Genomic DNA, 144,179 nt, shown 5'->3' on the forward strand with positions numbered 1-144,179 from the left:
AATTTTACATTTTTTTGATTTTACAATTTAGTTATAATTCTTTGTGACACTGGCTATACTGAGTTAGCTATTTTATAGAAGTTGTTTTGGTGAATTCTGGCCCTGAATTTCACATTGAGATTTTCATATAACTCTGGACTATATTTGACTAGGTTTGAATTCACAGTTTATTACTTGTTTTATTTAGTAGATAAAATGTGTGGATTTGTTTATGTTACAGACAAGGATTCAACCCTCCCCTCCTTTCAATAATGCTTTTATCTTATTTGTAACTATCTTCTGGGAAATTTCTTTAATAAACTCTTTCCCAGTACAAAGTATGAAGTACAGGGCCTCTAATAAATTATTTTAGTGAATGTTGACATAAATCATATTGTAGATGTGCTGTTAGCAGTGGTGATGGGTGTATCCTTTTCAGAGATTATAAGATTCCCTGCTTCTTAAAAGAATAAGGAGTGGAAATCCAAGTTGAAACTTGCCTTTAGTTATATTGTGATGACTCAATATCATGATTGAAATCAAGGCACATGATTCTTTTATAGCTTGAATTTTTGAAATGGAAATACCATAAGAATCATGGTATTTCAGCTGTACATATGCCTCATATTCATAATTCCCCTTCATTCCTTCTGAATATTTCCTTTGAAGTTCGCACATTTTCAAAAAAGTCACAGTACAAGAAATTAAAGATTTTAATGACTCTAGGTGTTTTGAAATTGCTCATTTATGAATGATTTTAGTTTGTTTAGGTTTAATGTAACCTCAACCATCTGCTACAAAAGAGTACTTTCAGGCATTCTCTGATGATTAATAAAAATTTATATTACAGCAAGCTAAGTACTCTTCTCCAAATCTCTCTTCTCACAATTTAGGCTTAGTTGAGTTAAATAATTACAGGCAAGACTGGACACGTCTTGTGATTCCAAGGATTTCAATGATTCCTTTACTGATGTGTGCTATGAATCCTTACTGGAAGTGATGGTACACACTGGGACTTGAGGTAGAGTTTTAGATGTCAGATTATTTTGTCATACAATTCAATTAAATTTTATTGATGAAATAATTCATACCTACAGAAAAATATTATAAAATAATATAAAAAACACAGGGTGCACAATTCAGACTTAACAGATATTATTTTGCCATGTTTCCTTGAGCTCACAACTTGCTTTTATTTGAAAGAAATAAAACATTAAAGATCTCAGCAAAGCCTCATCTCTGGAACCCTTTCCTCTCCTGCCTCCTCAAAGGTAACCACTCTTCTGGAGTTGGTTATATAATATGGGTTATATCCCCATATGTGTTTTTGTTCTTCTGCTACATATGGAATGGATTCATAAACAATATGCAAAATTGTACTACGTACTTTTAAACTTTACATAAATGGTATCATGCTGTGTGCATCCTACTGCAACTTGCTTTTTCTCACTTAAGCTTATGTTTTTGAGATGTTAATACATGTAAATTTAGTTCATACATTTTATCGGTTGTATCACATTTTATAGGAGTAAACCACAGTTTATCCATTCCCCTATGATGAATAGTTAGGTGCTTACACACTGTTGCTGTTATGAACATTACTTCAATGAAAGATCCTTATACTTGTCTCCTTCGAGCACTTGTATGCAAATTTCTTTAAGATAGATTTCTGGAAGTGAAATTCATAACTCATAGGGCAAGCCAAATTTAACTTTTCTAAATATTTCTAAATTGCTCTCTAAAGTTGTTGTATAAATTTATACTCAGATCAATAGTTGTTTCTTTTCCTCATATTCTCACCCACATGTGGATGTTATCCATCTTAAATATTTGTCACTCTGAGAAGGGTGAAACGTTAATTTTTCCTTCATCTCTGTGCAAAACAGCTGGTTAAAATTTGTTAATGAGACCAGAAGATACAATTACTTCTTTTTATTTCCTTTAGGATCTCAGGCATAAGAAATCACATTCATTATGTTCCTAGGTTCATGATATAAAATCATTATTAGTCCATTCATGGTCATATTTTTATTTACCTGAATGTTTATAGATAATGTCATGAACACCCATGAACTCTCAAACCCTCTCCCTTTGTGTCCCATAACCCTGAATTTTAAAGTGTTTATCATTTCCTTGCCTCTTGGGAACTTAGTGTGTTTGTGTGTTCACTTTTGCTTGTTTTTGAACTTCATGAAGAGAGTACCATATTGAATAGCTTTTGGGACTTTATTTTTCTTAACATCAGATAGGATTCATCTATATTGTTGCATGCAGCTGTAGTTTCTTAATTTTCACACTCTATTTTCTGAATAAAACATAATTTATTTAACATTCTCCAGTGGATGGGAATTGGGGCTGTGTGTAATTTTTTAGTTTCTGATTGTTCTTGTGGACATCTCCCAGTGCACACGTGTAAGCCTTTCTCTTGGTAAATTGCTGTGAGTAAAACTGGTGGGTTGTAGGGTATACAAATTTCCAACTGTAGTCATCTTTGAAAATTTTTGTAAGATTCACCTGTAAAACCGTTTGGATCTGTGTTACTCTGTTAAGATTTTAAAACTCTTCAATTTCCTTAACTGTTACAATGCCTTTCAGGAGTTCTGTGTCTTCACAGGTTAGTTTTGTGAGGTTAACTTTCTATAAGAATTTGTCCATTTCACCTAGGTTTTCAATTAAATTTGAATAAAGTTGATAATATTCACTTTTCTTAATTTCGGTTGCATCATTAGTATTATGTTTCCTTTATTGTTCATAATTTGTGCATTCTTTGTGTCTTTTTATTTGTCAGTATTACCAGAGGTTTGCTTTTATTTTGTTATCCCTCAAAGATCTGACTTAGAGTTTATTAAACTTCTCTATGTCATCTTCATCTTCTATGTCATTATTTTAATTATTTCCTTTACTTTCTTTGGGTTTTATTGTTTGTTTCTAATTTCTTACATTGGACATTAACTCTTTAATTTTCAGTCTTTCTTCTTTCCTAACATGAGTAGTTAAGGCTGTATATTCCCGTCTCATCAAGGCCTTAACTACTGTCCATAAATTTAGATATAGTATTTCCATTTTTATTCATCTCTAAGAATTTTTAAATTTCTTACCATTTATTTTTTGACCAATGAGTTTTTAATGAGGATTTTAATTTTCCCATTTCCAACTTCTAACTTCATTGTGTTATGATCAGAGAACTTGATTGTATGATATCTTTTCTCTGAAAAGTTGATTTGTTTTATGGCCTAGTATGTGGTCATCTGTAGTAACTGTTCCATTTAAGAAAGTGTTTTTTCTTCTGATTTGTCTTGGATGAGACTATATTAGCCTGGGGAGGCTGAGGAGGCTGGATGAGAAGATTGGTTCACAACTAGGCATAACATGGGGTAACTGGTCATCAAATTGTGAATTGTACACTCCTGAGATTGATGAGATAAACCTGGCCCAGATAAGGGGGTCGTGGCACTTACCCAGATTAGCTTACATGCAGACTTGCTCCAGGATTATTTATGTCAAGCTAGATCTGGATAGCAGATGTCATGCTAACAGAAAGCCAGAGGGACCTCATTCATCTCATTCATATGTTACGGTCTGTGACCGGTGAACTTGAACTTCCATCTGTGCTGAAGAATGTAGCTGAGATCTCTGAGGTATATTTTGAGTGCACTTGCTTCCTTCTCTGTGCTTTAGGTAGGTAAACCCCATTTGATTTTCCCAAGTGGTACTAGTCTGTCAGTCAAATTTATTATTGCAATTTGTCAATAAAGTGGTTGTGTACCTATTGAGGTACACATTTTCATGGGTTTTCTTTTCTGTAAATAGTCTGATTAAATCTTTTTTGTCCTGAATTATTTTTCGTTTCTTATAGGTTTTCATATATAACTTTACATATTCTGAACTTTAAGTCTTTCTCTTATGAGAAATGTAAATATCATCTATTAGATATGGCCTGTTTCTATGTTTATGGTGATTTTTAATGTACAGAACAATTTCAACTTAATGTGGTAAGTTTATAAATACTTTCTTAATTTTTTTTGGTATTTTTGATAATTCTACAAATGTTATTTAGAAGATACCATGTGCTAGGTACTAGGTCTTGGGGATAGAGAAGTGAACACAATAGACAAACTCCCTACTCCCATCTCAGCAGTGGTAATAATTGCTATGATGAAAAAATGAACAGGATAATAATGTGGAGACCACCAAGCTTTAGGTATGGGGACTAGTATTTTCTATCTGGTAGTCAAAGAGGGCCTTATGATTAGGTGACATTACAGCAGAGAACTTATTAGGTGAGGAAGCAGGCTGTGTAGATAACTGTTTTGTTTAAGAAATCTCTTATTATTCTGATGATATAAAATTTACTCTTATACATTCTTGTAAAATATGATTTTAATTTGCTTTTCATTATTTAGGCCTTTAATCTGTCTGAATATTTTTTTGTGTGTGTATGGTGAGAAGCGGGGGTATAATGTCAACTTTTTCTGTCTGGATAGCTATTCCTACACCATGTATGAAACAGGCCACTCTGTTTCTACTGCTTTGTATTGCTACCTGTCATATACCAATAGCTCCACATATAAGTGAGTCTTCTTTATAAGCTCTCTATTCTATTCCATTGGTCTATTTATTTGTTTCTGTACCAATATCACACTAATTTAATTACCATGTTTGTGTAATAAGTCATGATTTCCAGCTGGCTGAGTCCTCTTCTTACTAAATTTTTTCTAATTTGTCCTGGATATTCTTGGCTTTTTACCATAACATAAATTTGATGATGAGCTTGCCCAGTTTTAGAAAATGTTAAGTTTTGATTTTAGTTTGCTATATCAATTCATTTAGTGAGAATTGCTATCTTTATATTGAGTTTTGCCATCTAAGAAAGGAGTATGTATCTGTATTATAAATCTTATAATAAGTTCTTCAGTAAAGATTACAATATTCTCTAAACTTTTAATTTATTTTTGGGTACTCTGCAATATTTTTTTTCAATTAATAATGATAACTTTTTTTAGAAGAGATAACATGGCATTTCACTTTTATTGATTATTTACTAGGTGTCAAACAATATTCTATATATTTCCAAATATCAGCTTATTTAATCCTCTTTCACAGACCCATCATTTAGCAAATTTCAACTAATGATACTTTTTAATGATACTTTTTAAGATTCTATTTTATAATTGTTTATTATATGTGTTTAGAAAAATAATTTTTTGTATAATGATCTTATATCTAGCAACCTTATTGAACATTCTTATTATTTTTCATATAGTTATTGATAGGTTTTCTTGGACTTCCTATTTGAATAATAATGTCATCTGTGAATAACAGATTTTTTTTCTAATTAATCTTAGAATTTTATTTTCTTGTCTTTTTGTGTTGGTTAGGAATTATAATAAAATGTTGAATAGAAAATATATGTGTACATTTTTCTATGTATGCATATATAAAAACAGTGTTTATAAATCATAAGAAATTTATAATTTTTAGCATCCATAAATTAAACAATTAAAAGATTATAATTATTTTTCTATTGTTTAACTTTATATTATTGAGATAGAATGATTTTACCATTATGAATTATTAAATACATTGTTGAATGTAGTTTGCTAATATTTTTAGGATTTATGTTAATAGTTTAGCATGCATTTATGTTTCAAGTAAAACTGCACTCTCAGTTTTCTTGTTCTTACTATCTTTTCTTTTTTTTGGTATCAAGATTACACTAGCTTAATAAAAAGAATTGGGAGTTTTTTCCCTTTTACTACTTCGGGTAACAGTTTGTGTAAGACAAGAATTATGTATTCTTTGAATGTTTGTAGATCTTTTCTTTAAAACTACCTGTATGGTTTTTGTTCATTTGTCATGGATGATTTTTTTAAACTGCTCATTAATTTCTAACTATTGAAGAATTCAAAATTTCTGTTGTCCTTGAATCATTTTGATAATACAGATTTTTCCATAAAATTATCCATTTAATCTGATTTTTCAAATAAATTGGCTTGAATTAGCACCACTTAATAATAGTTCTTTTTTTGCCATTTTTATTAAATTTTTATTAATCTGTTCATTTATCACTAAAGATCTTTTTATTTATTTATTTATTTATTTTTTAATTTTTTGTTTATTGCAGTAACATTGGTTTATGACATTGTAGAAATTTCAGGTGTACATCATTGTACTTCTATTTCTGCATAGATTACATCATGTTCACCACCAAAATACTAATTACAACCCATCACCACACACATGTACCGAATTATCCCTTTCACCCTCCTCCTTCCCCCGCTTCCCCTCTGGTAACCACCCATCCAATCTCTGTCCCTATGTGTTTGTTTATTGTTGTTATTATCTACTACTTAATGAAGGAAATCATACGGTATTTGACCTTCTCCCTCTGACTTATTTCACTTGCATTATACCCTCAGTGTCCATCCATGTTGTCACACATGGCTGGGTTTCATTGTTTCTTATGGCTGAGTAGTATTCTATTGTGTATGTATACCACAGCTTCTTTATCCATTCTTCCCTTGATGGGCACTTAGGTTGCTTTCAAGTCTTGGCTATTGTGAATAACGCTGCAATGAACACAGGGGTGCATGTACCTTTACAAATTAGTGTTTTCAAGTTCTTTGGATAAATACCCAACAGTGGAATAGAAGGATCATATGGTAGTTCTATCCTTGATTTTTTGAGGAATCTCCATACTGTTTTCCATAGTGGCTGCACCAGTTTGCATTCTCACCAGCAGTGTATGAGAGTTCCCTTCTCTCCACATCCTCTCCAACACATGTTGTTTCCTGTCTTGTTAATTATAGCCATTCTGACGGGCGTGAGATGATATCTCATTGTAGTTTTGATTTGCATTTCCCTGATAGTTAGTGATTTTGAACATCTTTTCATGTGTCTGTTGGCCATCTGTATATCTTCTTTGGAGAAATGTCTGTTCAGGTCTTTTGCCCATTTTTTAATTGGGTTGGTAGTTTTTTTGTTGTTGAGATGCATGAGTTCTTTATATATTTTGGAGATTAAGCCCTTATCTGATGTATGGTTTGCAAATATCTTCTCCCAATTGTTATGTTGTCTTTTCGTTTTGTTGATGGTTTCCTTTGCTGTGCAGAAGCTTTTTAGTTTGATGTAGTCCCATTTGTTTATTTTTTCTATTGTTTCTCTTGCCCGGTCAGACGTGGTGTTTGCCGGTCAGACGTGGTGTTTGAAAAGATGTTGCTAAGACAACATCGAAGAGCGTACTGCCTATGTTTTCTTCTAGAAGTTTCACAGTTTCAGGTCTTACATTCAAGTCTTTAATCCATTTGGAGCTAATTTTTGTGTATGGTGTAAGGTAAGGGTCTACTTTCATTTTTTTGCATATGGCTATCTGTGGCTATCCAGTTCTCCCAGCACCATTTGTTGAAGAGACTTTCTTTTCCCCATTGTATGTTCTTGGCTCCTTTGTCAAAGATTAGCTGTCCATAGATGTGTGGGTTTATTTCTGGGCTTTCGATTCTATTCCATTGATCTGTGTGTCTGTTTTTGTGCCAGTACCATGCTGTTTTGGTTACTATAGCTTTGTAGTATATTTTGAAATCAAGAAGTGTGATACCTCCAGCTTTTTTCTTTTTTCTCAGGATTCCTTTAGCTATTCTGGGTCTTTCGTTGTTCCATATAAATTTTAGAATTCTTTGTTCTATTTCTGTGAAAATTGCTGTTGGAACTTTGATAGGGATTGCATTGAATCTATAGATGGCTTTAGGAATTATGGACATCTTAACTATGTTAATTCTTCCAATCCAAGAGCATGGAATATCTTTCCATTTCTTTGTGTCTTCTTCAATTTCTTTCAGAAATGTTTTATAGTTTTCGGTGTACAGATCTTTCACCTCTTTGGTTAAGTTTATTCCTAGGTATTTTATTCTTTTTGTTGCAATTGTAAATGGGATGGTATTCTTAATTTCTCTTTCTGCTACTTCGTTGTTAGTGTACAGAAATGCAACTGACTTTTGTATGTTGATTTTGTATCCTGCAAATTTACCATATTCGTTTATTACTTCTAAAAGTTTTCTGGTGGATTCTTTAGGGTTTTCTATATATAAAATCATGTCATCTGCAAATAGTGAGAGTTTCACTTCTTCCTTTCCAATTTGGATCCCTTTTATTTCTTTCTCTTGCCTGATTGCTCTGGCTAGGACTTCCAGTACTATGTTAAATAGGAGTGGTGACAGTGGGCATCCTTGTCTGGTTCCTGTTCTTAGAGGGATGGCTTTCAGTTTTTCACCATTGAGGATGATATTAGCTGTGGGTTTCTCATATATGGTCTTTATTATGTTGAGGTACTTTCCTTCTATACCCATTTTATTCACAGTTTTTATCATAAATGGATGCTGTATCTTGTCAAATGCTTTCTCTGCATCTATTGAGATGATCATGTGATTTTTATTCTTCATTTTATTAATGTGGTGTATTACGTTGATTGATTTGAGAATGTTAAACCATCCCTGCATACCTGGAATAAATCCTACTTAATCATGGTGTATAATCTTTTTAACATATTGTTGTATGCGATTTGCTAGTATTTTGTTGAGGATTTTTGCATCGATGTTCATCAGTGATATTGGCCTGTAATTTTCTTTTTTTGTGTTGTCCTTGTCTGGTTTTGGTATCAGGGTAATGTCGGCTTCGTAGAATGAGTAGGGAGCTTTCCCCCCTCCTCAATTTTTTGGAAGAGTTTGAGAAGGATAGGTATTAAGTCTTCTTTGAATGTTTTGTAGAATTCACCAGGGAAGCGGTCTGGTCCTGGACTTTTATTTTTGGGGAGGTTTGTGATTACTGTTTCGATCTCCTTACTGGTGATTGGTCTATTCAAATTCTCTACTTCTTCTTGATCCAGTTTTGGAAGGTTGTATGATTCTAAGAATTTATCCATTTCTTCCAGATTGTCGAATTGGTTGGCATATAGTTTTTCATAGTATTCTCTTATAATCTTTTGTATTTCCGAGGTGTCTGTTGTAACCTCTCCTCTTTCATTTCTCATTTTACTTATTTGTGCCCTCTCTCTTTTTTTCTTGGTGAGTCTAGCTAAAGATTTGTCAATTTTGTTGACCTTTTCAAAGAACCAGCTCTTGGTTTTATTAACTTTTTCTATTGTTTTTTTGGTCTCTATTTCATTTATTTCTGCTCTGATTTTTATTATTTCCCTTCTTCTACTGATTTTGGGCTTGGTTTGTTCTTCTCTTTCCAGTTCCTTTAGGTGCATTGTTAGATTGTTTGTTTGAGATTTTTCTTGTTTGTTGAGATAGGCCTGTATCGCTATAAACTTCCCTCTTAGAACCGCTTTTGCTGTATCCCATAAATTCTGGCATGTCGTATTTTCATTTTCATTTGTCTCCAGGTATTTTTTGATTTCTTCTTTGATTTCTTCATTAACCCAGTCGTTGCTCAGTAGCATTTTGTTTAATCTCCACGGATTTGTGGTTTTTCTGATTTTCTTCCTATAGTTGATTTCTAGTTTCATACCGTTGTGGTCAGAAAAGATGCTTGGTATTATTTCAGTCTTCTTAAATTTATGGAGACTTGTTTTGTGGCCTAATATGTGATCAATCCTGGAGAATGTTCCATGTGCATTTGCAAAGAACGTGTATTCTTCGGTTTTTGGATGGAATGCTCTGTATATATCTACTAGGTCCATCTGTTCTAGTGTGTCGTTTAAGGCCAATGTTTCCTTATTGATCTTCTGTTTGGATGATCTATCCGTTGGTGTTAGTGGAGTGTTAAACTCCCCTACTATTATTGTGTTACTGTCTATTTCTGTTTTTATGTCTGTTAATAATTGCTTTATATATTTAGGTGCACCTACATTGGGTGCGTAGATATTTACAAGTGTTATAGCCTCTTGTTGGATTGTTCCCTTGATCATTATGTAATGCCCTTGTCTCTTTTTACAGTTTTTGTTTTAAAGTCTATTTTGTCTGATATGAGTACTGCTACCCCAGCTTTCTTTTCATTGCCATTTGCGTGGAGTATCTTTTTCCATCTCTTCACTTTCAGTTTGTGAGTGTCTTTAGGTCTGAAGTGTGTCTCTTGTATGCAGCATATATATGGGTCTTGTTTTTTTATCCAGTCAGCCACCCTATGCCTTTTAATTGGAGCATTTAGTCCATTGACGTTAAAAGTAGCTATTGATAAGTATGTACTTACTGCCATTATTTAACTTTTTTTTTCCTCAGTGTTTTAGTAGTCCTTCTCTGTTCCTTTCTTCTTCTATACAGAATTGATGGTCACTTTAGTTTGACCTCTGTCTGAAAGCTGTACTCTTAACTCCCCTCCTCCCTACTTTTATGTTTTTGATATCATATCTAACCTCTTTTTTGTGCATTTGTATCCATTACGTTCTAATCATGGAAATAGATAATTTTTCCTATTTGTGGTCTTCTCTTTTCCCCTTAAATCAGGCCCTTTAACATTTCTTGTAGCACTGGTTTCTTGGTGACAAACTCCTTTAATTTTTGCTTATCAGGGAAAATTTTGATCTCTCCTTCCGTTTTGAATGATAACCTTGCTGGGTAGAGTATTCTTGGCTGTAAGTTTTTTCCTTTTAGCACTTTAAATATATCATGCCATTCTCTTCTAGCCTGTAAGGTTTCTACTGAGAAGTCAGCTGATAGCCTTATGGGGTTTCCTTTGTATGTAACTTGACATTCTCTTGCGGCTTTTAGGATTCTCTCTTTATCTTTAATTCTGGACATTTTGATTATGATGTGTCTTGGTGTGGGCCTCTTTGGCTTTATCTTGTTTGGGGCTCTCTGTGCATCCTGTACCTGGATGTCTGTTTCCTTCCTTAGGTTAGGGAAGTTTTCATCTATTATTTCTTGAAATAGATTCTCTGCCCCCTTATCTCACTCTTCTCCTTCCGGGACACCTATAACATGGATGTTAGTGTGCTTGATGTTGTCCCAGAGGTCCCTTAGACTGTCCTCACTCTTTTTAATTCTTTTCTCTTTTACCTGTTCAGCTTGGGTAATTTCTTCTAGTCTTTCATCCAGCTCACAGATCCGTTCTTCTGTATCCTCTACTCTGCTTTTGAGTCCCTCTAATGAATTTTTCATTTCCAGTATTGTATTCTTCATTTCTGATTGGTTCTTTTTTATATCTTCCATTTCTTTGTTGACATTCTCACTGAGTTCGTCTATTCTTCTCCCCAGATCAGTGAGCATCCTTAACACTCTTAGTTTGAACTCTCTGTCGGGTAAGTTGCTCATTTCTGTTTCACTTAGTTTCTTTTCTGGGGTTTTGTCCTGTTCCCTTACTTGGAATGTATTCTTTTGCCTCATCATTTTGCCTCTTTCCCTGTGCTTGTGTCTACGTATTAGGTAGGTCAGCTACGTCTCCTGCTCTTGGATTGGCGACCTTATGTAAGAGATGCCTTAGGAGGTTTCCAGTGTGCTTCCCTCAGTTCTCAATGTTCCAGGAGTGACCCCTATGTGGGCTACGTGTGTCCTTCTGTTGTGGCCTGCTTGCTCTCCCTGTAGGCGCCCAGGGAGGCTGAGTTATGCTCCTGGCCAGCTGTTGGAATGCTCAGCTGCTTGTAGTTGTTGTGGGCCCTTCAGTCTCTTTATCAGGTTTGGGGATCCCCAGCACAGTTGGCTGCAAGTTCTAATACCACATTTGTGTTGAAGTATTTCTTTTAGGTGAGTAGGCCCCCACCGTGGCAGGTTGTTAGGCTCAGGGCCTTACAATTGCTGTAAGCCTCTAGCCTATTAAGTCTCTTGTCAGCTCTCTGAGGATTGCAGCTGGGTGGGGCTGGCCTCAGGCACAGGAGCACCCAATTGTTTCAGGCTTTGGAAGGTGGGGCAAACCTCCTATGTGGGTCTTTGAGAAGCACAAGTCTTCTGCAGCTGACAAACCCTGCCGCCCACAGGTCCACACACAGTCAACACAGTCCTGCCCCGTGTGTGTGCCCCGACCTCCCGATGCGGACCCAGTCTCTCCACGGCAGGAGGCCCACACACTCTGCCACCACCCCACACTCTCCACCGGCTCCTTGTGCACACCCTGCCCTGCTCAAGTCGGCTCAGTTGCCAGGCTGCAGAGAATCCAGTCACGAATCTATGCAGGCCCACAAGTTGCCTGAGGGCTTGTTGTTGGGTGGGGCCAGTCTCTAGGGTGGGCTGCCTGCCCTGGCTGAGCTGGATTAAATCGGTGCTCTAGCGGGTGGGGCAGACCTGGGCTAACAGGCCTCAGGGAGAACTCCAATGGTGTCTGTGTCAGCACGCCCACACCAGGCCACAACAATGACCAACGTCCCAGTCCCTGGAGAGGTCTCACCCCTCACCGAGATGCACTCAGGGCCTATTAGGTGAGTCTCTTGTCACCACAGCACTATGCACCTTTCTTTCTGGTGATTTTAGGATGCTTCCTGAAATGGGTGAGTTTGCGCGGGCCCTTTAAGAGCCAGTTTTAGTTTCTTTGTGAACTGGGTTTTCTGGGGGTACTCCCCAATGCTTTAGTAGCAGGCAAAGTCAGATATTATGCCGCTGGTCTCCATTGTGCTGGGTCCACAAAATGCCCACAGCGGGGGCGCTCCCCGGCTCAGGACCCCACACCTCCAGGGAGGGCTGCGTACCTGTGAGCTGCTCCCGGCGGCCGTGAAGCTGGCGGCTTTTGAAGGCGGCGTTTTTCCTCTCCGGAAGGGGGTCTCTGCCTCTTCTACCCCAGTTAGGATTGTCCATTGTTGCAGGAGTTCCTCTCATCGAGTTTTCAGTTCTGTCTCAGGGGTAATTTTTCCACGAGTAGTTGTAAATTGGCTGTGTCCACGGGAGGAGGTGAGTTCCGAGTCTGCTTACGCCGCCATCTTGACTCCGCCTCCCAATAATAGTTTTTAAACCTGTATTTTGTTGGTAGTTATGACCTCTATTTTTCTTTTACAAAGACTTACTTCTGCCTTGTCTCTGCTAACTTTGATCCATCCTGCCCAAAGTATCCTTAATTTGTTAGCTTTTCATAGAATCATATGTTGCTTTTGTTGTTTCTTAATATCATATTGATATCAATTTCTGTTGTTACCTTTTTCTCTACATTCTTTAGGGCTTTCCCCATTGTTCCTTGTTTCAATCTTTGTAGCTGTTGTTAAAATAGGTATTCATTTACGATGGTTAAATGTCAAATAGCGTTAAAACAAAGTATGTAGTGAAAAGTTCTCTTCTCCTCTGACCCCATCTGCTAAATTTCCATGCAGTGATTTTATGTAGTCATATTTATACACACACCCACACAATTATTGTCCTTCTGTTACTTAATATCATATACATTATATTATAGTTCAGAAATATATCTATATCAACATTAAGAAACTTGAAGTTTCTTTTTAAATAGCTGGTTAGTATTCTATTGTATATTTTGTTAATTATTTAATCATTTCAGTTTTGATGGGCATTGACGTTTCGAAAACTTTGCTACTACAGAATACAATGTAATGTTAATATTTTACTGCATTTGACTTATCTCTCTTTCAACGTTTTTGCTGAACCACTTAGAAATAAATTGCATACATCATGACATATATATTTTACACACATCTCTGAAGAATAATGGTATTCTCCTATACGATCACAATTTTTTTTTATCACATCTAAGAAAATTAACAAAAATTCCATATATCATCCAAAATACAATTCTTATTCAAATTTCCTCAGTTGTTCAAAATATATCTTTTATATCCTTCATTAAAAATATGAGGTCCAATCAAGGTTCACAAATAACATTAGGTTGTAATGCCTCTTTAGTTTCTTTTAATAGAGAACAGGCCGATCCTCTCTTGTTTTTTTATTACACTGAGTGTTTTGCAAATCTTAGCCTAGTTGTTGAATAGATTTTCTTTTATTATGGATTTTTCTGATTGTTTCCTCATCACTGGATTCAGGTTAAACATTTTTGGTAAGAATTCTACATAGGTGATATTGAGTTATCAATATTGGTTATCTCAACAAGCACTATTGATGATATTTACTTTGATAAGATGATGGTCAGATCTTCATATTATAAAGATATGTTTTCTTCTTTGAAATTTGTGAATAATCTCTGGAGAGATAATTCAAGATTATGTGAATATTCTCTTTTTCAACAAGATTTCACCCAGTGGTTTAGACACTCATTAATGATCCTTGTCTGAATCAATTATTGCACTGATTTGCAAAATCATTGATTTTCTAATTCTTTCACTCCTTTTACATATATTACCTGTGATTCTTTAAAGAACATTCCTTTTATTCTCTCTTCCTCTCTTTCCTAAGTAAACTATAATTATAATTTTAAAAAATGTTGTAATTCATTGCAATCATTATATTTTCTGATGCTCAAATTATCCCAAGTGTGGACAATAGCAACTTCTTCAAGAAAGCTTCTCTTTTTGACCAGCTTTATTTATTATTGAGCACCTCCTTGATTTATGAAATTGCATTTCTCTCAATATGAGGAAAGTTGAGCATCTTTTCGTATGCATGGAAGCCATTTGTAGTTCCTTTTCTGTGAAGAATTTATTGGTATCCTTTTCTCATTTTCTGTTGGGTTTTTCGTCTTTTTTTATTGATTTGTATCAAATTGTTAAACTTAAAGAGAGTAGATCTTTGGCTGTGATATTAAATATATCATTCCCATTTTATTTTTTGACTTTATGAATTTTTTTGTCACATGGATTTTAAAATGTGTATCCTCTTGATATTTTCTTTTTTTTCCCATGGTTTCTGAAGTTTGTGTCGGTTAGATAAACCCTCTGCACTCTGAGATTCTAAAGGAATTCTACCATGTTTCATTATAGGACTTTTATGATTTCATTTTTACATTTATACCTTTGATTTATTAGGATTTTATTCCTATTGTGTGGTGTGTAGAATTGATTCAACTTTATGTTTTTCTAAATGATTATCCAGCTTTCCTCACATCATTACTGAGTAGTCCATATTTTCCTCTCTAGTTTGACATGACACTTTTATCACTTGATAAAATCCTGAATGTATCTGGGTCAATTTCTAGGCTTTGTATTCTGTTCTATTACTCTGTTTTTAATGTACTGATGCCACAAAATTTTAACTACTGAAGAAATGTAGTATATTTTGATAACCTAATAGTCCCTAGATGCTGTTATTTTTCAGAAATAAGAAAACAATATTCTCATACAACTTCAGAATTACTTAAAAAAATTAAAACAAACTCTTGGCATTTTCATCTGAATCATCTTCTATTTATTAATCAATTTAAGAAATTAACAGCTTTATGATATTAGTCTTCCTATCCAAGAACATGACATACCTTTCCATTTGGTCAAGCTGATTTCTAATATATAAGTTTCACAAATTTCCTGTGAATTTTATTCCTTGGTTTTAAATTTATTTTTGTTATTATAAATGGCATAACTGCTTTCATTATTTCACTTAACTTGTTGATATAAAATCTACAGATTTTCTGTATTTATTTCTTTTTATTCATTACCTTACAAATACTTTGATTGTAGTAGGGATTTTTTACTGTTGTTGTTGTTGTTTTTCCCAGATAATTAATCATAAAATAGTGAGAATTTTTATCTCCTCTTTTGCATTTTTTTAAATGCTTAAGTTCTTTTTGTTGTCTAATTGCAGTGGCTTGTATCTCACAGATAATGTTAAATGATAATAGTGAGAATAGATTTCTTTGTCTTATTCTTGACATTAAGAAGAATGCTTCTAGTGTTCCCAAATACCAAAGAGCTTGCTCAAGGCAGTGCATCCCTTTCCAACTGTGTTTTATTCCAGTTCACCTCAGGTTAAAGTCTTAGTAATTGCAATACAACAGACTGACAGGGGCTATTGACACTCTATTGGGTTCCTTACTGCCGTTTGACAGAGTAGACTGCAGATCCCTTTCTTAGAGTTTGCATTCTAGACTACTTTTATATTAACTATAGTAGTTAAGATTCTCCAGAAAAAGACTGTGAGATGAGGAATCATATGTAAGTGATTTGCTAAAGAAATACTTTCATGAATACTGGAAAGGGAATGCAGAAAGCAGGGCAGGGAGAGGAAAGAAGACAACCAAAGATACGATTTCAGGTAAAGTCTCAGCCTGACGCCGCAGGGAGAACCCTTGAGGGTAAATTATACCTTAGAGTTTCTCTCAACTCAAGGCAGGGATGTTGGACTTTCATATTATCAGATTAGTGGGTCATTGGCTAACATCCCTTAAATATTGCAAAGTCCCAGGCACTTCTCATTCTATGAACCCATGGTTAATGTGGCTCCAGTAGTCCAAGGGTAGTCCTCTGAGGAGAGTCACAGGTATGTCTTTATAAAGCCAAATCACAAGCCAAGAAATGGGTGCACAGAAACAAGAAAAGTGATATGAGGAAATATGGATAGAACATCAATAATTGGCTACAATTGATAATACTTTTTCTTATTGATTCAACAAATAGTGAAATGAGAATGTTGATATCCCCAACAACAATTGTGTATCAAATTTTCCTTGTAATTGCATTATATTTGCTTCACCTATTTTGTGGCTATACTTTTAGGTGCATAAAGATGTTTTATCTGTGCAATGATTCTCTTCATCCATAATAATTTTTTGTCTTACAGTTATTTTAACTTCATGTGCTCTTTGTAAATAGAACCTAACTGAATGGTGATTTTTTTATAATCCAATCTAAATCTTTGTCTTTTAATGGGTGCTTTTAATATGTTTAAACTTATTTATATCATTGATATATTTGGATATGTTTTTATAACCTAATTTTATGCATTTTTGCTTAGCTTGCCCTTACTTGCTCTTTTTTTTTTTCTCTTTCTTGATTACAATTTGGAATGAATGAGGTGTCTCTATTTTCTTTTTCCTTTCTTCTGGTTTGAGAGTCATACATTATTTCTTTTTCTTTTCTCTTTCTTTTCCTTCCTTCCCTCCTTCTTTCCTTCCTTTTTATGATTATGCTTAAATTATTCACATGAATACATGACTTTACATAATCCAAATTGTTAATGTCTCTACACTCCTATCCCCAAATAAAATGACCTTAGAAATCTCACTTTAATCACTTCCTATTTTTTGTGTTATTTTATCTAAATTTAGCTATACTTTGTTTAATTTTAATTTTTTGTTTTATTTTTATCAAAGAACAAGAACATAGTTTGAAAATTCAAGTAATTTCACAAGACTAATAACATAAACAATGTCCTAGTTTTTTAATATCTCTTTCCATTCTTCCCCTACACCATTTTCTTACTCCCCAGAAGCAACACATTTCCCCTAAATCTGATTTTTCTCCTATTCTTTGCCTCTATCTCTCCAAATAATATGCCTACCCTGTCATTTTATAGTTATAGTTTTGTATGTTACATATCAACTTTCTACTATGAAAGATGACGATTGGCTCTTTTGCTATCTCTCTCTCCCCCTAATCCACCCCTTTCACTATCCCAATAGAGCTATATAATAATATTGTTTATGTTTCTAGGAGTTAATTATTATCAAATATATATCCAGTATTTACTACTCTGTAATAGATAATGGGCTAGGCATTTTGATATGTAGAAATAAAAATTCAGTCCAAAATCAGGGAGCTCACAATCTAATGGGGGACAGAGAAAAGTAATACAAACTAACTCTGCAATATAATGATTATTGTAATAGAAGTTAGTACAGGAGGCGAGAGAATGAAACATGTAGATATTAAGGGAATAGAATTTCAGGCAGAGGGAATAGCAATTTCAAATGTCCTAAGGCTGGAGCATGTCCATCTTGTAGGAATAGCAAGCTCTGAATGTGCAAGAAGAGTTACCAGTAAGAGAGAAAATCAAAGAAATGGGTTGTCAGTTCCCGCACATTCTCTTAAGCCAGGGTCAGTAAACTTTTTCTGAAAAAAGCCAGATGGTAAACATTTTCCACTTTGTGGGTCATTCAGTCTCTGTTGCAACTACTTACCTCTGCTCTTGTAGTGTGAAAGCAGCCAAAGACAATATAAATGAGTGGGCATGGCTGTCTTTTAATAAAACTTTATTTACCAAGACCCTGTCATAAGCCATTGCAATGACTTTGTATTACCTTATTCTATTTTCAATCAAGATATTACTAGATCAAGAGTTGGCAAACTATACAGGAGCTAAGAATAATTTTTACATTTTTAAAGAGTTGTAAAACACACACACACACACACACACACACACATGAAGAACATTGGCCAGACACCACGTGTGGCCATAATGCCTAAAATATTTACTACCTGACATTTGCCAGCTCCTGCACTGGACTCACAAAATGAGTTGGATGGTTTTTCTTCTTTTTTCATTCTCTTAAATAACTTCTTTAAGAAAGAGATTATTCGTTTTATGAAAATTTGGTAGGCCTTACCTGTAAAACAAGTGAGGCCTAGTTCTATTTTGTTTTTCTGAGTTAAGGATATCCTTGACTACTACCTTAAATGGTTATTCAATTTTTCAGTTTGTTCAATTTTTCTATTTATTCTAATGCCATTTCAGAATCTATTTGTTTTTTAGAAATACATTCATTTACTCTAGGTTTTCAGGTTATTGGCACAAAGTTGTTCATTGTATTCCTTTATTATTTAAAAACTCTCTCTAGCTCTCTAAAATATTTTCTCCTTTTAATTTTACATTTAATTTCCTAATTTTTTCTTGTTAACTTTTGTCAGACTTTTGTCTATATTATTAGTCTTTACAAATAATTAGAATTTGCTGTTGGGTAATTTTCTATGGTCTTTTTGTTCTTACTTTCCTCACTCTTGGAATTATCTTTTTTTCTTCTTTGAATACAGTCTTTTTCTCCCAAATTTTGTGTTGAATATTTAGAATATTTGCTCTGGATCTTTCTAATTTTCTGGTTAATGTAACTGATAGCTTAAAATTTTCCTTTCATTAATTTTTTACTGAGTCTCACAAACTTGAACATAGAATTTTCATTATTATTCAATTTTAATTCTCACAATTCTTCTTTAATCTAACGATAAGTTGATAGTATGTTTTTTAATTTCCAAACATACAAGATTAATTTTTTAATTTTTTAATCATATTAATTTCTAATTTTATTGCATCATGGTAAGACTGTATAGTTTGCACGTTAATTCTTTGGAACTTATTGGGGTTTCCCTGGTGTCTTAGACATGGCATGTTTGTTAATGCTTTATAATAACATGTATTTTCTATTTGGTGGATAGGAAGTTCTCTATAGAACTCCTTTTCTGAGTTTATTCATCATACTCTTCAAAATTTCTATAGTTTTCATATTTGTCTGCTTAATCTATCTGTTTTTGAGAAGATAGCATAAATTTTCAACTAAAATGCTAATTTTTAAAGAATTGAATTTTAACACAAATACAGTAAAGTACAAAAATATAAGTGTACAGCCCAGTGAACTATCACAAAGTTAAAATACGCAGGGAATGACTACCCAGGTTATAAAATAGTACATTACCAGGACCCTAGAACTGCCTTCGTGCCCACCTCAATCACTAGAATCTACTTATCCCCAAAGATAACTATCAGAGTTTTCATACCATGGAGTTGTTTTGCTGGTTTTTTAAACTTTACATAAGTCAGATCATATAGTATGTATTTTTTTGCATCTGTCTTCTAACATTATGTGAGAGTCATTTATTGTTGCACATAGCTATTGTTTAGTGTCTTGTAGTATTTCACTGAATAAATAAAATGACACATCTATCTAGTCTACTGTTTCTGGACATTTGCATTATTTTCAGTATTGGCTATTGTAAATAAAGCTACTATGAATATTCTCATCCATGTCTTTTGGTACGTGGAAGCCCTGCATTTCTATTGGGCATATTCCTAGAAGTGGGATTTATTGGTGAAAGTGCATGTCTATGTTTAACTTTGCTAGATGCCACCAAACAACTTGGCATAATGGATGCAGCAATTTATACTCCTAGCAGCGGAATATAAGAGTTGTAGTTGCTGCACATTCTTACCACTCTTGATATTGTCAGTCTTTCTCAAGTGAGCCACTATGATGGTGGGAATTAATATACTGTTGTGGTTTTAGTTTTAATTGCCTTAATGGCTAATACTATTGAGTAGTATTGGCCATTTTATCAAGTGTCTGTTCAAATTTCTTGGCCATTTTCTATCGAGTTGTCTGCCTTTTTCCTATTGATTTTTAGAAATTTATTATTTATTCTGGATATAGATCTTTGGCAGTTGCAAATACCTTCTCCTATTTTAAGGTTCACTTTTGCAATCTCTTGATCATGTCTTTTGATTAACTGCAATTCTTAATTTTAATATTTTCCAATGTATTTTTCCTTTATGGTTAGTACTTTGTGTGTTCCTCTTAAGAAATCCCTGCTTACATCAAGCTGAGGAATATATTCTATGTTTTCTTCTAGATCAGCACTATCCATTAGAAATGTAATGTGAGCCACAATCTTGAACTACAAATATAATTTTAATTTTAATTTTTAAGTAGCACCATTAAAAATTAGAATGAAATTAAAATGAATAATAAAATTGTTCAGAAGATTTTATTTTCAAATAAGCTTTCTAATTCCGGTGGATATTTTATATTTACAGCACATCCCAATTTGGACTAGCCACATTTCATGCGCTGATAACCACATGTGTCTAATGGCTATCAAATACCACATCAACGCAGTTTAGAAGCTTTAATGACATGCCATTTACATTGAACTCTATCATCCATATGCAATTGTTTTTTTAATTTTGTTTTTTTTTGCTGAGGAAGATTCGCCATGAGCTACATCTGTGGCCAATCTTCCTCTTTTTTTTTTGCCTGAGGAAGATTAGCCCTGAGCTAACATCTGTGCCAATCTTCCTCTATTTTGTATGTGGGTCACTGCCACAGCATGGGTGATGAGTGATGTAGGTCTATGCCTAGGATCTGAACCCACGAACCCGGGACACTGAAGCAGAGCATGACAAACTTAACCACTAGGCCACGGTGCTAGCCCCCCACATGCAATTGTTTTTTGCGTGTGGCATGAGGTAGCACACCTAGCAAGGAAACTAGTAGCTTATAGAATTAAAGGAAGATCTTCAGGATCCAGGGCCAATTTGGGTCGCCTAGGAACTAAAACAGAGCTTGATGATGCTGGAACTTTCTAAGTATCTCTCATCTCCGCATATTCTCTTTTATTTCATGAAAATTTTCTCAAAATTGCAGGGGACATGGGCATTAATTGTTCTGGGGTCACGTCTTTACAACTTCCAACAGATGAGAAAAGATAAATCTAATTCTGTTTAGAAATATCCCAGCTCAGGTCAAATTCCTATACCCTGCAGCCAGGGAAATGATCATTTTTGGTCAGGTCATTATATGCCCATATATATAATCATGGAACAGAAATTATTACCAGAAAAGGGAAGGTACTATGGTGTGTGTATCTTGTCTATCTCTTCCATAAGATGCTTTTACGGACCTGGGGCTATTTCTTGTGCATAGTAAGCACTAAATAAATATTTATAAATAGCATTAGCATAGTCTTCTAATTTGACAGGAATACTTAAAATAAGGCCTAAAGCAGGAGGAAGAATATAAATTCATTTGCTTGGAACTCATTTTTATGATACACACATATCTGAAGACCATCCAAATGCTTAGCTTAGAAGTTTAGGACTATTGATTATAAGCGTTTATTAACGTAGAAAGTAACTCAACATTTTCTTTGTAATCTGCATTTTTTGCAAATTTCTGGGTGATCAGAAGAGGTATGCTGGTGTCTTTGGTAACTACGTGCAGCTTTGCAGAAGTTTTCATTGTAACTCTCTTTTAGATGATGGTATAATCCTTTCAGCCATTAGTGTAACTTCATAAATATTTTTTTTAAATATTGCAAAGGAGGAGAATGTTATTTGATATTTAAAGAACATTTTTTCCTTCTTTAGAATTTATCTAACTTTCTTTTTAAGTGCAGTCTATTTCCTGTCTGAGCACAGTCTTAGTCTCAGTTTATGAGTTCAGTCATTTAGCACAAAATTTGAAATTGAAGTGAGCTCTGAGTTAGTTAGAGGTGGGAAATTGTGCCCTGAGATTTCTAGTGTTCTCCTTTTAACTCATATTTCTTCAGAGCTAATCAGTTCCCCTTTTGGGGAAACAAAGTCCTTTCCTCTCTCCATTATGTGTATTAATCAGGAGAATTGTGTGAGCAGAAGGACACACAGATGGAGGAGGAGAAATAGGAGAAGAATCTTCCTTTTGCTTCCTCTTTTGGAATTTCAACAAGATTGAATGAGGAAAACTACCCATTTTTATTTTTTGAAAGCATACAGCTGGGATGAAGTGTTCATTTTGGCTTTACGAAAACCCTGAGCTGGTATACCCAAAGCACATTATGTAGGGATAGGGTAGATAATATAAAAAGGAAATGACGTAGCCTCAATTATTTGGATAATAGAGCATTGATGTGGTATAATTTTCTCAGGTGCCAACATAACAGAAAATGGCTCTGACTTTCTTCAGGCTACTTTCCTTGTGGCTATTTCTTTCTTGTATCATCCTGACTGCCACTCCATTCCCACCTCTCACACACAAGCATTTTGTCTGTTGTTTTTGCTCAGACATTCAGAAACACATTTAATGATGTTTGTAAATGTAGCTTCAGGGTAATGATAACATTCAGTTCTTCTCACTGAATCCAAAACCACCTATAACCACAGCCAAAAGTGATATACAGGCTTTCTTTTCTTTTGGTATTTGTTTTATGGACACTTGATTAAGAAAGGTAGTACGATTTAAAAATGCTTTGCTCTTTTTTTTTTTTTTTTTGGTGAGGAAGATTAGCTCTGAGCTAACATCTGTTGCCAATCCTCCTCTTTTTGCTGAGGAAGATCGGCCCTGGGCTAACATCCGTGCCCATCTTCCTCTACTTTATATATAGGACGCCTGCCACAGCATGGCTTAATAAGTGGTATGTAGGTCTGCGCCCAGGATCTGAACCTGCGAACCCCTGGCTGCCGAAGTGGAGCACGCAAACTTAACCACTATGCCACCAGCCTGGCCCTTGCTTTGCCATTTTTACTGTTTCAAAGTAAACATTTTAATTTTAGCTTATAATTCTCATTCATTTTAAATTTATAATCATAATATAACAATAGTTCTTACACTTTAGAAAAAAATCATATGTAATAGCATCACCTTCCACAATTATTATTCTATTCATTTTCAAGCTTTTGCTATATGCATGTTTTTATGTCATTGTAATTATTGCTTAATTTTTAAATTAGATTTTTTTTTGAAATTCAAAGGAACAATATGCTGATGAAGACTATGTACTTTTTACTTAGTTTAGGAGATCAGCTACTGCTAATGAGAAAATCACTATTTTCTAGAGTCACTGTGACTTTTAAATTTGTCACAGTCAGATGGTGATTTTAAAGACTGATTTATTATAATTATCATATTATTATTATAATTTTTATCTGTTAAAGTTGAGTGAGGCTCACAATTGTTATGTGCATGACAGCAGCTATACAGAATCATTCTAGCTTTGTAAATATTAGATTTGACTGTGTCGCTAGGAAACCCAAAATAAAAAAAAAATTAAATTAAGCAGCAAACATATTATGAAATCTAAATTGTGTTGTAAAAAACAATGCAGCTCTGGGTTACGTTCTATTATCAAAACTGTTGTGTAAGATGTTTTACACGGAAGTTAAAGAAAAAAGACACTCTTTACAATGCAGTGATCATTTCCTGCTTCATTTTTCATTTTCTTTTCATGTGAAGAGCTTTTGCCCCTCACTAGGAGTTGCTTTAAATCTCTGGGAAGTTCTGTTCCAAATTTACTACTTCTGGTGGGTTAAGATCCCTTTTAAGTCTGTGCTTTGTTCTCTGAAAAGCTTGGGTCAGTTGAGCAACACGCTGCTAATGTGAAAAAAAAAAAAAAAAGAGCTGAGTAATGCTGGCGCCTTCTCATGTGGCTGATGCAAACCTGGAGAATTTGCATCATCATTTAGCCGGAGTAAGTTGGTGTGACAGGCAGGAGCTTAAATACCAGCCCACGAGGAAGCTCGGCTGGTCCGTAATGATAGGGAGGCAGCAGCCGCCGCAGCAGAGGTAGTCCGAGGAGGTGAAGGAGCCGAGAGCACCATGAGCACACACGTGTTTCTGAAGAGTTATTAGACAGCTGTGAAGGAGAAAATACACCTTTAAGTTTTTACCTGTGAACACAATAAGCCTGAGAGAGACAGTCTGAAAGCAAAGAGGAAGAGATTGGTCAGTCACACCAAGAGACACCAAAGTTGAAAGTTTCGGGGGTTTTTTTCCTCTGTTTCATTTTTCCCCCGTGTGTCACTACAATGGTCAGAAAGCCTGTTGTGTCCACCATCTCCAATGGAGGTTACCTGCAGGGGAACGTTAACGGGAGGCTGCCTTCCCTGGGCAGCAAGGAGCCACCTGGGCGGGAGAAAGTGATGCTGAAGAAGAAAATCACTTTGCTGAGGGGCATCTCCATCATCATTGGCACCATCATTGGAGCAGGAATCTTCATCTCTCCTAAGGGCGTGCTCCAGAACACGGGCAGCGTGGGCATGTCTCTGATTATCTGGACAGCCTGTGGGGTCCTGTCACTGTTTGGTGAGTGCGGCTTCTTCTCTGGGGGTGTGTCTGTGGAGCTGGGCAGTTTGCTTTCTGGGAAAGCAAAGGGTAATTTTTAAGGAGTGAATGAATGGCAAAGGCTACACCAAATTTTCCAATTTCTGTTTAGGTATGTGAACTACCCAAACACAGTGTCCACTGTTGGCAGGGTCCTGAATTCCCTCAAATTGCTTTCTGCAGGCTCTACTCTCTTTTCCTGTAAGACATACTATTTTCTGACTTTCCCCTGTGGTGATGAGAGCAAAAGCTAACTTTGATGACCCAGTAAAATACATTCAAGCTTTCTGTGTGGGGCAGTTGTGCTTAGTAGCATACATTTGGCATACTGGCATACTGGCAGTATACATACTGGCAGCTGACACGCTGAATGAAACACCTGTGAAGTGAAACCCAGTGTGACCTATTTAGACACAGAACTGAGTGTTTACAGAAGTTTTACTGACTTTTTATTGGCAAAACAAACGGGTGGCAGTCTTTTCCTTTTAATTTTTTTTTAACTTCATGTGCTTGCCAGTTCCTAATATTCTTTCCAAGGTCCTTGACATGGAAAGACGTGTGACGGCACATAACTGAATCCCGTTGTAAGTGGGAATATTGCTAGGGTCTGAGCATATTTCAAATTGTTTCACCCTTTCATCTCTCCCCAATACCTATAAATTTTTGCAATATAAATTGTAAAACTGGAATTGGGTATTATTTTGCTGTCCTTGCCCAGATCTGTTTTCTTCATTTATAGTTCACTTGGTCTCCAGGGGCACAGATAATTTGTCCACCTGTTCACTGAGTTAATCTGAACAGAACTGGTAGAAGATGTGTGATTATTAATTTTTCTTCAAAATCTAGATCTCTTTCATTGATTTGATAATTAATAGTAAAACAGTAATAAATGCCCTCTCATGAGGTGGGCAAATTGCTAGAAAGCTACCAGAGTTAGTTGTAAAGGTAACAAAAACTGGTGAATGGTTAAAAAAATTATATTTTATTTATACTATGGGGTAAACGTCTAAGATATACTTGCTTCTCTCTGGCAAATAGTGTGTTTTGATTCCAAAAGACACTACTCTTTAAAAGTACTAACTCTTTGTCCTAACTCTAGGACCAAGTCCTCGCTCTTGGTCCTACACCTACCAATACATTCATTCTTAAGGCCTCGTGATGTTTTAATGCATTGGTTTGGTCATTCAGCTAGAGAACTCAAATTTCCATGATTAGAAAGAACGTTTTTTAAATGGAACTTGTTAAAACAAAGCCTTAGTAGAGAAATATCTATAGAGGGAATATTTTTAGGTTTTTAATGAGAGCTGGTGGTATTCTATATGGTTCTGGCATGTACATTTATAAACAAAGAGGAACCTAATTGTTGCTCTTCTTAAATAACTTTGTGCACCCTCAGTCTTTAATCTTCTATAACACTTGGTATATTCAGAATAAATCAAAGTCTAATAGGATAAACCATAACCAGTTTCCTGGACTCTGCATACCTGTGTGCATGCAGCTTCCACTATGTGATTTGATTTTTGTACACAATAAAAAGTTATTCAGATATAACAAAATGATCGCTCTGAGCATTGAACTAGCTAAAGTGATGTGACTTGACTATGAAAACACACTTCTGCATAAGTATATCATCACAAGCAGAAGCTCAGGAAAAATAAGTTAAAGGGACTAGCTAAGGCTACACTTGAGCTGGTACTCTTTGATTACTAATTGCAATGAGGGTGCTCCTGTATTAATCTACTTATCTACAGTTATATTGCGTTTGTCACTTAAGTTACTAGGAGCTTTTTGAGTGCCTCCCTAACAGGAAGAAAAGCATCATAAGGAAAAACAATCCTTTCTCTTAAAATTCTAGAACTCTGGGACTGAGAAGAAAGGATCTATATATGTGGTTTACAATTTTTTAAAGCCAGGGTTAATGCATGGATTTTTACATCCTGTTTTGAACTTTTTTCGTCTGGGTAAAATGATTATGGAGCTTGAGACCTTTCAATGAGAATCTCATTCCTCCAGAAGTCAATTTAAACCTAGGGCAACCATCCTGGAGTTTCAGCAAAGCATCACAAGTTCAGGTATTGATTCCCTGGCAATAAATTCTGAAGTACTTAAAACTCTTTCTAGTAACATTTTATATTGGATGCTTTTCTGTACAGCCCACCAACATGGCGACGGGTTTCCAACAAAGAGTGAATTGCAACTTCGATTAGTTATAAATAGGCAAACTCTCAGTGATCCCCCAATATCAATCTGCAGACTAGTTACTTTAGAATCATGTGTGCGAATTTGAAAATAATCAATTTTCTTGGGTCCCTCTATTGGAGAGTCTGGACTCTCTTGGTTAGAGAGTAGTTCTAGGATATGGCCTTAGAGTCTGTTTTCTGTTTGTTTTTAAATAAAAAATTCTTCCCAGTGACTCTGATACAGTTCTAGGTTCAAGAATACATTAAGTGATACTAAGATTTCACTGAATATCCAGATTATATTCATGTTGGACAGTCTACCTGAAGCTTTACTGTTTAGTAATAATTTCCCACACTTAGTCTCTGAAGTAGCTCAGGCAAAAATTGTGTGTTACATTTGAGTACTTAGCATTATGGATAGAACTTTTCATATAATATCAAGATTATATTTTTCATTTTCTTGATAATCAATTGCTCAAATTAATAGGTATAACTATATTTCATGAAGTGCTTTCCATGTGTCAGGTGCAATTCTGTCCTTGGCATTCATTATCGCATTTACATGCACAATCCCCTTATTGGGTGAGACTTGAGATCTCCATTTTACAGAGGATGAGACTGAGGTTTTGAGAGGTTACAAACTTGCTCAAGTCCATGTGAATTGTATTGCTAGATATTAAAATTTGGTTTATAATTAATTTTACCTAATGTATTTAGATATAAATTATAGCAGCTCTTTTTTAAAAGTATGCTTACGTCAACCACCCAGAAGTATACAGTTCAACAACATCCAAGAAAATCTTTTCTAGAAATAGAATATCTGAGTGGAAATTCATTTTGTTGACAAACAAAACGTACCTTACAAATTAAATGAAATCTTGCAAGGCTTAGAGTCCATAGTTTTTGAAGTACAGCTAAATCTTGTTTATTTTGATGTACCACAGAAGTAAATTTATTAAAAGGATTCTTGTTATAATGAGGTCAATTTGGATTAATTCCTTGTCTTGGTGTGAAGTCTTCTAAAAATAGGTTAATTATTGACATCTATCTTCTCTTTTTGTCTTGTTCTCAGGTTTGAGATTCAAAATTCTTAACAGTATGATATTGTGTTAGAAGTTTGTCTTTACCATTTCAAGTAAAATTACATTGTTTGAATAGAATGAACTAGATCTCAAGTATGAGAAAGTTACAAGAGGAATTTGTGCTCTTATCAGATGACCGTTATCTGTCTTGAAATAAGGATGTTATTCAGACCAAATAGTGTAGTAACATCTCACGCAACATAAACATTGTTATACACATTCTACTGCAGGATGACTTGGTAATATTTTAATTTTGTGGCTTTTTATTATAAATATTTCATAGGAGCCTTGTCCTATGCTGAACTGGGAACAACTATCAAGAAATCTGGTGGTCATTATACATATATTCTGGAAGTCTTTGGCCCTTTACCAGCTTTTGTACGAGTCTGGGTGGAACTGCTTATAATACGGTAAGAGCATAGATAGAAAAATTAAGGAAAAATAAACCTATTCATTATGCCCTTCTTTGAATCACTTTGATTATTTTTAACTAATTAGAAATATGCATGTCATGTGACTATGTTGTAAATATGTCTACATAAAATCTGTGATGAAATACCTCAATTAATGTTTTTAATGTAGTTTTGCCTCTGGCTGTAGTTCGCCAACCATGCCAAACTTGTAAAGTATTTGCCTTTCTTTAATATTCGGTTATTCTCTATGACTTTATAGGAAAGATATTGACCTAAAAGGATATGAAGCATCAAAATCCACCTTGATAAATCATAACTTTTGACTGGCCAGACAAAATTAAATATTATGCTAGGAACTGGAGTTTTCCTTTCTGTAGATTACACCATTAAGTCATTTAACCTCACTTAATTTTCATGATTAGGAAACGTCTGTGGCTAACAACTTAGTGTGTCACCAAGTCTTATGCTTTACAACAAATAAAACTTTGACATGAATGACTCACATCCTCACGTTAAACAAATCAATGAACTACAGTTGCAAAGATCCTTTTTGATTTTATTGTTGTGAGAATATCTTCCTCTTCCTGATTATCTTGGTATAAAATCAAACCAAATAGTGCTAAGTCATTCTGAATAGCAAATTTCCTTCAACTTTGAGGGAAACTTGTGATGTCATATGAGAAGCTTCGAGTATCAGAGTTCCATAAGGCTAAATGCTTTCATAAAACATGACTTGCACATTCTGATTAGAGTTTAACATACGTAACTAGGGAAACTTGCTCTTGCTGTAAACTGGTCAGACATACATAGCTGAAAACTCACGTGAACTTTTATCCTTTCATTTGTGGTTAAGTGGCAAATGCAGAGCTAATAAGTATTGACTTAACACTAATCATGATTTTTATAGTCCTAGGAGTCTCTTTCTTAAAAAGCTTCAGAGTAGTGTTTATGACTTTGTTAAGTCTGTTCTCATTTTAAACAATTCTGCATTATTTAAAACTTGTTATAATGAAATAATGATAAAGAAGTATTTTGTTCCTTTTCTAAAATCTCAGATTTGCCTGGGATGTGCCTTCCACTCTTTTCTGATGATCTGAATCTTACTCTTCAAAAGTCAGCTTAAATCTTATCTTTTCCACAGTTAATTTCCTGTTCATCCTGGGTTATAGTATTTCTTTCCTCTCTTAATTCTTCTGAAAAATGCAGTCTCCACTTCTCATTTGACATTGAACATGATAACTTATATTCCTGCTCAACATTTTAGGTGTCTGTGTTCTGTTTCCCTGTTAGAACTGCAAGCATTTCCAGCACTTACGACCAGGTCTCACACTTTTTGTAACCCTGATACTACTTACTTCAGTGCCCTGAGTGTCACAGATATTAAGTTCTTTTTGAATAAGTGACTGAAAGTTTAAGGTTATAATATTTTGAATACAACATACTCAGTATTCAAATGAGTACACTACTGATTTAGAGTGCTGACCTAGGATTTAGGATGGTGGGCTTTGGAGCCTGATCTAGCTGGACTTGAATCCCTCTTTAGCCATGTATTGGTTGTATGGCTTTGGCTAATTGCTTGGCATTATGATGAGCATGATCATTCCATTTGCAGTAGCATGGATACAGTGCTCATTCATTCATTTATTCATTCCATGAACTGCTACTGAATGGCGAATGGCAAGTTAAAGCAATCTAAAGTGGATTGAACCCCAATTCCTGCTCCCAAGTAGCCCTTAATCAAATGTTACCTTAATTGCAAGAAAGCTGCTTCATGGTATGTGTGTGTGTGTTTTGACAGAGGAAATTACCTAGATGTATTCTAAAAGCTTTTTTAATAGGCTCTTACATTTCTTTGTAATAATGGACTCACATTGCTTGGTTGGTCTTTCAAACAGGCAGAGTAATGAATGACTTGAGGGGTGACAAGTACCTAGGTACTATAACATTTCTCTTCTGTTGATAACACTCATGGTACCTAAACGCTTACTATTAAAACTATACTTCAGATTAAGTCACTCTTGAAAGAAATAATCTGTAAAACAGATTTCAAGGAAAGAAATATCACACATCAGTATATAGCAGGGGTCATTAGATTGAATCACACATTCACCATATATTCAATATTTATTGGGTTTCTTCTATATGATAGACACCATACTGAACATGGGGATAAAATGGTGATTAAGATGGACACAGTCTTGTACTCATGGAGCTCAGGGTCAAATGAGGGAAATAGTTATCAATCAAGAAATCACATGAGTGAATATAAAGTTGCTACTGTGATAACGACTGGGGAAAGGAAGCCATGAGGTTCAGTAAGAGAGTATTCTCTGGAGATCTAACCCACGCAGAGTGTTGGAGAAGCTTCCTTGGGCAAAGGAAGATTGAGCTAAGATCTGAGGTATAAAAAACTGTCAGTGAGTTGCAGGGCCTCCAGGTAAAGGCTATTCAGATCCTTTTAGTGAGAAGAAGCAAAGTGAAGAGGACGGGAAGGCTTAGACCAGATGGAACCTTAACTGAAGGATTTTTGCATATCCTGAACATGTTTTGAAAGCACTAACATGACATGATCCGATTTCAATTTATACATCAAAAGTTTACAAATGATGGAGAACAGGAAAAATAGTCTTATTTGGGGAGAGGAGGAAAGGGTCTCTAGGAAAAGAAGAAAATCAAGAAATTTATGGTGCTGTCTAATATAAGCAGGCCAAGGTTGGAACATAATGGTGGTTGGTTTTCTGACGGTCTAGGGATCCAGCATGGGTGTTGGGTAACTAAGAGAAGGAAGAGAAGCTAAAAGGGAAGACTGGCATGAGAAATTAGGTAATTCCATGGACTTGTCCATGTATCTAAAGAATATGCATTCATATGTACATATATAAACTGAAAAGGCGTATGTAATTTTTTTATAGAACTATGTGAATAATAAAAGTAGAATAGTTTGTTACCTATCTTGCTATAAACCTGAACTTATTTCATTTTCTTGTCTCCTGCCTGTTTTCTCAATTGTGTAAAATTACAAGAGTACTGTTATTTTTCAGCTTACACTTTGCATCTAAATATTTCTATGGAATTGAGAATGATCACTTGGCTCTTCAAGTTTTTGTCTGTACTGGAAAAATAAGAATAATACACATTCCTGACCATACCCTGACCCGTGAGATCTGCACTGTTAACATATTCATGCTGTGGCAAGAGTTTAATTATTGATTTATTGAGAAGAAGACTGCCTCTTGTGAGGCCCAGCTCTGTCAGGATCTCAAGTAATAAACTAGATTTTTAAGGAAAAAAAGAGTCATATATGGGAGAGAAAAATTGATAGCACCCAGTCGTGCTCCCAGGGATATGTGAAGTTTAAAAACTAGCCACCAAAGTTATGGGGAATATTTCATTTGGAATGTCTAAGACAACCTAATAAAATATGGAGTCCTGAAAATTACAGACTTGCATATTTAACATGTTCCATATGCTGAATAACAATACTTCATGGTAGAAAAGTTTAGTGAAGATGCTTTTTTTTTTTCCTGTAGTGAACCTAAATATTTTCTTTCTAGCCCTGCAGCCACTGCTGTGATATCTCTGGCATTTGGACGCTACATTCTGGAACCATTTTTTATTCACTGTGAAATTCCTGATCTTGCAATAAAGCTCATTACAGCTGTGGGCATAAGTGAGTATCATGGGTATAAATATGAAAGAAAAAAACCCCACAAAAGTGATTGGCTGTAAAGTTTCTTCAGACTTTTTGTATGGTGGGACTGCTCCCCACATCATGTTTTTTTGCTTACAGTTCCTTGGCAGATTTGTGTTGGAATATAAAAAAAAGGAGGAGGATTTGGAGTGATCCCTGATATTATTCTACATGCTAGTTTTGCATTGGGTCAATAGGTATGATGGTTAACCTTTTAAAATAGGCAAACAAAAACCACCTTGTTAGTAAAACTGTAACTGAATTGTACATAAAGATAGAATTCTACAGATGAAAATTCAATTATTTTATGGATTTTTTGAATGAGAAATTATCCTTCCTCAGCGATAACATGTTGAATTATAATTCATCCTCATGGAGTGATGTTTGTGTGTTGGGCGTGTCTGTAGTGTTCACACATTTTATAGTGTTAGCAGCTGTTACTTGCAGTGTTATAGTTCTAGCTGTCCTTTGATGATCATGATAAGAGTCTTCCTTCAATATTTTGATCATTAGTAACATTTCTCAAATTAGGAAGTTTTTCATTTTTTATCAATGGGCACAGATATTAGGAATTTTTTTAAAAAAGGAAATAAAAAAGAGGAACATGAACAACATTGCATAAGTGATATGAAGCCAAAACATGACTCTAACTTCCTATAGGAGTCAAGATTCCAAACTCTTGAATATTATGGGAAACAACTTATAAATAACAAATAACTATTTGTTGACTGACTGATTTTTATGAGAAGGGGTCTAAGAATTTTTCTCCAGCAAAGAAGTCTAGGGAATGTCTACTTGTTAAACTTGGAGGTTTATACGTCTTCAGTTTTCTCAGGCAGCAGGAAAATAGTGGTAAATGAAATACAGTTTGCTCAATATGATGTTCAGATCTAATACCATGAGCTTTTGTGGGATGAACCATCTTAGCTTAGTGGTTATAGTTTAGGCTCTGGAGACAGACAACCTAGAATTGAAACTTAGTGTCACAATTTCTTCGTTATGTGATTTAAAGTTAAATATTAAAGCTTTTTAAGTGTCAGTTTTATTTATGGGTAAAATACCTGTGAAAAGATAATCTGTCGTGAATGGCTGCAGAAAGATGAAATTATGTCAGATTTTTAAGGCCTTTAGCAGAATGCCTTGCCCATAGGAAGTTCTTGATAAATCTGGTGTCCCGCTAAGAGATTGGCCATTGTTGTACCCATTACATTCCTATCCCTCAAATGGCTAAGGTAGAATTATATCACAATTATTATATTCAAAAAGACAAGGATAGGGTAGCATTTTTGAGAGCTCTATAAATTGACAATTGTAGTTACTAATTAAAATCTATTACCAACAAACTTTCAGTAGATTTTTTGTAAACATTTACAAATCTACAAATATTGCCTGCTTGGACTTGAAATGAGATGGGTAATGATAACATATTACTCTTTTGATAAGTCTAGGTGACCCTCTTCTTATTTGTCCCAATTCTACTAAACTTTTTAAAGGGAAAATTTGTATTTTAGAGGAGTAAGTGGAAACCGTTCAACCTAAAATTTTAAAGCAATTATAGGTAAGGATAACAAGGTATGGGCCGTTTATAAAACTCCTGTAGTAGAGATTGGTGATAGAATAGTTAACAAAGAGCCTGAGTATCTCTTGGATTAACCTGGACACTTCCTTCTATTTTTTCCATTAGTTATAACATTAGTTTACAAATTTTGATGTTCCTTTTGCAAGCTTGAGATTCTGAGGAAATGTGTTCCTATAATCAGAAGCACTGAAAGAGAAAACTGGATATTCTTATGACTCAGCGTTTGGTAATGGGTAATGTCAATCAGTGGCCTAATTGGGAAAGTCAAACTGTCTTTGAGAAAACTTTAGCTTTAATGGAGCAACGGTGGGGGGCGGAGATGGAGACAGAGAGGGAGAAATGTACCTGGGGGCAAATCTCTCGCATTCTGCATTGTTCAAAGTGAGTGTAGGTGATTTTCTGCCTGCTACAGGTGGAAGGTTAGTGAGATGTAGAAAGCAGAGTCTAATTGCATGAGTTGCTTCTCTGTATTCCCTGGGGAAGGAAACAGTTTGTGGGAGTTTGAAATCTCTAGTTCAAGTGTAGAAGAAGGGCAAATCTGAAGGATCTTGTTATAATCAAATCACAGAAAAAAAGATTTTCAAGTTTTGTGAAACATTAACCAACCATTTGAGAAATGATAGTGCGGTGGGGGTGGGGGGGTGGGAAGTTACTAAATGCTAATCCCCCTCCCACGTTTTTTTAAAGTACTCTACTTCATTTCTATCAAATTAACAAAGATGAAAAGCTTTTGCTTTTCCAAAATCCTGTCCATTCTGGTAAACATGTCAGGCACATGGAAGTTTAACTGGGAAATCATATATATTCACATCTGGCGCTCTCTCTAGCCCAATACTGATGTTACTCCCTTTACCTTCTACAGAACTCCATGAATCTTCACTATCCCTGTAGCCTCAATAAGCACTGACCTACATTCAACTTGAAAATGATATTTGGTCTTTTGTTCTGGTCTGCTGAAACCAGACCTTTTATAAGCATACACTTGAATGGCAGAATATTATAATAAAAATACTTTCCTCAAAATGTGAGATCTAGTCCTAGATCCATCCCTGAAAACCTCTCTGAGTCTCAATGTCCTCACTAGTTTAGTTTATATAGGTGAGTAAGGAGCCTGCCATGCTTCTCATACTCTGTGGAAATAATTAAGGGAAGCAGACAAAATAACACGTGCTATTGCATTGTGAAAAAAATTAGCCAGTTTTACAAATGCATTACTGTATTTTCTTTTTCAAAACTATGTTTTCCTGGCGTCATTAAATTACACGAAAGAAAATCTAGGACCAGTTCTGTGCTAGCATTTCAAGTATAGCATCTGGAGTGGTTCTGTTTAAATCTTCTGAAGTCTGGCTATACCTCCTCCTTTCCTACCGTAACTAAGGTACCAAGACAACCAATTCTTAGGTAGATACACATAGTATCGACATAAAGAAGTACTGTGGAACAACAACCAAATACAAGAGGATGACAAATAAAATGTGGAATCAAAGTGTCCAGAAATTCCAGCCAAGATAAACATGAACCTTAGCAGAGAGGAAGAGCCCTCAGGTGTTTGAAAGAATGAGGTAGGCTGGTGAGATCATCTATGTCTTTGGTGCTACTTCCTCATTGTTACCTGTGAACTAGCAGTAAAAGTGCAGACTCTGGGCTCAGCTTACCTAGGCTCCACTCCTATCTTCACACTTACCTATGTGAACAGAGCCAAGTTAAATAATATGCTGAGTCTCAGCTGTTCATCTGAAAAATAAGGCAAATGATGAACCATGTCATAGAGATATGAGGATTAAATAACATGATCCATGTAAAGTCTTCGTACAATGTCTGCCATATAACAGTTTGCATTTATTTAATGCTTACCATTTTTATAACCACTTGTGAGATCCTAGATACAGACTGTCCTCTGCTTTGTAAAGGTTTTTATTTGCTATACATCCTCTCTGAAATTAATGCATCCAGGAAATAAATGCTAACAAAGAGATAAAGGCAACCCAGCAGCTGTTACAAAAAACAGTGGAAGGATCCACTTTAACTCACCATGTAGTGTCCATACAGCATCCATATATTTTATCAGTTTAGCATGAAGCAATCAGAAGTCAGAAGCCAGGAAGAACCTGAACCTGGGAGAAAATCCAATATATACAGGCTCAGTGATCTCACTCCACAAAACCAAAGACAGACTTGAATTACAGAAGTGCGGGAAGAAATACTTGCCAGTCATTAAATCACAGTGTTAGTCCTTAACGTGCCCCTAAACATTCTCTTCAAATACTGCTCCCTTCAAATATGTATTTCTCATCTCTGGGATTTATACATATAGCTTTCATGGCTGCGTTTCAGTTCTTAGGAAACTGCAAAAACTGTAAGTCCTTGTATTTTCATTTTGGCAACATTTAAGGTAAGCAAAAAAAAAATGAAGCTCAGATTGATATGGGTATTTCCTAATGTGTGAAATTAGCAATTATTATTCAATGGAAGTAAAACTAGGACCAGAGAGCTTGCTCAGACTTTTTTTGATTATTACAACGTGGGTAGATAGTGTATACAAAAACGTAGATACTATTTGTTTCAGAAACTCAGAAAGCTCTTGCATTTAGTGAATCCCAAATCCCTTTTCAATATTGTTGGATAAGCAACATAACGTAGACTTCAATTTCTCTGTAAAGACACATGATGAAACAGCAGTTCTGGCCACTTGAGGACCTTCCCAGTGCCTCTGTACTGTTACCGTGTTACTTGTTAAGCTGTATCCTTCCAGTCATAGAGGTACCTCTCAGCTGGAATTTGGTGTACCAAATAATGAATACGATGTCTGGATGCTCAGATAAAGCAGGGTTTTGCAAACTTTTGAGAGAAGTCAATCTTAACCAGAATTTTTATTTCAGTTGACTGAGAGGAAAGCAAGGTGAAATTATCGGTTCATAGTATTTGATTTTGTCTTCCATTTTTTCTGAGAAAACTTTACAAAATATAAAAGAAAATCTCAAATACTCACTTTTGTCTATTTCAGTAGGTATTAAGTACTTATGTTCTTTGTGAAAGTAACAAACCCTCTCTTCTCTTTTCAAATATATAGATAGAGGTTCCAAAAATAAGAATGTTTCTTTCTCTTTTCCCTCTCGTTTCCTCACTCCTGCCCTTCCTTCCCTCCCTCCTCCTTCCGTCCATCCACCCTTCCTTCCTCCCTTCGTTCCCACTTTCCTGTCCTTCCCTCCCTCTCGCTCTCTTTTCATCTATCCTTCTTTCCCTCCCTTCTTCCTTCTCTGCCTCCCTCCTTCCTTCTTTTCTTTTTTCTCTTTCTCTTTCGCCTTTTTCTCCCTTCCTTTCTGTATACAATAGCTCTTTTCTTTTGTGGAGTACTTTCAGAAATAGAGATTGTTTTGCATTTTAGGAGCTCTGTTTAAAAGAAAACAGTGCTCTTTTGTTGTTGGTGGGAACATGAGTCCAATTTTTTTCAGGCCAATGCTGAATCCCCTTAACTAAAAAAATAATCCTTTTCATATGATGACTCATTTATTACAGAGTCATTTGCATACAAAAAGGAAAAGAATCGCTGGATGATGAAGAGGAGGGCAGGGTTGCATTGAATTATTTTCAATATATAAGTGCTTTATACAGGGGAGAAAAATTATTTTTACTTTTTATCCTTCCTCTGATAAAATAATGCACTTTGCCATTAATGATGGATCTGTTTATTTCTTCATATTTTCAGTTTCAAACATAGATGAAATATTTCCCTTAGCCTCCTCTGTAGTTTATTCACGGCTCCAGCCTTTCTGATCATTCTCATCATTACTCCTTTGAAACATTTCTTCATTAGTAACCCTTTGATCAGTACTCCTTTGACACATTTCTGCATTAGTAACTATTCAGCTTTGTATGGGATCTACTGGTCCCTTATTTTTCCCAACTTCAAATTGTTTTCAAAAATAAAAATTGCTTTATTGATTTTTTTACTTAAAAATGCTGTATGTTCATTATAAAAATTATTAAAATAATGCAGAAAAATAAATTTAAAAATTGAAAATTTTTCAGTATTCTATCATTTATAGATCCTTTCTGTTGAAGTTTGGTAAACACTCAGATTTTTTCCTTCCCTTTCTCTCTTTGTGTTTTTATCTATCTATCTATCTACCTACCTACCTATCTACCTACCTACCTACCTACCTATCGTCTTTCTATCCATCTGTCATCTATCCATCTCTCTGTAACTTGCTGTATTGGTCAGTAATATATCATGAACATCCTTTCATGTAATAAATATTTAACTGCATCATGATTTTAAATGGCTGCATAGTAAACCATTAAAAAATATGTACCGGGCCGGCCCCGTGGCTTAGCGGTTAAGTGCGTGCGCTCCGCTGCCGGCGGCCCGGGTTCGGATCCCGGGTGCGCACCGAGGCACCACTCCTCCAGCCATGCTGAGGCCGCGTCCCACATACAGCAACTAGAAGGATGTGCAGCTATGACAGACAACTATGTACTGGGGCTTGGGGGAAAAATAAATAAATATAAAAAATATGTACCTTAATTAGCCTTCCTTTAGGAGTCTAGGTTATTTTAAAATTTTTGCCATTATGTGTTCTGTTTTGATAACATTTGCAATGATTCTTAAATTCTGAAATGAGCTAGTGATTATAGCAGGCATTGGAAACTCTGAAGATAACTCATTACTGAACATATGGAAAACTTCCCATTGTAACTTGAATTATAAAAATTCTGTGTTTTATTTTATACTTGAGAAGTACCTTCATACAGTTTTGTTATTTGTTAAGGGGGAATACACCTTTTAAAAAATAAAGCTTATAGATAATAATTGCAGATGCCAGGTAGAAGTAGCTTTTTTGAGGGGGGGGTAACTAAGCATAAGGTTTTGGAAAGAGCATAAAGTTGAATTCCACAGTCTAGTATAACCTCAGTCTTTCCAACAGAGTGTGGGAGGGAGGGTCTTAGAGTATCACCATTCATTTCATGCCTCCTTGGCTGAAAGTAGTTTTTTTAAATTGAGGATCCAGCTCATTTATTTATTCAACAAAACTGGGCCAGATATGGAGCTGGATACTAGCAATACAGAAATGAATAATGCTTGTTCTGTTCTCAAGGTTCTCATGGTCCACAAGGTGGGGAGAGTGGATAGTTGAATGCTACTCAGGAAAGTGTAGACAGCATCATTAAGAAAGGGAAATTCTGCTGGCTTCAGACCCAATATGTCTTCTAGTCTGGGAACTCTTTGGATTCATCATTATAACATTTTATCAAGTGCCCAAAACATATCTTGGACGCCTTGACTTTTAGGGTAGGTTGAAAGTCTCTCCTTTGTGTGCTAATTGGAAAGAGGAGAGGGAATCTAAAAATTGCTGGCTAAGGCTAGTCCTGAGGGTGAAGAATGAGGTCCCAGCCAACTTCTCACCGTATTATCCCTTCTTGAGTATGTTTCCACTCTGGCAGGTGAAATGTGCATGCAATCATTGAGGGAGAAAATAGTTGCCTGCCGCATCAAGCTGAAGAGTCACATTTAGCAATCTGATTGCAAGCTGTGATGACCAAGATTTCCTTAGAAGATATTTTTGTATGATTGTCAGGGCACCACAGTATTTGTCCACTCTTATTGACGTGTACAAATAACAAGAGATGACTTCTTACTCTCTGGAGATTTTATCAAAGCTTCTCAAACATTAATGTGCATAAAAGTCACCTAGAGATCTTTTTGAAATGCAGATTTGTATTCATTAGGTCTGGGACTGTGCCTGAGATTCTGCATTTCTAAAATGCTTCCAGGTAATGCCAACACTGCTGGCTCATGGATGGCGCTTTTAGTAGCCACAATCTAAGACATCTTCATGCCAATTAGGATTCATCTTTTGTAACTTCGTCTGTTTGTTTGCAGCTGTAGTGATGGTCCTCAACAGCATGAGTGTCAGCTGGAGCGCCCGGATCCAGATTTTCCTAACCTTTTGCAAGCTCACAGCAATTGTGATAATTATAGTCCCTGGAGTTATGCAGCTAATTAAAGGTATGAACTGAAAAGTAAATGCTTTTTAAAATGCGAATCTGCTTTTGGTCTGTTCTAACACTAACTTTTGCTTATACTAGCAGAATCCCTTAATTAGTCTCTGCTTGTGGAACTTAGTCTCTATACTGTCATCTAATTGATTTGAAAGGCTGCTACATTGGGGATGAGTTGGTATTTACAGCTGAATGGCAACAAGAGGATTAAGACTGCGCCGAGCAACAAAATAAGGCATCGGTGAATTCTCTCCATATAAACTGCTGGGAGTGAAAACTCCAAGTGGAAAAAAAAAATCTGCCTTTAGTTTTAACTACAAAAAAATAAGTCCTCTTATTTTTACTTTAAAGTAGTTCAATGGTAGTAATAAAGATTAAAGAGAAAAAGTTATCCGGAAAATAATGAAAGATGATTAGTAATTCTTTTCCTCTATGGTGATTATTCTTTTTACCTTGAGAATGGAATCTTGACCGAAGGGGAGTGAGACATGGGAATAGCAGTCCTAAAAACCAAATATTATCTGACAATAAAAATAGTTGTAGAAACTTAATTTTTATTGTTACATTATTTTTAATGTAAAATCTGCATTTCTGTAGAAATGTAACACCATTTTCTGGGGGTGTTTGCCTTATAGAGTTGACTATTTAATAAGAAAAGATGAGATGGTTGAGGTGGTGATGTCATTTAGAGTTTCAGTTGTTTTAGGGAGGAAGGCACATACAATTGCTTGGCTTTAGTGGAAATTGTTGGAAGAGAAGGTGGTTGAGGTGAATTATGTAATTTGCAATGGACATGATAACAGGAAATAGGAAAGTGAGATGAAATTGTCAAGAAGTGACATATAACTTGGGCATGTGAAGTATTTAATGTTTACATTGATACTGTCTGTTCCAAGAAAGGGAATTGATAGAGAAATTTAATGAAGTTGCAGGAGAAGAATTACACAAGGCAAAAAGAAATGCCAAAATTCAGCAAAATCATTGCTGATGCTAGAGGCATTATACAATAACAAATATCAAGAGATCAGTCACTCTGTAGCTGGGGAGAGGGAGTTGCTGCTGTCCATTTAATAAGCCTAGTGGGAGATCTTAGAGGTCTCCTGGCTAAACGTTTGCATCAAATCCAGCAACCTCAGCCAACTCAGACGAAACACAATAAAGATTTTTAACAGTATAGCTTACATTGAAGAGAAGACGGTACACTCGCTCTTCTGATTCACATTGGCCTCCACGGAGCTGGCCTGCTCATGTTTTATCTGATCCATTAGAAGTCTTGGGCAGATGTTAGCACAGGGCTGATCTCCTCATCAAAAAAATATAAAAAAACAAAAAACAAGGGGCCGGCCCCGTGGCTTAGCGGTTAAGTGTGCGCGCTCCACTACTGGCGGCCCAGGTTCGGATCCCGGGCTGGCACCGACGCACTGCTTGTCCGGCCATGCTGAGGCTGTGTCCCACAGACAGCAGCTAGCAGGATGTGCAACTACAACTATCTACTGGGGCTTTGGGGAGAAAGAGGGAAAAAAAGGAGGAAGATTGGCATTAGATGTTAGCTGAGGGCTGGTCTTCCTCAGCAAAAAGAGGAGGATTGGCATGGATGTTAGCTCAGGGCTGATCTTCCTCACACAAAAAAAAGAAATGTTGGGAAAATCTGTTTTGCTAGTGCTTTTTTTTTTTTTCCTTATGGGCTAACTCTTTAGTCTTCTATAAGGAGTTTCTTCCATTTTTGGAAAGTCTAGAAACTCTGGGTCGTTGACCTACTTTATTCTAGTTTATGTTCCAAAAGATGATATACTATCCTTTAAAACTAAGGTTTTTATCTTTCTTTTTCTTTTTGGTGTAATGTAAGACTGTAGTCAATTTTTACCACATATTTATGTATGTGTGTGAAGTGAGGTGAGGTGAAGCAGCCAAACGTTACTGTGTTGCAAATTCCATGAGAGCAGAGTTGTAATGTACATTTTAGATCTTCTTTTGGCATTTACAATAGAATGATCCTTTAATTAATTCTTATGATATCAATGCTCAATGTGAGTAGGCTTTCTCGTATATCTCACTTAATAGAGAAATGCCCTGAGAGTATTACCACATTTTAAAGTAAATTTTTATATTTTGGAGAGCATCGTTAGCAGGTATATTTACTCTATTACTATAAAATGGTGATTTTCTTTATCTCTAACTTAATCACATATTTTTCATATTAATTTGAAACTCCAGGAAGAGCAAACCTTACTAATACAGATTGTACATTTATTTCTACTCTAATCAGATCCTGAAAATAGTTGTATGTTCTATATTCACTTATGAAGATTTGTTAAACTTTCCTTTGAATATTGTGACTTTCATCTTCCTGTGACCTCTGTTATGCAGCCAAAATATTCCTGCAGTTTAGAAACACCTCTTTTTTGTAATACTCTCAAAATGGCCCTTTTTAGGATCTGTGCTTGGGATCTAGTCTTTACAAAGTGTGGTTTCTCTTATTGATTATTCAGTGCTACACTCTTAAGAATAGTGTCCCTTGAGGCCAAGGAGACCACAGATCATGATAAAAGAATATTCAACAAATGTTTTTATCTGAGATCCAGTCTTTATATTGCCTGTCTATGAGGACACAGAAATGTTTTAGTAAAACAGGCATTTCTGAATTCACTATCCTTTTAAAAAATGAGCAATATTTGGGTATTAGATGCTTTGTGGGAAAAATCACTTAGTGTATAACAACATTCTCCATTTTTGGTCTCAAAACTCACACATATTATATTGATATATATGTTGTTGTCTGGCAACCCAGGCAAAAACCGAGATTTGAGTGAAGAGAGGGGGTCTCACACACATCGTCTACCTCCCATCCTGCTTTCATTTACTTGTGTGAAGACTAATTTTGAAAAAAGTCACATTTCCCATTTGGATGATCTCATTTGCTATTTTCCTTGGGAAATAGACACTTTTTTATGCTTAACTTTGAGTATTGGCTGACTGAAGTAAATCTGAATTTCTAGTTTTTTAAATTATCCAAATGACCTACAAGAAAAAGCCCTTTATGATTCACAAAGTGGAGAAAAATGTGACGAATACAAGTGTTCAATCCACGTATTGAGGCAAAGTTTGTTCAAATCTATTTACTTTAGAGTTCAGTATAATTTCCTTTAGTGTTTCTAGAAGGAAACCATGCCATTCTCTAGGACAGGGTAGCAAACTTTCTCTGTAAAGGGCCAGATAGTAAATATTTTCCACTTTGCCTGCCATGTGGTTTCTGTTACAACTACCTAACTGTGCTGTTGGAGGGTGAAATTAGCCATAGAATGAAAATATAAGTCATAATATATAAAGTGGGCCAGGCTGTACTCCAATAAAACTTTGTTTAGAAAAGAAGTTTGAGGGTGGGGGCAGATTTGGTCCTCAGGGTTTTCCAACCCCTGTTGGTATCTAGTGAACCACAAGGGAAAAGCAGAAAGCAGAAAGTTAAATGATGTGAGAAGGTAGTTTTGGGGTTTCTTGCCACCTCCTCATTGAGAGTAGACCCTTAGCTCTTTCTTCGAAAGCATTATATTATCTTAAAAAAATTCTATCACACTCCTAAAAGCTATAGTTTACAGAAGATCCTTTAGTCTTCTTTCATGGTCAAACTCTGTTAAGAGTAGTGGCATGCTTAAACAAGGGATTGCTTTTTAAATGCCATTTTCCTCTTTGCTATGATTTTATTTAAAGAGAAATGTGAAGTAGTATTAGTGATGATCAATATGGTTTTAGGACTCCTTCTCTAGAATGAGTACAGTATTAATAGGTTAAGTTGGCAATGAGCAGAGAGAAAGAAATCTAGACCTGAAACTGTATAATTCATCCCTAACTCCCCTTTCCCCCACTCATGTTTTTGGTTAAAGAATAAATAATAACCAAATCTTTGAGAAGTCCTAAAATCTTTCTATGCTCATTGCAGGGCAAACACAACACTTTACAGATGCCTTTTCTGGAAGAGATGCAAGTATTATGGGATTGCCACTGGCTTTTTATTATGGAATGTATGCATATGCGGGCTGGTAAGTTGATATCTCTAGATGTAGTGGTTTGTATGGTTCATTAATTCCTTCAAGTGTTTTGATTAAATGCGAAGCAAGGTGCTAAGCAAATGTGAAGAGCCATAATCCAGTGCGATATGCTTTATCTGAAGTGAGAAAGATAGCATGGCTCCCTCCCCCAGGCCAATTACTGTGCATGTGACTTAACACAAACATAACTGAGATTTCCAGTGAAGGCAACTACTAGATTTAGCTTGATATTGTAAAAAACAAACAAATGCTGAGTCTTAAGAACCAGTACAAATCACTTTTAAGTATGTATCAGTAAGGACATAATAGTGCCATGAGAAATTAAAGATTAGTACTTTGCTTGTCAAAAGGCCTTTCAGCTGAAGCTCCCAGGGTGTTTACACACAGTGATTAATTGACTTTTCTCCACTTTGCCATGAGAAAGAAGTAATTCAGATATAGAAATAAGTAAGGTGTTCCCAGGAGGTAAAATGGTACTCTAAAGGCAGGAAAGGAGAAACCAAGATAATGAAATCAGGTGTACGAGATAATCTGTTACATTTTAAAGGGCCTTACAAAATCCTTAAAATTTCCTCAACGTTTGAAAACAAAATATGCGGTAAAGATGATTAAAATCACTATGCCATGGGTACACTTCCTTTGATGCGTGTCCAACTGTGATACTGTTCTGGTTGAAGCATTAGAACTTTGTATTTATGCCTCACTTTGTTCAGGAACTTGAATAACAATAATCATGGATAAGAGTGGGACTTTTTCCTAATTAAATTTTATTGATCTAGTAAGATTTAGTTGAAGTGACTATTTCAAGAAAGCCCAATAGATAGAAAAGTATTATTTAAACATCAAAATCACTGTAGTAAAATTAAATTTCACTGTTTTGAAGTAATGAGTAGCAATATTTCTTTTTTATTATTTATAGAGCTAATCGTGGTATAACTTTAGCTGCGAGAATGTTCTATGGGCCTAAGAATAGTATCAGAAAACTACAGTAGCTCAAAAATTATGTAAATGCATTTCAAACACAAATATAATTTCGTTTTGTTTCTTTAGTTTTTACGATCTTACCTTCCAGCTAATGCATGGAATATAAAGATATATTTCAAAATACATGAAGTGTTTACCCTATTAATCTCATTGAATTATGAAAATATAGTGTTAGAGGAGAATGAGGAGAGTACAGGAACTTAAAATTTTAACATGGCTTTTGAAGCAAAATATCTTTGAAGGTCATTAGAAATTGGTAGGTCTAAGGAGTCTAGTGTAAAATATTTATATATTCCCGGAATATTTTTATAGCCATTGTGTGTAAGCATTAGTCTTGAATCACTCAGTAGTTTTGAAGTCTTTTTTGTTTTTGTCCGAAGTACAATGTGATGTGAGGAAAGAACAGAGTTGTGATCACAGGGTTAGCAGCAGAATAAACTATTCTATGGCTGTTCAGCTCGGATCAGGGCTCTGGAGCCCTGGGGCAGCAGCCAAGCTACTGGGAGGGTCACCAGGAGACGCCAGAGAGAAGTGGGGAGGTGGCAAAAGCTTTCAGCTGGAGCCAAGTGTTGGGAGCACGGCAATATTCAATCAGGAATTTGGAATGTGCAGAGTCACGAGGGAGATTTGATTAATTCTGTTGAATGAAGTCTCTTTTGCCTGTGAGTACCATGCATCTGTTCCCACGGACTCCTAAAATATTCTTCTGCCCAACTCACTCCCCCACGACCAGCACTGATATTCAGGTCACCTGCTTTATGGAGAGCAAATCTTCTCCACTTCTGTAGGCTTTGGAGGGCTGATAGATTTTCCCAGGTACAAAGACTCTTTTCATTTTGAATTATCTTATTATCTTAACATTTAATTTTATTGATGCTGAATCCAAAATGTTACTCTTCTTAAAATGATTACAGATGACAATTTAGGTGAGACAAACTTTAATGAATACTTCATGAAGCAGGGAGTCTCCCCCCTCAAGAGTCCAGAGAACTGCAGAATAGGGCAGAAGACAGGAGGCTTTTATAGGATGAAGAATAAAGAACAAGGAAGAGAAAAATAGAAAATGAATAAGGAACAAGGAAATAAGTATAGAGCCCAGAGTTGGCTTGGCATTTGCAGATTGAGTGGCTCCATCTTGGGTCTAGAAATTTATTTCAACACTCTGTTTACAGAGTAAATGAGGTTTACATGAACATTCATTTATACTTCTACCCGTATAATCCTCATGTCTACTCCCTGTTTTAAAGAACAGGAAACTATTGATTTTCTTCTATTCTTGAGGGGTCAATCATGGTATCAGAACTTAAGGCCAGGATTTTAAAGGGAATGTTATCTGATACAAGTGGCTTATGTAGGGTACAGATAAGTAACTATGTTTCCATAACAGGTTGTTATGCTACTTGGATGCTGCTTTGTGGATAGGTAGAAATAATCTGGTTGTTAATCAGTGGCCATCAGTTTAAGATAAAGGAAGCTGTGTTTAGAAGAAATAGGTTCTTGGCTTTGAGTTCCAGAGGAAAAGTTAATATCTGGATGTAAATGGAGCAAGATGGAGACTAAAAGAGTTCCCACAGAGAAGGGGTATTTATTCTCTTTCCAAATGTGATCCTGCCTCTCTGACCTCTCTCTGTCCTTCATAATATAATTACAAGACTGGGTTGTGGAATTCTAAATGGGGCACTGTAAATGAACCTCCACTCCCTGTGCTGCTGCTGTGACAATGTTTGATGCAAGAAAAAGTGAGGGGGACATAGCAAATAAGTAAGACAGAGCAGCTGTTGTCGTCAGAACCTAACCACCTGGAGTGTGAGTAAAAGCAGCAAGACCTAGTTGTCCTGGAGGCCTTGCTCTGTTGGCAGTTCAGCTCTTTCATGTTGAATAGGGAAAAGACACTGCCAAACCTTGGATCTGAATAGGGTAGGCTTTTGGCTATAAGGAGTGCAGAACCTTTTTAGAATGATGAAAACTCCTTCACGCAAACATAATTAGAAGGAAAGAAGTCATTAACCCAGCCAGGTCACAGAGTTGGGTCAGAACAACTTTAATATTATTGCCAAAGTCTGCATTCAGAGAAATATGTCTGCCAGTCTCCTGTGTGGACCCGGGGGAACTCAACCAATTTCAGTCCCATATCCTGATCCAAACTTAAATATTGCTTGGTGGGATTTTTTTTTTTTAACTGTGTGATAAAAAATAGTTTTTCAGTGTCTTTTCTCTCCCTTTTAAATCCTGTCCTCAGTGGCTTTAGTCTTTCTAAAGCACCTGCTGGGATTATTTTGTACCGTTGTATCAAATCTAATCTGAAGAATAAACTTCCTTTTAAAATAGTTCACATAGTTGGGTACTGGAATGCATTGCCAGCTTTGCGGTGCCTTTTATACACCATCATGGAAAAGCTGGAACGAAAGATCTTGTGAACATTCTCTAGAGGCCTTGAGAAGATGTAAAGCAATGAGGATGCTCTGGACTCATTGCTGGAGACTAGGAGAGCATAAAGATGCATTTCCCACAGGATGTGAATGCTTGGACCAAAATAAGAAGCTTTCTCCTTCTCACCCCTGACTCTGCCCCAAGCCCTTTCCTTTTCTCTAGAGCTATGGCAAATACTTGAAATTGTGTTCTTTTTTCATAAATATTTCCTTTCTTGCTTTAACATTGTTGGAAAACACCAGTTTCTAAAACAACTGTTAAGAAGGAACTGACTATTTTTGACACGAGAAGCCTGGAAATATTTCTTACTGTGTGTGGTTTATTTTTTGGCAGGGGATCGGGGGGATGGGGGAGGTTGGTTTTTTTTTTTTTTTTTCACATTTTCTTCCTGTACTTCTCTTTGCCTCGGGCTTCTAACAAACACATCAAATCCCTAAGAGTGAATATTCTAGATAGAAGTATTGATCATTGCCTGCCTTCCTAGTATAACTACAACCTCTATTTTTAGAAATTACATTCCAGTCATTAAAAAATAATCCTTGATTGCTAACATTTTAGATCACCTTTATTGTTCCTGTTCTCTCAGCTATTCAAATGGTTCCACTTAAAGCATGGTCTTTAAAATAGTAGACACCTTAACCTTGTTAAAAGATAAACTGAGGCATATCGAAAATTTCAAGAGTGTTTTTAAGCAAAACAGATTTGAATCAGGCATCATCCAGTTTAGAAAGGAGCTCTGAGCAGCTGTACAAAAGGAAAGACTGTCAAAGGCAGAAGGGAGCAGGAACAAGGAAGTTACACTGGACAAAAAAGCAGGTTGGTTATTGCAAGTTTGCTTTCCTTTAGCGGATGGCAGGGGTCTATTAGGCGGATGACCTAATTAGTGCTGATCAGGCGATTCCTGATTGACTGGTTTAAGATTCCATTTCTGGGAGAGCCAAAACTGTAATTAAGTTAAGATTAAGTTTGGTGGGTGGGCCTTAGCATAAGCAACTCCATTTTGGGCCAGTTGTCTTGTTTTTAACAGCCATAAACATCAACTGCCTACTTATGAATTTAGATGGGGTTTTTATGAAGATGGAATAAGACAGGTTTTCTCATCTTTGTTTTAAGTTATGAGATACCTAAAGTGTATTAAAGGCTGATGGGCTAATATTCCAGCGATTTGGTTTGGATTATAGAGAATTTGTGCTTATAGACCTGTGCTTCTGTAGGAGTAAAGTAGCCTACATAATGGCTATTTTACTTTCTAAGGAATAATAAGAGAACAGGAGAGTATATTGAAAATATGACTGTTTTTTATTTTGTGGAAATTTCCTAAGCCTATAAAATGAAGAGGTAGAAAGGTCTTTGTCTTCGTATGTTTAGCTTTCCCCATTACAATCTCTGAGTTTTCGCATCTGCACGATCTAGTTACCTGTCTGTGCTTATTTGAGGATGGAGTCTGTCTCAATCTTACATCTGGGAAGCTTGAGAGAGAACTATAAGGGCTTTAAAGGGTCTCCAGCAGTCCCTTCAGATTGGAAAAAGAAGTCAAGATTGCAAGGCATTAAACATTCCTGGGTGGGATAAGCAGAGTCACAAAGTGAAGGAAAGGAATCTGAATTTCTCTAGGGCCGTGACTTTAGGGTAATATTTGCAATCCTATGGAAAGTGAAAGTGAAATATTGTGTGCCTAGAATGCTTCTTGTCATGTAAGCAGCCCCTAAAAGTGTTCAGGATTTGAGAAATACTCAAAATGTTCTGCTCTTTAGGTATTGACTCATAGTGTAATGAGTACAATGTGCCTAAAGTTAGCTGCCTTACTATACAAAAAAGAATAATAGCAACTTCATAGTCTTGTGACTTGAGGTTATTTGGATGGAATACATACTGGAAAACAGTGAATTGAGAGGAAGAAATGTGAATTGAGAATTTATTAACTTTTATCTCATTTTCGGTTCTTACTTCCCCTCTGTGTTTATATCAGTTCCCTAAAACTGATCAATGCTATTGTCATACTTCTGTTGCCCTATAAGTTTTGAGTGACCTGTCACCACTAATAAAATCTGGACTCCCAGAAGCCAATGGCTGTCTTGTACTTAAATTCTCTTCTCACTCCCCCTGCCACATCTTTATCCGTAGAATGCTAAACTGTTGCTCATACCCCTGTGCATAACCACTCCACCACACCCCCATGCTCATGGGCTATACTTAGTTTGGAATGTCCTGGCACCACTTCACCAGGGCTAAATATTAAGCATTTTTGAAGACTCAACTTGGGCAATACCTTCTCTAGAAAACCTTCCCTGACCTGCCAACCTGGGTTAGACCTCACCCCTGGCTTCCAGGGTGCCCTGTGCCTGCTCCAGAATTGCTTCCCGTGCTGCATCACACTATTCTATAGACCATTCTATAGACTATGAGCTCCTAGAGGAGAGACTATGGATTTTCCACTCTCCTTCCCCCCGTGACTGACACATCATAATCTCACATGTTGCTAATGGGAACACAAAAATGGTGGAAAATAGTTTGGCAGTAAATACATTTACCCTATGACCCAGTGATCATATTCTGAGTATATGCCCAAGAGAAATGATTGGATGGTTCCCAAATAGACATGTATAAGCATATTTATGGTACCTATATTCACAAGAGCTATAAATTGGAAGTAATCCAAATGTCCATCAACAGTAGAATGTATAGTGTTACATTCATACAATGAAAAGAAACAAGGAAAAATAATGAATTGCTGCTACATACAATACCTGGATAATAATCTCAAACATAAAGTCCAGCAAAAAAGCCAGACACCAAAGAATAAATATTATGTAATAGTTATACAAGAAAATATTAGTCTGTTGTGATGAAACAAGCAAAACTTATCTATGGTGATAAAAGTCAGAATAGTGGTCACCTTTACAGGAAGGTGGAGGAGATGGTATTGACTGGAAAGGGCCATGAGGGAACCTTCTAGGGTGCTAGAAATGCTTTATTTCTTGATCTTGTTGTTGGTTACATAAGTATATAAATATGTAAAAATTCTTCAAGCTGTACATTAAGATTTGTACACTCGACTGTTCATATCTTACACTTCTAAAAAGTTAAGAAATAGAAAAGAACTCCATAAATACGGTTTAATAGAAAATGATTTGTGGGAGCTTATGGTTGTTAGAGATTTTCATCTTACTATAAATATTGTTTTACAAAGTTTTCATAATTTTTGGTTTGATTTTAAATTTAAAATTTGAAACTGTGTACTATAATTATAAAATGTGTTAATAGTTTGTAATTTATTTATATCTTTTTAGGTTTTATCTCAACTTTGTTACCGAAGAAGTGGAAAATCCTGAAAAGTAAGTAACCACATTTACTCTGAAATATTTATAAGAAATAAAATGTAAATTTAGTCAGCCTTGGTGATCTAGTGGTTAAGATTCAGCACTCTCACTGCTGTGGCCTGGGTTTGTTTCCCAGTCAGGGAACCACACCACCCATCAGTCGGTTGTTATACTGTGGCAGCTGTGTGTTGCTGGGATGCTGAAAGCTATGCCACCCGTATTTCACATACCAGCAGGGTCACCCATGGTGGACAGGTTTCATTGAAGCTTCCAGACCAGGAAGAAGGACCTGGCCACCCACTTCCGAAAAAAATTGACCATGAAAACCCTATGAATAGCAGCAGAGCATTGTCTGCTGCAGTGCTAGAAGGTGAGAGGATGGCACAAAAAGACTGAGCAGGGTTCCGCTCTGCTGTACACAGGGTTGCTAGGAGTCAGAATTGATTTGATGGCACTAACAATCAAAAAATATATAAAGTTATATAGTTGAAAAAGTAGACCTAAAGAAGGAATTCAGCATGAGCTAATCAATTTTATCATCATCATTCTCTTAGGCAGATAAAATTTGATTTCTCATGAATTACATATAAATAACTTTATTGTATATTCTACATTTAATACTAAATTATCTGATAATCTGAAAGCAGAAAAGAGTAAAGTTATATTTTTGGTAATCTATCTCATAAAAACAACTTAACATGGACTCTTAGCTACCCACAAGTGTCCATAAGACATGAACTCCAAAAGTTGATTATTTCTAATAATTCATGTGAGTTTTTTCTTAGCTGTCTAATTAAAGAGAGTAATGTAATTAATGAACAATGAGTCACGAATACCTAGAAATAACTTTAGAATATTATAGAAACTTGTAAATTTTGGGAGGTAGGTGATTGCTTTTACTTTTTGTTTTAAGGTAACACTTTTGATGATTAGATGATTTGATGATAATTTATATATATGTTTCTAAAATGGGCTAGCTTAGAAAAATGAATTATTTTTATGGTTTGTGTATAAACATTTGACTTTGTACAGGAAAACGACATACTCTATAGGCAGAAGAGGGAAATTTTAAGTATAGAGTAAAATATAGACAGAATTATAAAGTTATTTAATTCCCCTAACTTTTATCGATCATCTACTATGTTTCAACCATTGTGCTAGGAACTTTTTTTGTGATAAATAATACTTGTGTTCAAGATTCTGTTATCTATTCAGTGAGTCAAATGTGTAAACAAATAAATATAACATGGTGTGATTGATACCATAATAGATTATTTACTCAATTTGACAGAGAGGAAAGGAGGAAATTCTTAATTCTATCTAGGGAGGTGTTGTTTATACAAAGTCTCAAATGAGAGTAGGTAAATATCACAGAGAGAGAGCTGGAGATAGAGATGGCAATACAGACAGAGAGAGAGAAAGGAAGAAAGACTTCCAAGCAAGGGAACAACAAGTACAAACAACAAGTACAACGGTATAAAATGACCGGGACATTGGAGAACATGCCTAAGGATTGACAATTCGAATTAAAGTAGCCTAAGAAATTCTGGCACCAAGTATATTGGGAGATAATCAGTTGATTGGATCTGGCCAAGAACTAGGGCTGCCAGAGTTTTGAACACACAAACCAGTAATTGAGGTTAAAATGATTATCTGGTTCAACAGTTATGCAAATCAGTGTGTAATTTAAACATGTGAAAAGGTATTTTATTGAGAACTATGACAAATTTATAACAGTATTGTCTTATTTATAACTGAATTGTGGTAGAGTTTATACATTTACTCGGAACTAGTTCTTTCTAGCATTACTTTGAAATTATAAGCTACCTTATGACTCTAAACCCATTGATGACAGAGGTAAATAGCTAGGCCTGTCTTTTTCGTTTTAGGGAATAATTAGTGTGTAAGTAGCAACATAGAGAAAAGGTGGCTCTTACTAGATTTTATACAAAATATTTATTGAATTTCCATTGTGTAAAAGAAATTACTATGGTTTATGACCATCTCTTTTAAGTCTAAAAACATTTTAAAGAGAACAATTACTAAAATCTAATATCAGAGAATATTTCTTATAAAAAAATGGCAAACTGTAGGTTTGTAGCTATGACTCATAACATAACATTTATTGTAGGGTACATTAGTGGCATAGATATAGTTCACATTTTCTTTTAATGTTATTTAGCAGTTTAAGCAACGTTTTTGTTTGCCGCATATACAGTAATACGATTGTGTATCTTAAGCATATTTTTAAACTATTTCTGCCATTATTATCCTGACCTGAATTTCTGATGTATTCTACCAGAGTGGTATGGCAGTCAAGAATTCTCTCTTTCCCTCTCTCTCTTTCTTAATTTAAAGGCCTTAGTTTCACATGTTAATAATATCCATGATTCAGTTTATACAAACACTAAAGAACAGTGATGTATTAAATCAGTGCTTTTTTTCTTACGAAGAAATTTCCTCATCTCAAAAAATGAGAATAGGGCTGGTCCTGTGGCTTAGCGGTTAAGTGTGCGCGCTCCGCTACTGGCAGCACGGGTTCGGATCCCGGGTGTGCACTGATGCACCGCTTGTCTGGCCATGCTGAGGCCGCGTCCCACATACAGCAACTAGAAGGATGTGCAGCTATGACATACAGCTAACTGCTGGGGCTTTGGGGAAAAAAAAAGGAGGAGGATTGGCAATAGATGCTAGGTCAGAGCCGGTCTTCCTCAGCAAAAAGAGGGGGATTAGCACTGATGTTAGCTCAGGGCTGATCTTCCTCACAAAAAAAAAAAAAATGAGAATAATAATAGCCCTTACCTCATTGGGTTGCGGTAATTAGTTAATGTGTGTAAAGTACTTAGAGTAGTGACTGTCACTTTTTAATATACACAATTCTTTGGTTTTGTTACTGTTATCACGTCCTTATTTTAGGAACAAGGTAAAATGTTATTCACGTAAGTGTTTCCTGGTTTCAATAACCAGGAATTGTCTTTCTTCAGTGTTTTTGAAATAAATATGAAGAGTTATTTCACACCATGTTGAAGCTTATTCTCGAAGTTTTCTCAGTACTGAAATTGAATATGCATTTTATGATCTCTCCATTCTTGTGTATCGATTTTATTGAATTTTTATATTTAGAGAGAATAAACTTGTATTTTAAAGGAAAAGCATACAATATAAGAGTTTTATAATAATTTAAAAGTAAACTAGCAAAAGTGATTTAGACTAAGATTATTATCACTGGTTACATTGGATGAAATATTTTCATTTTCTGGAAATTGTGATTCTGCAAACTTTATTAAGTATTCCTAGAATACTTACAATTTGATATTATATTTTAAGGTCTTAAACTAAGGGACTTCTCAGGGGAGATTAAATAAGAATCTCTGCATTTTTGAGATCAAGATAATGAGTAACTGCTAAGATAAATTGTAGGAAAAAAACCTCTGATACCATTTTGTTCTTTCATGTTAGATTCGCACATATTCAATTTTTACACAGAGGACTCTGTGTAAAACTTAGCCAACACATTTATTTTCTCAAAATCTGAATATGAGAAATCCACAAAATCCCCTTAATGGAAAGCAAAGGTTAAATTTGTGTTATGTATTTATCAACCAAAGAAATTTAGAGTTTTGAGCAATTTTTTCAATGTTTTAATTTTAAAATAACATAACAGTCCAGGTCTTTTAAAACTAAATCTTATTTTTCAAACACAGAGAATGCTTTGGGAAATATTTATGGTTGAATGTAGAGAACAGATGGTAAAATTATGTGGACCTAGTCCAGATGTGTAATTTGTATTATTTTTTAGGTAGACACAGCTCCAAAATACCTTTAGTTACAAGGGAGAACAATTATAATTCCATCTCCTTTGTGACGTGCCAAGATAAATGTGTTTCCCAATCAGTCACGGGTGCATGTGTCCAGGTGGGCTGCACAGTGCAACTTTCTGGCAGCTGGTGAAATGAATCATCAGCTGAAGATACAACACCTTTTACTATCCTCCTCCACTTAGACAATACAATTTACCTAAAATTGTGACCTCACAGAAAAAGTGATCACTAATTTAGATCAGTGAAAATAGCAGTGTGATTTAAAATATATAGAATGTAGAACAAAATTTCATCATCACAATTGACTACTCTACATATAATTTAATTTCAGTGGAAATCTTTCCTAACATTACTCTATGAAATAATTTCTGAACTGCTATCATGAGCGTGACTCACAGAACAGTTCCTTAAGTGTTAAGAGATAAATTGGGAGATTAATAGAATCAGAATAACTAGCTCATGATTTCTTTCTTCTATTAAATCTCACCTACCCTTTAAAGCTTGTAAAGCACTAATACTAAAATTTTGGGCAAAATTGCTGTAATATGATTATATTTATAACGTTAAAAAATGTTCCCATGGTCTTTCTTATGATGTCTTCTTCTCTAAGAGTAGCTTTAGATCTATGGAACTATCAATCCTTTAAAAGGCATTTAACATTTTTATGTGAAAATACAATAATTATCATTGAAATTTTGTAATAATATGAAAATGCTTTATTTAATAATTATCTATAGCAAGCTGGCTGGCTCCAGAAATGAATAACATTAGAGTGAGAACAGTATTTTGAGGAGCATGGAATGTCCAAAGTTTGGACCATGAAGGTGACAGAATCCCAAGGAATATCTGAATTTTAAAATGTTATTTTCTTCCCAAATGAAATGTGTAGTAGTAATGATTGCTAATGTGTACACTGATTATTAAAAATAGAAGTGTTTTTATTTGCAAATATAATGAGTGCCTTATGACGTTACTTTTGTGGCTACTGTGCAATCTATCATTGTTCAAAAAGTTACACAGTGCAAAGAACATATCATTGAGATGTATAATGTTTGTAATCCTGCTCTTAGATTGATAGATCATGTCTTGTGTTGATGAAAGCCAAGAAATGAATTGCTTTACTTTGACCTTGGGTGTCTGAGATTCATCGGTTTGTCTGTTAGACTTGTTCCAGTGTTCTTCCCACTTCATTTATTCCTTCTGTTCTGAAGAGTTGGAAATAGTAGACTTAGAGGAAGTCAGTAAAGCTTGATATCATCAGTCATTTTTGAAGAGCAGGCTATCAACGTGCTCTGAATAATCAACTTTAATAGAAGGTTTAAATAATCAGAGTGTCATGTTTAATTAATACTTTGCCTGCTTCCAATTTATATTAATTGATGCCTGAAAGTCATCACACCTTGTACCAATGATAACTTAGAAGAACAGAAACTTGGTTTAGAAAAAATACCCAAAGACATTTAAGGCAATCTGGTCCACAAATGGTGGACTAGTAGATGGGATCAGATTGGTCCACAAAGAATCATGGTATTTGCATTCAGTTCTGATGTTGCCAACCTAAATTCTTAGTATATGTGTTTTCATTCCGTAGTGACTGTATTAAGCCAGAGTAAAGGCATTTATTAATAATATTATACTATTCGTATAAGGCCTATTGTTTATAGGACATATAAAACCACTAATCCCATTAAAAACACAGCAAAGCAAAACAAATTGAAAACCTTGCCCAATGATGCTGTAGCAAAGTTATACCACAAAACATTGAAAATTGATTTGAAGTCTTTTATCTTGCCTTTGGCATTTTAAGGATGCAGTTTTCTATGAGAGCAAATCTTCCTCTTCGTATGGTTTATAACTTTATAACTTAACAGTTGCTGGAAAATAGTATATACTGTCTTGACTATATATGTGTAGATTACAGCAATGTTATATTTTGTGATTTTTTATTACAAAATAATATTATCTACATTTTTAGAATATTCCCAAAGTTTCTTTTATAAATGCTCAAGAGATATATGTTCTTAAGGTATATAAACTAGTTTTCACAGAAAATTACCTCACTATAAATAAATGTATATAGAAAAATCTGGATTATTAAGCAGAATTAATTTGTAAAAATTTTGCCAAAGGAATCTTTTAAAAATGATGTCTCCTAATCAAGTTAATTTGTAAAATTGAATTTATACTCAAGTTTACAAAGATCTCTGGCAAAATAAGGCATCTCTTTGTTAATGGCAACACAACATTGTTAGAATTATCTTAATATGTGACAGTCATTCTGTTTAATTGTTGAAATAATTGATACCTAAATTAAAATCATTCTATTTTGTGCATTTCTTCTGGAAATATATATAGAAAGTTTGGCAAATCCATTTTAAAATATGTTTCACAATAGGAGTTAATTATACTGGTTGAACTACTGAGGCAGACAAGATCAGTATTTGGCCAGATGTCACAGAGAATAGATGATTCTATGTTAAGTGAACAAGGTCACCAAGTTACTTTTGCTGGCCTTTGCTTAGTCTAAAATTTTCTCTCTAATGGAACATGTGGTTGATGTACCCTGGGATCAAAATTCTTGCATTTCTCGGCTTCACATATGCATAAAAAATACATTTGGCTCAAACACAATTTGTTCATATAAGGCTGAAGTGTCAAATAAGTAGTGTAGAAATTATAGGATTATATTATAATATTTTATCAGGCAATAATCAAAGAAGACATATTAATCCTTCAGGTGCTTTGTGGAAGCCATTTAGATTTTTTTTTTTTAATTTTAAGGATTCTAACACTATTATGAGGCAAAAATTTGAAGGTCAGTGCTTTTGACTGCTTTATGTCCTTTCATATTAGTTGTTTCTAAATTCTACTTTTAATTTTATTGAAGTTTATGTTTTGAGTCTAGAATCATAAACTCGCGTTTTAGGAGCTGTGGTGATGGCTGATTTAATTTTACCCTATGTTTCTGTACTCTTTAATTATCCATAAAATAAGAGACCTCAAGAGTATGATGAGTGGAATCAAAGAATTTCAGAATTAGAGGGGACCTTGGACACTATCTAATCTAGCTTTTCACCAGATGCACGAGTCTCCTCTATATCCTTAAACAGGTATGATTTGTATAAAATAAAATGAGAAACTGACTATAACTTCCTTGAATGGGCTACCAACATTTTTCACTTGCAGATGTTGATTAGCAACCTGCTAGTTGCTATGACCATTTCAAGTTTTTGTGTGTGTGTATGCTAAAATTTCCATTTATTGGTTTACAGCTATTCATTTACAATACGAAAAGTATTATTTATTCATTCACTGAAGAGATTTTTTTAATTTTATTTTTTATTGAGATAACATTGTATAAACTTCAGGTGTACAGATTGGTGGTTACCAGAGAGGAAGGAGGGGTGGGAGGAGGGCGAAAGGGGTAAAGGGGCACATGTGTACAGTGACGGATGGCAGCTAGACTCTTGCTGGGGAACACGATGTAGTCAAGTTTTGATAGATTGTTGGTTGGGTGGCATAAGTAGAGCGGGTCAAATATCTTGGCTGTACAACCCAAATGAGGAACTAAACTACATACACCAGAGCTTACAGAGTTAGGATCCTCTCATCTGAAAGGAAATGCCTGCTACAATCATAATAAGTCAGTCATTAGATTGTCTCCTGCTTTAGAGTTCACACTTTAGTAGCTCCTTTCATCTAAATTCTCATTTATGTAAATCAGCTACCTTTCTCTATGCCTGGTATTGAAAGTTAATGATTGTATCCAAAAGGTGGCTCATAAAGATATTTTACATTCTGTGTTATACTTGGTGAAAAACTTCTTAGACTACTAATATCTAGTCTGTGGCCTGCTGCTTAGTATTCATTCAGATTCCACATTGTTTAAGATTCTCACAAAAATAGAACAATATCCCATGTTGTTCATTATGGGCAGAGACAAGATGCATCGAGGCCATTATATTTACACTTGCCATGCACTGAAATAATTTTGATAATTTTGTTCTAGTTGTGTTCAAACATTGACTCAGCTTATCGATCTACTCAGGAAAATGAGCAACTTTTGAATTTGTATAGATGCGAGCTAAAACTGTATTCCCAATGTAAACATCTAAAATGAACCAAATGAAGTTGAGACTTTTTTAGTAAAGAAAGACTTCCTTCACTTTTATGAACTGTAAAAATATTTACTTACTGAGTCTTTGAAAATAACACTGGTTCAGGAAATCAAAATTCCAATCCTGTCTCATCTTAACTAGCCGTTTGACCTTGGGCAGATCTCTAAATTGCTTCTGAATCTTTCTTTACTACTTTTAAATAGAGGGTAATAATCCCTATATTATAGTTCTCATGGGGTTGTGAGGATAAAATGTGTGAAATTCAAAAATGTTAATGAGCTCAACAAGTAATATACAAACACCATCTGCAACCAAAATCTATATTCTTCAAAGATTAGAATATTTCAAAATCTTTGAAAAAAATTAGAGGATTAGCATAATTGTTTTATGAACGGGGGTGCCTTTTCTACACACATGACCTAGTAATCAGCTTGAAAATTTGTTCTGCATCATCAGCAAAGTACCCAATTATTAGTAGTTAAAAGGTTCAGAAGATGAGAACTGCTTTTTATTTAATAGTCTCTAACCTCTCTCAGGTGGCAATACGCTAACACATCGTAATCAGAATGAATTTCTTAGCAGATTTTTTTTTTCCTTCTGAACCAAATATTTGTATGCCCACACCCATGCTGTCATCATCACACTGTTGGCTGGTGGTGCTGATACAATGGATTGACTGTTTGCACTTCCACTGCAGTCACCTATTTTTAGGTTCACTATCTTCCCGAAAAACTCCTTGATGAAATCTGACAAACAAGATCTTGATCTGAGTGGCTGGCATCACATATTTAAATTTTTATTTTTATTTCCAGGAAACAAGCTATTGAGTTAGTACAAAATGGGAGAACACAAGCATTAGTTTATCCTCAGATGGTATTTTTGAATTTTTGCCTAATTTAAAAATGTATAGTTTTTATTAAAAGTATAAATAGTATTTGTGATCTGAGTAATAGATGGATTATAGAGTAGCACTTCAGATTATTTTGAATAATATTATGTGTGTTATTTCCATTCTTCTATTGTGAAAGTTACAACTCATAGACGTAAAGTAACTTCTCATGGCCATGTGGCCATGTAATTAGTACATGAGAAAACTAGGACTATAATCCATGTTTGATACGATGTATGGACTATTTGTCCAGCTTCAGAGATCATGCTCTTCCAACATGCCACTTGGTCTCTTTGGGAGGCAAAATGGAAGTGATCCATGGATATACAAGATGGTGTAACAGCTGACTAAAGAAGTAACTTTGCTGTGGAAGAGGAAGTTGGAAAAAGAGTAGGGCCTAGAAAGGTAGGCTAGAGAAGTCAAGACATCTCAGACAGGGGATGGGCATACACGAAGCCATGGAATCATTTAATGATTTCAGAGAATAATGTGTAGACTGCTCTGGCTAAAGCAAAGGCTTGTGAAGAGGAGTAGAAAACAATCTGGTAGGAAGATGTGGATGGTCGGATGTGGTGAGCCTTAGCTTCCATTACAAGAATTTTGGACCTGATCCAGTAGCCAAAGAGATGGAGTGTGTGGAGTATGTTACAAATTTTTGGTGTATATGAAACAGTGATTGGGGAAGATGAACCTGATGGCAGATTCAGTGGATTTTCTTTTTTGTGACATATACACAGTTTAAATAGAGCTGTAGTTCAAGGAGTCACATTTCAATCTTCTTTTATATGTTTATTTTTAATAAAAACAAGTATCTTTGAAAAGCCCATTGCTTCCTGGACTTGAACCATTGCTAGAGCCAGAAATGTTAGCAAATCATGTGGCAGAAAATTCTGGCAAATAACATCATAATCTCCACACTGTCCCAGCTCAAAGATATAGACTAAATTGCTTAGAGAGAAAGAATGAGTCAATATACTGTTCACGTACTCTCTTCACGAGTATAGAGTTGACTTTTGTTTAATGAAAAAGATGCTATCATTTATTCTCCATGCCAGTGGGAGAGCAAATGAGATTAAATTAAATGAGAAGAGAGTTCATTTCAAAATAAAATTTATATTACAAAAGTGTTCAAACAAGAGAATTTGATTAGGCATTGGAATTCTCAAAATAGAGGTAAAAGGGATTATCATTTAGCCACAATTCTTCAGACATTCAGGTTGAAAAAAATGAGGCAGACCACTGCTTAAGTTTGCCTCTAGTTCTATAATATTGTGGTTCTATTTTTAGGTTAGTGAATATATAGGATCCAATGTGGGGAAGCATATATTACACCTCAGGTCTATGTTATTAGGGAGGGATGTCACATACGAGTAAGATAAAGGGAACTTTTAGTAAGATTTTAAGGTAAAATAGAAATCCTAGGTCAGAGTTTGGAAATATTTCAAATAAGATGTGCTAATGATCTGATTTTCAAACATTTGCTCGTCTAGCGGAAGGAGGGGTTAAGGAGGAGAGGGAAATATGCCAGTACAGCACAAGAGTTGGGCTGGGAGGCAGCTGGCACTGCCAGGCACAATGAGATATTCACACTGGTGTTATGGAAAGAGCTCTGAACTTGGAGTCAAGTGACTAAGGTTCTGGTTCTGGAAACATTTAATTTTTTGACCTTAGCTACATTCTTTATCCTCTCTGAGTCTCTAATTTCTCAGCTGCAGAGAAAGAATGATAGAGTATCAAATTCTGAGTTTCTTTTCAGCCCTAGTATGTTCCATGATTGTGTAGATCACACACAAGTACCTAGTTTGATAAGTAAAAGATATCATTTTGGGACAATGGCTGAGGGGTAGAAACTTGGACAGGAGATCTCTCTCAGGAAGAAAAAATGTCAAGAACACAGACATAGAGAAAGAGATTCTGTGGCCAGTTTCTAGATCTCATGATGATTGGGAGATTAGATAGAACTAGTTTTTGAGTTATTTCAGAAAACGATAAGAAGTTTGAATGGACAAATGGGGGGAATGAAGCCAGGTTGGCACCCCACCACATAGGAACTTAATTGTTAGATCTGAAGATCTAGGGTTAAATCCAAGGTATGGAATCTAATTCTGTGTTTTCTAAGGAGATCCCTTAAGTACAGGGTCTTGTGATATGTGGAGCGTACCAGGAAGAATAGAGATGTTAATTCACTTGTTAGGGTGGTCAGTAATGTGTGTGATGATAAATGCTTGATTCTATTTACTATTTTTGTCATATATGCCTATAGAAGCTATTAAATGGTCTATAAACCTCTGTGGTACAGAATATTCATACTAGCCTTTTACTATATTTATTTTTTTCAAGAGTCTAGACATATATTATGAGAGAATTGCCTATGTAGAGAGGTATCTTCTCTGATAGGTCTACTACTTTAAGCATTAGATGTTTCCAATAATCCAGTTAGGATTGCATTTATTTATTTATAATTTTATGCTGCCTACCTAAGGAAAGACAGAGAGAGAGTTTTGTAATAATTTTCAAAAATGTATATTCATTCCTTTACCTAGCTGCTACGTGGATATTCTAAAGCTTACCTTGCAGAGTTTTTGTGAAAATCAGAAGTAATATACTGATGTGTCTCACAATATCTTGCTCATAAGGACACTTATTTAATGGTAGACCATTTACTCTTTATTGCTGTTATCAAATACCATGTCAAATACCTGTAATCCAATAGGGACTATCAGATCAGGATTTGTGAATGTGGGCAAGCTGTTTCTTTTATTCTGTACTGGTTAAGTGTTGGGTTTGAAATCCATTATGACAAGGTAAAAGACACCCTTGTTCGGAACACTTTGCTATGGGAAGCAGAAATTATCTCAGTCTCAGAGTTAGGAATTTCTAATCTCTGACATTGGAGGTTGTTTTTCAAAAACATATAGTACTTTGTTGGTTTTCTAAGGAGACAAGCTCATAGCTTTTAAAAATAAGATGCTTTTCCCAGCTAATTGTTTACTACTGTGTCATATTCTCATTTTTCGCTTTTCTCATATCTCTCCTTTGCTCTTAAAATTATAGATGTGGACCAGTTAGAGAGAGCTATTTGTAACAAAAGCTTAACTATAATCAATACTGATGCATATTAGTTGAGAATGCAGTGATCAAATACCAAGGCCACTGTTTTATATAGTAAGATATACAATATTATATGGAAAATAGTCTACGAAATTAAGCCTATGGCATAACACTCAAATATTTCATGATAGTTGAAAGACTAAAGCTTATAATACATAGTCATTTAACTCGAAATGAGAAAGAGACTAAATACCTGACTTTACAAGCAGAGTCCCATCTAGGGTCTGGAAGACTGCCCATTACACCGTGCTTTTTCTAGGCATCTCATGTCCCTCCTCCTCCAAAGTGTCTTCCTGTTGTCCTTTCATGATGCCGTTTCTCCTTCCTCCCTGATGTTTTACTGTCATGGTCATTCTCTCAGGGATAGATAGCAAAGGGTGTGATAATGCCTCTAAATTTCTAGATTGTTTCAATTTCCATGTTATCTATGTGTACTAATAGTTCTCCACCCATTCCCCTTCTTCCATTCACACATTGGCATGAGGGGCCTAGTTTATTAGACTAACTCACTGTCATAATTAAAAACACAATGAACTTGACCTAGAAAAAATAAATCACAAAGGCCTGGGATGTTAGACTTGGAGGGGAAGTGGCCATCAACTTTTCCAACCCTTTCATTGTAAAGATAAAGAAATTGAGGCCAGAGAGATGGATTAATTTGTCTATATTTACAAATTAAAATCCTGATTCCTTTCTGGTTCTCTTTCCAAACACTTACTTTGTTGAATACAAATCTAAGAGAGATGGATATGGCAAGATTTTAGCCTTGAAATTAGCTGAGGAAGAAGGTAATCATTAGGAGTGACCTGTATGTCATTTGAGTATAGAACAAAACTGCTTTTAAAAATGTGTAAAAGCATTAACATTTGCCTGCATTCAACTTTCTGAAGCTGTTATTCAAACACACAACGAAAGAGGTCCTAGGCTAGCTGAATTAAGTAATCTATTCCAGGTCGTTTATTGAAGGTCATTTGGCTACAAGATTAAAACAGAAACTTTATGATTAGGAAATGCTGAAATATTAGAATATTATAAGGAAATAGCTGCTTTTTATTTTCTCTAACTTCTTTACACAAATACTGGTTCTTAAAATAGTTCTGATATCTCTTTGGGGGGCAATATTTAATTTTTCTGGATTGATATTTTCAAACATCAAAATCTCACTTCCAATATTCTGGCCTGAGGCAAGCAAAAGAGAAATTGCTATAGAAGACACAATTAACTTTGTTTTGAGCCAGAAAATGACAAAAGAAGTGAGTGAGATAGATAACAAGAGGAGGTCATGATTCTAAAATACTGTTGTGTAGCTGCTCAGGGTCTGGTGGAAGAAAGGTTAAATGTGTTTTAAATGTACGTAAGTGTGCAGCTATTTGATCCTCATAATGGCATGTACTCTTGCCAAGGAGAGGTGATCAAGTGACAAATGTGGGGAGAAAGCAGCTACAAATTGAACTCAGTGATATTTCTCTCTGGGTCATGGAGCTGTTTGTCTTCATGCCAAGCCACAGCCTGAACTCTGAACTGCAGGGTGGGCGAAAGCTTCAGTTTGGATATGTAGGTGCTTTTCAAGCTGTGGAGTTTATGACGCAAGTCTGTGACGAGGCAGAGCAGGAGTTTCCTGTTCTCCCAAAGATAGCATTCATACTGCTCCTGTTGTGGCCATTTCCATAGCAACTCCTGGGCGGAATTCCCTCACCTCTCAACCCAGCCTCCTGCTCCACACCTCTGATCCAGGTGCACCTAGAAGCACCAGATATCCTCATTATCTTGTTCTTGATTTCTCCTGACAGACACACCTTGTTTATTCCATTTTTAAATGACTGGGACACAAATCTCCACTTAGTAGTTGTGGTCAAATGATCCATTTAGTCAAGTGATAGAAAGGAAAATTTCTACATCTTCTGTAACCTACTAGCAAAAGTCAAAGTAATAGTTTATGGTTTTCATAGTATTTTCAATGATAATATGAAGACTTTCCTCCCTTTATTTTAATAATAATAGTTGGTCAAATTTTAAAATGCCAAAAAATATGTAGAAGAAAATTAAAATTACCTATAATCTCTTAATCACATCAAATGGAAGTACTTAGTGTTATTTTGACATTTCATTTCTCCCCCCTCTGTGTATGTGTGTGTGTGGGGGGTTTGCACACATGCGTGTATGTATTGAGTGAAAGTACTTGAGATACATTTACGTATGCATTTTTCTTCATAATGTTGGCATTATATTATGTATTTGCTTGTTGTTTATTGTCTGGGGCCAGGGCCTCGTTTGTGTCATTCATTGCTGTACCTTCAGCTGCTTGAAGGCAGCATGGAGTCTGCCCTGCCGTCTAGATTTGCTGTATCTCAAGCTCAGTTCTAGCTCTTTCTATTGATCTAGATCTATCCTGCTTTTTTCATTTGATGTTGTTTCATTAGATTTTGCTAGATCTTTAAAATCTTAGTAAACATCATTTTTAATGGTAGTATAATATTTCATTGGATAGATGTACCAATCTTTACTCATTTTCCTGTTAGGCATTGAAAATATTTCCAATTTTTCTTAGTATAATAATGTTATGTTATATGTAAATCTTTGTATATATTCAATTATTTTCTTAGGAAGATTGCTAGAAGAGAATTACTATGTCAAAAGCAATGAACTTTTAAAAAATCTCTTTTTGTATTACCTGGTTGCTTTCCAAAGTAGGTATATCAATTTCCTCTCCCAATAACAATAGTGAAAAATACTTAATCAGCATTGAGTGTCATTTACACAAATCATTATTAATTGAAAAGCAAAAATTACACCTCATTGTTTTAAATTGCATTTTTTTGGTCACACCTAAGGCCTAATATTTCTCCCATGTTTAGTAGCTGTATGTGGTTGCCATTTTGGGGCACGGATATTTGTAATTCAACAGAATTCTTTGCATATTATGGGTACTAATTCTTTATTATATTGTTTGCAAAAATTTTGTCACAGTTTTTCACGTAACTAAGTTTTCTTTATGATTCAGCTTATAGAACTTTGAATTTAAATATAGTAATTTAATAAGTTAAATATTTAAATTTAACTACATTTAAATATAACTATTTTAAAATTTCTCTATATTGCTTTATATCATAAATCTTTTTGCATCCCTACATCATTTAAATCTCTCTTATATTTTCTATTTGATGGTTTTTGCCTGATTTCTTTTTACATTGAACTTTTTAACTTATCTGAAATAGATTTCTTGCAGCGTGATATAATGTAGGGTCTTGATTTTCCCTCAAATTCCTAATGTTTCAGCATTTATTGAACAGTCATACTCCCGCTTAGTTTATGATATTTACTTAGTTTATAATACTCACATTATAAATTATGACACTTGTCATCATATTATATATTAAGTTTTTGTATTATATATTAAGTTGTATTTCAGGGTAATCTATTCTGCTCTAATTATCTTTCTATTGACATATCAGCCAATTATTAAAAGTTTTAATACTCTTTTTCTTATCTGGAGAGAAAAATGTCTTTAATTATTACTCGTTTTCTCCGAATAAATCAACGTTGAGTATAACTTATGCTTGTATGGAGGCAGTTTCTACTATTAGCGTTTCATGCATAGGAAGAGAATCTGTATAGCTCATAGTTTTTGGATTTAAAGCTCCTAGTTTTTCAGATTATCTTGGCAGTATTATCTCATAATACAATCTGCACTATATAAAGATATTTTCGACATGTATGGCTAAATCCTTTATAGTCCAGAAATTTATTTTTCTGCGTACTACGGTTAATTGTTAACTTGGTTTTTTCTTTTTCTTCTTTCAGATTTTAAAAATAATAACTAATTAAAGTAACCCGCAAGGTACTTGCCAATGATATTAGTCTTTTTTCCCCTTTTGGCCTTTTTTTAAATCTCTGAACTCTGCTAATAGAGCATCTTTTATAATAATTTTCTATTTTCCATAACATTTTTAAACAAAATACCAAATGCCAAAATATTAATGAAAATATCAATGGAAACATGCAAAAAATTATTTCTTTATGATCTTTATAATTGCTGAAACTGCCCTTTAAGGGATTAAACATGAATAAATTTATTATGTATGTATCCAACTAGTTGAATTTATATTTCTAAGAAATAATTCTTTACCGCATAGATTATAAACATGATAATAAACATGGTTCCTAAGCAACATACATTAGAAGGAATAAGATACTTTTTTTTCCTTGTCATCCTTCTTATCTTTGAACCAAATATCTGTTGGAAAATATTAAAATCATATTTTTATGTATCTCTCAGATGTTTGCTACTTTTCTTACAAAACGCGAATGGCAATGTTAGGTTATTTCATCACTAGCCTTTGTTTTCTCATGGTGGTTCCAATTCACTTGATATATTCTAAATTTATGCATATAAATCAACACGAAACACAATTGTGTTGCTCTCTCACACCAATAGTCAAACAGGAAGCTCAGTATTTTGACCAAGAGTGTGAGCCAACTGCTGTAGAAATTTAGAAATGAGTCTTCCTTTCTCCCCTTTCCCTTCCTTGGTGACATCATTTCAGTCTGGGGTCTGTTTCCATTGGCTATTTCCTCTAGATTGTGAGGCCTGATCCCTTCTATGGTTCTGGCACCCTGTTTGTTTGTACTGCCGACTCCCTGCCGTCAGCTGCCAGCTGATTGTGCTCATGCTGTGTTCATGTTTTATGGGAAAATGTTCATGTGTGGCTGCTGTGTTTGATATTAAATCTGAGATGAACTTCGGGAGGTTTCCTGCTTTTTATTAAAAATGATTTTAGCTAGGGGCTGTGTTACCCTGTTCATAAATCAGGTGTTCTCAGAGATTTAATAATTTAGAATTCACATGAGGATTTGGTGGAATAAACATTCTTTTCTCTGTTTAAAGTTGCCTCTTAACTTTTTTTCTTTTTCCTCTTCACTGCAACCATTTATTTATTTTTTTTAAAGATTTCTTTTGGGAGGTTTGTACAGATTTATCTCATCGCTGTGAAAATAATGTAAAAGGAGGAGTCAAAATGGTAGCTTAGTTTGGTTGAAGTAATTTAAATTTGGTAAGTTTTGTGAGTCTTCCCATCATGATTGTAATCGTGATTGTAACTTCTATTTTAATTTTTCTTTTTAATCCAAGTTATATCTTCCAAAGTAGTTATCTTCTCTCCCTGTTTTAGAAACTATTTCTTTTAGGACATGTCCTAGAAATAAAAGGTTGATAAAAGCAGGAAAATAACAGAGGCCAAAGAGACCAGGAATTCTCTCCATATGCGGTTACAAGCTGCATGAAAAGCAGAGTTGTCCTTGAGGGTGACAAACACTCCCGATAACTCCTCTCAGAAACGTTTGCACTAGAGATTTAGAAGAAATACTTTGAGGGCACATATAATGCTCAGTGAACAGCTTTAATTTCTTTGTAGAATTTGGTGAGTATGAATATGTAAAGATATTTGAAAAGACTATGAGGAGCCAAAAGATATTTTGTTTTGTTTTTCCTTATATTAAAAATAGTAGGGAATGGGGAGGGGGTGAGGGTGGGGGGCATACGTAGAAAAAGGAAGATTTCTCTGAGGGGGAGACTTTTGATCCGAGCCTAACAAACAAGAATGAGGCAACCACATGAAGAACGGTCGGGGTCGGGGGCAGGGCTCCATGTCTTTTCCTGTTTGAATTTTAGATTCCATGAGACAATGAATGTTTTGCTGTGGTCGATGTTTTTTTCCTTTTACTTATAACAGTGTCTAGCATAAACAAGATATTTGGTAAACATTGATTAAATGAATGAACTCTTTACAAAGGACTTTGATAGATGCAAATGACAATATCCTTAATAATATTACTACAAATGTCCTCCTAAAATTCAGGTGATTTTTAATAAATATTTGCAATAAAGTTTTGATAAAAGCTGAATGCATAAAATATAGTGAGTTATGAAGACATTCCATGTGTATCTATGATAATGGAGTCCATGTAATGTGGCCTTGGGAGGTCTGATCTGATCCACAGACACTGTTTTAAAATCTGAAGAGTGGACAGACCACTTATCCTTTAAATGATCTTCTGTAACGATCCATGTTTTCAGCCAGGCTGACACTTTGAAATTGTAATAATGGAAGGTGCTTTGATGTGCTGGTATTCCTGGTTGAGGATAGAATCATAATCTTTAGAACATGAAGAAGAGATTGTAAAGTCCCCATCCTATTCTCTCCTCTGAATGACAGAACAAGGCAAAGGCAGACATTTCCTTAGGATGCTCTGGTGCATGAGCAAGTGGTCAACTGAGTTTTCAGTGTTCTGGTAAACAATCTTGATGCATTAGCTTTATTTGCTAAAATGATTGAATAACGAACTTTCAAGTGAAATGGACCTTAGACTTTATTAATTCAACACCCTCTTTAACTGATGAGGAAGTTTAAGCCTAGAGGTATCCAGTGATCTCCTGTGGCCCTGCTAGTAACTGGGACATGACTAGACCCAGCTTTCAGATTGGAGTCCAGAGAATGCTTCATAATTCTATGAAATCAAGTTAAAACAAATATCAAAGGCAAAACTCCAGAGAAAAGATGTTGCGAAGAGACTGTTTACACTTTGGATGGTATACATAATTTTTTTCTTGGTTATAGGAATTTGGGGAATGGAGCCGAGGCAAAGTATGGAAGAAAAACGTGGAAAAGAGGGGAAGTTAAGGGATGTGTGAATGTAAGGACCACTTCTGTTGCCCTGGGGCGGATGGTCCCTCAGCCATTGCACAGTATGCTTGTTTGAGAAAATTATCCCTAGAGAGAGATTTGCCTATGAATTTTTATAGTCCAAGCAAAGGCATTGGTAAATATAAAATAAAAGCACAAACGCTTATTTTTCAAAAGGTTTAACTTTTGAGCTGAAAGATAAGAGATAACAAAATTTCCATTTCTGCTGGGAATATGAATCTTTGTAAATGGACTGAAGAGAGGAGAGGGAGGGCTTGCAGGAGGCTCTGCCATTCTCTGGGCCTTTGTGACCTTTTCAGGGAGCTGTCACTGTTCCTATCAGGAGTCTTCACCATCACTTTTTTGACAATGACATATCATCTCTCTAAACCAGCAGGGTATTTAGTCCATCACCTCTGTTGTTTCTCGTCTTCACCTTTCTCTACTGCTCCATTTTCTGTGGCCCTGCCATGTGGATTTACCACTTCAACTAAAGCCAGGTCATAGCTATTAGCTTCCCTTTGAACATACCTTTCCTACTAAGGATTTTTCCCTCAATTGCCCTAAGAGTATGAATAGAGATTTGTTGCAATGAAAAATTATTTTCAACTGTAGAAGGTCAAATATATTCATACATACCTGTATAATCATTCATAATAGGCACTTTATGAAACCAATTTGTATATTTTTAATACTACTTTAGGAAGCCAGCATTGGGTCCAAAAATTGACCTAAAGACATAATTTGACTTGTGGAATTCAGAGCAATGATTTTAAAACTATTTGAAAGCACTGGATCACTTCAGTTGTCTGCAGAATCTCAATACGTAAAAGAGGATTGATCTGGTTGGAGTGAGTGAGAACAGGGTAGTCTGTAATCCTGTCAATTGTCCACCTTCAATTCCAATTCCCAGAGCACCTGATTGGAAAGCCAGTTATCTACTTGACCACCAGAAATCAAAGTAAAATGATGACTAATAATTAGTCTTGTCATTGTTGGTCAGAAATGTTGCAGGCAGTTTTGGGGTAGAAGCAGTAGTCCATTTATCCTGGTTGAATGTCTCCATGTTTAACTGTTCCATTCCTTATCGTGTGGCTGCTCAGAATGTGACTGGTCCTGATTTATGTGTGCGTAGTAGGAGAAGTATTATCAGTTCCTTCTAAGACATGTGTTTATGGCCAGAGGGAATTTCCACTCTAATTCCCATTTACTATGCCAAAGAGGGTATATTTATTTTAAAGTTGCCTTGTTCTTAGTATAAGTGTATATTTATTTAACATTGTCTATTATGTACCCTTGGGCAAAACAAGGGGCAGCTGTCCTTTGATCTTTATTGAATTGGTGGCAATTGTCAGAATGCAGGAGATTTTATATTTCAAAATAGTGAACAATGGGGTCTATCTTTGCTCTGTTTAAGGGAAGTTTGAATAATAATCATTTTTTGTTACCCTAACTTTTTCAGATGTATATGTTTTCATTTGACTTTATATGTCATAATAATGTCATTTGGGACGTTATTGTAAGAATCTGTGACCCAGATTCTTTTCAATGGCTTTGTCACTCTATATGTCCTCTAACTCTCTGTCAGTTAGGGAAAGGGGGTGACAAGGCAATCCACTGCTTAATCACCTTGGCCTTCAACTGACACACAAGAATGAGTCACATTCCCACCTAGATACAAGAGAGTTTGGGAAATGTCTATCTGGGTAGCTGCTTCTCAGGAATAACTTATATTTTGCAAAGAGGAACACAAAATTGTGGTGTGTAGTTAATTTCCTCAGCCATACATCTGAATCTCAGGAAGTCTATTATAAAAAATGGTTCACTGAGATGTTGCATTACCTTAGTGTACTTTAGACAAATTCTGAGGAAAATAATAGAATTTTAAAGGATACGTTCTAAAAACAATATAACAAAAAATAAGAATTGGGCATTAATATGAAATTTAATTTATTGCTATTAAAGTATTTTGTCTTCTTAGTTATTTAATTGCTAACATTTTATTTGAAACCAATTTTGTTTTGTACATTGGAACTTCCCTATTAACACCTTTGTGTTTATCCATGATAAATATGGATAACTGTACTATATCTGGAAGACACAGCGTAAATCTTTAGAAAATGAGAAAAAATGAGATGCAGAAATGCAAATTTTTTGACTTTGTATGAAATGCAAGCAAATGAATATTTACTCGCGAGCTACATTTTGCTGAATAATTTTATTGTGGCATGAATTTATTCTAATAGTAGGATAAAAAATAAAATATTATGAGGGATAAAAATACTTATACTAATGCTTCTGCTTGCTTATTACCCTGTGTTTCTGAATTGTGAGATTCCATCTTACTTCATTTTTCTATGTGGTTTTGCTGTACTTTTCTCTCTCCTTTATGTGTCTGTGTACATTTTTCCATGAGCCTCCTTCAGCCCTGCAGTCTTTTAATCTGTGTCTGTTCATTTCTTACATCTCCCTACAGGTCTCTCTGTCTTCTCTTTTTGTTTACGGAGTTCTTCATCTGTGGACAATGGAGAACGGTGAGATTTAGATTAGACATCAGAGGTATTGAAATTTAAAATGTCTCTGAAAACACTCACAGACTTGCCGTGCTACTGTAAGAAGCAGAGGGCAGGTGTTTAATGCTTGAAACCAGTGGGATCACTGTGTACCTTTGTGTGACAGTCTGCTTGTCACATCACTGTGTTCAGCCTTGGCCCAGAAATTGTCATTAAGTTAGAACATGAACCATGGACTTTTAAGACTGTTCATAAATAGGTTTATTGAATGTATTCTTCCTCTTACTACATTTTTTCTTTCGGTGACAACCCGTGCCTTCCCCCCAACAACTTGCTATGTTTTCTCAAGCTTGTTTCCTTTATAATGTTTTTTAACAGCCCAAACCCCACTCTCAGGGGATAACTAGAGATAGAGTAATAGCACTAAATGACAATGAAGCAAAATCACCGAAAACACACAAAAGAATTCATCCAGTCATCTGTAATCTAATTGTTTTAAGTTTGGAAAACTATCAAGAACACTTATTATTCAATCCCTGCTAGACATGTCAGAAATCACATAGCGAGATAGGACAGTTCCACATCTAGGGGTCTCTGGAGAGTTTGGTGTGAGCAAGAGTCAGGGAAAGCGTGTAAAAATGTATGAAAGAAAAATCATGTGAATGACAAATATAGATAGATTTTCTTTGAGATATACTCTTATTTCTCTTTTTGTCAGTAACATAGGACAAGTTTGAGAAGTGGGATAAAATTAACAGCAGTGGTAATAAAAAAAGAGTAATTCTTTCAAAAAAAAATTGGTGCATCTAAAAGAGAGACGGAAGAGATGCTTGAGTCATTTCTGGGTCAGATCTACAGAAAAACTTTTGAGGTCTCTACAAGGTCATTATAAAGAAAATGTGAAATAAGTATGATTCTAAAATAAATACTTAGGATCGAAAGATTTACTATAATTTTAAATGCTTTATGTTGAGATGAATCACAGTTATATTTCAATTATATATAAACAAATAGTCTCTAGTTTACTAATAGAATAAAAAATAATTGGAAAAACCATTTTTCTTTTATTTTTTGCATCTCTCATGTTAATGTTTGCCATTTTCTCGTCCTTCATAATCTCCTTTTTTCCCTCCTTCATTTTTCCTGAATGCCAAATGCATGTGTTAAAATATTAATGATTTTTAAATAGAAAATGTGAAGCATCAACCACTTCTCTTAGAAGATTCCAGAATAGACAAGAGTAAGTTGTAACAGAACTGACTGTTATCACACCCAACCCCATGGCTCAAAGACAATTTTAGATGTCCCAGGATTGATGAGTTCTATGGTCTCCACTGTGCATCCAATACAGAGAATTTTATGAAACATTTTGGTTCACACAAATCTCAGAAGGTTTTGTTCAAGTTATAAAACAATTTGGGGAATATCCTAAATGCAAGTGATTAGAATTACTCATATGGTCTGAATATCAGAAATCCCTGTAACCTTCAGCTGTCCTCAACTCTCTAGAGAATCAAGCTAGGCTTACTCATTCAGTTTTCATAGCAAGAGTCTTTTTAGCCAATATGAAGCACTGGAACTATGGTCATTTCTGAAGCTCTACTATACAGTTGCAAAGAATATTCAAAAATGCATCCGGAGCTGCATTATTTGCAAGTTTGTTTGTGATGACTATTAGGTAGTCATAGAAAAATATACTTGGCTTCAAATGTGTCATATTGTAACAGTCAGCCTTCTGATATTTACATCATTTATATAAAATATAATAACTTTGTCATCATATAAAAATCCTAGGGACGTAGTACCTAGAGTTAAAGTAAGCACAAAGCAGCCGTGATATAAATTATGACAAAATATGTCATGAATGTGAAACTTAGAGCTGAAACATCCAGGTTCAAGTTCCAGCCCTCCCAACTACTACTTTTATGACCTTGGCCACAGCACAACCTCTCTGAGTCTTGGTTCCCTTGTTTGAAAATGGGTGTGTTACCTCCTATTTCAATGGGTTGTTGTGAATTTTGTTTGTTATTTGTTCATACTCTTATCTCATTCCACAAAGGATTTGAAATGCCATGTGTATATTTGAAGATATAAAAATATATAAAGATAAATAAAAAAATAAAATATATTTGCTGGTGCTATGTAGATTATATGAATATAAGCTATTAGCCATTACTCTTGAGACCATTTGGATTCCTGGGGAGATCTGTCCCTTAGAATGAAAGTGCTTCTAAGCAGATGTTCCAGAGACTTCCATTTAACCATTTCAAATAAAATAAATATTTACCCATGTGTGACATAGAATAGTTATAGGTGCCAATTTAAAATAAACCTACAAGCAAAGAAGACTATCCAAGACCTTTTGATTGAAGACCATTTGTAACTAATAAGAATATCAGATTCTCACATACTTAATGCCTTTTTTTTTGAAAGACTATGTGTAATGACAAAAAGCTCTTAAGGATTAAGTAATTCTTTTCAAAATACATTTTTATTTTGTTAATCATAACAAACATGCACAAACATTTGAGGAAGAGTAGAGTCTTAGGTGTGAGTCATTTTTATTCAGTTTAAAGACAAAGCTTTTTGTCGCGCTTGGAATTGGTGGATACCTCGCAACAATACAGAGGCTTTGAAATATCAGTGGCCTACCAGATCGTTTAATTCCTTTTATTATCTTGTGCCATTTGCCTTAATCTTGGGTTACTAACCATGCTTATCTGCCCTCTGCATCTAAAGCCTCCAGAAAGGTTGCTCTGGCATGGCCTAATAGCTTTTATCAGCTCACCTAGTGGGACTTAAGCTTCGATGCTTGAAACCCAGGAGTTAACTACATGGTGCCAAGCCCTTCTCAACAAGTCAATAGCTTTCCTCTGTAAGTGATTGCTGTTTATGCCACGGCGGCCACGCACCCCTCTCCTTCCCTTTGTCCAAGTGAAATGGAACCCAAGGACAGAAGCTAGTGGCTATTTTGCCAAAACCCCTCTAATCCCCATGGTTTAATTTTATCTAGAAAGGAATTACTGGGTGTGTTGTGATTTGCGGCAAGGTTAGACCTTCTCTCTCTTTTGTCCTACATTTGATGTTCCTTTGAATTTTTCCATTAGTGTCTACATAGTATATTTGGCTGATAGTAAAATTGTTCATAATCTATTTCAGTTTATCTGACAAGCGTGCCTACTTTTCCTCCTTTTCTAAAAAGTTGTCTACGGAAATTTATTAAGTGAGTCTCTGTTGTCTATTACATTAAAACAACTATTTCCTAAACTTTGCAACTATTTGAAAAATTCTCTTGACATTACGTTCATGTTACACAGAAAAGTTATGAAAATCATGGAATAAATTTTTTTCTCCTTTATAGTAGATGAAACTGCATTGCAGTGAATCCATGAGAAATATAATCTTGATAAGAGCCTTCCAATAAACATTATTTCAACAATTATAATTTCTCTGAAAATTGAGTTTGAGAACCCACATGCATGAGAAGGAGAGAACACTTCAGTGGTTAAAATGCTTTGCCTTCAAGGTAGGATAGGTCTGCGGCTCAGTTCTGGGTTTCCAGTTGCCAGCTGTGCATCCTTGAACAGTTAGTTAAACTCTCCAAGACTTCATTTCCCCATATATAAAATGGTGACGATGCTCCCAACTCACAGGATTTTCCAAGGATAAAATGAGGCAAATATTTAATGTCCCTAATACAATGTTGGGCACATAGCAGCCACCATGTCAATGGCATCAGCTGCTCCTATTGTTTTTGTTATTGACAAGCTGAGAAAAAAAAAAGGGAAACTGACCTGGTAGGTTATCTTTTTTAAGATCCCTCCTGCTAAGATCAGTTTAGAAAACATCCCTCAGAAAGACCATAATAATCTCCAGGCAGGAAACACACAGGGCGACTACCTTGGAAGAGCCTAGCTGGGAGGCTAGATTCTATGCTGGGAGGGCCACAGCCCAAATTTCAGACTTACCTCTCTCTGCTATTTTGCAGCATCATATGATGCGACAGGGCTACGTGTCCTGGACAGGTTAGGTTACTTCACTGCACTTAACAATGAGTCGCCTCACTTTTTATTAACAGAACCTTGACATTTCTTAATCCTGTTCTTGCAAGGAAAAGAGAGTCTCTCTCTCCTTCTCTCCCTCTCTCCCTGCATCTCCCCTCCATAGAAAGAACTTAACTCTCCATTTGGGATGTTATAAAAGCTGAAAAGGATTCGAGTTTAAAATAATACAGTAAGCGGTCGAAAAGCTGCATATACACTTTCATGTTCTCCTTCTTACCCCTGTGCATTTACATATAGCCTTTCTTTCAAAGAAACAGAATTCGTCTTTATTAGCCGGATGCACCCCTTTGTACTTAATTGGCCTAGTGATTTCCTTTGCTTAAATTGAGCATTTATCAATCAAAACTAGCAATGCATGTTATGATGTTAACAGAAAATTCCACAGGACCCTCTTCACACTGAAGAAGGGGAACATCTGCTACTCTTGTATTAGGATGGCAGGATTTAGAGGTCAGTGTGTTTCCCCATCAAGGCTTAAGACTTTGGGGATCAGGGGAAGTGTCAGGCTCCGAGCAGCATAATGAATGGCAGTTGCTGACTGGCTCGGTTTTCCTGTTCAATAGGGGGTAGTGCTGCTCAGCATAATGAGCTGGGACTTAGTGTGCTAAACACACTCAGCTTAGAGAGGGAGGCAGGCTGTGTCCCCCCCCTTTTTTTTTCCTGGTTCTGAACTGTATTTTCATCTTGGAAGAAATTATATTGAGGTTTTCATTAGTGGCACCCAGCAAGGTTAAGGCTCCATAAGGGCTGATAAGCTCTACGGCTAAAAAAACTGTCAGCCTTTGTGCAGAGAGCTGAAGGTTTAAGTTGCTTGAACTGGAAAGAGTCTGAAGAGGTGATTATGTTAAGCAAGTACTGTGTATCGCTAACATGGAATCAAATTACTAGGGTCAGTAACTTCCTGGCTTTCCCAGTGCATTAAATGAAGATGTAACATTGCATTTGTGTCAGGTACTTCTTGATGCCACACAGTGTCAGCACTGTCCGATCATATGTACCTCACAGTGTGTCACCTCTAATTTCGTGGGATTATCTATGCTGTTGCTTTAATAGACACTCATGATTTTGAGCTTCCTTTGAACTCACAGCAGGGCAGTGCAAAGTCATTATTGTGAGCCCTTCTGTGATTTTTGTGTTATATACAAAGTTCTTATCATCATTTAGAAAGGTAGATATATCCTGCTCTCATACTTGCAAAAGTGTGCACTTATTTGCTAGTAAGAGAAACTACTGAGGGGGAAAACACTGAAAGTGAAAGATGTTTTTGAGGACTAGTATTAGAAAGGTGTCCAGGTGGACAATTAGTGTTTGGAAAGTATATAGGATAGTGGTTCTCAAAATGGCCCCTTGGTCAGCAGTGTCAGAATCACCCAGTAATTTGTTAGACATGCAAATCCTACTGAATCAGGAAGTCTGAGATGCGGCTCAGCAATCTATGTTTTAACAAGCCTTCTAGGTGACGCATGCTCAAGTTTGAGCAACTCTGCTATTGCATTTATGGAGTACATAATGGGATGGACTCATATGTTCTGGGGGTAGAGAAATAGACAAGACAGATGAAGTATCTGCCCCATGGACCTTATTAAATTATAAAGGAGTATGTGGTACTTCACCCCGATGAAATGTTTATGTATATTCAACAGAGCCTATTATTATTGTATGTACCATTTTATTTTTCATTGGAATTAGCCTGTTATCTTCTTTGGTTTCAGAGAATGACTAACAAAAGATGACTAATAAGTGATTCCTTTGTGCATTTCAGAACCATCCCCCTTGCAATATGTATATCCATGGCCATTGTCACCATTGGCTATGTGCTAACAAATGTGGCCTACTTTACAACCATTAGTGCCGAGGAGCTGTTGCTTTCAAATGCAGTGGCAGTGGTAAGTCCATGTTGGGAAAATGCCAATTTGAATTTAGGTTAATGAGTTGATACAATTTTACAGTAGCTCCCTCCAGCAGAAAGTGTTTTGAAATTCAGTAATCTTTTCTTGATGTGAATGATCATGAGTATTTAAAATTTTAGAACACATCGTAGCGTATTCCGTTTAACTGATACAGCTAAAATCCCATATGATTTCTCTGTACTGCTAATTTCCTGTAAAAACATTTCCACATATGCATGCGTGAAAATCTGTCTAGGCCTGTTGAAGAGAAGGCGTTATTCTTCCAACATGTCTTTAAAGACATGTCGGCAGTTACTGAATTTAAATGAATGCATTTTTTGGTATGCAAATTGCAATATATTCTACACTCTTTTCTGTTTGTAAACTTTTCAAAGGCCAACTTAAAATTATTTTCCCACAGTACCACTTAAGAATTTCCCAATGGGCCGTATATACTTGTTTTTCTAGTATATCCTTTTGAATACTAGTCCTGGAATCTTATTAATTTTGGGAAATACTGAGTTATTCAAAGTTGAAAGATGTTGTTGCTATAGTACTTCTTAGAATATTAAAGATGCTAATGTGCATTTTAACTCCTTTATGCTAATGCATAAGTGGATACTCATCATTTTACAGCACTTTCCAAAATGCATTTGACAGCAGGGCCCTCTTTGCTCTCAAAGGTCATGGTACGGGACTGTTATTCTGTGACACATACTTTTATTTTCTATAAAAACTTAGCTAGTAAGAGAGCATTCATTCATGACCTCATAACAATGAAGGATGAAAAAATAACTTTCCATCACTAGATGTCAACTCCTTTTAAAATAGTCACTATTACCTCATATCAGCAACATCCAAGGGAACAAATTATCTCATTTCATCTGAACTTATGTACGAGTTCACTGTATTAAAAACAGACTTTGCCCACTGCTATAAGTCCTACCAGACAACAAAATGTACAAAGCTCACCCATGTCGGGTCAGCCATCTCATCTTACTAGACAAAGGGGAGCACTTAGTCTTTGAACGTAATGTGGTCCATTAATTATACAACACCAGCTGCATCAAGGACAATTAAAGAATCCCACATATTTTTTTGGAAAATACATTCTTTGTGGAAATTTGCAATGTTGCACGTACCATGGCATAAAAGGAAATTTCAGAAGTTTTATCTTTTATATTTTCTGTGGCTTGGTTTCTTCGGACTTGTATTTGTATTCTAGTCTTTTTATAGGAAACCACAGAAGGAATCGCCAGATACCTCAGAGGGAGGGAGTGACTCAATAAATAGAAATTCAACTAATGTGATTATTATTCTGTGCCAAAGATTTTTCGGAACTGCTCATATATATAATATATATATAATGTAATTGATTGTCATCAATTATTTTTTGCCACACTTTTATGTCATAACAGTGGGATTGGGATATGAAACAAGTATCTGTAATATGTCTCAGTGTACATTTGTACTTCACTGTAAAAATGTGGCTTTCCAGGCTCAAGAGAAGATATTACACAGAAGGATTTCTGTCTCCAAAAGGAGAACTTCTGAACTGAGATTTTTCCACTTACCAGAGTCAGAGACGATAGACGTAGATTCAATAAATAGATCATTGCTTTTTGAAAGCAGAGAGAAGTTACTTGTTTAGACCTTTGCCCATAGTTTTGCAACAAGCAATGCCATCTAAAATCTAAAGTAATCTAAAGCAGTACCTGCTTTAGATTACTGTCTAAGAAGTTAGTCTGACCCTAACCAAAAAAGAAAGATTATACAACATACACGTATCACCAGGCTAACAGAGAGTCATAGAGCGAGTGTGGTCTAAATTGATTCGTTTTATTCCACTTTCTGGCAAAGCATTAATTTGCTTCGTTCCGTCTTTCACTAGACCTTTTCTGAGCGGCTACTGGGAAATTTCTCATTAGCAGTTCCGATCTTTGTTGCCCTCTCCTGCTTTGGCTCCATGAATGGTGGTGTATTTGCTGTCTCCAGGTGAGTGAGTTCAAGCATTTCTAGAAGTGCATTTCTGTTTTTGAGATTGGATGTGATAAGGATAAGTTTAAAAAGAAAAGGAATAGTGCCTCCAAACCTGTTGTTTTTAAAGGGACATCACGATTGAAGTCTTTGTCCAAGCGTCAACAGCATGTCTTATTCTGCCCATTAGAGGGCACTGCTTATCTACTCATAGCCTGCTCTGAAGACGGCTTGTAGCATTTTTTTACAGAATGTCTATAGAGTCTAACAACAGCATTTTATTTCTGGTGATAAAATCTTTTGTTTCTCTAAAGGTGGCAAGAAAAAAAGTAAAGTAAGAGACACCAAAAATCACCACCCCACCATCTGTATCCCTTTTGTTTTGGTTGATGCAAAAGTTCCTTTTGTTTTAATATAAGATTAAAACCCAATCAGATAAATATAAATGTTGTGTGTGTGTGTGTGTGTGTGTGCGTGTGCATGTGTGTGTGTATTGTGTTGGATTGGGTTGACAACACACATACAATGCTAGGAATCTAGAACTAAATTCACCATCAGCTATTTATATATACGGAGAGCTATGCTGAGTCAGATGTTGCTATTGTTTCTCCTCAAAGAGTAATATAATATGTTGGCAGATTTTATAAAATTCTAAGTCAGATTTCTCATGATATTTTCTACCTTATCTGAAAAGTGAAACCAAAGTAATCACCTAAGAAATTCCAAACCATTTAGTATGAAAAAGAGGCAAGTTTTTCCTTAGATTTCTGGATTTTTCCCTTTGAAATGATCAATTACACAGTCAACTCCACCCACATTTTTCTCCCATCAGGTTATTCTATGTTGCGTCTCGAGAGGGTCACCTTCCAGAAATCCTCTCCATGATTCATGTCCGCAAGCACACTCCTCTGCCAGCTGTTATTGTTTTGGTAATGCATATTAACAAGTATATCTAGATATAACCTCGAATAACAGTTTAGCAAAGAAGATTTCAGACCAGACTTTAGACTGTGCTTTGCTTTCTCATTCATTGCTAGATAGGCTCTGTGTATATCTTGGTGGTGTTTGGGAGGTAGGGTATTTTCCATCTCTTCCCTTTATTCAGTATCCGATGCGTGTTTGATGCTATGGGGCAGTAATCACATCGTTTCTTTTTCCCCCGTGTAGAAATTGGTGTGGTCTAAGGGAAATGATTAGCTTGGCTCCTGTCATTGACATAGAGACTCACAGAAAAGGATGTAGAGTAATATGTCCCAATTCTACTTACTGAAATTGGACCTTAAGGCTACAGCCCTAAAACACCGAGATGTCTCATCATAGGCCCCTTATAAGGACATGCACACAAAATTATACAAAAAAATTGATGAATTCTAGACAGTGCAGTGATTCTATGATTAAAAGTGAGACATTTGAGAGCAAACCTAACGGGAAGAAATAAAAGCACCCAAACTTAAATTTGAGTTGTAGAATTCTTTCTGCAGAGAAAAGTATTGGTGAGGTGTGGGATACAAAAGACTGTGGAAGGTGTAAAAGTCATCAAATACCCATTGGCAATGTTATATTCATTTTTAACTATGGTTTTGCAACATTTTTCTCAAATGGAATCTGCTGTCAGGAGCTCCATAGCATGCATTGAACATTTTTTTTTTTTATGCGTTTAATTTGTTTCAAAATGTTTCCTTGAAATTTCTTTGTAAAGTACGCATACTCTCTGTGCTGAAAGTTAACGTCACTTGTGGGAACAGAATGTATTATTCGGTGAAGAGGGCTTTCATTTTAAGCCTCGGCTATCAGTCATGCTGTCCTTGGCATGTGCAGCTGCAGAGACTTGCTATGCTGATCTGTGCACTTCATTCTTCTCTGCGGTCTTGAGGGTCACACATGGCAAGCACACGGAGAGAGGCAGGGTGGAGGAAGAAAAGGTCAATGTTTTGCATTCAGGAGATGACTGAGTCACCTAGAAGTGGCTGTGTTTCGTGTGTGCAGAGCCAAGAGCTCATCAGAAACCATTTGCAGAGCTTTCTGCGAATTTTCCAATTGGACGCAGTTTTGATTTTTATTATTAGTTATTTACTAATCATCTCAGCTTCTGGGTCTTTAAATTTTGAGTCATTGAGTATCCCGGGTTTTACTCTTTGAAAACACCTTCTTTTCTCTCAAATGTACAAGCAACTAAAACCCAAACCTCCATATAAAATTCTGTCTCAATAAGTGGCAATGACGATGGCCCTCTCATAATGGTACTGGTGTGTAAAGGGATTATAAAAGCAGAATGTAGAAAAGACGTTAGTCGAATATAGGCTTTAATCACGATGGTAGTTTCTCAATATAAATAATCATTTGAAAAAGATAATAATAATTTATAGTGATGTTCTTGTTTGATATCACCTGTGTTGTCTTTTAACTCACCGAGCATGGTTTTTCTCCTCCTTCCCCCCCAGCATCCTTTGACGATGATAATGCTCTTCTCTGGGGACCTCTACAGTCTTTTGAATTTCCTCAGTTTTGCCAGGTGGCTTTTTATTGGGCTGGCAGTTGCTGGGCTGATTTATCTTCGATACAAACGCCCAGATATGCATCGTCCTTTCAAGGTAACCTCAGCAATCTTGATGGGTTTACATAAATCTTTCTCCTAATACCTAGTCCTCCCTTTGCCATGACTTGGTGATGAGGAGCTTGGGCAGGGGACAGCATCCTCTGGAATGAAGTGTTTAACTCTTGCGGGTAGTGCCTTCACAGTGGATTTATTTTTAGCTTGGAAAAATAGTTCGCTCAATTTTTTGTGTTGCACTGAACTATGTGTGTCATATTTTTGAAAAGAGGTGGTATTAATATAGGATATTTGTTATGCTGATTTTTCATGGATGTGTCCAACGACCTGATGTGTTCAAAGTCTGGGATACTTCTACCTATCTTTATGCTGAATAGTTGTGGACAGCCATGCTGAGAAAGAGTGAGGCAGATACGTATGGAATTGTCACTAATTAAAACTTTAAAAAGGATGCTGCTTTACAAAGTAGGCATTTTAAGTATTCTTAAATGTTATGACTTATTACATTGCTGTTTTTCTACATTATACCCTCTAGAAGCAATAAAAACATAAAATATACAGGGAAAGCGAAGATGGATGAATGTACCACTTAATAGAAAGCCCGTTTACCATAACTAAGCATTTCCTTTTGGGAGGGCTAGAGAATATGCTTTTCATCTCCTCTAGCCTTGAACATTCATGGATTGATTTGACGTCACTATTTATTTGCTCTTAAGAAATAACACAGATAATGTTGTCAGTCATGTTGTCAGAATTTGTTTCTAATTTTATTCATTGCCTAATGCTGGCAAGATCTTTATTAGTGGTTGAGTAGGAGTTGGCCTGTTTTATTCCTGTCAGTTCTTATTGTGAATCTCCAACAGAAAATCAATACGCACTGAAAGACTTTAACGTGTAACAAGCAGCCTGTGCTCTTGGCTCCACATTAAAGTGGACTCTAATCATAATTATCAAAGAGCCAATCTTTTAAAATAAAAAACATAAATCGTAGTGGTACTTAACTAGAAAAATAATTCAAACAGAACATCTCTAAGGAAACACACTTATTTATCCTTAGGTTTTAATCTATCCAAAGATTAAAAAAAAATTTAAGGGAGTATGTTTAATACAGTCTCTGTGCCCCGTTAAAGAGATTTTGCTATTAAGGTAAGGTAGGATGGTGCCTGTCACCTGGTTACATGACTAAAGTGTTTCACCTGATCAAGTGACTGACGTGCTCATCTTGAACCCACCTTGTCTCTTGAACTATGTTTGAAGTGACTTTTTCTGTTCTGTGTTCCAGGTGCCGCTGTTCATCCCAGCTTTATTCTCCTTCACGTGTCTCTTCATGGTTGCTCTTTCCCTTTATTCAGACCCATTTAGTACGGGGATTGGCTTCGTCATCACTCTGACTGGGGTCCCTGCATACTATCTCTTCATTATATGGGACAAGAAACCCAGGTGGTTTAGAAGAATGTCAGGTAAGACTTTGAAACAGGTTTTCAGGACCTTTTGAGAGACTAGGTTGTAGAAAACCCCTCCGTGGGTACATATATAACACGCACATCTTAAAGTTTAAAAATATAAGTGCGAAAATTGCTAGTTTGAATATGTGATTGCATTTTATTCAGAACTGAGAGAAGAAAAAGGAGGAAGGGTGTTTAAGGTACAGTCACTGAATCCTTTCAGGATATTTCATTTGGGCTTCTCTAATCACTTCTTAGGAGAACAGCTCTTTTATATAGAATTTTATCAGCAGTTCTGTAAACGACCCAATAGCTTCTCTGAATCTGTTGCTAACCTAATTATTTTCATTCTGGGTTGAACGCAGTTTGTTGATTCTATATCATAACATACCACTTCATAAGTGGTATGAGATTTGGTGGGGCTTTAGGCAGAGACTTGCAAAGGTGCAAAGGTCTTAAATATCCTGATTATAACACTACCCTGTTTAACAGTGATGGCAAATCACAGGGGGGTCATAAGAACAGCAAGAATGATGAAGAGAAGAATAGCAGCTCACATTTATTGTGTGATTTCTATGTGTTAGCCCATATATGACCTTATTTAATCTTTATAATAACCTTTTAAGGTAGGAAAAATTGTTATCCCCATTATATAGATTTTGAATTATGGGAGAATTCATGTAACTTGTTCCCAGTCATACAGCTATTAAGTAGAAGATCTAGAACTCAAATTCAGGCAGTTTTGTATTTTAGAAAAATCTTCCTGGGCAGTAAGGATGGATTAGAGAGGGTTGAGGCTGAGGACAGAGAATCAAGTTTGGATTACTGCAGTAATCCTGATGAGAATTGAGGAGGATCTGAACACAAGCAGTGTCAGCAAGGTCCGAGAGAAAGTGAAAGGTATTAAAGAGAAAAAAACCAACAGCGCTTGGTGACCAGGTAAGTTGGGGGAGGAGGAAACATACTAGATCAGTAGGGAGGAAGAGTGCTTAGGAACAGCCTCTGTTGAAAGCTCAACACTCTATCAGGTGCTCTGCCAAGCAAGCCCTTTCCCTTACATTAGCATCATCTCGTTCTGTCCCCTACAAGATCCAGGTGTGAGGTGGTATTATTCCTCTAGCCCGATGCGGAAACCAGGACTCAGGGAGATGAAGAATTTATTTTTGAGTGTGCAGATTTTAAACCATTGAACTAGGATTTGAACCTATATCTACTAGATCTCAAAGTCTATGATATTTCTAGATTGGGTGTCTAGTGGAAGAGAGAGAAAGATAAAAAAATACAGCCAGAGGAGCAGATATGTTCTTGCTGGTGAGTTTGGGAGTTTAGAAAACAACCTTTGTTCTTCTCATTTACTTACTTTACCATAATTAATTTTTAAAAGCCTGGTAAAAAGTTCAGGGAAATTTCAGCTAAAATTGTTAATAAGTAATGTCAGTGTCACTAAAAATAAAAAACAAAAAAAGCAAAACAAATTGGTGTACATATTGAATCTCTAGTACTCTACACAAACTCATTTAGAAGTCATTCATTCAAAATAGTTTCACTACTAATATTTATTGGCTTGTAATTGGTACTTGGTATCTTTAGACCTTAAACTACTATTTATACCTGAGTTTTGTTTTCTAGCTGGCAACACTATTCCCCAAACAAGTGTTACTTTAAAAGTTAGGTTCTTTAAGGCTAACATAGGCACATTGATTGCCAAGCAGTGTATTTAATCTCTGTTTCTTGTGAGATCACACTAGTTTTCCGTAGAATATTTTTAGCTATGTTTTCTCTGTTGTAGGCAATAAATAGAGCCTTTTCTGAAAAAGAAAAGTCTTGTTAAACAATATTGCCATTAAGATTGCTTTCCTCATTATCAGCATTCAGGACAGATTAGCGCTTATCACTGTGAGATCTGTGTCTCTCTCAGATCCTGGCTAGAGACAGTTAAAACCCCTGACCACCAGGGAAAACCAAGAGAATTTAGGAAGAAAGAATTGGTAGCCCTAGAGTTGGACTACAATGAGAAGGGATCAGGATAAAAGAGCAAATTCCTTATTCTCTCTTACTTAGTAGGCATTTTGTTCCTTCTGTTTGTAGTCAGCCAACTCTAAAAATTCTTTCATTTTGCTAACATGTACAGATTTTGTACCATTTCTTTGTCAGTGCCTATGAACTACATGCTTGATCCTTCTTCGATGTTTTTCCATGCTCATGTAATTTTGAAGTTTTTTGTTATTTTTCTGTCTCTAATGATGTTTTGCACATCTCCAAGGACTCCACATTTAGTGTTAGCCGTTTGTGAAAGTAGCAGCAATGCAGTGGTCCCATAATGGTTATTTGGTTCTCAAAAATGCCCTTAAATCTTACCAGGGAACATGGCAATTCTGCCTTTAAACTGCGATCATTGTAACCCTTTATCTTTATAGCTGCCTTGAAAGGGAGTAGCAAAAAGCAACAATCCTCCGTAATTTTGCTTGATTTTCCTCTTAGGCAGCTTCTTGTAGTAAAATAAAGAAAATTCATATTATTTATGGCTGCAATAGCAAGTATTTTCCTAGCCTTTGGCCAAAACAAAACACTCACACATAGACACACAGAACAACAGAGTCCTGATCCTCCACCTCGCCTCTCCTCCCAACTGCTTCCTTGTTGTTAGAGAGAGACTCAGGGTGAATTTGGAGGCCAGAGAGCCTCTGCTTGGAGCAGTGTGTTCAGCGATTTAACATCAAATTTTTTTGTTGGGTAACATTCTTTAGCTTTTATATTATTATTTATTTTCACCCTAATATACGTGAACAGATTAGCCCTGTGAAAAGATAGTCTATCAAAATACATCTTACCTAGGGCGTGTCCATAAAAAACGCGAGGTAACCAGACAGCATGCAGAAAATGGTGAACAGCTGCTCAGTACAGATAGCCAGGGAACGCTCAGAACCTGAGGATCTGAGATTTTCAGAGATCTGACGAATTTCTCCGGCCACAGGATGCCAGTATTGAACCACGTTTTGTCTGATAGCATTTCTAGGATGGAAAGAAAATGTGCTCTCAAGGGAATCGTCAGATACGCAGAAAGCTTTTTTCTGCCATCTGTGACAGACTGGTTAATTCTTCTGGTTATTTATTTGTTTATTTATTTATTCTCTTATACAAATATGAGCTTCTCACCGGAGGAAAATGGGGCAGATACCCCACTGACGTACATGGAGATAGCTAGACCCGGCCAGGGCTTGCAGGAGCAGTTTCACTTGGCTGCCTCTATTTATCAGCCAAACCCATCACAGCTGAGAGTGAGTGGGGTGACTGGAAGTTGGTTCCTCTTGCTCAGGGTGAGATATGGAGGAGAGCTGTATTTAAACAAAATCTTTGATTATAAACCATCACACTGGGCAACACCAGCAGAATGATTATAGCCCATCTTTGTGGATAGTGACTTTGCAATTCCCGAGTCCTAAAAGCATATGCTGCTTACCATGTGTCAGGATAACTTCATTTATGATACCTCACTGAAACCTGCTTAATGAGTTTGACAGACTCTTCACCAAGACTGCAGTGCAACATTTTAAATTAGTTAAGCTTGCCTACAATTCTTAGCGGCCCAGACCATCTTCATGGTAAGGATAAAATGAGATCATGCATGTGAAAAGCTTTAGAAGCCTTTTAAAAAAGCATACATACTCTCTTATTATGACTTCCGGGGAAGAGTGGGTTTGTGCTAATACTTCACAGTCTTATTCAGTTTTGGCTGTAGTTCCTGTGCTTGTACCGGGTGTGGTTGGGTAAATCAGATTTTGCAAGGTCAGTTGTTTCAACTGATTTCAAGAACAGCTACTGAACATGAAAGGTAAAGCTAAAAATACTACAATTGCTGTTTGGTCTTGTAGCTTGTGTTACTGAAAACACCAAATGCAGACTCATTGAGTCAACTTTATTTAACAAAATGGTATCGAGGAGTTGATTATCTCCAAAGCCAAAAGCCTTATATGAGTGTGGATGTAGCTAAATGCCACATGCTCTGCAACTTTCCTGGGCAAGCAGGAAGCTCCCACAGGAAGCTTCCAAGCTTTACTTGGGTCTGTGGAGCACATCTGTCTGATCCCACTGCTGTAGATAACCTAGAAGGAAAAGTTGGTGTGGCTCAGAGCCCAAATCAGTTAATCTGCCAAAACTTTATGATGAAAATTACTCAAATCTTGAGATCCCAAGAGAGAGCATAGAAAGCCCACAGGAGAGACTATCAACAGGGCTGATTGAACTGGAGGAAGAGAAAGGATTGGGTGTGCAGGACCAGAAGAGAGGATTTTTGGCCGCATACGTGCTATTGAATAGAAGATCCAAACTGAGACTTCAGGAAGGAGAATGTCACACTAGAAAAGCAGCAGGATCTCAAAGTTGCCTCCTGTTGTCTTGGTGAACATGGCTAAGCAAAATGAGGGTTCCCAGAATACAGAAACACACTTTTCGAGGAGGATTTTGTTTGGGGGCATGGAGGAACAGACACTGCATAAGAAAGACAGTCATTAAAAAAAAAGAAAAATCTCAGTGGGTAAATACATGAATATCATACACACACTCGCACGTACACACACTCACACACACCCCAAAGGCAGTCGTGAAGATTAGTTCTGTTAGCTACAGCAGGACTTCTCCAGGGAGGAGGGGCTGCAGAGGATGTAGCTTTAACCCCACTGCTTTGCATTTGACTATTGCAGATGCCTAAGACCTTCTGTTTCAACTTCCTGTCAGATAGCCCTAGCTCCTTCTCTGCCTACAAAAACCATCTCCCTTACTAGTGATTGATATTTACTTTTCCACAAGTCTGTCTTTCTAGGTTCATTTTACCGTTTTCGTTTTCTGTAAACATGGGCTTTAATTGCTCCAAAGTGCTCCCTTGTGCTCCACGTACGTCTCAATGTAAACAGCAGCCTGTGGCAAAGTATCCTTTATTCAAGAAACATTTACGTGGAGTTTAACATTTGCCAGAACTGTGCTCGCCTTTTATAATTAACGTATATCATAAAAATTAGTGTGCTGAGGAGAACAACTTTAGGGAACATTGTTGTAAAGCAAAGGATGAAAAAATATACCTTTTATAGTGGCATTAAATATTGTTCAGAAGGGACTATTACAGGTGACAAGTCGTAAAAGAGGAGAAAGACTATATGTCGGGAGGAGAGAGGATTTCGGCCTGAAACTATCAAGAAGATAGGCTCTGGAGGTTTCAGGACCAGTAGCAATTTGAGGAGGTTCTGTAGGGACTGATTCCAAAGATAAGAGGTGAACAAGAACTAGTGTTCCGGGAAACCAGAGTCACCGAGTTCCAGGACTGCTGAGATAGAACAACCTTAGAAATTATCTAGCCCAGGGGTTCCTACATTTTAGTGTCTATCAGAATCACAGATTTCTGGGCCCTGCCTTCAGTTTCTGATTAGTAGGCCTAGGATAGGGCTTGAAAAGATGCATTTCTAATATCTCAGGTGATGCTGATGTTGCCAGTCCCAGGATTACACTTCGTAATCCCTCATTCTTCTTCTTTTTTTTAAACTAAGTTTTTTTGAGATATAATTTCTGTATAGCATTTCTTAAGTTTAAGGTGTACAATGTATTGTTTTGGTACATTTATATTTTGCAATATGATTACTATAATAGTATTAGCTAATACGGTTATCGTGTCACATATTTATCGTTTCTTCTTTGTGTTGAGAACAGTTAGGATTTAGTCTCCTAACAACTTTTATAATACAGCGTTGTTGACTACAATCACTATGTTGTGCATTAGATCCCCAGAACTTTTCTGTTTACTAGTTGTAATTTTGTACCCCTAAACAACATCTCCCAAATTTCCTCATCCTCCAGCCCTTGGTAATCACCGTGCTCCTCTCTATTTTTACAAGTTCAGTTTTTTAGATTCCACATATACATATCACACAGGGTTTGTCTTTCTCTGTCTGACTTATCTCACTTAGTATTACGTCTTCAAGATCCACTCATGTTGTTGCAAATGGCAGAATTTGTTTCTTTCTCATGGCTGAATAATATTCCATTGTATAGATATACTACATCTTCTTTATCCATTCATCTGTTGATGAACACTTAGGTTGTTTCCATATCTTGGCTATTGTGAATAATGCTGTAATTAACACGAGCATGCAGATATCCCTTCAAGATACTGATTTCGGTTCCTTCGGATACATACCCAGGAGTAGGATTGCTGGATCACGTGGTAGTTCCATTTTTAATTTTTTGATGAACCTCCATCCTATTTTCCATAGTGACTGCACCAATTTACATTCCCACCAACAGTGCCAAAAACTTCTCTTTTCTCCACATCCTTGCCGACACTTGTTATTTCTTGTCTTTTTATAATAGCCATTCTAACAGGTATGAGGTGATATTTCATTGTAGTTTTGCTTTGCATTTCCCTGGTGTTAGTTATGTTGAGCATCTTTTCATGTACATGTTGGCCATGTCTGTTTGTCTTCTTTGGAAAAATGTCTATTCAGATCTTCTGTCCATTTTTAAATCAGATTGTATTTTTTTCTACTGAGTTGTATGAGTTCTTTATACATTTTGGATATTAACCCCTAATCAGATATATGATTTGCAGATATTTTCTCCTATTAAGTAGGTTGCTTTTTCATTTTGTTGATGGTTTCCTCTGTTGTGCAGAAGATTTTTAGTTTGATGTAGTCCCACTTGTTTATTTTTCCCTTTGCTTTTGGTGTCAAATCCAAAAAATCATTGCCAAGACCAATGTCAAGGAGCTTATTGCCTATGTTTTCTCTTAGGAGTTTTACGGTTTCAGGTCTTATATTCAAGTCTTTAATTAATTTTGAGTTAATTATTGTGTACGGTGTAAGACAGTGATCCAGATTCATTCTTTTGCATGGGGCTGTCCAGTTTTTCCAACACCATTTTTGAAGAGATTATTCTTTTCCCATGGTATATTCTTGGCTCCTTTCTTATAAACCCACACATATGTGGTCAATTAATTCATTTCTGGGCTCTCTATTCATTTCCACTGATCTGTGTACCTGTTTTTACGCCAATACCATACTATTTTGATGAGTATAGTTTGAAATCAGTGAGCATGATGCCTCCAGCTTTGTTCTTCTTTCTCAAGATTGCTTTGGCTATTCAGGTTCTTTTGTGATTCCATACAAATTTTAGGATTGTTTGTTCTAGTTCTGTAAAAAATGCCATTGGGGTGAAAAACTGAAAGCTATCCCTCTAAGAACAGGAACCAGACAAGGATGCCCACTGTCACCACTCCTATTTAACATAGTATTGGAAGTCCTAGCCAGAGCAATCAGGCAAGAGAAAGAAATAAAAGGGATCCAAATTGGAAAGGAAGAAGTGAAACTGTCACTATTTGCAGATGACATGATTTTATATATAGAAAACCCTAAAGAATCCACCAGAAAACTTTTAGAAGTAATAAACGACTATGGTAAAGTTGCAGGATACAAAATCAACATACAAAAATCAGTTGCATTTCTGTACACTAACAACGAAGTAGCAGAAAGAGAAATTAAGAATACCATCCCATTTACAATTGCAACAAAAAGAATAAAATACCTAGGAATAAACTTAACCAAAGAGGTGAAAGATCTGTACAATCGAAAACTATAAAACATTGCTGAAAGAAATTGAAGAGGACACAAAGAAATGGAAAGATATTCCGTGCTCTTGGATTGGAAGAATTAACATAGTTAAGATGTCCATACTTCCTAAAGCCATCTATAGATTCAATGCAATCCCTATCAAAGTTCCAACAACATTTTTCACAGAAATAGAACAAAGAATCCTCAAATTTATATGGAACAACAAAAGACCCGAATAGCTAAAGGAATCCTGAGAAAAAGAACAAAGCTGGAGGTATCACACTCCCTGATTTCAAAATATACTACAAAGCTATAGTAACCAAAACAGCATGGTACTGGCACAAAAACAGACACACAGATCAATGGAATAGAATCGAAAGCCCAGAAATAAACCCACACATCTATGGACAGCTAATCTTCGACAAAGGAGCCAAGAACATACAATGGGGAAAAGAAAGTCTCTTCAACAAATGGGGTTGGGAAAACTGGATAGCCACATGCAAAAAAATGAAAGTAGACCCTTACCTTACACCATACACAAAAATTAACTCCAAATGGATTAAAGACTTGAATGTAAGACCTGAAACTGTGAAACTTCTAGAAGAAAACATAGGCAGTACGCTCTTCCACATCAGTCTTAGCAACATCTTTTCAAACACCACATCTGACCAGGCAAGAGAAACAATAGAAAAAATAAACAAATGGGACTACATCAAACTAAAAAGCTTCTGCACAGCAAAGGAAACCATCAACAAAACGAAAAGACAACCTAACAATTGGGAGAAGATATTTGCAAACCATACATCTGATAAGGGCTTAATCTCCAAAATATATAAAGAACTCATGCATCTCAACAACAAAAACTACCAACCCAATTAAAAAATGGGCAAAAGACCTGAACAGACATTTCTCCAAAGAAGATATACAGATGGCCAACAGACACATGAAAAGATGTTCAAAATCACTAACTATCAGGGAAATGCAAATCAAAACTACAATGAGATATCACCTCACGCCTGTCAGAATGGCTATAATTAACAAGACAGGAAACAACATGTGTTGGAGAGGTTGTGGAGAGAAGGGAACTCTCATACACTGCTGGTGGGAGTGCAAACTGGTGCAGCCACTATGGAAAACAGTATGGAGATTCCTCAAAAATCAACGATAGAACTACCATATGATCCAGCTATTCCACTGTTGGGTATTTATCCAAAGAACTTGAAAACACCAATTTGCAAAGGTACATGCACCCCTGTGTTCATTGCAGCCTTATTCACGATAGCCAAGACTTGAAGCAACCTAAGTGCCCATCAAGGGACGAATGGATAAAGAAGCTGTGGTATATATACACAATGGAATACTACTCAGCCATAAGAAACGCATTTAAATCCAGCCATTTGTGACAACATGGATGGACATTGAGGGTATAATGCAAAGTGAAATAAGTCAGAGGGAGAAGGTCAAATACCGTATGATTTCCTTCATTAAGTAGTAGATAATAACAACAATAAACAAACACATAGGGACAGAGATTGGAGTGGTGGTTCAGAGAGGGGAGGGGGGGGGGGAGGAGGGTGAAAGGGATAATTCGGTACATGTGTGTGGTGATGGGTTGTAATTAGTATTTTGGTGGTGAACATGATGTAGTCCATGCAGAAATAGAAGTACAATGATGTACACCTGAAATTTTTACAATGTTATAAACCAATGTTACTGCAATAAACAAAAAATAAAACACAAAAAAAAAAAAAAAAAAAAAAAAAATGCCATTGGAATTTTGATAGGTATTGCATTGAATCTGTAGATGGCTTTGCGTAGTATGAACATTTTCACAATATTAATTCTTCTACTCTAGGAACATGGGATATCTTTCCGTTTCTTTGTGTCATCTTCAATCTCTTTCATTAATGTCTCAGTTTTCACTGTACAGGTCTTTCACCTCTTTGGTTGATTTATTCATAAATATTTTATTGTTTTCAATGCTGTTGTAAATGAGATTATTTTCTTTTAGGCGGTGTACAGATGAGTCTTTTTTTTTTAATCCACTTAGCCACTCTGTGTCTTTTAATTGGAGAATTTAAGCCATTTACAGTCATGCGCCGCATAATGACGTTTCTGTCAGCAATGGACTGCATATATGACAGTGGTCCCAAAAGATTAGTACCATATAGCCTAGGTGTATAGTAGGCTACATGATCTAGGTTTGTGTAAGTACACTCTATGATGTTTGTACAATGACAAAATCCTTTAACGACACATTTCTCAGAATGTATCCCTGTCATTAAGCAATGCATGACTGTACATTTAAAGTAATTATTGATTAAGACTTACTATTGCCATTTTGTTAATTGCTTTCTGATTGTTTTGTAGTTTCTTAGTTTCTTTCTTCCTCTCTTGCTGTCTTTCTTTGTGAGTTGATTTTTTTTGTAGTGGTTTCCTTTGATTCTTTTCTCTTTACATTTGTGTGTCTATTATAAGTTTTTGTTCTGTAGTTACTGTGAGGCTTTCATAATGCGTCTTATAGTTATAACCACCTATTTTAAGCTGATAACAACTTAACTTCAGTTGCACAATGAAGTTTTACCCATTTACTTGCCCCCTCCTGCAATTTATATTGATGTCCCAATTTTCCTCTTTTTATATTGTGTGTCCATTGTAGCTATAGCTATTTTTGCAGTTTTGTCTCTTTACCTATATGGTAGATTTTAAAGTGATTTACAAACCACATTGCAATATGAGAGCATTTTGAATTTGACTATATATTCACCTTTACCAGTGAATTTTATAGTTTCATATGTTTTCATGTTGCTAATTAGCATCTTTTTGTTTCAGCTTGAAGAACTGACTTTAGCATTTCTTGTACAGCAGGTCTTTTTGTTATAAATTCCCTCAGCTTTTGTTTGTCAGAGAAAGTCTTTATCTCTCCTTCATTTCTGAATGACAATGTTTCTGGGTAAAGTATTATTGGCTGATGGCAGTTTTTTTTCTTTGAGCACTATCATCCCATTCTCTCCTGGCCTGCCAGGTATAAATCTGCTGATAGCCTTATCAGGATTCCTTTGTATGTGATAATTCTTTTTTCTCTTGCTGCTTTCAACATTTTCTCTTTGTCTTTGATTTTTGAGAGCTTGATTATAATGTGTCTCAGTGAAGTTCTCTTTAGGTTGTATCTGTTTGAGGATCTTTGAGCTTCTTGTACCTACATGGCCATATTTCTCTCCAGTTTTGAGATGTTTTCAGCCATTATTTTTTAAAATAAGTTTTCTGTCTCTTTCTCTCTCTCTTCTACTTCTGGGACTCCCATAATGTGGAAATTGTTTCTTTTGATTGTGTCCCACAATTCATGAAGGCTTTCTTCACTTTTTTATTCTAATTTCTTTATTCTCCTCTGACTGGATAATATCTAGAGATCTATCTTCAAGCTCACCAATTTTTTCTTCTGCCTGATTGAGCCTATTGCATTTTTCATTTCATTCATTGTATTTTTCATCTCCAGAATTTCTGTTTAGTTCTTTTTTATGATTTCTATTTCTTTGTTGAATTTCCCATTTTTTTCATGTATTGTTTCTTGAGTTTATTGATTTGTCTATCTGTGTTCTCTTAAATCTTGCTGAGCTTCCTTAAAATCATTGTTTTGAATTTTTTTTTAGATAACTCACAGATCTCCATTTCTTTGGGGTCATTTACTAGAGCATTATTGTGTTCCTTTCATGGTGTCATGTTTCCTTGCTTTTTAGTGTTTCTCATGGGTTTGTGTTGATGTCTGTGCATTTGAGGGTGCAGTCACCTCTTCCAGTCTTTTTGGACTGGCTGCAGTAGGGAAAGACTTTCACCTGGAGGTGGCTGTAAGAGCACCAACTGGGTAGTATGCAGTGTCTTTGGTTCCTGTGAAGGCATGGTGGTGTAGTCTCTGTGCCTCTTTGTTGGCTGAGGTTGGTATTGGCCAGACTGTGGGGGTCTTCTATGGCTAAGGCTACAGAAGACCTGCAGGTGGCAGTGATAGGTAGGGCTATTGGGATCTTTGGAGGCTAATGACGCTGAGGTCTTTCTGTTCTCTGTTCTCCCCCTACCTTGTTTGTTTTTTGCCCACGGGAGGAAGTTCTAGCTAAGGAGACTTTCTTGGTACTTGGTCTAGCATGCTGACCCTCAGAGCCCTCAGAGTAGCATGGGAGCCAGGGTCCTAGATCAGGTGCACATGGAACAACCACAGTGCCTGGGTCTTGGGTACAGGTGAGCTTGCTGTATCTATAGCACTGGTGTCTAGTGTATGGGCATGTGAAGATATCCCATGGAATGGGTACCTGCATCTCAAGGGCTCACCAGTGTGATTCCTGCTGGTGGGAGGGAATGCACCAGCGGCAAGGGCACTGGGATGACAAGCTGCAGTGATGGCTTGGGCCCAGGAGGTGGAGTGCAGTAGCAGCACAGCCTCGGGATGGTGGGTCAAAGTCTCAGCTCTGGCCCCAGGAGGCACTCACAGGATAGCAATAGCACAATTCTGGTGGTAGTCTGTTAAAGCCACGTGCTGGGGCCCAGGGAGGTGGGCACAGAGCTGTGGCAGCATGACCCTGGCAATGACAGTTCAGAGCTGCAACCCAGGAGCCAGGGGGTGGGGAGGTTCAGAGCAGTGGTAGCTTCATCCTAGCAATGACAGATCTGAGCCTTGACCTGCCACAGGGGTGGGACTCAGGGTAGTGGCAGCCCCCTGGGCAAAGATGGATCAGAGCTGTGACCCAGAACCCAGTGGGTGGGGCTCAGGGCAGTAAGAGCCTATCTCAGCAATGACAGTTCACTCTTGACCTGGTATGGAGGGTATGGCTCAGGGCAGCAGCAGCACAACCCCAATACTGGCAGCCAAAGTGTGGCTTGGGACCCTGAGGGCAGGGCTCAGGGTAGGAGAAGCTGCCTTGATCATGGTGGGACAAAGCCTAGACCTGGGGCCAGTTGGGCAAAGAGCAGTGGTAGCTCTGGTCTCCTATATGAGGTGCTGCGGCACCCAATCCTTGAGAGTGGGGGGAGGGGGACACAGCAAGAACCAGGGCCCCTGAGGACAAGTCTCACTTCAGCAACAGCTTCAGCCTCTGGGAGTAGATGCAGAGTGGGGTCACTCTAGGCTGCTCCATCAGCTGGGACCAGCATCATTGATGACTGTGGGAGACCTCTGTAGCAAAAGCTGCAATGGGCCACAAGGGTGAGGCTTGCTGGGGTGCTCCTGCTCTCCTCCTCCCCATGTGGTGACCTTCCGCCAAGGGGATTCCTCCCAAAGCCCAGCAGCTCCTGGCTGGAGGATGGGGTGATGCTGGTCAAATGCTTCCTTTAGTTTTCTATGCAGCCAACCTTGATTTTTAAGCTCCACCGGGCTTTTGCTGCTGCTTCTTTGTCGTCTAGAGCTTTCCATGAGCTGTATTTTTCAGTTTGTAGCTGTTTATTGTTCTTGTTGTTTTCTTGTGGGGAAAATAAGCGTTGGGACCTCCTAGCCCTCCATCTTGCTGTTGTCACTCCCAAGTCCCTCATTCCACAGAGGAGGCAAATGAGGCCTGAGAGATAAGATGTTTTGCTCAATAAAACTCTACAAGTTTGAGACTGGAAATTATATTCTGATTCTTTTCCTGATTTTGCTAAGGAATTGGTTGTAATCTCCTAAGTGCAAAAAAAGCAACAAACCAGTTTTAAAACTGAATATGAAATGTATTTTTAAACATTTATTTATAATCTTGGACCTATTGCCTCAGAATATTTTCAGCCTCCTGGTTCATGAATGAGTCTTTTTCTGAATACAAAATATTAATGTATTCTTGCTGAGAAGCCATCATGGGAAGTTACAGAAGTGACAAATAAATTAATTGAGCATGATAGGATTCTAATGAAGTAAATAATTCTTGAAAGTGCTCTATGAAATAGGCAGTTGTGTGTTTTCAGTATTCAACTCAAAATAATTCACATTTTGCTGTTTTTATGCATCCCTGATTTCTGCACATTTTTAATTTCTCTTCTTTATTTCGTTGTAGACAGAATAACCAGAACGTTACAAATAATACTGGAAGTTGTACCAGAAGAAGATTGTCATGAATTATGAACTAATGCTTTGAAATCTTGGTGATCTGTCCCTGGTCTTGTTTCTGCTCAAAGGGCTGAAACAAAATATGGATCTTCACTTCATTTTATGAAAATCCAGAGGATTGCAACTTTGGTGATGGACTAAAGGAGTCAGTTATTTCTATTCATATCTTTTCATGTATTCAAACTGTTTCTGAGAACTTTAGTTGTAACTCCGTGTAGATATAGAAGGCTGATATGCAGTTATACATGAGTTCACGTGATTCTTTAGTCCTTGATACCTACCTGTTGAGGTTGGGGAAAAAGGCTACGGAATGAACAATTACTTTAGTGGTCTTTTTTTATAACCTATCTTATAATGACTAAGAACCTTCAAATTGATGACTGAGATGTTTTCTGTATATATGGGTTTTATAAAAACAATTTTTACATACTGTAGATGACCATACTGTGAAAAGTGTTTTCTACTCTTCTGGAAAAAAAAAAAAAAAATCATAGGTCATCGTTATGGACAGAGGAAAGAAATTTATTTTACATTGACATTGCATTGCTTCCCTTTAGATACCAACTTAAATATCACTCATCTTTTTATACCCAGAGCATTTTGAACAAAGGACAGAGGGGCTATGCCTAATTTTAATGGATATATTAAAACAGAGATTCTAGGGGCTATTGTTTATGAGACAAATCCAGGAATTATGTTTAAGTAAAAGTCCTTGAGAATTTATTATGTTAGGATTTTTTTACTCACTATTAGGAAGCTCCATGGCTATGTGCCATTTTGCTTTCATGGCAGCCCATTTGATCAGGAAAGGGTATAACACCTTTTCTTAGAGCAAAGCGATAGTCAGTTTGGTATTAAATCCTCTTAAGCACAATCACTTGTTTCACTAATAGTTTAACCCTTGAAAAATGTATCTAAATATGTGCATTTTTAAATCTTCAAATTACAGTGTCAACATAAGGCAGAAATCACCAAGAAAAAAATGCCCAAAATATTATGCCCAACCCTATAAGCGTAACTGTATGCAATGTTAGTAATTCTGAACAATTTTTTTTATTTCATAGCTGTTTTTACATGGTGATGAATTTTGACAGTTTGTACATTTTCTTTATACATTTTATATTCTGTTAAAATATCTCTTCAGATAAAACTGTCCAGATCAATTAGGAAAAGGCATCTATTTACATAAAAATTGAGGAAGAAATGTCACTGCTAAATAAGATTTACAGCTGATGTTTCTAAAAATTTTTCACTTCTATATCTAGGCTTTATCGGTAATTTTTTCACCTTAGTTATCATTCAACTTGCAAAAGAGCTAACTGATAACAAATTCACTGAAAGGAGGAGAAACTGTGCATTAGTGTGTGTACTCAGACAGGTGTTATGCTAGGTTTAGAAAACATTGTGAAATTTTCAAATGAGAATAACATAGTGACGAAATTTGTTAACTATTATTTACATACATCTAAGATTAAATAGTTAGTCATGGCCAGAGTATGTTTCATCCTTTAATTTTTGTCCATTTGAAAATAAGATTTTTTGAAAGAATTACACTGATTAAAATCATTAAGAGCAGATGTAAAGTTCATGGATAATTGACAAAAGTATAAATGATGATTTATAATTTGAGGCAACTCCAATTCAGTCATTTCAATTTTTGCTTTCGGTAACATTTAATATATATCCAAGATTGACATTTTTTCAGCCAAACCTAGTGTTTGGGTCTCTAAGTGATTTCATAAAAATTCCTTCCTTTTTGTCTTACCATAGAGTTTTCAGATTTGGTCTGTAGTCTCTACTGCCTATATCCATTTGTCTACGTCTTTCCTTACTATATTGTTACTAGAGGTAAAAATTGATTTCCTTTATTTTCCTATTTTTTACAATCTAGGCCCACATAATCTAAACCAACAAACTCTTCTTGAGTTTTTTCTTGTCTAATGAAAAAAAAAGGCGAAGTCTCATAGAGAGGTTGGTGTAGTTCTTGATTATTCCTGAGGTTAATGTGCTCATATCAACAGTGGCAGGTAGGTTTCTTCATTGTGTTTGTTTATTTTGGTTCTAATTTCTCTTTAAATATATTATTGTGCAAGATAACTAGAATACGTATTCATTATTCTTTCTATAATTTTCAAAAATGATTTTTGCATTGTTAAATTTCTAATGCCATTGTAATACCCTTTTAACCAGAGAGAAAGTCAGTCGGTAATTTTTAAAAAAGTGATGAAGATTAAGTTGTATTTCAACTTATTTTTAGGGTACATCATGACAAGACACAGGGTCTCTGTAATCAGGGAATCAACATTTATAAATTTTATTCAGAATGGTATCATGTCAAGCAGATTCTAGTTCGAAAACTCTCCCGCACAGTTTTATATATATGTATATTTTATACTAAGTAAAACTTTTTCTTATATATTTAGAATTTTATATATATGTACAAACTATTACATGTGATATACATGTAATAGTGTGCATATTCAAATGTTTATATACATATTAAGAGTTTATTATAACACAAAAAGTAAAAATGGCCAAAGCAGTGTAAGACAGCTAGCATACTATTTTCAAATGTTCTGCTTTTTGGGTACATAGAGTCTCAAGTATTTAATTATGAATTAAACAGTTCTAGTTAAAACTTCCAAAGCTAAAACAATTTGATTTAAAAAATGGAATGATTCTCCTTACACAATTATGAATGTTTTAGTAAATGTTTTTGATCCATTTTTTAAAATATTAGATTATCTCCCTGAGATTTTTCTTTGATCAAATGAAGAAAACTGGACTATTATAAATAGTGATTTGGTCAGCTGCAAGTAGACCCTGTTCTTGTCTTTCTTTGGGAGATTAAAGATTTGTCCTAGAAAAGATGGCTGACCCGAGTACCACACGTAAAGTTTGGGTGTATGCACTCACAGATATGCATATGTGCTTGTACTGTATCTCCCTCACTCCCACTGGCACAAAATTAGTACAGATTATTAGGTTACATTAGCAATGCATGGCAGATTCTCTAATGCTAAAATATGTACGTTGAAACAAATTTCCAGATTGTCTTATGTGTCTGGTAAAAGTTTCCCCAATTGCTGTTTGATATATCAACAGATGGTTAACATGAGTATAATTACATAACTCAACAGAATTCTTCATGAAATGTAATCAGTCTTCAGGAAACTCATTATTTTATCTCTATTTGCAGATGAATGTAATGCTAACTAAGAAAGGGAGCATCTTTGACCTGTAGTTGATTTCTTATAATTGAAGTATAGATTATGAAAAGATAGAAAACTGAAGGTCAGGGTAGCAAGAAATGAAAGGTAGTATGTGATTGGAGGTAATAATATTTTGGTGTAATTTATTATGCAGTATAGTCAGAGAAATATTAAAAATTCATTGTCTGCTGTGCATAGGTGGATATCTGGAGAAGCTAATGAAATGTAAGCATCAGTGCCCCTCGCTTAGACGTGGCCCTTTCAAAGTCCTGTACCTAATTTTGCATTAGGTATTTTGTAACAATTTTCTTGAAGAAGATCAGCAAAATTGTATATAGTTCTGGTCCTAAAAAATATGCATCTGTCCCTGTGTTTAGTAAGGTAAAATAACTTCCATTACTTTTTCTGTTAGAAATAAGCATGGGGTATTTGTAGGATATATTTTTAAGTAATAAAATTGTGAGGTAATTGAAATATCTATATATAACTATAAGTGGCTTTCTCATAAACATTATGTGATATATAAGGAGAAAATTTCACCTTTGATATATTTTTTGTGTCAGTTCTGAATGATAGAAAAACAATGAATGGGATTTTAATTGTAGCTCTTTTTCTTAGTTTGGAAAGAAAAAGAAAGATTTGGGATTTGAATGCAGATGAGTCAAGAAATTTGATTTTATTTAAATATAATCTTGCTTCATTTTATCCTACATGATACACTATATGTTGGTGCTGATAATGTTTACAGAGTTACATATTACCTTCCTAACCATTCAAAGTCAGGAATTAAAGCGTTGCATTGTATAACTGGCAAGAAGCTCGTGGAGGATATAAATTAGAGTAGATAGTGAGTCATCTTGACAGCTTCTGTTTACATTATTTATATATGGGTAAAAGAATTATTACCTATAAATGTGTTTTAGGTTAATTTGCCCATAAACAATATTTTTAATCTATCTCAATATATATATTACTTAAAAACGTAACCTCTAGGTAGTATTAGTACTGTACTTCAAAAGATATTTTAACAGCCAATTTTTGGAGATAATCTTTTTTTCTTTTTGTTGCATTTTCAAATTAGTTGGTGTCTAAAATTAAATGCTTGGTCTATTTTTAGATCTGATACAAATTCACAAAGGTGTAAATCATGGTCTCACGGAAAGTTCACCAGTTTTCCATATGTTGTGAGATATTGTCCTTCTAATAAGGATATTGATTTGATCTTTTTGAACCGTTTCTCTGTTTTCTTTGAAGGAATCAATGATTCCCTTTGTTTTATTTTTTTATTTTTTGACACTCCTCAAGATAAGAGCGAGTCTTAATTTGAATTTATACGATTACTAGTGTATTCTCAGTGCGCAACTACCACTTAGGTTTACTTCCTTGGGAGTCCCTGCCCTGCTTTTCTTTGTTACCATTGGCTTTAAAATATCGCTGGAGGGTGGTTACAGTCTCCAGATAGTTATCTGTTACATGTGTGTATTTCAGCTACTTGGATCAAGGGTACATTTATAGTATCAATAACTGCCTTAACAGTTTTATAGATAACAATTCTCTCAAGAAACTGGAGCATTAGGCATCTGAGAGCTGTACAGGTGGATGCACTGGTTTGAAAGTGAGCATACTTTTTTCCCTCAACATATACACTACTGATTTTTTTTTTTTTTTACAAAGTATGACTTTCAAGTGAATTAATTTATTGGTTAGAAGACTTGCTTGCAGAGTCCTTATTACCTCTTGTTGAAGCCTCTAACGGCCGTGCTGACATCTAGAGAAGAAAAAAAAAAGACTAATGCACAGTTATGTCTTTTGCAGCAGTGTCTGCATTTTGAGCACCTTGTGCAACAGGGTATTTTGCACGGCTTCTTGTGGGAAACATATTAGTCCTTTGGATGTTACAGCTGTATAATTGGTTGGATTGTGAGTGGCCTGACTTAAATGAGGGTTGTGAAGTTAGACCTCACTTTTTCCTACTAATTAACATTCTTCAGCGCATGCTCCAAAGCACGTTCGTATCACACTGGGAGGCAATGCAATGTGATTCCCTGATTCTAGGTTTAAACTGTCTTGTTTCAAAGGATTTCTGAATTATTTTTTCCCTGGCATTTCTCCTTCATTCTAAATTTCCATTTACTGACTAATGTAATATAAAGAATATTATATTTAAGTAGAAAAATACTTTGGAGAAATAAAACACAGATTGTTTCAAATGAATGTATGTGTAGAATAGAAATGATCTATGTTAAACTACTGTGTATACAGCTGTCCCCTCTTATCCAGGGGGGATATGTTCCATGACTCCCAGTGGGTGCCTGAAACTGAGGATAGTATCAAACCCTATATAAACTATGTATTTTCCTATACATACATACCTATGATCAAGTTAATTTATAAATTAGGCACAGTAAGAGATTAACAACAGTAACTAATAATAAAAAGAACAATTATAACAATATACTGTAATAACATTTACCGTAGATCTTAGCAACCTCAGCATACGATTGTTTTTCTTTCCTCATTAAATCAAGAACTACCACCTTTTCACTTAAAGCAAGCACGGTATGGCTTCTCTTTGGCATGTTCGAATTGCCAGCATCAATACTCTTGTGCCTTCAGGCCATTATTAAGTAAAATAAGGGTTACTTGAACACAAGCACTGCGATACCATGACGGTCAGTCTGATGACTGAGAGGCCTACTAAGTGACTGACGGGTGGGTAGTGTGTATAGGGTTGATCTGCTAGACAAAGGGATGATTTGTGTCCCGGGCGGGATGAAGCAGGACTGCTTGGGGTTTCATCACGCTCCTCAGAATGTCACTCAAGTTAAAACTTATTGTTTATCTCTGGAATTTTCCATTTAATATTTTTGGAGGGCAGTTGACTGCGGGTAACTGAAACCGCAGAAAGGGAAACCTCGGATAAGGGGGCACTACTGTATTAATGATTTCACACGACCACATAGTACTTTTTAATTGCTCTGAAGGCAAAAACCAACTTATATAGCTACGGTTATCCCACAAACCACAAGAATCCTCCAAAAGTATTAAGTAGTCTGGGATTATTTTGATCCTATCCTTGAAGAAATTTATTACCTAATAGTTTTCCCTCGGGAATGTTATTACTACTGCTATAAATCTGGAATTAAACGAGTGATACTTACACTTTGAAAACTGGGTTCTTCTTTTGACATTATCCATGTTCAGAGAGTGGCATATCACTTTACTCTTTTAGGATATTTGGGGCCAATGCCTGTGTTCAAAATAACCATTGGCCTTGGCCCCAAATGTTTATCTCGTTATAGATAAATTGCAGCACAATAGTAAAGAATTTTCGGTGGTACCTCTCAACATTTTGAGAACTTTGCGAACATAGCATCAGATGTGTTGAGCGCATCGCTTAGTACCATGAAATACAGTGTCTTCTCTCTATGCCAAACCGATGAACAAACATGTAGTTGTGTTTTACTAATGCTAAATGTTGGCTATCTGTGGTTTTATAATAAGCACAAGTCAGAAAAATTAAGACAAATGGCCTCTTGTACTGAATGCTTGGCGAACTTAATTTGTCCTACTCCTCTGACACAGGTTTGTCTCTAGCTTTCATAGAGCTTGGTTTTTACTTTTCATATAGTTCGTTAGATGGTAGTGATGCGCTGGTAGAGTTGTTTTTAGTTATTGACTCAGAATTCATCTCATGATGACTCTATCATGTCTTTTTCTTGTATCTATATCTGTATTTACTTTATGAAAATGGGTTTAGTGAGCTTTGTGTTAAAATTTGACCTAGTAACAGTAACTTCTTTTTCAATTATCAAGGGGTAGAAAAATCCATATGTGTGTTGGTATGTTCATATTAACATATTATTAGGTACTATATATGAATATGAATGTATTTAAATGCCTTTTATATTCTATGGCAAGCATCAATAATTTGCACCCAATGGAATCAGTTTAGCCCAGTGGGAAAGTGGTAGTCAGATTACTCTGGAGGGTTGTGCTGGCAGCCATCTCTTTGACTTGTGCTTAAATTGTACTTTATAGGCCACCTATATCCCTTACCTTGGGTCTGGAATGCATTTGTCAAGACCTTGTGCCATTCCCCTAACTGGCGGGTGGGGGGAATGGGGAGTTTGGCCTGGTGATCTAAAATATAAGAACCGAGAAATCCAGCTAAGGAAGAGTGAGCCTCAGTATCCTAACTGGTCCTCATCTATGGTGGAGTTTCTTCAGTCTGGCCTTGTGATAATGAAACTTGGTAAAGGGGATTGTGCATATTTTTTACAAATTTTATGTCATGTCTTATATTAACAAATTATTAAAGAGCAAAATTCCTTTTCTGCATCTACATTCCCACCGTATCAGGAGTACTATGATGACAAGCTGACTTGATGGCATGTAACAACAAGATATTTAACTATGAAAACATAAATGGTGAAAAGGGACTTTCATTTGTGGATTGTGTTGTGTTTCTTAGGGTTCTCTGGCACTGATGCCTAAACCAGCATGTGATATGTGAAATAAAATGGTTTTTTCTACAGCTGAATGATTTCTCTCTGGGGAAAGTTCCGGTGAAGCAATCACACTGCCAGATGGTGTTTATGGGTTATTTGTGTAAGTGGTAAGACACTATGAAATAAGTGTGCTTTCATCTGATGGAAACTATTGATGCAAGTGTTTTTGTATGGAATAAATTTTGGTGCAATATGATGTCACTCAACTTTGCATTGAATTTAATTTCAATTTTATTTATATATATGTGTACCTGTCATGCTTCTAGTTGCTTCAACCTTTGTATATAAATTTTTGTACATATTTTTACTTGAAAATATTTTAAATGGAAATTAAATAAACATTTGATAGTTTACATAATCAAAGTCATGTTTTGCTTTTTTTTTAATTGAAGGATTTGGTTTTAATGATTGGACTTATCTGTCACCGATTCTGTGAATTTGTTGGAGTATCCTAAATGGAATTTCAATTTCCTGTACTAAAAACTCAGAGTGGTCGCAGATTCAGAAAACACTGTAGACACTCCTCTTCCTCATGACCTATTTCCATCTGTTCTCTGGTTCGAAACATCTAGCCACTTCTCTTGTTTTCACCTGTCCTAGTTGTTTTCTTATTTCTTGCCTCAACAAAAATCTCATTTCTTTTCTATCTCTAATTAAGCCTTCACATGTTTCTCCAGAACGTTCTTTCTGAAACACAAATACAGTAAAAATCTTCAATGGTTTCACCTTTTTTTTTTCTGGATGGATAAAATCCAAACTTCTCTATATAACATACAGGGCTTTCCATAATCTGCTACCTTTCTTCCTCCAGCTACAAATGACCACTTCCCATTCTCCGCAGCCATGTTAAATGTCTTTACAGTAGTTTAACAAAGAAAAGATGCCAGTGTTTCATTTGACACACTCCAGATTCTTACAGGAATTATATTTTCCTCCCTCATTCCTATCTCCTATTCCCCACGTAGCTAACTTCTACCCAACATTCAAGGCTGAGTTCAAAAGTCACCTCTTCCAGAAGCCCTTCCCAAGCTGGTTCAGGACTGACTCCCACCTTCATCATCTTGGATGCACCTCTTTTGTAGGATTCATTGTACACCATTGTAATTGATTTACTTGACTCCTTTCTCTGCCTGGATTTGCGCATTTGTTTTTTTTGTCTTTCACTAAAGCATAGTAGGTACTCAGTTAATGTTTATTAAATTCGTAAATTCAATAAATGAATGAATGAAAAAGTGACTTTTATTCATTAGGTTTCATGAAAGCTTTTCTTACAAGCAGTTTTTTATCACCTCTGAATTTAAGCAATCTACTAGATTCTATGGAAAGACTATTTCTGTGATATGTCTTACCTTCAGAATGTAAGAAAACTGAGGACTTTCAGTCTCTCTCCTCCTGTCCCCCCAATCCCTCCCCTTTCCTATCTCTTCTTCTCTCTTCCCCCATCCCCCTATCCCCAGTTCATGTTGGTGGGTGAGTCTTGATGGGGGAAATGAGCAATCAAGTGACCTATTATGAACTCTTACTGTGAAGAGACATTTAGGTTCTTATATTCTTGATAAGTTATCTTTTTTGTGATAATAACTTGAAAAAAAAAATGGTCTGAAATATAGAGCGAAAGGAAACCTGAATTTTGATGACCAAACTTCTCTTTGAACCAGACATGGGAGATTAAGTAGCACTTTCCCTGGTGAAATGTTTTGGGAGAACAATAAAAATGGAAAGTAGTAACTTTGGCACCTATGAAATTTAAACAGTTTTGAAAAGAAATACAAACCACGTGATCTGTAGGTATACTTATTTTAAAATTAGTGAATATGACTGGAAATGTGTTTAAAGAAAATATGTAGGAAAAAATAGATAATACATAATGGCTAATAATTCATTTTTAAACTCTCATTAGGCTCTTAAATAGGCTGGTGTAGGTTCACAAAGACTTTTGAAGCTAAAATACATCTAAAAATTCTCTACTTGAATTTTTAGGCTATGTCTAATTTATAAAGATTTGAGATGATTACATAAGCTGGGACGGGGTGATCAGGCCATGAAACACTGTACTCTTGCTTTTGCCTCTACATGCCCTAAAAATTATATCTGCAAACTTCCTAGAGGTCTAACTTTGAAGGTCATGTCTTCATAGGCTTCTTATTGTTTTTATAGGCTTAAGCTTAAGAACACCTGGTCGCCAGCAGGCACTGGCTAAAACTATGATCTAAAAATGTTTGATGTTTGAAAGAATTTAGAAATAAAAATATAATTAGGATTCAATACCCTTTAAAATTTTAGCTTTGAAGATTTATTAACCTCTGAAAGACATAAAACAGGATTTCAAAGGTGTTAATTCAGATTAAATAGAACAACAATTGAAATACCCTCCAGCAATAATAAAATAACTTAGTAAGTATAAATGAGTATAACCCTAAGAAATGTGTGAGCAAGCCACTTATTTTCCTCTCATTTTAATTTTTCTTAAAACAAGAGAAACTAATCTTTTGCCATCATAATTAATGTTGTAGTTATATAACATGTCATTATTATCTTGTATTCCACCTCCTAAAATCTAAAGACACCTTAAAAATTTCTTTCATGTTCTGAATTTTGTCTTAAACTTATGTTTACTTCTTACTCTCACATTGCCATGTTCCTTTCAGAATTTGTTACTCAAGGAGCTAAACTTACAGTTTAATTATTTATTTATTGATTCAACAAAAATTCACCAAGCATTTCCCTTATGCCAAGCAATTTAATGGGTGCAAGATACAATGGTTAACAGTTGGTATTGCCTCTGCTTCGTGAAGCTAGGGAGATAGATATTTATTCTTAATCGTTCAAATGTATTGGTAAAAATTAGGATAAGTCGAGGTGCTATAAGACAGTATGCACATATGTGATCTGGTCTAGGAGGCTGGGGAAGGCTTTCCTGAGAATATAGTATGAATTGATATTGAAGGATGGGTGCACATTAACCAGGAAAAGTGGAGGTGGGATGACGAGTGTTACAGGCAAGACAAACTGCTTGATAAAAGTCCTGAGCCAGAAAAAGCAAGACTTGTTTAAGGAAATAAATGCAAGATCAATGTAACTGGAGCATGAAGATAAAGCACATAATGCTGTCCACTCTAGAGAGGAGCAATTTTAGAGGACTTATTAGTCAGTGTACAAGATTTTGGTCTTTACCCAGTATAATGGAGATGATGGCATGGACAAATGAAATTCACACATAATGTGAACATTGAACTTTATCAAAATTTCAAATCTTACCTCTTCCTAAAATTTCTAGATAGAATTCTTTCAAATAGTAAAAAATAATTTTGTTTTACTTCTTTTTTATTATTCTTATATTTTACCTAATTAGTTCACACTGCCAAAAGTGTTTGTAAACTAGGCTCAAGACACATATTTTGAAAGAGAAAGTAATTGCAGAAATTATATAATCAACAAATGAGGGAAATCTTTTTCCCAGGAATTTTCTGTTGTTGTCTCTCCCTAGCATGTTTCCCTCCTCTCTTCCAAGTTTGACTACATCTGATGTATGTTGAACTCTCACCATCATCTTTAGGATGGTTTGTGACTTTTTTTTGAGAAAAATTCTTCTGGTGCTATAGTTTCTTAACCTAATCTTCTAAAATTTATGTTTTTCCCAAATGAAAACATTAAGCAAAAACTACCTTGCATGACACACTGTTAACGAGTTGTTGTCTTAGAAGTAAAGGTATCCTCCACTTGACTCTAATGGCTTAATACGAAAAATGCCAGTACAATAATATTATTTAAAGTTTTTTATGGTTCTGTAGAAAGACAGTAAATTTTTAGATTGTTTTTTACTCTTCATAATTTACAATGAATGAAAAGTGGCTGTTCTAGCAAAATAATAAGAATTTTGTTTAAGGAATTAGGGAAATAAAGTAAGAAACATTACTTGAGATTATTGAAAGAAGACTTCCATGGAAAACATGGAATTCTCTGATATAGTTTACCCTCCCCTAGCTTCATTGAGATGTAATTGACAAATAACACTGTGTAAGTTTAATATGTTCAATGTGATTATTTGATATATGTATATATTGTGAAATAATTACCACGTTAAAGTTAGTTAACACATCCATCACCTCACACCTCACACAGTTACCACTTTTTTTGTGGTGACAACATTTAAGATTTACTCTTTTAGCAAATTTCAAGTGTACGTTTTCATATCCATTCATCTGTTGTCAGACACTTAGGTTGTTTCCATATCTTAGCTATTGTGAATAATGCTGCAGTGAACATGGGGGTGCAGATATCTCTTTGAGATCCTGATTTCATCTTCTTCAGATATATACCCAGAAGTAGAATGCTGGGTCATATGGTAATTCTATTTTTAATTTTTTGAGGAGCTTCCGTACTATTTTCCATAGTGGCTGTACCATTTTACATTCCCACCAACAGCATGTAAAGACACTCTTTTCTCCACATTCTCTCCAATGCTTGTTATCTCTTGTCCTATTGATAACAGTCATTCTAACAGGTGTAAGGTGATATCTCATTGTGGTTTTGATATGCATTTCCCTGATGGTTAGTGATGCTGAGCACACTTTCGTGTACCTGTTGGCCATTTGTATATCTTTTTGGAAAATATCTATTTAGCTCATCTGCCCATTTTTAAAATGGATTTTGTTTTTTTGCTATGGAGTTATATGAGTTCCTATGTATTTTGGATATTAACCCCTAGTCAAATATATGGTTTGCAAAGACTTTCTCCTATTCCATAGGTTGCCTTTTCATTTTATTGATTATTTCCTTTGCTGTGAAGATTTTTAGTTTAATGTAGACCCACTTATTTAATTTTTCTTGTGCTTTTGATGTCATCTCCAAAAAAATCATTGCCAAGACCAATGTCAAGCAAATGTTTTTCTTTGTCTTCTTCTAAGGGTTTTATGGTTTCAGGGTTTACACGTAAATCTTTAATCAATTTTGAGTTAATTTTTGTGAATGGTATACGATAGGGGTCCGATTTCATTCTTTTGCATGTGGTTATCCACTTTTCCCAGCACTATTTATTGAAGACTATCCTTTCCCCATTGAGTAGTCTAGGTTCCCTTGTCAAATACAAGTTGACTGTACTTGCGTGGGTTTATTTCTGGGCTCTTGATTCTGTTCCATTGGTCTGTGTGTCTGTTTTTATTCCAGTGCTGTACTGTTTGATTACTATAGCTTTGTATTATAGCGTGAAATCAGAAAAGGTGACGCCTGCAGCTTTGTTCTTCTTTCTCAAGATTGCTTTGGCTATTCAGGATCTTTTGTGATTCCACACAAATTTTAGAATGGTTTTTTCTATTTCTGTGAAAAATACCATTGGAATTTTGATATGGATTGCATTGAATCTGTAGCTAACTTTGAGTTGTATGGATATTTGACAATGATAATTCTTTTAATTCATAAAAGAACACCTTTTTATTTATTTGTGTTTTCTTCAGTTTCATTCGTCATTGTCTTACAGTTTTCAGTGTTGTCTTCAAGTTTTCAGTGTTATCTTATAGTTTACAGATCTTTCACCTCCGTAGTTACATTTATTCCTAAGTATTCTATTGTTTTTAATGCTATTGTGAATAGGATTGTTTTCTTTATTTCTTTTTCAGATAGTTTGTTGTTAGTGTACAGAAACACAGATTTTTGTGTGTTGATTTTGTATCCTGAAACTTTACTGAATTCATTTGTTAGGTCTAATAGTTTCTTGGTGGAATATTTAGAGTTTACTAAATATACGATCATTTCATCTGCAAACAAAGACCATTTTACTTGTTCCTTTCTAGTTTGGATTCCTTTTATTTCTTTTTCTTGTCTAATTGCTCTGGCTAGGACTTCCAGTACTATGTTGAATAGAAGTGGTGAGAGTGAGTACTCTTGTCTTGTTCCTGATCTTAGAAAAGCTTTCAACCTTTCACTGTAAAGTATGGTAGCCGTGGGTTTGTTGTATATGGCGTTAATGATGTTGAGGTACATTCCTTTTATACCCAATTTGTTGAGAGATTTTATCATCAAAGGGTGTTCTATTTTGTCAAATGCTTTTTCTACATCTATTGAGAAGATAATATGATTTTTATCTTTCATTCTTTTAATGTGGTGTATCACATATATTGATTTGTGTATATTATACCATCTTTGCTTTCCCCCACTTGGTCACTGTATATGATCCTTTTAATGTGCTATTGAATTCAGTTCACTAGTAATTTGTTGGGAATTTTTGAATCTATGTTCATCAGGCTATTCTCCCCAGCCAGATGGTACCACTGGCTATACTCTGTGTTCAGGCTGGGCTGCAGGCTGGGCTCTGTAATTAGGCAGTATGCTGGCTGTGCTCCACTTTTGGGTGAGGTCTCTGGGTGGGATCCCTAGTTGAGCAGTGCCACCAGCTGTACCTTGCAGTTGGGCGGAGCTGGAGGCTGTGCTCCAAGGTCAGGCAGGGTTGCTCTCTGGGATCTCTGGTTGTTTGAGGCCATAGGCTGCTCTTGGTGATCAGGCAAGGTTACTGGCTGGGCTCTCTGCCTGGGTGATGTGACAGGCTATGCTCAGCAGCTGGGCAGTATCATAGGCTCGGCCCTGAGGCTGCCTGGGGTCACTGTTTGGACTCGCTTGCTGACTGTGTGAATGGAGGTTATGCTCTGCAGTTGAGCAGGGCTGCTGGCTTGACTCTTGCCTGAGCAGAGCTGTAGGATGGGCTCCACAGCTGCTCAGGGTCTGTGGCTGGGCTTGCTAGTCAGGCAGAGCTGGAGACTCTGTTCAGCAGTTGAATGGGGCATCGGACTTTCTTTCCTGCCCAGGATGTCTGTAGGATGTGCTCTGTGGCTTCCTGGGGTATCTGGCCAAGCTTCCTGGTTGGGCAGGGCTGGAGGCTATGTCCAACAGTTGAATGGAGCTGCTGACTTGCTTCACTGTCTGAGCCGGGTCATGGAATGGGCTTTGCCACTGGGACAGCCCACTGACTTTGAACCCAAAGTGGGCAGGACTGCCAGCTAAGCTCTCTGGCCAGACAGGGCCAATGGCTCAGGCCTGGAGATGAGCAAAGCCACTGGTTGGGATCTAAGGTCAGGCACCACTGCCAACAGGAACGCTGTCTGCCAAGATCTGCATGCTCATTACTGTGAGCCCTGCTCCCCTTCTACATCTCTAGCTGATTCCCCCAATGATCCCCATGAGGCCATACCTAAGTAGGTCTCCTAGGAAGCTTCCTGGAATGCTGAAGAAGCTGGGTGTCCACCTTGGGCTCTCTTTTTCCCAATAGAGAAATCACAGGCCAGGGGACCCCCTAAGTGCGGTGTTCATCAAAATGAAACCATTCCTCTTACCTTTCTAAGGCAATTTTTCTTGCTTTTTTTTGTGGTCCAAGGGGCGCTTCAATCTCACCTCCAGAGTCTGGCATCTTCACAAAGGCGTCTTGTCTATGGATAGTTGTGAGTTGCTCTTTCTGTGAGGGGAGCTGAAGTTGGGAACCATCTATTTTGCCATCTTGCTCTGACACAGTTTTTTCATACTCAAGTTTCCCTTACCTGAAGTTCCATTACCAGATGTTTCTCTATACACTTATAGTGATATATTGATTTCCTTAAAAGAATAATTTGATATCATCCAGGTGTGCCTAATGATAAGAAAGTCTATGATTATTAGTAAAACACTTTCTCAAATTAAAGCTCTCAGAGTTCAGTGAGAGAATATTGAATCAATGGACTGAAATGGCAGAAGAAATTGAACAATGGTTCAATTTTATAATAGAGGTTATTTATCATTTTTATTAAACTTTGTATTAGCCATGTGCTTTACATTGACTAGGGTACTCCTCACCACTTTCTATGAATAAGACAGATGACAAGTTTCATTTCCATTTTGTATTAAGAAGATGAGTCCAAAATAGCTAAAATGTCTTGCCTACAGCAATAGAGAAAGTCAAAGAGGTCAGAGTAAAATTCTGATTATCAATTTACTCTTAAATTTCAGACTATTGAATCAAACCGTCTCTTAGGTGAAGACAATTACTTTGTTTTATTTATAAGTCAATCAGTCATTAAATATTTATTTTGTTTCTGCTATGTGATTAATACTGAATGTTATGATATGGGAAATGTACCATGATTCTTCAGCCCTAAGAATTCACGGTAATTCAGCTTGGATGAAGAAGAATCTATAATTAGCCACAGGAACACACAATTTAATACAGTGTGTGATTAACTGTGACACTGTTTGTTACGACTGTAAATGCACAAAAGGATAAGAGCGTTGGGCTTTGCATTTGTCCTAAAACATTTGGAAGAGATGGTTGGGAGGGTAGAAGTCGATTTTGGATGATGTGTATGTGTGGTTTACAATTTAGAAAAGGCCTGTATGCAAAGCATACTATGCTTTTGGTTCATCAGAGAGTTAGGTCTGAGTAGAGTCGAAGATAGTAAATACAGAGAGTTTGATTGGATCATGTCCACTTATGCCAGAGACTTTCAATCAGGACAACGAGTTTGATCTGAAGATGGAAGCCACTTAAGGCATTTCTGAAGGGAATAATATGCTCAAAGTGGCAACTGAGCAAGGTTAAATTAAACTGTCAGCTCGGCTAGATAGTTTATGAGGACAAATCTGGGATCAGCAAAATTTAGCCGATGAGCTTTTGTGATAAACAGGCATGAAGTCTATAACAGGATTGGAGATAAAAGGGCAGACAAATGAGAAATTCTGGAGAAAAAAATCAACAGATCTTTATGCCTGACTTACTATGAACGATGAAGGGGAGGAGTCAAAGGTAGCTTCTAGGTTTCAAGCCTGAATGAGCTGAGGAATAAAGGAGCATGTGACTGAAACAGTCATGTTTCAAACTTCTGATTTCCCTTTTTGAGGTGATTGGAGATTGGAGATTGGAGCACATTTCCGTTTAGGAGGTGCTGAATTTGAGGTAGTGAAAATCCCATCTGACTACATCCCCTGATCATTAGATTACAGGCAAGAGCTCAGGTGAGAGCAGAGGATTCAAGATATACATTGTTAATATTCTTGGGGAGGCTTATAAATATCACTTCTTTTCCCCACTTGAATTATAAACCATTTAAGACATAATTCAAAATTGTAAGGCAGATAGGAGCACAAAGTATCACCTTTATTGATAATACAGATGATATAGAAGAATGTGATTCATAGCTATGGGCAAGGGGGCTTTCTAATATTGAACTCTAGGGTTGAAAAGATTTGCCCACCCCATTGCAGACAGCCTTTTACCATTTCAGGCCTCTTCCCATGGACCTCTGCAAAACTTAAGGCGTGGCGCAGCACAGCAGAATTAATGCCCTCTGATGGCTCCCAAGTGGGAAAAGGCACATAATCATTTTTTTTTTTCTTTCCAAACTCACCAATAAGATTAAGACAGTAGTCTTCTAAAGTGAGGCTAAGAGTGTTTCCCTAAGGTGGCTCCTTCTACCTGGAGTAAATTTCAGGTATGGGAAAGAACCTTCTCTTCCTCACCCAGCCTATCACATTTAGGAGCACTCTGCACGGAAATACATCTTGGTTCAGAGAACATGTCTTTTGTACTTTGCATTCACAGTGTAACTCAAGCATGGTGCCTGGAAAAATGCCAGTTACTCAACAAATACCTCTTGATTAAATGAGTAAATAAAATTGGCAGCTGAAGATGATATGAACTGATGGCTTTCTATCAGAGAGAGTGTAAAAAGAGAAGAGCATAGCTCCATGGAGTAAGCTTGCATGAGCTGGGTAGGAAGTGGAACTAGACAGGGGAACTAAAAGAGAGAAGAGCAGTGGACTCCTACTAAGACTTTTTGGATCTAAGATGGATGTCTGCTTGGATGATGACACACTATATTGTAGTTTCAGAACACTTCCTTTGATGTCATCCTCTATTTCTCATATTTTGTTCAAGGCGGCAGCCATCCTGGTTTCAGGTATGTGGTAAGTGAAAAGATGTCAAACAATGATTACTTTATTATCTTCTGATTCCAGAAGCAGACAAACACACAATTCTGAGTCTTGACAAGCATGTTGTAGCCTTAACAAGCTTGTTGTGATATATCATATTATTTAGGACTCTTTTGGATGCAAGTAACAGAAACCAATTCAAGTAATTGAAACAAAAGAGGGACTGTGGTAAGGATTTAGCCATGTCTTGGACCATTTGTCAGGAATGTAGTCTGGCCTCAGAAAGGGCCTCAAATCTGGAACTGGAAAGCAGGCAACATTCTGTCTTCATTTCTTATCTCTGTGTCTCTGTGTCATTTCATTATACTTCTATTCTTCCCTGTACTGGCCTTCTCTATACAATGCCTGAGTTTATACATCTCCTCCAATCAAGAGAATAACTCAGACAAAGACTCAAATCTTTTAGTCACAATTATAGGTAACAAACTTGAACCCCAAGCAGAATCCAGTAATGGCCCTCAGATCCCTGCACAAGTGAATGGGCGAATGGTTTTGAGGAGGCAGAATTCTGAGACTATACTAACTATGAAAGGTTTCCTCTAGCCACACATACACACAAACACACACACACTACACACACAGACACACGTGCACATAAAGCATGAATAAATCAAGAAATTGGAAAGAATAGGAGTAAAATGCAGCCAGTGAGAAGATAAAAATAACTAATATATAACAAATGCATATTATGTGCCTTTAGCACTGTTCTAAGCACTAACGATATACTAACTCATTTAATCCCAATGACAACTTATGAGGTCCACACTGTAAGGGAGAAACTGAGGCAAGTTGGAGTCAAGTAGTTTGCCCAAAGTCACACAGTAAGTGTCTGGCACATTTTAAATGTCTTCAAATAAAAGCATTTCAAAATTATTCCTATTCTCCAACTACCAAATGTTTTATTTTCAATCAGTTTATAAGCATTGAAATTTCTTTGCTTAATGGGAAAAAGCAGAAGAAACTTCCATCAATAGGAGGATTGATGATGGATATTTACTGGCTCTTTAGGATATCCATAGGTCAAAGGGCATACTGGTGTTTATCTGAACAAGGCCTTACCTAGTGGTGGGGAGATGTTAAGAGTGGAAGTATAATTTGGGAGGTTCTCTCACCCCTGGAGAATCCTGCAAATAGTAAGGCAATTCAAGTTAAATTACAGGCTTCATTTCCATAATCCCGACATGAGACCTAGCTAGTGAACATGATTTTATTTCTAATTAACAATTCTGCCTTCCCCTTAGTTTCTTGGTTTCAGAACTTTTTGCTCTGGTAGGGGTAGAATGGAGGTGACCAGTGGACAGAACAACAGAGAGATTTGGATGAATTACCAACTTTAGTTGCAGATTTTAACACTTCCTTGGAAATTGTTTAGATCAAACTGACAAGACATGAAGGTGTAGAATGTTTGAAAATCACAATCAATTATATATATTTATATGTAATTTATATAAATCATTATATATTATAACCATATATATAGTTATATATGTTATATATATATAGTTATATACATGTTATGTGTAGTTATAATATATAATTATTTATAACATAATAATATAATATATAATTTATATAATTATATTATGTATTTATATATAACTAATTATATATTACACACAAATTATATATTTTTATATAAAGTTATATACATATTTTTAATACTCAATATGCAAACATTATCTTTGAGCACCCATGGACCATTCACAAAGGTTGAGTTGAGTTGGTGGCACAGTGGTTAAGTTTGCATGCTCTGCTTCGGTGGCCCAGGATTCCAGGTTCGGATTCCAGGTGTGGACCTACATCACTTATCAAGCCATGCTAGGGTGGTGTCCCACATACAAAATAGAGGAAAATGGGCACAGATGTTAGCTCAGGGCCACTCTTCCTCAGCAAAAGAAAAAAAAAGTTGAGTTTCTATTGGGACTCAATGAAAACGAATTAAATCTCAAGGAATCAATACCTTGGAGACTTTAACAATAATATAGCAAAATTAGAAATCAATAATAAAAGAATAGCTTTAAAAAGTCTGTGTACCTGTAATCTTAAAAATAGACTGTTAAGAAACTCTTGGATAAAAAAATTACAAAATACTTAGAACTAGATGATAATGAAGAAAACAACAAGCCAGCATGTTTAGGTTCTAGCTAAAGCATCTAAGACGACAAATGGGATGGAGATGTGAATATCAGGGAAAATAACAAAAACAACAGCCCAATAGCATGCACCAGACTGGGAGGGGGACTGTACAGGTTGATCAAGTGGAAGGATCATGAACCAAGGAACTGCTTAACAGTATTTTTAAAAGGCAATAGTTTTGAATGAATTAACTGCGGTAATGTAATAATAATGTGTTCTATTAAAATCAATTGTTAGATAAGAAGGGGAGTTATTTAACAGGAAATTCAAATGACACTGAGGAGCTGGGATAGAAATGCATGCACCAATGAGAAAATTGTCAATGCATGTTGTAAAATACCAGAACTTTTTCAGTTACTTATGCATCTGGGTCCGTAAGAGAGAGAGGAAAAAATAAAGAAGAATAAGGATGGTTAGTTTGCCATGTTAGCAAGAGAAGTTCGTCCCCTCAGTAGATTACTGCAATGGTCTGCTTCACTATCCAGGAAACTCACTACTGTTTTCTAGATTTCAGAGAAATACCAAGCATAGAACAAACCTTATCATTTCTTAGCTTCCCTGGAAGAATCTCTGACCTAATAATCTGAGGTTTCCCGGTAGTGTAATTTTCAAATACTCATATCACATGAATCGTAATAGATTCTCCACAATTTACCTTTAACTCTGTAGTAAATGAAGCAACAAAAAGAAGCCTTGGGATGGGCTTATTAACCTTTTAGCTATATAAGAAGATAAATGTGGCAATGGAAGATCATTCCAGAGACTTTCATTTGAGCTCGAATATGAATATGGATTTCAAATTACTGCTTTATTCTATAAAATCTTTTTCCTTCATTTACCAAACATGAGTCTTATCTCCATCATACAAGTGCAAACATAATTTATACTTTTAAAGTGGAAATTTACCATTGCAACCCTGATTTGCTTTATACAACATTTTCTATCTTAGACGAATTTTCCAGGTTATAAATAACTAAATGAGTTGTGATATTTTATAACATGCATTAAAATTTCTTTCACTGGTGACATATGTTTCTGTCGTTTCCTCAATATTATTCCAATTTGCTGTTAAGTCCCGTCCCTTTGCTAGAAACTTTTTATAGATGTACAATATTATGTAGTTTAATTCAATAATTTAATTCATTCAACAAATAATAAGCATCTACTATGTGCCAGGTTGAGTGCACTTTGATGTGCACTCAAAGATAAAGCACAGTTTTTCTCAGGTAACTAACAATCTGATAAAAAAGAGACCCATAAACAGATATAAGACAGTATTTTAAGAGCCGGATAGAGGCATGCATGGGGCATTACGGAAGCATTTAACAGTAACACCTAACCCACCTAAGGAGAATAGAGATGAGATCCTGGCGGGATGATTCATAATCCGGGCATTAAAGGCTAACCAGGCACAAGGATACAGGAGGGCTGAGATTTTGTGGAAAGTGTTCCGGCTAGGGGGTGCAACATGTGTTATGTCAAAGAGGAAGAAACTGTACTGAGTGCACAGGGACCTCAAGCAGAGTTTGAGGCAGGAAGAAAGGCTGGAGAAGTAGGCAAAAGCCAGGTCATTTGGGACCACATAGGCCATGGTGAGCAATCTTTACATGATTCTTTTGGGTGGTAAGCAAGGGGAAGCTCTCAGAAAGCCCTGTATTGAGTAGAGACTAGATTCTAGAGAATCAACATGTAAGAATGGTTACAATAATGAGGTCATGACAGTGTTCTAGGCAAGAGGTGAGAAGAACCAAATCAGGCCTGTGGACATAGAGACTGAGACAAGGGGTTATATTGGTTTCCTATTGCTGCTGTAATAAATTACTGCTTACTTGGTGGCTTAAAACAACAAAAACATACTATCTTACAGTTCTAAAGGTCCAAAGTCTGAAATGGGTCTTATAGGGCTAAAATCAAGGTGTCAGCAGAGCTGTGTTCCTTCTGGTTGCTTTAGGGGAGAATCTGTTTCTTTGCTTTTCCAGCTGTTCTGCATTCCTTGGCTCATCACCTCTTCCTTGCATCACTCAAACTTCTGTTTCTGTTGTCACATCTCCTCTGACTGTGACCCTCCTGCCTCCCTCTTATAATGATGGCAATCATTTTGAGTTTGGCTCACCCAGATAACACAGGATAGTTTCCTCATCTCAAAATCCTTAAGTTAATCATGTCTGCAAAGTCCCTTTTGCCATGTAAGGTAATGTATTTACAGATTTGGGGACTTAGGATGTAAGCATCTTTGATGGACCATTACTCTGTCTACCACAGGGGACAAATTGAGAAAGTAGTTGGGAGGATTTGGTAATTTGTGAAGATGGTGTGGGGTGAATGAAAGAAAAATTAAAAAAACTCCCGGGTATTTAACTTAGCTGGCTTTAAGAAAAGAGATGTCATCAACTAAAATGAAGTGTACTGGAGGAAGAATCATTCAGGCGTGAGCATTACCATTCAGGTGTGAGGTGTAAGCACGTACAGCTGGAGGTGCCTGTGGAACCTCAAGCCAACAGGAGATGTCTCGCAGGTATGCTGCTGTCTCAACCTGAACCCCAGATGAAAATTGTGGTGGAGGGTTAGATTTGCACGTTCCCAGCCTTTAGAGAGCAGAGATGAAGCCATCTTGGACGAAAGCACCCAGGGAGAGATTGAAAGTGAGAAGGGCAACAGGAAGCCAGCATTAGGAGTGTTTAGAAGTGAGCTAAGAGGGTATTTAGAAGCCCTCAACAACTTGTCAGAAATGGAAAATTGGGAGGAGAGAGTGTCTCTGGAGCCAAGAGAACAGAGCAATGGTTTTTACACTGTGCTCTCCAAAATCCCACTAGGGGTTACCACATTTCACAATGGCAAAGAGGAGTGAATAGATGGACTCCACACCTCTCACCAAAATCAGAGTAACTGTGCTTTTATTTGAGTTACCAGTTTACATTTTTCCACAGGGTTTTATTTGAGGGCTTTGTGATAAAACTGTACTTAAATTTTGAAAACCTCTAGAGTAAAGAATTTGAAAAAGAGTGAACGGTGAATGTCACGTGGTCTCTGGGCTAGGCATAGTGTGAACGTAGCCAAAACGATGCAGCTACTGATGACTTAGATCAATCTGCGTGATTAACGATGAGCCTTGTTGGTTCCCTGCAGTCTCAGAGCACCTTGTGCATAGCTCTATCATGGTACTTTTCATATACTATTTTCATTTTTGTTTTAACTTCACTGTGTCCCTCTCTAGATTGTGAACACACTAAAAATCTCTCCAGTGACTTTCATCTTTGATTGCAAGTGTAAATAGTAGACGAAGAAAAATTTATTCAGTAGACCTCATCTTAAGGAAAAACTGCCTGTCTTTAGATAGAGAGAAACAGACCTCAAAAGCATGCTCAAAGAAAATAGGATGCTTACTAAACTGCTCTGCAGGAGAAAGAGGTAAGTTGTTTTATTCCTGAGGAGAGGAAAAAGAAGAATGAAAGACGAATAAAGAGAAAAGAAAGAAAGCAAAGAGAAGGCAGATTTTAGGATGCAACTCTGGCCCAAAAATTGTCAATAATATTTCTACGCTTACAAGTCCTTTTCTTTAAATTAATAACTGATAAAGATTATGAATTTTTGGCTAAGCTAATGCAGAGCAAAATGGAGACAGTGTGTATAGAGGAGGTATTTGATGAAGGTGCCATGAAAATGTAATATCTGGGAATATGAAGAGATCATTAACAGGCTTTGAACTTTAATAGGCGAAGGGCATTTGAAATAGGATATTTTAGACAAGCGCTGCCCAATAGAAATATAATATGAGTCACAAAAGTCAAGCCACATATGTAATTTTAAATTACATTTCATTTTTGTTTTAACTTCGCTTTGTTTTAACTTTGTTCTTATAGTCACATTAAAAAAATAAAAATAAACAGGTGGAATTAATTTTAATAATATATTTTATTTAACAAAATGTATCCAAAGTATTTTCATTTTGGCATATAATCAATATAAAAATTACTAATGAAATGTTTTACATTCCTTTTTTTGCACTAAGTTTTCAAAATCTGGGATGTATTTTATACTTACAGAACATCTCAATTCGAACTAGCCACATTTCAAGCGTTCATTAGCCACGTGTGGCTAGTGACTTCCATATTGGACCTCAAAAATCTAGACCTCCATAGTATAGGTAACCTGCAGCCAATATTATGATTTCATTTTTAGGGCTCATGTAGGACTGTTGAACTTGGACTAAACATGGAAGTGCATCTTGGATGACACTTAACCAGTAATACATTCTCACCATAGCTGCCTAACTATTGAATGCATATAAATCAGAACTCAACTCAGCATTAATGAACACATAGTTTCCTAAGTAGGAAGGAAATGGTTAATCATCAGGTCTTCAATCCATTCTCTCCCTTTACCTGGAAAATGCCTCCAAGAAAAAACAAAGGTGACCCAGACGAGTCTTATAAACATTCTAACTACAGAACTCTTGGGAAATGCACTAATGGTATTTAGTAGTAGCAGAGTCTTTTATCTATGGAATGCTTTGAGCAGATGTACCTAGCCTGTCAATGATTGCTTATGGAAGTCTGTGGATCTGGGGGGAATGGAATCTATGGGTGTGTGTACATGGATTTCTAGGCAATGTCATGAAAGTTATTTGGGTATAAAATGGAGATATTTCATGGTTAAAATAGATCCCTTCTGTGTAAGTAGTGTAGTTGCATACATTATTAGTGATGTCATACATTAATCAGGGCCAGAGGTATTCTGAAGTGGCGAGAAAGTTCGAGGGGAGCTGCTCTAGGGATCCTAGTCTTTTCCTTGCTTTGCCTCTGCCATGGATTATTTTTAAATTCAGAATTATTAGTAGAGCTTGAAACTCTGATTCATGTGAGTCTGGTTGGATAACTCAGTCTTTTATGTTTTTTCATTACAAGATGAGAATATTTAATATGAAGAAAATGAGGTTTGTGAAGATGCGCTTAATAACTTGGCTGCTAATTTAGCCCTGATTATTAAGCAAGTACTTGAATGCCTGGCAGAGATTACTTTATCTAGAGTGGTGCTGTCCTGTATCATAGCCACTAGCCACATGAGGCTATTTAAACTTAAATTAATTAAAATTAAATAAAGTTAAAAATTCAGTTCCTTGCTTGCATTAGTCACATTTCAAATGCACAATGGCCACATATGGCTAGTAATTATTCTATGGACAAGATGAATATAGAACTTTCCATCATTGCAGAAAGCTCTATTGCACAACTCTGCTCTGTAAATTAGTGATATTATTGGGAAATAGAGTGTCACAAACTAGAGAGAGACTTTGTTTTGAGTTAGAATGTTACAATAAAATAAGGTAGAGATGGCAGGCATGTAACTAGGAAAATAATTTGTCTTGGTCTTGAGAGATGAAGGACAGTGGATAAAAGGGGAGAGGTATAAGGAGGGGAGATGCAGAGAATTAGAGAGATGGGAGAAGACTGTACATTCTGCCATATAATTCTATACTTGTGAGTTCTACATTTTTAATTGCATTACAGAACTTGTGAATAAGCAGGAGTCTATGTGTGTGTATCTACCGTTAAAGGAACTAAGTTTCAGACAAGGGTAGGTTTGGAAGCAGACGGCACCAAGTTAAAGTAGGGCTCTGAGATCACAGCAATTGTAAGAAAGGCTTTGGCTTTTCTAGTAGTTTAGAATTTGCTATTCAAACCATATACTAGGTCCCTGAGAGAGAGAGGGACAATGCACTTAATATTGTGATTATTTTAGTACATGACATGATGTCTGACATAAAATAGATCCTCAATAAGATAATCACATGAGTGGATTAATCTAGTACCAATTGACTTCCTTGAAGCAACTTTTTTTCATAGACAACTATCAGTGTAAGGAAAGTTAATGCAGCAGTCTTTGACTTGCTTTGATTTTGCAATGACAATGTAAATTTAGATCAATGGCAGTTCAGCTACAAGTACTCTTAGAAGCTCAAAGGTAGGCTAGCTTGTACTAGAAGCCCCTTAACCCATGGAAGTCCATAGTGTTTCTTTATGTTAGATTTATTGCTACACTCAAAACACTGAAGTAACTAAGCATGCACAAATCTGCAGCACATCTTCAAGTACAGAATATACCTTATAAGTCTAAAAGGATTTTGCAGACACCATCAAGCTGAAAAAATGCAAAAAGTAGATGACATGAAGACGTTGAACCTTTGACTCCTTCTAATAAAGACAGTTCTAGAAATGCGTCTCAGTTTTGATCCCAGCAAACCAGTCCTGAGGACTGACCTCAGTGCTGAAATTGTCTTTTCTGGAAACTGGTTTAGATTCAGTGTTACTGAACAGTATAAAAGAGACTTCATTAAGTTGGCTTTCATTCTATTTATGCCTTTGTCATCTCCTTCAGTGTTTAAGTGAAAATAACACATAAGAAATCATTGCTGACAGGCCTAGAATTTATCTTCTATTATTTACTGTGATACTCCCCTCTCCACCCACCATTACTCTCTAACAAGTCAAATATCAGTTAAAGGGATGTTTAAGACCCTGTAATTCACAGCATGCTATCTGTTTTGACTATATTTAATGGCCAGCACTTACTCCAAATGAGTTAAAGCATATTATTGTGTAAGCATTTATTTTCACTACTTTACTGCCTTGGTAAAACATTTTCTTATTTCTCCACTGCTTTTCTAGTCTCTTGTAAGTTGAAATCACAGGATGTAACCAGCTAATGAACAGGATTAAATACTGTACCACCCAGGTTGATAAGTATGGGAAATTACCACCACCATGACAAATGTATAAACACATAGATACGTATCAAATACGCTGGTCCCACATTTTTCCACATGTCCATAACTACATGAGAATTCTTCCCTTGACTCAGCCCCTCAACTTGGTTTCCCTCTCTTGGAGAATGGCGTTACCATTTATCTTGTTGCTCGAGTCGGAAATTTAGCTGTTGTTCTCAATTCTCACATCTACTCTACCTCATACATACATTACATTGGGTGAATTTAGAATCTAATTGTACAGCATTCAAGTTAATTTGAGTCAAGCTAAATTCTCTTTCTTCACCCCCCTTTATAAGTATCTAGATTGCATGAATGTGTGTATCATTTATAGATGACTAATTATATAGACCTTAGTTTTTCTTTCATTTGCAATACTTTTTTATTTCATAATTGAATCAATCATGATCTTGACTTTGTAAAATCTTATGGTGTTTAATAGTCATTAGTTATTGAATAGGAAGGGAAATAAGGATTTAGATGAATTAAAATATTGGTTTTGCCATTTTCCTTAAATTATCTTCTAAACAACTCTGAGGAGAGCTGACTGTCTATATCAAATGTAGAATAAAACTCAGTATGCATGCTAGAATTGGCCTTCCAATAAATATATGTGAATGTTTATGTAGTTAGGTCACCCATATGGCAGCTACTATTAAGAAAATTCCAACATCCTCTCAGTTATCTCTATAAGAATCAGAGAAAAGTATGTTCATAGCACTATTTGGTTAGTTGGCTAGTTATAATTATTACATGTATTATCACCATGTAATTTACTGGAGTAAGTGTCAAGGGAAATTAAGAGAAAATAATAAACATAATATGTGCATATAAGGAGCTACAATCTAATGCAAGGGACAATACAAAAAGAGATTTTAAATAAGTAAAGTTCATAGTCAACTAAGGTTATAAAATTACATTCTCAGAATCTGAGTATCAGGTTGAAGATTTTTTAATAGTATCTTTGAAAATGGTAAATAATAGGAGACAACCTAAATGTCAATGGCACAGTAAGTAAATAAATGGGATAGAATATAACCATTAAAATGTTGCTTTCCAAAAATGTTAAAGCATGAAAAATGCTCACAGTATTATGGTGAGTAAAAATAATGTATGAATCAAAATCAAAAACAGAGTGAAAAAATTGAGTCTACGCAGCTTTCAGAAATTGCCTTTCACTCTTACATGAAAAAAAAATCTCCTTGTAGCTCAGTACTTCCAGTTGTTTTGCTCTACCCCTCTTGTTGGTGTCGTGTATTATATCCCCCATAAGTTTGTGAAAGCTTTAACACCTGGCTTATATCCATCACAACAGGTCATCCTACACTGCGGTAATAACACAAAGATCTTATTAACTTATAATGATAAATGTTTATTTCTCTCAGGCTAAAATCCTTCACTGGTTAGTTCTAGATCTACTCCTTGTTCTATTTCCTCTAGAACTCGGGGTGATGAAGACATCTCTCTCTGGAATGTTGTCCCTGCAGAGAGAAAAGAGACAGAGCAAACCGCACATAGGATCTTAAGGCCTCTGCATCTCATCAACTCACAGCACTTCACACACTCTTAATTGGCCAAAGCAAGTTCAAGTTCAGCAGAGTGGAAATGTGGAAACATCCCTCCAAGAGGAACACTAAGAAGGGAAGTAATGATATTTGATCTCATAGTAAACAGTGACCCTCATCTCTCATTTCCTTCATTATCTCAATAATTTTTGCCACTACTCCACTTTAATTACTCATACTCAAGTCACATTCTATACTATATGGCTTTGTCCGCTCAGAGGAGCTCAAATCCTGTTTCCCCTCACAACCTATTGACTTCTTATTCAAGAAGAGATAGAAAGATTTCACTTAATGAACCTCTAGGAGATGTATTGCTCAAAGCTCAACATGCATTATTATTCACTTGAAAACAGGTAGGGGCTTTCTCTGTGCTGAGCTAGAATGGTCTGGTTCTGTTGGTAGCCTGCAGCATCCTCTTCCTTATAGATGGCTGTACCATTTATATTTACCCTCTTTCTCTCTTTTGGATCCTTTCCCACATAACCAGGTAGGATGGGTGAGTGGAATGGGGTTGGGACCAATTAGCTCTTAATAAAAATTGAGGTAACTATTCTCTATCTCTTGACTATCTTAAATATTCTTAGTTCTGCTTCTTCCTGAAATGGTGGCCTTTCCTTGAATTGAGTACGCAAGATATGTGACCATTATTTGGGCTTTGGTCTAGAAGTAGAAAGAAATATCCTATTCAACACTTTAGCTCCAGAACTTTTATATTTAACCACATTGTAGGTTCTCTCTAAAACATAAATAGTGATTATCTCTGGCTTTTGGGATTATATATGAGATTTAATTTTTTTTGGTAGTTTTCCAAATTTTTTATTTTACAATAGGCAGATCATAACTTTTACATTTAGAAAAAAACACAACAGAATTATTTTCAAAAACAACATAAGGAAAAATAAAGTACTACTAGGGAAGACTGGTATCAGAGAAGTTAGGGATAATTTCAGGTCATGTGAGAGTATGTATGCTATCTTGTTCATTTTTATAATTCTCATAGTTCCCAGTGTTGAAATGTGTTAGTGTGACCTTTTGGTGGTATTAGTTCTAGGGACCCACAATTAACAAATCTACACTAGACAAATCAGACTTTATTTTTCTTTTGCAGTTCTGGACAAAGATGAACAAAGGAAGATACCACAAGGGAAAAATATACTACAGGAGTTTCTAGGGCTTTAGATGTATACTCCACTACAGAATTCTTATAAGTTATCCTGGACCGAAAAGATGAAGAACATTTTAGATGGAGTTCTTCATCTAAACCGTCTAGGTTCTAAGAACCTAGAAGCAAAGTAGACCATATATCCTATTTTGTTATTTCCTTACTGAAGCACAAATATGTTTAAGATTTTCTAATTCAGAGTATGCCGCCAGTAAGCAGAAGAGAATGTAAGAATAAGATACCAAGCCTTTGTTGCTTGTATAAGCATTTTCTTAGGCATAGAGAAGCTTTTAGCTTTTGGATCTATTTACCTAACAGAGGTATGATGGGAAGAGATGGAGTCAATAGGGCCAAAGACTCAAAGAAAGGGATGCAGAAGAGATAAAGAGAGAGAGAGAGAGAGAAGGGAGAAGGGAGAAGAGAAGACAGAATAGAGAAGAGAGAAAAGTAAGAGATTGAGAGAAAGAGAAAGAGATTGATTTTCTCAAGGGGTTTAGGTCACGGGACACTATTCCATTATCCTAGGAAGAAAAGGTCTAAAAAAGATACACCCACACGAATTCACTAGCAAAGTGTCCAATAAAATATCCTAGGATCTGACTATTTCATAGGAATGTTTTTTATCTTTGTTGAAGAAAAGTGAAACTTGTTCTGAGCATTCTGTAGCCAACAGTTGACACAATTGTAGAACCTAGTTACTGCATGTTGAAATGAAGAGATGGATGTTAGGATGGGATCTTCTAATATTTCAAATGGATTGGAAGGTAGATTAGGACATTTTTTTCTTAGAGCTACAATCTTCAGCCTTTATTCATCACTATATTAAGTCTTTACCCCAACCAAGTGGGAGATTTATCATCAAATTTTCATACATAAATTTAATGAATAATATTAATAAATTCTAACATCCAACAGATCTCCTAAGAAATATGTATCTGAATTAGCAATTTAATAGTCACAAAATGGACAAAGCTAACACTTCAAACATACAATCCTTTGTCATGTTGACAATTTTACTAACTATTATTTGCATTATTTTACAAACAGCTTTTAGGGAAATTATGGTTTACTGGAGCAATACATTTGTATCATCATGGCTCCTGTGGCTGTTACAAAATTCCCTTTTGAAAACACTTCAGAAGATATTTCTGACTTAAAAAAATAGGTCAGGTCAAATTATGAAAATTAAAACAATTCTAAAGTCAAACCCGACAATGTAAGAAACAAGTGAAATTCAGTATAAGAAGAAAAGTTAAAGCAATCTCCAAGAGTTTAAAAGAAAAAAATAGCATTTCTGTATAAAAAGAGAATTCTTTACCGCCTTAATCCATTATTAAAGGTGACCACTCATCCTTAGTAATCAGATCAATTTGTGCTGAAAATTTAGTTCTTTATGTGTGAATTGGAAGTGATCTTATTAGTGTTCTACTACATCAAGTTTGATAAAATCCCCAATCCATTTCAGTTAAGTTTCTATTGATCCACTTAAGAGATCAATTTGGACTTGTTCGATTCTTTTGTCAAGGGATTTCATCTGGCTTGGGTTTAACGTTATGAAATAAATGTGATTTAGAAATGTGCGCTGGAATAAAAAAGAGCCCAGATGAGTGTTGACAATTATTTGAACTCAAGTTTTTGCATTTGAGCATTTGATAGGGCATTGCCATTTAGAAATGGACTAGAAAAACAATAGGACAAAGGAGTCAGAGTGCCTTTCAAAGTAGTTAACAGTCATGCCTTCCCTCACTTCAACTAGTGATTAGGTTTCCTGTGTCATTTAACAATTTAAAATCTATTTGTCAATCAAAATATAGTTTTAGTTTTATTCTTAAATATGCTTTACATCTACTTATACTTTCATTAACTAAATATTTCCTTCATACCTATTTTTCAATTTTCTATCATTTTCTGCATTTCACCATAATTTTTCTTAAAAGAGAAAGAATGGATTTTAAAATGTGTGGAGATCTCAGGGACAGACACCGGAGATCCACCTGATAGCCATTTTTCTGTCTTCTTCCTCCCCTCAGGAACAGTTTTAGAAGTGGTCCTAGAAAAAGAACTGCCCAGAAACATTCCTCTTTCATCCCTCATTCTATTTCTTTATCTGTAGAATAGACAAGGGACACTTATTAACAGGATGCAGTCTTTAGGACCTTGTATTCCACCTGGTAAAGAATAGGGCCGTAGATATACATGATTCTGCATGTATCACATCAGCAGGGAACTTTAAGGTGAAGTAAGGACAAAAAGATTTCAAGATGGAGACTAAACACAATGCAAGAAAGTCAGAGACTATAATTGGTCAACATGTTATGTGGTGCCATGGCACCCATTACTTTTCATTTAGGTGAACAGAGCTGCCATAAGTTCCATGGGAATAAAGGATTTGTTAGAATTTGTAGAAGAAATCAGCCTATAGACAAATGTGGGGGCTTGCTGAGGAAGTGATGATCTGGAAGGGGGTGTTGGAGGGTTAGAGAAATAGTTACTAAAAATCATGAAAGTACTGGGGCAAGCAGACAAATGGAATGTTGTGGGAAATCCAAGAAACTAAGCCCTCCTTGTTAGCCAAAATAGGACCAGATGTGTGCACACAGGGTCTACCAGCACAACAAAGAGGAGAAAAAGATGATGAAGAAATACTAAGGCCTTGAGCAAGGAGTCAAATAAGATACTCATTTCCACCATATTTTTATGTCAATTATCATTATTATTAAATAATTATTAAAGATACATTTTAAAGACTTCTGTTATGATATTTCTTACGTTTGTTGGTTCACTAGGTGAAAAGCAATAGGCCAGTCAAAAAATTTCACCCTGACATACATAGAAGATTTTTGGATTCAACTTGCTTCATTTCACAGATGAGAAATTTGAGACCTAGAAAGTTTAGGAGATTCATTCAATATGACATAGTTAGTCGAGATAGAGTCCTGTCAGCTAACTCCTATCTCAGTGCTCTTTCGGCTATAACTTATTCCTCCTGAAAGAGACATTTTGACTTAAACTGCTGGCCGGGTCCCACACTTTAAAATTCTTTGATCCTATAACTGGTCTTATTGACACTTACCTTAGCGAATCCACTTTTCAAGGCTTAGTTCTGAGAGGCAGGATGGTCTCTTGCTTCTCTAGAGAACCTATTGACAGAGGTGGGTGACAAAATATAATTTACTGTATGTTTACAACATACGAATATTCATCTTTAACCAATTTCACCTAGAAATTCTGAGAACCTATAGTATGCCATATACTCTATTAGGCAAAATGAAGAGGATTGCAATATGAAGATCCTGCAAAAAGGATCAGAGATAGCCCTTCTGCTTTAAAATGACATAAGTCTCAAATAATTCTACTGATCCATTATGTTTTCTCATGTCACAGTCAACTCCTTCACATCAGCTTTTTAATGGTTGAAAATGCTCGCTAAAGTGGATAGATTAAACATTCAGCTCAAATTTATTCCAGTAGGCAGAAAAATAAAGGGCGTGAAAGGTGTTAAATAAAGTATTTTTTTTTTAGATACGTAAAGATAGGGAAAAAAAACTTACAGTAATTGCAGACTATGTTTCAACATAAGAAAATGTTAAGTCTTTGAAAACTGGAACATATTATGAATCAAAGTCTATCCAAAAATTTTCAACTTAAAATCAAACTCTGCCGAAGTAATAATGAAAATCGGAATGCCTATGTTTCTGTACCATTTAATACCTATTTTGTCTTTCATTTTCATAAGATTTCTAAGATTACCTGAACAAATTACAACCAAATTTAGTTGTGCTTTTTGATTTTTCACTATTGCTGTTTGTCATGTAAAGTAGTAAGTTGCTGAGGCAATTGATTAATAGTCATAGCAACACTTGGGAGCTTAATCAATCTTCAAAACAATTTATTGTTTGTGCAGTTTACAGCCAATGCTGCAATCGAGATTTTTCTTTTCATACAGTTAAAATCCCAGAGAAATTACCTTTCGTTCTCCTTCAGGGTGGTGGGCTGTTCCTTCTCTGACTTTCTGTAAGTGGTTGGTAGGAATGAATTATTGTCAGTCTTTCCGTAAGCTACTGAAGATGGAATCCACTTTTCAAGAGAATGGTGGCCATTCTGCCATCTTATTTCTTATGTCGAGAGAGGGTTGAGAGGAAAAGTACATTTGGGCAAATGAAAATATAACTAATGGAAGTGAGACAGCATCAATTCCTAGGGTAGTTATTGAAGAACGAGTGAGCCGAGAGGATGGGTGGTGACGTGTGCTGAACACGCAGAGACATTACCGCTCCAGATTGCCACATTTGTGCTCTGCCTGATTTCTGTTTCCTGTTGCTGAATGCTCTCCACAACACCTATGTGTTCTTGTCTATTCTGCAACACCACTTGCTCTCTTATATGCTGTAGCAACTAAATTAGTCCTCTCTGTTCCATCTAATTGGAAGGCTTTGAAAAGCACATGGATGCAACTTGAATCCAGGCCTGAGGTGGGTGCCAAGAGTTTGGCTGCTTTATATAACATGAAAAGCACAAGGGACAAAAGGTGGGAGAGGCAACCAGTAGCCAGAGTCCCCAGTCTTACCGCTACGACACTGTTCCCTCAACAAGCTGAAGAAACAGCCCTACTCTCACATCACTTCAGTTGGCTTTGTGAGACCTCCTCTCTGCTTAGTTTCCTCATAGAATTTCTTGATGTTCATTTCAACTGAACTTCATAGGGGAGAAGGGAAACCAGTTTTGAGTTGCCCCAGGTCTGATACCTCTGCCCTTTGGAGAGCACCGTTACACTGAATTTAGAGGCATTACAAATGGCAAAGGAAGGGCCTAAAGATGATAAAATTACAGAGAAATTCAGATATATGAGAAAATATGTTTACAGAAATTGAGTCATTTGTCATAAAGAAATAAAGAAGAGCAGAGATGATGAACACATGGTAGCAAAGATTCCAGCCAACCAGCTAACGATGTGTAGAATAGAAACGTGAAGCCACTAAAAGTGCGTGTGGAAACATCAACTCCCAATTGTATTATTGTACCCTCCGTTGGTGAGGCAATGGAAGTGATTTCCTGGTTCTCATGTTGCAAAACCACAATATATTTTGCAATCACAATTTTTTAAGACTCTCCTCTTTCATGCTACCTCTTTCATGAAGTTTTTCTTGTTTATCCTGTTAGTTAACCCTTCCATCTCATACTTCTTAAGACATTTCATCTCTTCTACTTATACTCTTCTACTTGCCACCAGTTATTTTAATGGTTTTTATTTAAGTGTATTGCTTTCATGGTGACTTTCACAAAGACTCTGAGCTCCTTGAAAACAGGAATCATATTCTTTTTTGTTTTTTTGTTTTATTTTGTGAGGAGATCAGCCCTGTGCTAACATCTACCAATCCTCCTCTTTTTTTGCTGAGGAAGACTGGCCCTGGGCTAACATCTGTGCCCATCTTCCTCCACTTTATATGGGATGTTGCCACAGCATGGCTTGCCAAGCAGTGCATCTGTGGTCGCCTGGGAACCCTGGGCCACTGCAGCGGAGCGCGGGCACTTAACCGCCTACACCACTGGGCTGGCCCCAATCATAATCTTTTAACATTTTTATAATTGAAAATCAGAATCTATCACAGTATATCATGTCTAATTAGTGCTCAATGAGTTTTTTAAGTCATATGAAAGAAGTTGTTAGAGAAGTAGTTTGATTTTGAAACAAAGACTTTAGCAGAAAAAGTTTAATGTACATAGATCTCCATGGAGCATTAGGAAATGGGCAACCCAGCTGGTCACATCCCCGCACCAGCCTTGAGTCTTTTCTCAGCTTCTTGCCTTTTTCCACCATCTTCTCAGCTCCTTTTCGACAGTTCTAACCAGCTACAGAAACTTAATAATTAGCAATCAGAATGAACTCAAACCAAAGTTTTAAAACCCCAAATAATGGAAAAGAAAATGAGGACATCGAAATGGTCCACTGCCATTCTCTCACATGATTCACTGACTCTTCAATAGAATCTAGGGCACCATATGGATGCACTGAATGAGCTGATTCCCTGGGCAAGAAAACTGAAGCACAACCCTTTGTGCATCTATGAGAACAAAATAGTGCCAAGAATAAGTTTACTGTTGGAAACTGGCCCACAGCACCAGGAAGAGTCCATTTGTTCAATAGGCAGTTATTTTTGTGACCAGTCATAATTATTTCCTATTAGTACCAATTACCAATCTAAATATTCATACGGAATTCTCCAGTCCTTGTCCTAGGTACGTGTAGTGTGTTATTACCTTCAGCAAAAAGTGAACCAGAAACAAAATGTCGACCACTTGAAGTTTGTTTTTGACACTCGCAGTATCTTTTTTTATCTGATATTCTCCACTTACTGCTCTCATTTTCTGCTTTTTGTGAGGATGGCCACCATGCTTAATACAGCACCCCTTCGGCGTAAATGAGTTTAATTCTTAAGTCTAATGGAGCAAAGGAATGTCGTGTTCCTTTTTAAAGGATTTGGGGAAAAACAAAAGAAATTGGGGCTTCAGCGAACACATGAAGAGGCAACCAATATTGCATTGGGGTGTGGAGCCTATTCAACAGCAGTGAAATCTGAGTCTGCAGGTGGCCACCCCCTCTGTATGGGTAGGCTAGTCATGGCCCTCACTAACAGAAGATAGCAAGTAGGATTTTGAAATATTTGTTCAAATGTAATGGCTAATTCATTGCCCTTAATAATTGGTTTCTTAAAGAAGTTTTTAATCTGAGTCTTATTGTACCCTGACTACATGAAAGGATATGAGCCCTATAGTAGATAAATAGGCTCTGTATATTCTAAATGGGCGGAATATTGACCTCGACTCTTTCCAGCGGGGTGGTTGAGCAGAATGGTGGAGATGACTTATGAGGCGAGTCTACCACATTAATTTAGGTGACATATTCTTCCTTTCACAAATAGCTTCGCCATCCTCTGCCCACACAGCAAGCACCTTCTTTTGAGTCAGCAGTAATAAAACATTTGCTCACTTCCACACATTTAAATAACCAGTTCATAGAAAGCCTCATTGATAATTTGTTTATATATATTTAAAAAAAGGATAGACTTTGTGTTTGTGAAACTTCACATTTAGCACTGGCCCTTCAATGCCTGTTTTTGGTCAAAATATTAATTTTTGGAACATTTTAATTGGAAATTAAAATATGCAAATAAAAGCAAATATATGTCATAACATTACAAGTTATGACAAAATTTTATTATACTTGCAATGATTTTGCTGTTAAGCAGCTTCAAATTCTAAGTTTTCATCTTATTTTAGTGAAAGAACTATATATTTTAAAAGTATAGCCCACAAGAAGGGTCTTTCAAGTGCTGCATAGTGAACAATGTATCATCTTTGTGGTTTATTTTCGTGATGCACTCTTGTAGCCTTGGAAAGCAAGGTCCTTAATGAATATGACCACTCTGCATTTCTTATAATCTTCCAGCTCTATAAATATTACAAGGTATTTTGAAAGCCAAGATTTCTCACCTTTTATACTTTGTGAGAGAATTATAAAAATGAAGTAGGTGAGAGATGGGAGTTTTATTTGTTTTACCCTTTGGAAGAGAAAGTAAGAGAGAAAATGAGTCCATGGCTTCCCTCAATGTCAGGAGCAAATTAGAAGATCAATAGATTTTTCCTGAACCCCCCAGCTAGTTTTGAAATCATTCCACTTTCAAGAAAATATACCCAAAAGCAGCAATTTCTTTTTTATTTAATAATATTATACTTCTGTGTAGCATATCTGATTTCAAGATCTCGAAGTGTAAATAAGAGTGGATCGTTTTAATTTTATGTGTTTATTATTCATACCCTGCATTGTTAAAATAAAAAGTATTTAAAGGGGCCTATAAGATACTAACATTTTATTTAAAATAAGAAAATTGGAAAACGGTAAAATAAGTAGGAAAAATAAAATAAATCTGGGGATAATATTTAATCATAAAATACATTTCATGATGTCCAATAGACTTTGCTATAGCTTGGCTGAAAATTTGACCTCAATCTTCCTATCAGCTAAGGTAGAGAACATTCGAGGAGTATTTTATTCCTGATAATGTAAGATTTTTCCTGTGGATCCTACCATTGCTTTATATGAAATATACATTTCAAGCATATATTTCCAAAATTGTGAACTTAACAAAGGGATAATATGGTAAGAAAGGATTGTTAAGTAAGAAAGCAAACTAAATTATAATCGAAACATAACCTAAATTAGTCTTGGTATCAGACTTTTAGGTAGGATGAAATAGTTTCCAGGCTGTGCCAAGAAAAACTGAAGAGATTATTAAAGTGACATTTCTATATTTCTGTGATAATATTTATTCAACATCCTTCATATACCTTGAGATTACAGTGAATGATTTTATTCTGACAAGTTAGAAAATTGATTGACTAGGCCCATGAGAAATTGTAAGTAAATATTCAATATAAGCTGAACATATTTAGTTATTTCTGTAAAACATATTGTAGGAATGCCAATGATACTGGCCAAATAGCAGAGCATCCAGAGATATATTTGGACCTTGCTACCCTTTTATTTATTCCATAGATCACGTAAATATTTGTTCCCCATTCAGATGTGAGTTAAAATAATGTTAATGAGGGGCCGGCCTGGTGGTGTAGTGGTTGAGTTCGTGTGCTCCGCTTTGGCGGCCTGGGGTTTGTGGGTTCAGATCCCAGGTGTGGACCTACACACCGCTCATCAAGCCGTGCTGTGGTGGAGTCCTACATACAAAACAGAGGAAGATTGGCGCAGATGTTAGCTCAGGGCTAAACTTCCTCACCAAAAAAAAATAATAATAATAATGTTAACGATATTTACTGAATAACAATTATGCATCAGGGTTTGTAGTTGCAACAGTTGATATTAAGAAAGAACAAATCCATAGTTTACAGTGCATATAATATTATGAGACAAATAAACCAAAGACTGTAATACATAATCTACCTAAGGAAGGCCATCAAGAAGTACCAACCACGTCTGATGAAGTTCAGAAGAGGGAAGGGTGGTCTCTTCTGAAGGAATAGAAAAAGGTTTCAAGGAAAAGACGATATTTGAGGTGGGTCTTGAAGAACGGATATGATTGGAACCAGGAAGATGTTCCATGCAGAAAGAATGCCATGAGTATAAACACTGAGGTGGCTTTTAGTTCCATTCACATCCTTAACTCTCTGTCCCCAGCCACCCAGAGAAGCAGCCACTATAGTAAAAGTCATTTCATCTCTCCTCTCATTTATGCTGCTTTGGACTGCATCTCAACCCCTCCTCTTGGAAACATGACTCCTGTCCTATCTCTGTCCTCCTGGTTTCCTTACAGAATCCTCATTTCTGTAGCACTCTCTTACCCTGACAACTTGTTTGGATGGTCTGCATGACTTTTCTCATCAGCAACTCTGAGAGATGATCTGACTCAGATCACTTCCTTAGTGGCATGCCAGCTGCCTGTTGATAAGATTACAAGGAACACCTCTTACTTCCTATGCCCCTCCCTCCCTTCCCCTTGAAGCAGGCATCTAACACCCCATACTCCAGACTAGCTGACTCCAGGGCTTTGATTCTCTGCCTATCTAGGATGTAGGATCAGATAATGGGAAAGCACCAATGACACAGGAACTGAGAGTAATCTGTTTACTAGGAATAGGAGATACACTCAGGAAATTGGTAAAACATAGGCTGGAAAGATAATCTAGGCTCATATTGTGGAAGTCTTTGAATGACAGGCTAAGAAAATTACATTTGATTTGATAAGAAATGGAACTACAGTGGAGGGTTTTGAGCAAGGTTTACTGTTTGCATTTGTTTGTCTCTCTCTCTACTCAGTGTGTGTGTGTGTGTGTGTGTGTATGTGTGTTTTCCATGACACATTCTTACAGGAAAAAGGATGGTCTGTTAGATTTTCTTCATAGTGCTATTCACAACAGTGTGCACACAAGACAGGCTTCATGGGGATGAGGATGATGATGAAAGTTGGGAAAATTTCTTAGACCACAGTGCTTTTCAGAATGTCATCTTCATAAAATGCTCAAGCATCCTTGAGAGAGAAATGTATTTCTTATAAAAGAGAAAGTAGACAATGCCAGTAAAAATGGAAATATGTATTTACACCGTGGAAGCCTTTAGTTTTAACTGGCAGAGACTAGATGGAAACTGAAACAAATCTCAGGGTTTCATGCTCTGCTGACAGCAGAGATGTGGTTCAGTTAGTTCCTAGCCGAGTGTTTAAGGGATATTGAAACCCTTCCAGTTTACAGTACATTTGGCAGCTCTCTGTTGGATAATCTTTTTTATGCATATTCTGTTTGGAAGTGAATTGTACACCAGTTATTTTAAGTAGTATTTTTTAATCTGTTGCAGAGTTAATTTTAACAAAGACAGTGGCAACACAATCATAGATTGATGTGAATGTTTTATTCAATGAACCAAAGAAATATCCACCAGGGCTGTATAGAAATTGCAATGGACTGAAAATAATCAAATACGAATGGGTTCAGGTAGCCAATGGCACTGATAGCTTGTGAAGCTGAACACCAGATATTTTTTTCTGCTGCAGTTTATGTGAGAGTCATTGAAGAAAGAAACCTTTGGCATGATTATATTTTCTTGTGGAATGTAACTAATTTCACAGTGGAATAATTTCGACAAGAGTTCTTAGTTTCCTTTCATATGTTTTATTTCATTTTCTAGAAAAAGGGTCCTTGCCCTGGCATATTTGAGTGCTATTGAGCACCATAGGAAAACTGTTTATTTTTCTGTGCAATTTTCAGTAGCAAAAAAAAAAAAAGAAAGAAACAAAAAGGGAGGGTGAATTGCTCTTATGAAATTATATGCTAGCACGGAGCCCTCAAAACCAAACAAAGCAAGAGGACATCTTGGCTCTTCATCAAAGTCTGAACCAAGAAGAAAATTATGAGTGAACATGTGTGTGGAATTCCATCCTTCTTTCCACCCCTGCTGGCCAAGTATGTAACAACTTTTGTTTTAAAAGTAGCATGAGAAGTCATTGTGTTTTCATTCAACTACAGAAACACATGAGAAGCAATAGCATGAGAATAAGTGGCTGACACTAAAAAACTAATTTTTCACTATAAAAAGTATCCTAAAATTTGTATCTAGGATACACATGGAGGAAAATAAAGAATAAACAAATGTAGTACTGATTGATGTTGGATTTGTTGAAAGGTAGGTCTCTCATTTCCTTGAATTTTCTATTGATTTACTTCAAAGCTGTCATTTCTAAATAGATTTCTAGGACTAGGGATCTTGGCACAAAGTCTTCAGTCTGTTCCAGGAGGCTTTACTCTGGCAATTATTTATTTTATAGATTAAAAAAGAAACTCAGGCCCTTAAATGGAATGTGAACTTGCCTCCTCCACATCCACCTCGTATACACATGCACACACACACACACACACATTCATGAATTGTCTCCCAAATAAAAACCAATCTGCTGAATAATTTCTGCTTGTTATTGTTCTGTTAAGTGTCAGTAGAATAGGAAAGGAAAATGCTGTAAATGCTGGTACATGTAGGTAACATTTCATCATTCCAATTTAGCTTCAGTTTAAGCTCAAAAGAAAAAATTTAAATAAGCAAACATGAATGATTCATTCACAGAAAATTTATTGTTGACATTTAGGTGCCTGGCATTGTGCTAATGTACAAAAGGCATGGAAAGTTGAGTAAGAAATGATATCTACTCTTGAGATCCTCAAAGTCTAATAGCAACAACATTTGTTGCTATATATACAGAAACATTTATGACATAATATAACGAGTTCAATAGTAAATGAATAGTTAATAGGCAGCTAGAAAATGAGGAGGGTTGCTATAAACAGAGTCAAGAGCAAACAGTACAAACTGGAAAAAAATTTGCAGCTCATCTAACAGAAAAAAGGTCTAATTTCCCTAACATGTAAAGAGCATCTATAAGTGAATGAGATTTCCCAACAGAATAATGTGGAATGATATAAAGAAATAATTCATTACACATAACCCTTAAAACTATCAAAAGCTGCTCAATCCTAATCACAATAAAAGAAATGGAAATTAATATTGCACTGAAAGAACATCTCTTACCTATTAGGATTGACAAAGATACATTAATTTGATGATACTTGTTATCAAGAATGTGGGGCAAATAAGCACTTCACATGTTGCTTGAGAAAGTATAAATTGCTACAACCCATATAGCAGAACAATTGAAAATGTTTATCAAAATTTTTTACTCTCTAATAGAACAACTCCAATTTATTCTGTAGGTATTTATTGTTAGTGCCATCCAGTCAATCTCGACTCCTAGTGACCCTGTGAACAGCAGAGCGGAACCCTGCCCAGTTTTTTTGCGCCATCCTCACACTTTCTGGTGCTGTATCAGACAATGCTCGTAAGGTTTTCATGGTCAATTTTTTTCAGAAGTGGGTGGCCAGGTCCTTCTTCCTAGTCTGTCTTAGTCTGGAAGCTCCACTGAAACTTGTCCACCATGGGTGACCCTGCAGTATTTGAAATACTGGTGGCATAGCTTTCACCATCACAGCAACATGCAACAGCCACAATATGACAATGGATAGACAGGTGGTGTGGTTCCCTAACCAGAAATGAACCCAGGCCATGGTGGTGAGAGCGCCGAATCTTAACCACTGGACCACCAGGGCTGGCCATTCTGTGGGTATAATAGTACGTATTTGCAAAATCATGTATTACAAGACTATTAATTGCATCATTGCTCATAATAGCAAAAGTTAGAGGCAACTTAAAGTTCCATCAATAGGAGACTGATTAAACACACTATTCTATAACCAATAGAATAGTATACAGTTATAAGAGAATGATGCTATACTCTATGTATTAATATGAAATCACCTCTCTCCCAAACCCAACATTACGTGAAAAAAAAAGGGATGTGCAGAACATAATTGTATAGGACACTACTCCTATGTAAAACCAGAGGAAAATTATATTTGTCTTTGCTTATTTATGCACAAATATCTTTGGAAACACAAAAATCAACTGATGGAAAGGAAAATTGGGTGACAGAAAACAATGGTATACAGGAGATTTTTCACTGCATGCCTATTTATAATTTTGGTTTTTGAACCATGTGAATGCATTACCTGTTTGAAAAACTAAATATATTTTAAAGGAAGAAAAAAGAAAAGAACAAATAATTCCAGCCTGGATGGTCAGGAAAGACTTTAGAAAGGAAGTGGTATTTGAGGTGAATCTTGGAAGATGAGAAATTCAAGCAGAGAGGAAGAAAGAAGAGAATATCGTGAGCAAATACTCAAAAGTATGAAAATATGTAGAGGGTCAGCAAAGCCATAAGATGGCACTTATAAAGAAGCTTAAAAGAGTTAAAAAGAGAGCAGTGATATATAAAACAAAGGGACTAGAAAGTTCAGGAAAAAGGGCATGATCATTAGCATCAAGAGCTGTAGGAAGGTCACTCAAGGCTATAACTCCTGTAGCTCATCTGCAGTTGATTCCATTTTCAGCTCTTAACTTTTTGCCATTGGACGCTGTGGTTAAGCGTGTTGGCTTTATTTCTAGTTTTGTTAACCAGTAATCTGCAGATTGTTTTCTATAAACATGTCACTTTGTTAGACATCTGCATAATAGAAATGTAACAGGAGGCATAACAGATGACTTCAAAATTTTGAAAATCTGTTTTGTGAGAGAAATTGCGTATGCTAAGCAACTTGTGGATGGTTACAAAGCAGACTATCTAAACGGACAAAGTAGTACAAACAAATTCTTGATTTTCATGAGATTCGATTTATTAAGATGCTTAATGGTAACTTGTTGACTGGTCATCCAATGATGTAACATGAGAATTAATGAACCATTATAGAGTGCGATATAAATATAAGTGATGATGATGAAGATCGTAACGATGACACAATCATCATGATCACAATAATAGTGATGATCCTGAAATGAAGTGAAATTTTCACTTTAGCTTTGGGTTTTCTCTCACTCCTAAGCCAGTTCCTCCCTGTGCTTTCATTCAGACTTGGGCTAAGTACTCAGCTGTATGGCAAAAAAAATTGGCTGGGGTTCCAAAAGGGCTTCATGGATTTACGCTGGGAAAATGAGTAGGACATAGGAAAAAAGAGGGGATGGAGTAAGGTAGACAGAAGAAACAACAACAGGAGCAAAATTGTAATCTTCTGAAAGGGCTGCTGTGTTCTAGTATCAGGGAGTAGAGAGAATTGCCACCTCTCTGACCCTGTCACTAACTAGGTAGGTGACGTTGACCTGATCATTTCACCTTTCTCAACTTCGGTTTACTCTATTCTAAAATGAGGAGTATGGATAAGATCCATGGTTTTTAATTTTTCCCTTAGCAGTGCCATTTTATTTTTCCAAGAGAACTCCTACTTAAAAAGACCAATAGATAGAAGAGCGGTGAGAGCTGCTCTGGATGAAGCAGATGTGGGCCGCCAGCTGCTCTCTCCTTAGCACATTTGAGGGAGCCTATGAATGAAGCATTGTAACCCATTTGTAAATGACCAAATTAGATCATCTAATATCCCCTTCAAGTTCTAGCTTTTTATTGTCTATGACTTTAATAGTCTGAGACCACTAAAAAGATGAATAGCCTAAGGATGGGGTTATTTTAAGAGAGATTTTCTCAATGTTTTCCTTGATCATTCTAGTAGTTTTTCAACTTTTCATTGTAATAAAGCCATTCACCTGGGTACCGTGGTGGTTTAGGCCACCCAAATAACCTTACTGAGATACCTATATACTAACTTCAGAGTCTTATAACTGAAAGATCCATGGTCTGGCAATTATTTATTATATAGACCCTACAGGCAGAGACAATGTGAGCCATTTAAAACAATCTCACCTTAATATCAAATTATATTTATTGGCATTATATTTTTCACCTATATTATATTGCTCTCCTATTATTCTCTTATATTTATAGGTCATCAATTATTTTAGAACAGAGGAGTAACGTATTAAAAAGTTAACTTTCCTCACAGTGTGGTCAGCTTGCTATGTATAATCGATTATGGCACACACACATGAAAGGTCATGAAATTCAAAGCTTAAGTGTTGTTATGATTCAGGCTAAACTTGCAGGCTATACTTGAAGCAGTCCAAGTTAGTTTATGATAGAGAAATGGTACCACCAAACAGTTAATTGATCCATATTTCTAACCCTTATGTGATGTTTAACTCAAAGTTGTAAACCAGCTTCTTACCGGAAAGATGGATTAATGTTGCCTAACTGAAATTAATCAACATTCTCAGAGCATTTGCCAAAATGGATTGTTTAGGAGAAGAACTTATGGTGCTCAGTGCCCAGTGTATTCAATAAAATTGACTGGAAAGGGTTAACTGCTGGTGCATGAGAACAGTGGTTGGCTCCCTTCTGACAGCTTGGGCAGATGTGTGTCAGCAGCATACTTTATCTTGTGCTGGGGAGTCAAGGAAGTCCTCTTATACATGGATAGGCTCCTGTTGCTGGAATAATACCGGCATGTTGCGCAGTCCTTGCAGTTCATGCTGCACATGATTGGCACGTGCTCCTGAAAACAGCGAGGCAGGAGAGGAGACAGAAGGGAAGGCAAGAATGATATCAATAGCCTCCTGGGGGGATTTATTTTAAAGCCTGCCATCTTGTCAACATTGTTTCAATACGACAGCTGAGGCTTTTGCCAAGTATTGAACATCTGACCCCATTTGGCTCGTCACTTTAAGCTGTGCCTTCTTCTAAATGGAAGGGCTGACCCTCTGAGAAGCCACAGTCTGAATCTGAGTTTGGTTCGTCACCAAGTTCAAGATGATTATCTGAAGTTTGTTTGAACCTCAAGGGAGAAGAAAATTGAACTGAAAATCTCGCCAGAGCGAATTTCTCCAGCGATTTTTGGCCTTTCTGCTTTTGCTTAGAAATGACTTGAAAGCAGCTTTTGTCCTCTGGCCATGTGGGAGTGGGCAGTAGATTTCAGACATATCCTATGCCATTCTGGTGATAATCTAGCAGGGACAGAAATTTATTCAATCATATTTGAAATGAGAAATAGGACATGGAGTTTAGTCTCAGGTTTAAGCATTGTATAAACTGTTTCTTTAGCTGACAGATATTGTCATATACAACAGTTTATATATTTCATCCCCTAGAGACTGAGATTTTTCCTACTAAAACTTGAACAGCTAGGATGAGTCGAATATAAACTCTCAGCAGTAGTCAATAAGAATGCAAACTTTGGAGTTAGACCTGGCTTTAAATTTTGGCTCTACCACTTCCTAGAGATGAAAGCAAGGATAATTATTATCATTATTATTAACCTCTCTGAGCTTCAATCTACTCATCTTTAAAACAGGGCTGGCTATGCCTCCTTTACAGGTCTGAAATGAGGATTAGATCACCTCCAACCATAGTGTCTGGATCACAGTAAATTCTCTGGAAATGTTAACTATTTTTATGTCAATAGAATACACAGTAGACATGTAAGATATGCAATTAACCTACAAACTATTTTTAGTCACCTTTGCCACCATCCCTTCCAAAGCAAGAGGTTGATTGGAAACAATAATGAAGTAATGCAGTGATACCTTTGGAGGGGGATTATTATGCTAAATGTTGCCATTTTATTCTATAAATGTTTGTAAGACAGGCATCGTGTCCTTATATTTCACCACATATTGTTGGTAGTTACTATTCTTTTCCTTTAAACAATTTGCCGTCCCACTGTACTCCATTGGCCAATATTTTAATAATTTTTAAGGAACAATAATTCTATTCATAATAATAAGAAATCAGAGGCTTTGTTTAGATTGGAGATTATAATTTAAAGAGTTTTGGTCCTCAGACTCTCGCCTTCCTAAATGGAGGAACATGACCGTTCTTTGGATTGTAAACAACTAAGCCGGGAATGAGTGATAGTCCCAAACTATCTCCAGAATTTGCACCAGTATTGAGCTGGTTTAAAGTGGCAGCTGAGGACCAAAATGTATTAACTAGCTTGTGACATTTTAGCTGACTTGTGTAGGCAACTCTTCTTCCCAAATGTTTGTCTGGTGATACAGTGTAGCCTTATGTAATCAAATCAAGAGTAAAATAGGAGTGGATTAGTGAGTTGGTTCATGACAGCTATTGAGCACATTATGATGCAAAAATTTAAGGACCATGAATCTGTATTTAAATTAATAGTTCTAACTATGAGCTTTAAAATTTTTTTATTTGTTCAATTTAATTGTATGTCTCAATCAATGAAATGAGAAGGCAGCAAATATTCTGAGTAGAGAATGTTTGTTTTGATATATTAGGGGAAGCAGTAGAATTTGAGCTGTTACATAGGATATAACAAAGCTATAGTTCCTGATTTCTTGCATGCCTGAAATTGTGTACAAAGTCAATTCCAAAAGTAGTGTTTTCAAAATACTTAGAAACTCATCATTGGAATAATAGCTTCTCATGGAGGTTACTTTGAAGAAAAATATCCATTTGAGTGATAGGTAGTTTTACTGCTTTAACATATTGTTCCTTTATAGTCACATATCATGTTTTATTTATTTATTTATTTTTATTTATTTTTTTTAATTTTTATTTATTGCAGTAACATTGGTTTATAACATTGTATAAATTTCAGGTGTACATCATTATACTTCTATTTCTGCATAGATTACATCATGTTCACCACCTAAATACTAATTACAACCCATCACCACACACATGTGCCGAATTATCCCTTTCACCCTCCCCCCTCCTCCCTACCCCTCTGGTAACCACCAATCCAATCTCTGTCTCTATGTGTTTGTTTATTGTTATTATTATCTACTACTTAATGAAGGAAATCATATGGTATTTGACCTTCTCGCTCTGACTTATTTCACTTTGCATAATACCCTCAATGTCCATGCA

At 36.0% G+C, this 144,179-nt stretch overlaps 1 protein-coding gene across 1 annotated transcript; it reads left to right on the forward strand.

The window, feature by feature from the left end:
• Positions 1-23,926: 23,926 nt before the first annotated feature.
• Positions 23,927-103,894, forward strand: SLC7A11 (solute carrier family 7 member 11). The gene is made up of 12 exons (XM_004426495.3): positions 23,927-24,552; positions 28,116-28,242; positions 31,800-31,915; positions 39,397-39,522; positions 43,450-43,549; positions 50,263-50,307; positions 77,251-77,374; positions 79,269-79,372; positions 80,187-80,283; positions 81,796-81,945; positions 83,188-83,365; positions 96,951-103,894. The coding sequence occupies exons 1-12, from the start codon at positions 24,276-24,278 to the stop codon at positions 97,016-97,018; spliced, it is 1,512 nt and encodes a 503-aa protein (XP_004426552.1). The 5' UTR covers positions 23,927-24,275; the 3' UTR covers positions 97,019-103,894.
• Positions 103,895-144,179: the final 40,285 nt, after the last annotated feature.

The sequence above is a fragment of the Ceratotherium simum genome, chromosome 12, assembly GCF_057802395.1.
Source record: "Ceratotherium simum simum isolate JZ-2026a chromosome 12, ASM5780239v1, whole genome shotgun sequence".
NCBI lineage: Eukaryota > Metazoa > Chordata > Mammalia > Perissodactyla > Rhinocerotidae > Ceratotherium > Ceratotherium simum.

Bases quoted from the DNA above. Each gene is read 5' to 3' on its own strand.
- SLC7A11 (XM_004426495.3), top strand. From the start codon at position 24,276: ATGGTCAGAAAGCCTGTTGTGTCCACCATCTCCAATGGAGGTTACCTG. The intron at 28,243-31,799 runs GTAAGAGCATAG...TTTTCTTTCTAG, and splicing joins GTGGAACTGCTTATAATACG to CCCTGCAGCCACTGCTGTGA. The intron at 39,523-43,449 runs GTATGAACTGAA...TGCTCATTGCAG, and splicing joins AGTTATGCAGCTAATTAAAG to GGCAAACACAACACTTTACA.